Below are 144,179 nucleotides of genomic sequence, written 5' to 3'. Positions count from 1 at the left end.
AGATTCTTGACGGCACCACGTCTCCGGCGGCCATTTCTCCTAGGTCCCGTCGGCCACGGTGGTCAGGTTTGCCCGGGGTTGCCAGCGATGTTGGCGGCGCCCTCCCACCAGCTCGCATCACCCTGCAACCTCGGCACCAGGATGCCTGCGCCCTCGACCGTTCATCTGGCACCGGGCTGCTGGTGCAGCGGTTCGCTTTTGCTGGGGAGTCTGGCATTGGGATACCATTGCCCCCGGCTGTGCACGCTCAGCAACCAAACCACTTCGCTCTCGCTGGGGCATCTGGCACCGGGGTGCCACTGCCCCCAGTTGTACGTTCACAGTGACTTCGACAGTTCACTCTCGTTGGAGCTTGGCACCAAGAGGCCGTGCCCCCAGCCGTACGACCTCGCCTACTGCGCTGTTTCTCTCTTCTTGAGGCATCTGGCACCGGGCTGCCAGTGCCCTCTACTGCTTAACATCGACGCCTGCAGCGGTTCGCTTTTGCTGGGGAGTCTGGCATTGGGATGCCATTGCCCCCGGCCGTGCACGCTCGGCAACCGTACCACTTAGCTCTCGCTGGGGCATCTGGCACCGGGGTGCCACTGCCCCCAGTTCTACGTCCAGTGACTTCGACAGTTCGCTCTCCTTGGGGCATCTGGCACCGAGACGTCGGGGGCCCCCAGATGTACGACATCGGCTACTGCACCGGTTCACTCTCCTTGGGGCTTTTGGCACCGGGCTGCCAGTGCCCTCTACTGCTTACCCTCGAAGCCTGCATCCGCATTGTTCCCCAGGGGAGGGCTTCCTTTCTCATCTGTTGCCTGTCGCTTCTTCCATCCCGTTGCTTATGGCCTCCGTCCCTCTCGTTGCGCCCAGCTGCGCCGAGCTCTGGTTCTGGCTCCGTCTGCTCGGCGATTGAAACGATTCTCCTTCTTTATGACGATCACCTGTCTCATCCTCAGGACGTCAACCTTTTCAATGACGCGGCTCCATCTGCCGGTTTTGGGGGTTTTTTTTTACGATGAAAGTTGGTTCGTAGGCAAATGGCCCCAAGAGTTGGAAGGAGACTGCCAGGTCACTTTATCTGCTCTCTTTGAGATCTACCCCATCATCGTCGCCACCACGTTATGGGGCCGTGAATGGAGTCGCCTATCTGTCCTCATCTACTCAGACAATCTCGCAGTAGTTTGACATCATAAATAAAGAAGTTCAGAAGCTTGGCTCCTCATGTAGATGCACACCCGACTCTGGTTCCTCCATATTCAACCTTGTCTTTCAACATCTAAACCCAGCTTTCATGCCCCTGTTCTAGAATCTCAGAACACCATCATCAATAGCCTGTCCCCATGCAACTCTCTCTCCATATCGGTCGGCTTGGAATTGTTTCCACAACTTTCAGGACATGCATAACATCACTTTTCCTTCATTTGATCTCATCACCTTAACCTGCTTCATCACCCACGCCCATTCTGTCTTGGGAAATTAAAAACCCAGAGAATCAAAGTCTACCACAGCGGCATTTCGTTCATCTCTAAACTCCTAACCGGTAGTCATGGCCAGCTCATGGCCATCCCCAGATCACCTCACTGCTCAGAGGCCTCTCACGCTAAGAACCAGCCCAAAATCCTCGTAGACTCCCATTAACCACGGATCTGCTGTCACGCTGTATGCACACCATCCGCTCCAGATATAGCATACCTCACGTCAACCAAACTCTAGAGGCAATGTTCATTCTCACCTTCTTCCGTTTCCTCAGATGCTCAGAATTCACTGCTTCGACCCTTCGATACGATCCATGCCGGCACGCCTGTCTTTTGGACCTTTTTTCTCTAACGACACCATAGTTATTTTTAAAAAGAACCAAAACCAACTAATCTAGCCAACCCACTTCCGTCTTCTACTTTAACATTCAATCAGTTCTAAACGCCTTCCTTATTCTCTCCAATTACTTACATTTCCGGACATCACAAAGCAAATCCCAAGATGACCCTCTGTTTGCATCTGGATCCGGCCAGGTGGTTACCCGCTTCTGGTTCCACCAACACTTCCGTCAGGTCCCGTCATTGTCAGGCATCTCTCCCATGCATTACTCTGGACATTCTTTCAGAATCGGAGCTGCCACCTCTGCTTCCCGCAGCGGTATACCTGAACACTTTATTCAGATCATGGGCAGATGGTCCTCCCAAGCTTATCACCGTTACGTCCGTTTCGACCTAAGAGATCTCAAATCGTCTTTTTCCTCTCTCATATAATGCACGCTTTTGGGGATCTGTCGTGCCCGGGAGCCACGGTGGATTCCCACCGAAGCTTCCCCACACCGCACTCCACCATCCATTCTAATAATTCAACATCAATGTTTATACCAAATCTACATCCACGTCAATAAATTGTTAAAATTATTTCCGATTGAGGTGTGGTCCTTGCTAGTGAATCGTCTGTTAAATCCCTTGTTTTTTCCCATCATCGCTGTGGCCTCATCAGTGCAGCAACAAGACTCTCATAGGGCAGGTTGTTGGATGAAAAATAAGTCCACAGCTATAAAAATATCCTGGCCTGTTGATGTTGTTGCTAGATGTGTAGACATAAGAATATCTTGTTTCAAGTCATCACATTCAATATATTGCACAACGATGAGCACAGACTTGTCTGTCACTGTGGTCGTTTCATCCAGCTGAATGGCATAGGGAGCAGTCCTACGCTTCTCGTGGAGCTGGTTTTGGCAATCCACAGCCATTTTATCAATTCTCTCCTTGACAGAGAGTGGGACAGTTCTCACTTTATCCGCCTCTCCACAGTTTTCAAGCAGGCGTGTTTGACTAGCTGCTCTCCAATATTGTGTGTCTTTTTAGCTTTGGCTATTAATAGTGAACACTCAAATGACGCCTCTGTTGCTTTGTATAAGTCACTGCCTGCTCTTTCAAACACTTTTCTGATGTCCATAGATTTTTTTGGGTATTGCCAACTGCTTTTTCTTTTCAAAATATCCCGAGTCTCAGAGTGTTTTGTCTCCTGGTATCATTTCATTTTGCCTGGCTTCATGCTAGCTTCTCGCTACAAATCACACATTCGGGCCAAACCAACCAAAACAAAGCTATTTTCTTTTTTGGTACCGATGAGTCTTTGGCACTTTTACATTTTTTAGACACTGTTTCATTCATAAGGCGAACCGCTGACAACACTTAGCAGTCAGAGAAGCACCAGCCAACTCATCGCTAGCTGACCAGACGGCTGACTGACGTTGCTCATGCTGCCAGGTCACAGAGGTTCAGATTTCACAGAGGTGTGGCCTACTAAACAGGTTGATATTTTCAAATGCGGACCAAAAAAAACTTTTTAAGTGGTAATGTACAGGCTTTTGATTATCCCAATAGGTGTGCTATTATGATTTTATATTTAACATGCAAAAATATGTCTTTGGCAACCTCACAACCTCAAAGCAGACAAAGCCTCATGCACCCCCTGTGATCTCTGACTGACCATTCCCATCTCTTGCCTTAAACCTTGCAGCTCTCAATAATGTGTCTTAGGGTCTCGTACTCAGTCTTGCATATGCGGCAAAGAAGACCCGCCTTCTCAATGTGATACCCCTCTTGCCCTGGCCGAGAGGGTGGACACAGTGTTGGTCCTCAGCTGTAGAACCAACACTGTAGGCCCATGATCAGTTCTGACTCATGCAACCACGTTTCTGTGGAGGATCAGAGCCAGTAGTTGTTAAGTATCAGCCTTGAGCAGTATCGCACCAAGGCCATGAGTTTTTAAGGAGAACCCCTGGTCTCACCACATAATGTCAAAGACTGGCTCATCCTTTACCATGGACAGCATGCCACAGATTGATAACCTCACCTTCATGTACTTTCGCTTTGGTGATCACCTTAGTACACTTATCCTCTGATTGACGCAGGTTCATCAGCCTCTGCAACTGCATGGCTGGAACTTGCAACAATCCAGCAGAAAGGGCCATTGTCGTAGATGTGGCAATCCCAGCTGATATTAACATCCAGACAAAAGAGCATGAAAAGATTGAGAAGCACCAGGGAATAGATGTGGAATGGATATTTTAACAAATAAACATCAAATTTCATGTAACATTGGATCCTGCCTCTACCTCCCTCAATGTCAGCACCAGACTTAGGGTGAGTGAAATGACTGAGGAGGCCTTCCCTTTTTGTTAAAGATTATTTTTTGCGGATTTTTCCCTTTATTAATAGGACAGCTGTAGAATGACAGGAACTGTGGGAGAGAGAGGGGGAATGACATGCAGCAAAGGGCCACAGGGTGGAATTGAACCTGGGCTGCTGCAAGGCCACAACATATGGGGCACACACTCTAGCAGGTGAGCTAGAGGCCACCCCAGGCCTTCACTTTTTCTTTAAAAAATCCCAAGTGTTAATTTTCCTTGTCACAACTGTTACTCATTGTTATTATACACTTATATTCTACGATTAAGGGGGTCATTTCACTCACCCTAAGTCTAGTGTTGACATTAGTGTTAGAGGGAAAATCACATGTAACACAAAATTGTTGTGGTAAAATGTTTATCTTCCATTTGTAACCATGATGAGAAATCATGTGTGGCTAGACACTTAAATTATGTTAAACACAGCTTGAGAGAAATGCAGTACATGGCCATTCAAACAGTGAAGATGCCACAGAAAGGAGGCAACAGAGACAAAATCCTTCTCCAAAGAGAGACATACTGGATACATCCTTGACACCATCTTTTCTAATGGGTTGAACGAGGAGGATTAATTTGCGCATTTCTTATGATTATTATAACATTTTTTTTTTAATTGAAATGTATTTATTAGGAATAACCCCTTGAGATGTGTCATCTCATTTTTTAGGGGATCCTTGAAACATAAATATACAATACAAACACAGATAAGCAAGACATTTAACAGAACACAAAACAAAACAAGGGCAAAACAATACAAAGCAAAACAAAATAATAAATATCAAGTAATGATAAGGCATACAAAAGCAGGAGATCCTGCTCAACACATATCATGAGATAGATCATCTACTCATAAAACATAAACAATTTGTGCTAAATATTCTGGACAGTAATAATCACAGTAAGAGTGAGAACATGTTTAAAATAAATTGACTGGCAGGCCCCACTCTATGCGGCCCGCCAGTCAATTTCCAAAAATCAATAATTCTTCAGATTTATTGGAAGAAAACAAGCCATTTGACCACATTTAAACGGGATCCAATTTGTAATTCTACTGTCTACTGATAGAGGGTGCTTGAGAGCTCTTTAGCATAGCACAGTCCTCCACAGGTCTTCACAAGGAAGATGGAGACATGACTGGGCAGAAAAGTCAGTTTTCAAGTCAAGTCAGTTTTATTTATAGAGCCCATTATCACAAAACATGGTTTGCCTTAGAGGGCTTTACAGTGTACGACATCCCTCTGCCCTTAGACCCTCACATCAGCCAAGGAAAAACTCCCCAAAAAGAACCCCTGTAACGGGGAAAAAAAAGAGGAAGAAACCTCAGGAAGAGCGGTAGAGGATAGTGAGGGATCCCTCTTCCAGGATGGACAGACGAGCAATAGATGTCGTAAATAGCAAATGAAATACAATCATGGCAAAAAAGGAAAGAGAAAGAGAGAGGGGGAGAGAGGGGAAGAGAGGCACAGCAATAATAGAAACAGATGCATGTCATATTACAATAATGGTAGGTGTGAAATTAGTAATTGCACTCTATGATGATGTTGAGGGAGATGATAACAGTCTCATGCATATGTTGATAGGCAAGTGTCCAAAGGCAAGATCACAGCATCGGCGCAACCAGGACCAGACCACAATCAGGGCGAGCGAGGGGCACAGTATCAGTACAGCCACAGCACGAGCACAACCAAAGGCAGGATCACAGCATCAGCACAGCTATCACCATGGTCAGGCACAGTCAAGGTTACGGCCAGGATCCAGGGAAACTAGGAAACAAGGGAGCAGGAACGCTCCCGAGAGGCAACAGGATTAGCGTAGTGCAGTTCAACAGACCCAGGCTCTGTAATCGCGAGCCCCAGGTAGTGAGAGTACCACATGGCTATCACAGAGCTAAGCTAAGCTTGCAAATGGCAATGCCGTTAACAGACATGCATGATTCCCGATGGCGGCATTGAGAGAAGGAAAGGAGTTCAGCGTATCAGGGGAAGTCCCCCGGCAGGTTAAACCTATGTCAGCCTAAATATGGGCTGGTCCAGGCAGCCTGAGCCTGCCTTAATTATAAGCTTTATCAAAGAGGAAGGTCTTAAGTCTACCCTTAAAAGTTGAAACAGTGTCTGCCTCCCTGACTGAAAATGGAAGATGGTTCCATAGGAGAGAAGCATGGTAGCTGAAGGCTCTGGTTCCTAACCTACTTTTGGAAATTTTGGGAACCACAAGTAACCCTGCATTTTCAGAGTGATCTTGAGGGTTGGTAAGGAACTATGAGCTGTGACAGATAGGACGGAGCCTGACCATTTAGAGCTTTGTAAGTAAGGAGGATTTTAAATTCAATCCTGGATTTCACAGGGAGCCAGTGCAGAGAAGCTAAAACAGGAGAAATATGGTCCCTTTTCTTGCTTCCAGTTAAAACACGAGCAGCAGCGTTCTGCACCAGTTGGAGAGACCAAAGAGATTTGTTGGGGCAACCAAATAATAGGGAATTGCAGTAATCCAGCCTAGAAGTGACAAATGCATGTACTAATTTTTCAGCATCTGTTTGGGAAAGGATATGTCTAATTTTTGCGATGTTACGCAAGTGAAAGAAAGCCGTCCTTGAAGTTTGTTTTATATGGGAGGCAAAGGATAAATTCTGGTCAAATAAGACTCTGAGGTTCCTTACAGTTGTGCTAGATGCCAAGGTAATGCCATCTAGAGAAATTACATTGTTGGAAAAGGAGCTTCTGAGGTGTTTTGGGCCAAGAACAATAACTTCAGTTTTGTCTGAATTCAACATCAGGAAATTACGGCTCATCCAGGCTTTTACATCTTTAAGACATGTTTGAAGTCTAGATAACTGATCAGTTTCATCTGGTTTCATAGATAGATATAATTGCGTATCATCAGCATAACAATGGAAATTTAAGGAACGTTTTCTAATTATGTTGCCTAGAGGAAGCATATATAAAGTGAAAAGGATTGGTCCAAGCACCGAATCTTGTGACACTCCAAAGCAAACCTTGATGATCACTGATGTGGACAAATTGGGAACGATCTGATAAGTATGACTTAAACCAGGCTTGTGACATTCCTTTAAGGCCAATTGAGGTTTCAAGTCTGTGCAGTAAGATTTGATGGTCAATGGTGTCAAATGCAGCACTGAGATCTAATAGGATTAAAACAGAGACCAGACCCGTGTCAGAAGCGATAAATAAGTCATTATTAATTTTTACTAGTGCCGTCTCTGTGCTATGATGAACTCTGAAGCCTGACTGAAAGTCCTCGAATAAACTGTCGTCTTGGAGAAAGTCACAGAGCTGATGAGCAACCACTCTCTCAAGGATTTTAGAAATAAAGGGGAGATTAGATATCGGTCTATAATTAGCTAAAATCTCAGGATCGAGGGTGGGCTTCTTTAGAAGAGGTTTAATGACAGCTACTTTAAAAGACTGGGGTACATAACCTGTTAATAAAGACGCGTTTATTATATCTAATAAAAAGTTGTCTAATAAAGGCAAAACTTCCTTAAGGAGCTTAGTTGGGATGGGGTCTAGCAGGCATGTGGATGGCTTAGATGCAGAAACCAAAGTATAGAGTTGATGAAGGTCAATGGGGGAGAAATGGTCCAGATAAATTTCGGGCCTTGCTGCCATATCCAGGCTATCTGAGTTCGGGGTCAGGTCAGTTGAGGGCAAGAGGTGATGGATTTTATCTCAAATAGTTATGATTTTATTATTAAAGAAAGTCATAAAGTCGTCACTGCTTAGGGCCAAAGGAATACAAGGCTCTATGGAGCTGTGACTCTGAGTCAACCTGGCTACATTGTTGAAAAGAAACCTGGGATTGTTTTTGTTTTCCTCAATTAATGATGAATAATAGTTTGCCCTGGCATGGCGGAGGGACTTCTTATAGACTTTAAGACTGTCCAGCCAGACTAAACGGGACTCTTCCAGTTTGGTCGAACGCCAATGTCTTTCAAATTTTTGCTATGTTTGTTTCAATTTGCGAATCTGGAGGTTAAACCATGGAGCTAATTTTCTTTGTTTCATTATTTTCTTCTTGAAGGGTGCAACAGTGTCGAGAGCTGATCGCAGTGAGCCAGTAGCATTATCGATGAGACAGTCAATTTGAGAATGTCTTAAGTTAGTAGTAGTGTGCTCAGTCGTTGTAAGACATAGTAATGATGTCAAAGCAGAAGGAATTAGTTTCTTAAATTTAGCCACTGCTGAATCAGATAGACATCTAGAAGAGTAGCTCTTACTGAGAGGCTTGTAGTCAAGTAATAAAACATTAAAAGTTATCAAATAATGGTCTGACAGAGCAGGAATCTCAGGAAAGACTAATAAATCTGCAATATCAATGCTGTATGCAAGGACTAAATCGAGGGTGTGATTGTAGCGGTGGGTGGGTTTATGTACACACTGACTGAAGCCTATTGAATCCAAAAGTGTGGAGAAAGCAGAACTAAGGCTATCACTATTAACATCCATGTGAATGTTAATAGAAAAGAAAACTGGATCAAGAAAACCATGGTTTTGAAGCAAGATGGGGAACTTTTTTTCGGTATTCAAAGGAAAACCTCTGCGATTAGTGTGCCTGGAGACAAAATCTGGCATGAAGAATTTCAACTTGAGTTGCCACTACCTCACCATGCACATGTAGTGCCCTGAAACATATTGAGTTAATAACTTCATATTTCTTGCTGGTTTGACATCAGTGTGTCAAGGTTAAAATAATACACTTTAAATAAGAATGCAATTTAATTCATGTTTTATTGTCACAGTGTTTAAAAACATTACTTACCGTATTTTGACAGGAGAAAAGTTGTTGTACTTACCCTTTAAAAAAGAGCACTGTCGTTTTAAGAGAAAGAGAGTACATGAACGTGATGTATGCTGAAGCTAAATGTGCTTGTGCTAAACTGGGACTACAATTGGGACCGACAGTAGAGCCTTTTTACCTGCTCAGACAGAGTAGCGTCGACTGCCCGATACTGCGCTGCGTTATACATCAGGTGGATAATTTAATCACTAGCTAACTTTTCATTCATATGTTGTTGTGGGAAAGGGTGTGTAAGAAGGATTTTTATCATAGATGGCTAAATACTGTTCTGTTTTGATTTACAGGAGGCGCTCTGTGCCAAGTCTTTGAACTTCAGCCATGTCATGGATTTAGTGACCAAAGTTCCGAATCTCATCCAAGGCGGCAACAAGGCTCTCAATCATAGGAAGTTTGTAGCCTTTTTCGACGAAGTGGACGCCACTTATGGAGATTTACAGATGCACACTGAGGTCAGATGGATGAGCCGCGGGAAATGTTTGGAGAGATTTGTTGCGCTGCACAATGAAATCCGAGTGTTTTTGGAGGACAGCATTCGATGTGATGCAAGTGCTTACAGCAGTAAACTCAGTCAGGGTAAACCCCCGTTATCGGTCCCGTTCTTGTTGAAGTCGCCTTACAAAATGATTTCATTTGTGAATGTAATTGATTTTATAGCAACCACACAGTCAAAAGATTTGGAGGGTGCAGACAGAGATATATAGATGCTACCAGTAGTAATATGCTTATTCTCATACAGGGTTACCTTTACTCAGGTGCTTTACTTTGCTCAGAAGTCAAGTTAGAGGACAGATATGTGGCAACACCACCACCCCGGTACCTCTGTCAGCTCTGTAAAGAGCAAAGTCTTTGAGGTTAATTTCATTGTCAGCTATACGATCAGTGAGCCAGGTTTCAGACAATGTAATAACATTAGGTTTATATTGTTCAAGCCATGCTTGAAATGAATCAAGTTTTGGTAAAAGGCTTCTTACAATCAAATGAATTATTTTTTTACCTTTAATTTTACACCAATTTGACACATGAAGTTTAGAGGAGCATTTGTGACCTGCCACCAGAAAACCAGCGACAAGTCATGTGAACAAAGAAAAATCTTTTTTTTTTTATTAGTGATTTTTGTTTTTTTGCAGAATATGCAAGTTTAAATCACAAAGAAGCCATTCAATCCTTCAAATAACAGTATTGGTGGGGGCCTTAAAAACATAAATTTTGTATTTGAATTTGGGTTTGTTTTAGAGGAAATGCTGGCTCATTTTCAGTTGGGGGTGGGGGGATATAGCAGTAAGTTAGCATACTGGCTTTCTGTGGCTATTCACGTGCTTTTGTTTCTTTTTCGGCCAATCAACTGCATGTTAAAGAGGACCCATATTGCTACTTAAGCAGCCCCTCCTGCATTTAAAGTAGGCTAGTAACTGTTACTGCTACTCTGGAAGCTGTGTGTTTTCAACATTGAATGAAGATGGAGCAGGAAAAACACATTGCATAAGAACTAAATTGGGGCTGTTACAGCACAAATCTTTGGCAGTACTTCTTCAAGAAACCAGATGCTTCTGGTCATGCTGACGGCAATCTCACTTCTGATTCTGAACCCAAACTAGAAGATGACACTGAAGAAACCCACAAGAGTGACTGTATTACACTGGAGAACATCCCTAATCTACAGCTGACCTTAGCTGAAAATGAAGATGACGAAGAGTCCCTTAGCCTTGCGTCGGAGGAGCTGGAGCACAAGATTTCATAAACTATATCTACTGTAGCATTTGAAGACGATAACGAAATAGAAATGGAAAAGATCTGTTACTTTGACTGCAAATGCTACAGAAGAAGAAAGGAGAGTTCTCTCCTTGGAACACAGTCTTGTAGCCGCAAACTTTCTCCAGAGCTTATGTACAACATATGGATGGATTCTTTAGCAGCCGAAAGAGAGTGGCAGGACATGAGAATAATTGGACACCAAGTTATCAAGTTATCTAGCAAATGATGTGTACATTGAATTTGTGAGCATCTGCAATTAATTTGAATAACACACCAACCTGATAATGTGCTTGAATAATGTGTGAATAATACACCCATGGGTGACTAACACCTTTGGGTGCATGAATAAAGTGTTGACTGTGATGCTAATGATTTAGCAACTACCTGAGAGCAGTCTGTATGCATACATCCACAGTCAGGTGACACGATGCTTGTTAGCATGAACCATGATCTGAAACAAGTATTTTCTTTGGTTGCCTTTTTCAGAATTGGCAAAGACACTCTGACTGACATAATCAAACACCTTGATGAGAATGGGACAAAACCATAGTTAAGGAAGAAGGGCTCACAGCCATGGCCAGCTAGGTTCACCAGCCGTGAAAAGATCGACAGAGCTGTGGAATTTATAAAAAAACTATGCAGAGGACAATGTCATCTTGCTGCCTGGCCGACATCCTGGGCATAGGGATTGGCATGTGAAGTTGCTACCAACCCACATGCCCAAGGCCTCAGTGTGGTGTCTCTACATGAAGTCTGTTAAGAAGCTTGGTATGTGTAAAAATTGATTTCTATACAAGAGTCGAATGATTCTAATGACCAGTAATGTGAAACAATACTAGCAATTAAAGTATACTTAAACATAAGTAATATCTGTCTTTTTCAGGGGAGCGTGCAGTTTGTAAATCAAGCTTCAAAGTACTTTGGAACCAGCTCCTCCCGCACATCAGAAGCTGCAGGCTGCATACAGATCTCTGCTGGCAATGCCAACAGAATAACGAGCAGCTGGTACCAACTGCAAACCTCCCAGAGGGGAGAAAGTCTGAAGCAGTCAAGAAGCAACATGATCATCTTGCCTTTGTGCATAAAGAGAAGGCTGTGTACAACGACATGAGCCAATAGACCAGGTGTGGTGCTTGCTAGGACTCACAGTGATGCAGAGCCTGTCGAGTTTCAGCTACTGCGCAACCCAGGAGTTCTGCCCCCTGTTGACAATCTTCCTGTCCTGGCCCCACCTAGACTGACCATGGACAGGCAGAACTATCTCTTTGAAAGAATCAGGCCTTTCTGCTCTGACAAGGCAAAAGACACCACATGCCCAGCGCCAAAAGTCACAGCAAGAAGAGTAAGCAGAAGAGGATGCAGGTGTGATATTATCATTTTGCCTGCATATTGACTGTGATGGATAGAGTGGTTACAGCCATGTTGTGGGGGAGGAACTGATGTTGGAAAGAAGAATATTGTCCACGGTCTGGAAAATATTCGACTCTCCTTCACACCCTATCCACAATGTGCTGATCAGCCACAGCAGCTCATTCAGCAACAGACTAAACCATCCACACTGCACCACAGAGTGACTGAAATGAAATGCTCGGCCCGAGCACTGAACGATGCAAGGACCCTCTTGAAACTGAAGGAATTATAAGGACCCGAGCACTGAATGGTGCAAGGACCCTCTTGTAACTGAAGGGATTATAATTAGGACCCGAGCACTGAACGGTGCGAGGACCCTCTTGAAACTGAAGGAATGATTATTGTTATTATTATTATTAGGGCCCGAACACCAAACGATGCAAGGACCCTCTTGAAACTTAAGGAATTCTTATTATTATGGCCCAAGCACCGAGCGGTTCGAGGACCCTCTTTAAATCCTTGGAATTATTATTATTATTATTAGGGCCCGAACACCGAATGGTATGAGGAAACTCCTAAAATCCTTGGAATTATTAGGGCCCGAGCACCAAACGAAGATTACGAATGAAGTAACCACTGAGTCCTAAAATTAGTGTTTATTTTGGCCAGCTCTGCCTTGGGCAGAGATCGATGTGCCAGCACCAAGGACAGCGTTATTGGCTGTGTCCTTTAACCTCATTCAACCTGACGCTGACCATGGTCCTGGCACATTAGGTGGGTTTGCCTGTTTTTATGCGCAATTTCGATCAGCAAACAAAATTTTAATAAAGACTTAATTTTATATTTCAATTAACTTTGTTTAATGAATATAATTCATAGGGGAAGTTAGATTTCTGCTGGACTGCGCCGTTACAGCTTACAGGTGTGTGCATAATGTTAGTGAAAAAAAACCTTGTTAACTATGTTGTCTAGGTTTTACTGCCTTCACAGAAAGATGCTGAAGCACCTGGAAAGAGTGCACTGTCATAGCACCATGCACTGTCCTCCACAATATTTGCATCACCAAGAGGATCCCCCTCCCTGAGCAACACCATCAGGTTCTGATTTGTATTATTTTTTATTTAATGTGATTTAAACACTCGTACAGTATCTCCTCTTCAGAAACATCTGGGAAGGACTACCAAATTGTTTCTCAAGCAACCAGGATGATTTCCTTCTCCAGCTTTTCTGTCTCAGTTTTTAACTTTATGGTTGTGGCTTCCACCCGGATGAGCTCTTTCTCCAGCAGAGTGCCCTCTAGCCCATCCTGCCTCCTCCATTTGCGTGGTCGTTCTCTGCTACTTCCCAAAGAAATTGGTGGCGGGGTGGCATCGAATGAGTCTGAAATCACATAGGCTAGCTAACCATTTAAATGGCTTATTCCATTATGTGCCATTTTCTAAGACTCAGTATCTTACATGCTCGATAAAAGCAAAGTTTTATTCTAGTAACAGATCATTGTAGACTAGTTTACTAGCCATTTTTAAAACCAATAAATAAACGACTAGTTTATGTAAAACACACCGTCATTATTCACAGAGTTGCTGCTCAAGTCACTATTGACATTTTCCTGGACATCGATCGAAGCACTCTACTCAAATGGCTGACTGACAGGCGCACCACGGCGTTCAACACCAGCCAACCCAGTGAAGGCAGGGGACTCTACAGGCTATACAGTTCAATTCATTTTCTAATTTCAATGTCAGTGAAATTTCCTTTTCATTGCTACGTCGAGATGAACGAAACTAAAAAGACAGTGAGAGAGATTTAACAGCGTATCCTAGCAACGCACGTTGCTAGGCAATAGCATAGTAACGTCGCTGTTCACATGAATGTGCATTGCTAAGACTTGGTGTAGTTACGACTAGGCTTTTGTTATGTTGGTGCAACTGACTTAGAATCCTTTCTTAAGACTGGTCTTAGCTAAGGCAGACTTAGGAGTAAATACCAGTCTTATTTAAGCCCTGTTAGTGTAACCAGCCTGATGTCTTAGCATTAAAATCAAGGCAACAAGCAGTTTACACCAATCTACTGGTACAAAAAGAGTTGAGTATTTTCTGTGATCAATATCAAGGGAAAATTGCAAATTGTGGAAAGCTATCTGACAATCTGGGGTCAGAAGAGAGCTGTCAAGGTTTTTTCAGGGGAGGTAATGTGATGCTATAACACTGACATATGTAAATGTAAAGAGTGTGAGAAGAATGTTCCTTTTAAATTCTTAAATTCCTGATCTCTGCAGCAAGAATGTGCTGTTTAAATTCATATAGAGATTGCCCCTCTTTTGAAGAAATCATGTCCAAGATAGCAGTGGCCCTTGAGAGAAAAATGACTGACTGTGGTGGTCTCAGCTGGATAGTTTCAATTATGCTAAATGGATTTTCTAAATGCCAAAGTAGCTGCTTTATAGGTTGGTCCTAGAGACAAGAGCAAACTCATTTAGCTGGAATACTGCTGACTGCCAGGACGTCTCTGAGTATTTCCACAAGACATATCAAGAGGAAATGTGAGGTTTATCCTGTCACCCTGTGAAACATTCCGTCATATCTGATCTGTGACAACTCCTTTCAGCAGTGCTGTCAGCTGCCTGCCTTTCATGTTTTAATATTTCACTTGCTTCTTGTTGCTTTTAACATCAATCAGGAAACATATCTATTATTTAAAAAATGGAGAAAAGAGAGGTGCTGCTTCCATTTGGTATGTACTGATAGAGAAGAAAGTAGGCATATCGTCTTCTAAATGCAACACAAACAAAAAAATGAATTCTGTCACAGTGAACAAGGGGGTCAGAGTAACAGCAGCTTTAAAAAACATGAAAAATATCTATCAGTTCAGCAGGCTATTTATTATTTATTTTACAATCTCAGAATTGGATCTAATGAAATGTCTTGCCCTCAGTTTAGGACATCTGATAGAATAAATATACATATGAAAAGTTGCAGCTGGTCAAAAATTTACAAGACCAAAACTTTGATATCAGAGTGCAAGTGAATGCAAGCAGGAGATGGCTCTCTCAAGCTGCCGTCTATCCCACATTTGGATAGACTCAAATATTCATCTCCACTTGCAAGTGTCCCCTATTCAGCAGACAAATGTTCAAATTTAAAATTTATTTTACAAGTGCAACATATAGTACAACACCCCACAGTTTAAAACCACTCGCTCCAATATATAAAATATTCATTATCCTATGTATATATATAATGTGAGCAGTGGCTCAGATTGTGCCGGGGTTGGTGGCCTTGGGCTGGGCCGGGGGGCCTCCTGTCCCTTGTCCCTCTGTGGGCTTCCCCCGGCCGGGGGGGTGTTGCCTCTGTGTTCCCTTGCTTGTTCCCCCTTGGGTGGGGCGCGTGGCTGTCTCTGGGGCACGTGGTGTTGGGTCTGTCATGTTCTGGGGGGCTGTTGGGTGCTCTGGTGGCTTAGGTCTTGGCCTGCTTGCCCCTGGGAGTTTGGGGGGTGTTGTTTCCCCCCCCCGTCAACTACAAACCACATCCAATGACAAACCCTCACACACACACACACACACACACACACACAGCACACAACTGTTATACAATCACACACGTACAACAGTTACAAATATGGATGTTATCCATGTCAAGGTTATGTTGGGTAAGTATTTATGCCTGTTTTATTTATGTCTGTTTTTTTTTTTTTTTTTCTTTTGTTTGTTTGTTTATTTTCTTTTTTATTTTTATTTTTACTTTATTCTATTTTATTTTAATTTTTTTTTTTCTTTATTTATTTATTTTTTTCTTTTTCTTTTTTTTTTTTTTTTTTTTTTTTACTCATTTCCTGCCTGCTTCCACCGTTAATACTGTTGTAAATACTTGCAGCTGTCATTATTGTAATTAGCATTGTTGTCATCGTTTTCATTGTCGTTGTTGTTGTTATTGTTGCTGTTGTTTTTGTTGTCTCTTGTGTCTTCCCCTCCCCTCTGTGTCCCCCAACCTCTCTCTTTTCACTCTTCCTATCCACTCTAACGTTGTGCTGTCCGGTAGCCTTGCCAATAAATCTCAGTACGGCTGCAACAGGAGGAAGTATGTCAGACTCCTCCTTTGCAGAGCAAATCTGTTATGGCACCTCAAGGCATCCAGACCTCTCATACAGCATGCCTAAGCTGCCAAACAGGACAGGTTAAAAAAAAAAAAAGAAAAAAAAAAGAGATTTCTCCAGATTCTCTGAATCTTTTGATGATATTATGGACTGTAGATGATGAAATCTTTAAATTCCTTGCAATTGCACATTGAGAAATGTTCCTAAACTGTTGGGTTTACCTGTTTCAGATTAACCTGTTCACCTGTGGAATGTTCCGAACAGTTTTTTTTAGCATTCCTCAACTTTCCCAGTCTTTTGTTGTCCAGCTTTTTTGGAATGTGTTGCAGGCATCAAATGTAAGTTTTTATAAGTAGCCTAAACTACATATTTGTCATATTACAAAATAGTTGAAGTTGACTGCCATCAAAGCATGTGAGCGGCGTGGAGTAGGAGCGAACAGGGCACGCAAGTGGGGGGATTTTGCCTGGAGCCTGATGCGCCTTTTATAAAAAGCTGGAGCATCACCTTATCTCTCACTTCATCCTGCTCCAATTTTGTTCCAGTACTGCTCACACCATGCGTCTGAAGCATGTCTGACCCAGAAAGTACTTTAAAAAGGAAGCTTAGAAGTCATACATACAGGTATACTATTCCTGTAAAAGTAACAGATGACAATGATATGGTACAAAAATTTGGCAACATCGTTTCAGGTGGAAAAAGTTTCACTCTGAAATCCCATTTACCAAAAGTACAAAAGTGTACTGAAAAATTGGAAAGTGCATTGGCATGTGATTCTGGTTGTGACTGGCAGCAACATGATAAAAGCATTTAACCTCCTCCCTAGCACTGAGGAAGAAGAGGATGAGTGACCACTTGCGCTCTCACAAGTCAAACAAGCTAAAATTAAAAAACAAGGCACATGCTTCTATTCCTTTTTTTCTGGAACGAGCGCTAAGCGATTTGCATGGAACAGGGTGAAATCTGAGGATAGGGTGGAGCAATAATTAGCCCGCATTGCCTCTAAGCGGGCAAGTGGGTAAAACGTACACCTCCGTGCACAAAGAGCAGGAATTATCATTGTTCACATGCTCTGATTGCCGTTGAACTGAGAGAGGGCTGTGACTAAAAACATTTCACTAGCACATGAGAACAAACTGAGAAAGATATAAGGAAGTCTTTCACCCGTGCTAATGAAAATACAATGAAAGCATTATAACTTTGTACTGTGATCGTCTTCAATTCAGGCCACACACTCAAAAAGAGAATAAGAGACATGCTCATCAGCAGCTGTCAGATCAGAGCAGAGCGTGGCTGTGGCTAGCTTTTTCTTTCTGTTTGTCACTTTTTAGAATCTAAAAGCCCATCTGCATCTTCAGAATATTTTTGACATTTTGTGGTTTCTGTTTACACATCTATTCTTGATGCAACTCATGAAATGTGAGCTTTTCAGACAGCCTGCTGCACATTTCAACATTTATTCCATTCTCTAAATGGCATTGCTATTAATGATTCATGTGTTGCATTTATTTTTGGTATGTTTTTATTATTCAACTGGTGGGGAAAGAAATGGCACAAATATAAAAAGCCTGCTTTTGCCCATTCTATTTTTTTTTCAGATCATCCTTTTAAGTGGATGAAGAGCATTTGAGAGTGAATGAACAGAAGAATGTTTTTGTGTTTAAAGTGCTCTGAGCAGGACTTAGATTTGTGTTTCAGTGGCTGAGTGCTTTATGGACCTGGCTGTTGACACATTTCTATTCAGACCAAAACCAAAACAAGCTCTTAGCTTCAATGTTTTCCACCTTTAATTTCAATAGAGGGTTGTGAGTCCTGGACACTGTCTGGTGAAAGTAAAGTTTCGATCAGTGTACTTCCACACTTTAGTAAAGCAGATCAGGATTAAGCCTTGTAAGCACTGTTTGCTGCAGTTTATGATTCAGTCTGCCCTGTTCTTTAGATGTGGGTTGACTATCCAGGCTAACTTGTTGTTGTCAGGCTTCTCACTGCATGTCTTACTTTCAGTAAATTATGTTTAGCGCAGAAAATAATTTACCTGTAGTCAGGTAATCAAAGCTAAGTCCATAAAAAACGGATCAAACGGTTAAACTAAGCAGTGCTGCTAAAATATGACAAACAATTCTGTTTTTGAATTGCTGGCCTCTCACCTCAGATGTCCTCAGAAACAAATTTTAGTTCACTATTTAACTGGAATGCGGGATCGTTTGTTTCCATCTTGCCTCCATATTGTTTTACTGTGCCAAAGCAGTCAAGTTCACATTATGTCACCCTCCAGCAGGAGCAGTTATTGGTCAGATGCAATGCAGTGCATTCTGGAAGTTGAAGGTAGGGCTGGGCGATATGGAAAAAAGTCATTACTATAATGCTTTTCATATCAGTCAATATCAATATATATCACGATATACATCAAATCACTATTTCTGTCAAGCTTAAAGGTTCCCTTTTACTCTTAAGTGAGATATGAAGACGTCATAAGGTTAATTTTGGTTTAAATATTTATTTTCTGTCAGACATTGAACATGACAAATATACTGTAGAACAGGCATCACCAACTAGCAGACCTATTCCCCTAAAATTCAAAGAGGTCCAGTTGCTAAAATTTCTTCCCAGCAAAGATCCGAATCTCATACCTAAAATCAATATCATGATTAAGTGAACATTTTACTTTAATTACAATTAATGAACGGTTATTTTGCTTTTTGCTTATAGTTTTTTAGAAATCATACGGAGGCAGAAATTACAATTAAAACAGTCCTTATTTATTAATTATTTATCAATTACATAAAAGGTGCACACGAGCGATGGGGTCATCTCTAGTGGCCGCATAGAAAATACAACTCCTCTAATACAGTTCACATCTTTTAAAGCTTAAAAGAGGTGTGTCAAACTTTCAGTCTCTCTCACTGTCTAGACCCTCCTAACAGTGATCTAACTAAATTTGGCCTTCCCTCTGGACTGCTTTCTTAGAATCTTACAGGAACACTGCCACACAGACACAGATAGATAAATACAAAGTCATGCACAAGTAGTTGTGTAAAAAACAAACATTACTGCAGAGCAATTAGGTGATATTGTCATAACACTCTGATTTAAAAATGCACTTCATAAACACCTATAAGCATCAACACTAACATCTCCCAAGAGAAAAAAAGACAGTTTAAGCTGCTCACTCCCTAGCAGGAATTCGTCACAAATAAGGGCGAAAAAACCTGTAAACACAGAGAAAATTCCCCTATGACCCTCTTATTTCTTTCTCTTTAACTTAAAGCAGTCACCTTTTCTAGGCTTGCAATGAACCCTGTCCACAATATAAGAATGGAAGAAAATAACAGTTACGAGGCTGATGCACCACAATTAGTCTGTAAGCTATTGCCCCAGCATGCCACAAAACCCCCATCTTAACCCAATCAGAATATTCATCTGAACAAAATTAAACGGTCTTCTGTTCTTCAGGCTTTTGCCCTATTTACAGTCTGTTTGTAACTTGGTACGCTCATCTTGTCATCAATTCTCTCTTAAATGTCCTCTTTTCAACAGCCTTTAGGGGCAGCGTTTTCTGTACACCCCAGATGAATCATAACCAATAGTTATAACTTTGCATAGCTGTTTTAAGTCATCGTCTGACTAACCATCCCTCATGGGTTTTGTTGGCACACTTCCTTGTCAGCATGCATAACATAGCTATATCACGCGGAGCACTGTCTTATTATTGTCATCTCTGAGGGCTTACAGTCTTTGGCAGGTTGGTGAAAGCACATTGGCTTGCGTTTCAACACCCCTTAGTTACCTCACAGTGCCACCCCGTCATTGTAGTTAACTTCATATACACCATAGAACTACTCCCATAACTAGAAGGCAAATCAGCAACATTTTTTTAGTAACTTTCTTTTTACATCCCTTGAGCTTTCTCCTGTTTATGACCTCCACAGTTGTTCCCCCCTTTCTTGCTGTCATCCAGTTTAATGTGTTGTCGATTCTGCCATGTCATTGCGCTAATAGCACCAACTCGCTCCTTCAGAGCAGCAGATGTCTTATCCATATAATTGGTAAATCGATGATGATGATTGTATTAGATACAATTTATCCATTCAGTATTTTTATAAGCAAACCTGTTTTTTCTGGCAAGAAGTCAATTAACAAACGATAAGTGCATGGGTAATCCTAAAGAGAGTAAGCACTTTATCCAACACCAAATTCTCGTCCCTTGTAATTCATTATTTCATTTCCCTCACGCACTTCCTTCAACTGTGCTAAGAATTTCGCAAACACAACTGACCAAATCCTGCTTTGGTACAGATATAACCATCTGTTTTCTCAATTACCTATTGGAGACATAAACTTGGAATTTATTTTTGGAAGAACATAATGAGTCATAAATGTAATTAATAATCAGTGAATTCCCAATGAGTCAAAAAATGGACTCTTCTGGCACACAAACTCCCTTTCACAAACTGTGCATGTGTCAGCGTCTGCAACTGCCCATCAGTTCTCCAGTTTTAAGTTACTCTTTTAAACCATACTTTTTATTCTTGTTTTTCCTTGTCTCTTTCAACTGGCTGTCGGGATTTATGTATCGGACGCCTGTTTTTGGTAGATTTTGATCTCCCGTACTACTGCTGACAGCGTGAGAATTTTCCACCTCCGGCTGTCACCTTCTGATACACTTCACTTCTTTCTGATACACTGCTCTATAACTGAAACTTTCTTATTCTTAAATGACAACTTTGTGCTGTGCAAACTGTGGGCCATTCGAGAAAGCAAATAAAAAGATTGCTGACCTTAAAGAAGACATCTGACAGCTGTCTGATGAACCGCAGAAGAAAGACTCACTTTTATCCAGCTATGTGGAAGTAGCATGTGGGAAGTCCAAAAGGACTGCCTCCCTCAGGGCAGCCACCCAGGACACATTTCTGTGGGACCCCTCAACTTGTCCACGACTCATCTTCTGCTCAACACCTGACAACCAGCCATCCTGGACTGAAGTGGTGGTCCATGGTCGCAAGAGTCACTTGGATGGGGCTGCCTAGCCTCCTCATCACAGCCTCCCCCTCTCCAACCGCTTTGAGGCCTTGACGCTGTCTAGCAAAAATCCGGCTGATGATCTTGGTCCATGCCCGGCATCTGGGAATGAAGTGGCTGTTTCTACACTGGGGTCTGGTGGTGTGGCTCCCTGCCTCATTGGCTCAATGCCCCGGGATACAGAGGCTCCTCCCTGTGGCTGGCTGGCGGAGAGCTCCCCAGTCTTGTGGCCCACAAGACTCGTCTGCAATCTGAGCTGACAAAAAAAGATTTTAACAACCTTTTTAGCATTTTAAAAAGCTGTGGAAAGTCCGTTTTTATCAGTGCCCCCCCTCCTTCTGTCAGCTCCTCTAGAATTCCTGTCATTACTGGTAATAGGTCATGCCTGAGTGTTCCCTCTGTCCCCAGTGCAAGGCTGTCATGCCTCCGGCCTGTTTTTTCCAGTTTCCCCATGGCAACCAACTGTGTCCTAAAGCAAGATGTTCCTCGCCGCAGGGCAGGATGGCCTCACGGTATCTGCGTCCACTTGCTTGGACACCTACTGTCGGCAAGCAAGACCTGAGTCCATCAAGCTAGCATTGTTAAATGCTTGTTCCATCGCCAAATGAATGACTTTTTTATTACCAAAGACTTGGAATTTCTGTTCCTCACAGAGACTTCGCAAAGGAGCAAGGTATATGAACTTTGAATGAACTTTGAATGCCTCTGAATGAACTTTGCTCACTGCTGTGTTCTTTCACCTGTGCCCCCAGGACAACAGGCCATGGAGGGGGTCTAGCCATGGTGTACAGAAATTGTTTCTCCTCCCGGATGGTGAGCTCTGAAACATTTTCCTCGTTCAAATTTTTAATGACAAAAGTTGGGTGTTCTAACCCATTTTATTGTATTTTAATTTACCATCCCTCTGGTGCAAACGGTTCGTTTCTGTCTTAATTCAGTGATTTCTGAGGTCCCATCTTTAAATTTGGTAAAATTCTAATGCTCAGGGATAGTAATGTGCATGTAAACGACACTACAAACAGCTTTGCTGTAAATTTGCTGTCACCAATTCCTTTAACTTCTCCCAACATGTCTGATGCCCCACGCACATTAAAGGACACAGTCTGGACCTTGTCTTCACGCTTGGTTTAAACATAGACAATACTGGCTGTGAGGAGCTGCTAGTAACAGATCATAAAAGTACACATTTTTTAATTTGTCTTTTAAAACTAATTGTTTAAACAGTAAGCATGCTAAGTGTTCACGTATGCTAAATAGCCTTTCTACAGAAAGATTCTCCTCTGCTTTTGACACCAGGGTGGTGCATCCTTCTCATGATGTTGCTGATGTCAATTGTCTAGTGCACTCTTTCAACGTGCATTGTTCATTCATTCTAGATGAAGCTACTCCTCTAAAATCCCATACTGTCCCCATTGCAAATTCATCCCCGTGGTTAAACGAGAACATTCATTGTTTTAGACGTAAATGTCGGAAAGCGTATCGCCTATGGAAGTCCACCAAGCTCCAGGTCCATCGTATTTATTTTGAAGACCTTTTAACTGATTTTAATATTATGGTCAAGGTGGCAAGGTCTTCTTATTTTGCAAATCTAATTTCCTCTAGTAGGCGAAGTCCCAAAGTCCTTCTTGACACCATAAATAACATTGTGGGTCCCCCACTGCCTGTTGTGCGTGTATCATCTGGTATGGACTGCAGTCATATTCTATCATTTTTTGTGGACAAGATTGCTAGTGTTCGGTCAAGCGTAACCCCTTCCACCTCCCCTCTTCCTGTCTGTCCTAACCAGCAGTCGATTCTGGGATATTTCTCACCCATCTCGGTGCAAGAATTAACTAAGCTATTGAGTAGCATGAAAATCTCCTCCAGCCCTTTAGACATCTTACCAACCCATTTGCTGAAAGATGCAATCTGTTCCATTGGCCCCTGTCTTCTCACCATCATTAATAGCTCGCTGGCTACTGGTTGCGTCCCTTCCTAATTTAAACAGGCTGTTGTTCAGCCTCTCCTAAAAAAGCCCATTCTGGACCCCTCTCTACCTAGCAACTATCAGCCTATTTCCAATCTACCTTTTATTGCAAAGATTTTAGAAAAAGTTGTTGCTAACAAAGCTCACTGTTGCCTTGAATCACCACAAAAATCTTTGACAAATTCCAATCTGGTTTCCATTCTACAGAAACATCTTTTTTTTTTGGAGTTTCAAACAATGTTATGATGTCCTCTGATGCTGGTAACTGCTCTATCCTGGTGTTGCTTTATCTCAGCGTGGCCTTTGATATGGTGGATCACCGCATTTTGATAGATAGACTTAGAGAGTGGGTGGGCATCTCAGGGAGCGCCCTTGACTGGTTTGCCTTGTATCTATCAGGTAGAAGTTTCTCTGTGGATGTTGGTCCTCATTTGTCTAAGTTTGCTTATCCTGTGGGGTGCCCCAGGGTTCGGTTTTGGGTCCGATTCTGTTTGCTCTGTACATGCTTCTTCTAGGACTCATTACCAGCAGATATAAAGGTATTTTATATCACTGTTATGCTGACGATTTTCAGTTATAATTTTCTTTTTATCCTGACAGGACCGATAATTTCAATTTATTGCATGATTGTTTGTCTGCAATAAAGGACTGGATGGCCAGAAACTTTCTCCAGTTTAATGCTGACAAAACAGAGGTCCTCATTGTGGCTGCTAACAGCATTGTTTCTAAGGTGACTAGCTGTATTGGGTCCCTCAGCTCTAACATGTGACATAACCTGAAAAATCTCGGTGTAATTATTTCGATAAGGCTATGCACCTTGACAAACACATCAAGTCCTTGACCCGTACATATTTTTTCCACCTTAGTAACATTGCAAAACTCAGGCCTATGTATCACATTAAGAGTTGGAAATGATTATCCATGCATTTGTCTCTTCTCCTCTTGATTATTGTAATGCTCTTTTTACTTCCCTCAACAAAGCATCTGTAGACCACCTCCAGCTGGTTCAAAATGCTGCTGGGAGGATGCTGACCAGGTCCAGTAAAACATGCCATATCACTCCTGTTTTGGCCTCCTTACACTGGCTTCCTGTTTATTTCAGGATCCAGGTCAAGGTTCTGGTTATTACATACAGAGCCTTGCAAAGTAAAGGTGATAGAGCCTTTGAGTCTGTTGCACCTAGACGTTGGAACACACTTCCACAGGACTTGAGAGCTGTGCCCACTGTGGACAATTTTAAGAAGCAACTAAAAACGCTTTTGTTTAGACAGGCGTTTGCAGAACATTTGTGACTGTATGTCTATTTTTATTTTTATAAATGTAAATGATTGCAGTCCTGTTTTCTGAGTTTAAAATGTTATCTTATTGAATGCATTCTATATTTTATTGTATTTTGTATTTTTTTTTATCCTTTCTAATAGCACTTTGTGAGTCCTCTCTGTGAGAAGTGCTATATAAATAAAATTTTCTTATTTACTTAAAATGAATGGTGTGCAGAATTTAAGAGAGGAGATAGGGCATTTGTCTCAGAACAACCATACAATTGACAAATGCAATGCTAGGGGCTGCACTTTAAATTCACCAGATACTTTCTGCAGTAATTATTATCTCGAGCCATTATACTATTAATCCCCACTATACAATTTAACAATTAGATAGACAAGCACATTACAACAATAACAATTTCTGGGAAACAAACCAATTGCTATTTTCTACCTTGATTAAATAATGTCAAGTCAAGTCAAGTCAAGTCAAGTCAATTTTTTTAATAGAGCCCATTATCACAAAACACACATTTGCCTCAGAGGGCTTTACAGTGTACGACATCCTTCTGCCCTTTGACCCTCACATCATCCAAGGAAAAACTCCCTGTAACGGGGGAAAAAAAGAAGAAACCTCAGGAAGAGCAGCAGAGGATGATGAGGGATCCCTCTTCCATAAAATGCACTCACCCCAGGCCAAGCTGTGGGAAAAACCTTAAACCCAAAACAGTATGTCTTTTTTTCCTCACTATGCTAGGGTTAGGGTTAGTTCAATAAAACACATCACAGATGTCACAGAAGAACATTTCCTGCAAGACTGAAAATCCTCAGAAAAATCTCAGAGAATACCATGCCCAGATATTGATGATATGCCCCAGATTTTGACCAGAGAACCAAATCCTGTGGAGTAAGAAGTGACTGGGAAACAGAAACATCAGTATTAAAGTCAACCTCTGTGGGGATGTTTAACAATGAAATATAAGATAAATATCAACACACACATAAAGTAAACAATGGCCAAGAGCAGCCTTAACAGCTGCGTCAATGGCCGCCTTTCCTGTAAAACTAGAATCAGATTTTTTAGGGTGAGTGTCACATTTATCTACAGAAATGAAGGCGGGGAACAACATATTGGCCGACACAAGATGCCGACCATAGCTTTTACTGCTAACGCTACAGTTCAGACACAGAGGAAGTCCAGCTGTAATGGAATTAAGATTAATGACCATAACTCCTCTGAAAACATCAATAAACATCAAACAGTGACACCGGACATGTCACTGTCCTCTGAGTCGACAGACTGGTAAGTCTGTTTTAGCAGTCTGTAGAGAGCAGGGAACAGTAGTACTTAGTCCTATGGTAAACAACCTCAGAAATAAACTTGTTTCTTGCTGTTTAACTTGTACATTTGTTTAGCACAAGCACTAATGAATATACATCGTATTTCAGTAAAATGACATAACTTCTTTTTCTCTGAAAACATTTGAAACCCTTTACCTTTCTCAGCTGCAGTGTCTTGTCTCTGGCTGTCTCACACTTTAGTTGTTTAAATGCCACTGCCAAAGCACCTGTAGCCTCCAGAGCGTAGATAACATTCTCATCTGTTATGTTTGCTGAACCTTACATTGGCCTCTTTAGCTCTGTTCATTACCATCTGTATTGTCTCATCATACTCATTTTCTGTGTTTGCAGCGATGATCATGTCATAGGCTATGATGTGGACTCCTTGAATGTCTCCAAATGTTTCACAGTTGCGCTGCTAAAAAACTTAATTTGCTGACTTGATCCCGAATGGCATCCTTTTGAACCTGTATCTCCCCCATGGTGTGTTAAATGTACAGAGCAACGATGACTCCTTGTCTAGCTTTACTTGCCAGTATCCGTCCTTTACATCTAGCACTATGAATATTTTCTTGCCCGCGAGTTTGCACAAAACTTCCTCTGTTGTGGGAATGTAGTGCTGTCTTAATATTGCTTTGTTCAAATCACTAGGGTCCAAGCAAACCCCTAATTTTCTCTTGTCTTTTTTTTCTGTGACTACAACACTGTTTACCCCGTAGGTTCAGCCACATGTTCAATGACATCAGCCTTTAACAGTTCATCAATAGTGGCCTTGAGCCTGTCCATCACTGATAGTGGTATTTTCCTGGAGCCATGTATAACTGGTGTAGCGTTGGGGTACGTGTGGATATGATAATCACCAGAAAACTCCCCTAGGCCTTAAAACACAGTTGGGTGTTGAGCAACCAGCTCCGCTTTTGTTGTTGGAAACTTCACTTCCAGTGAATCAATGTTCATCCTTTTCAATAGATGCAATGTTTCAAATGCTGATCTCCCTAGGATGGGTAGAGATGAATGTTTTGAAACATAGAATGGTAGACTTGCCTCAGCTGTAGATGTGGAGCATTTGAGTGTAAGAATCCCTTCTGGTTTTAGCCTCATCCCTCCGTAAGCCACCAGCACTGTCCTCGTAAACTGTAGCTTTAGGTGTGCTCTCCTTTCACGTCTAGCCCTTCTTTTCAGTGTCTTAAACACACTTAGTGGAAGCACATTGGCCTCTACCCCAGTGTCCAGCTTAAACTTGACTGTCCCGTAATCTAGATTTATGTCAGAGTACCGGGACTTTTCAACTTTAGGGTGCAGCTGATCAGTATTCACAGTTCCAATAAACAAAGAGTCAGTGTCAGGACTTACATCACGGACCGTCTTTCCATGCTGTGCTCTGCATGACCCACACATCTTTGCATTGTGATTTTGTTTTCCGCATTTGCGACAGGCTGCTCCGTATGCTGGGCACTGTCTTGGCTTGTGTGACTCTTTCGCCTGAGTTCAGTCACATATTTCTCAATTGTAACAGATTCTGCCATAGGGTGCGCCCAAAACTGGTGTCTCTTTTATTCTTTTTGGGTTGACAATATGCTCTGAATGCTGCCAGTATCTCTCCACCAGTTTGATCTTCATTGTGATCTATGTCAAGTGTGTTATACACTTCAAAAGCTGCCTCTCCTAGTGCATGTAGTAGGATGGCTACTTTTATTTTTTCGTCCTTACCGTCCGCAGTGCTCGCAATCATATACATATATCTGGAAACATTGTTCCCATCCTCTCCAGTTTTCTCCCAAGTTGCCTGTAAGCTGCAGCAGTGATGGTAGTCTAAACTGCTCCATTTTCTCTGAGCACAACCTGCACTCCCAGCAACGAATCTAGCTTAAACTTCAGTTAGCCGCGTTAGTGGTAAGTGCCCTCCGACTCAGACAAGATGACTTACTGGACCGACTTCTGACACCATGTAATATCTTCACATCACTGCGTGTGTTACTTATGAACATCCAGAGACGCAACTTTAAATGCAAAGTGTGCTCCAGAAAAGGATAAGCGCTCAATGAAGAACCAAGGGTCACTAATCAGGAATTATGTTAATAATTGTATGAGGAAAATAAGTATAAAGGCCAAGATGTTTTGAAGCATACACACTATTATGTTTGTAACAAAAAACATTGTAATAATTGAGTTTTTCCAATTTCAGTACATCGCAATATATGCCTTCAACTGCAAAGCAAGAAGAGCCAATGCACTGCAAATCCTGTGGAAACAAAGCCAACATTCAGAATGTAATAAACAAAGCTTTTATTATAAATATTCAAGTATAAAAAAATACAACAAAACATAAGTGTAACATTATAAAAAATAAAGAACTGCACTTCTGTCTTTCAACATTGTAGTCTTGTTCTAATAAAGAACAGTAAAACAAAAAATAAAAGTAACAATGTAAACATATTTTTCAGTGTGTGTCAGTGACCTGATGAGGCCTTTGTTTGAGGAGGTGTTGGAGGAGCCCTGCAGATACACAGATGAGCTCAAACAACATCACAGAAAACCTCTGTGCCCAGTTCCAAACACTGTCAAAGGAAAAAGTTATTACAAGACAAGACATCGTATCTGGCATATAAGACAAGACGGGATGACGATCCTTACGTCTTCCCAGATATCCCCAACACCAGCTAACAAAGCTGCAGCATGCAAGATATCTCTAACATCTGAAAGAGAGAGAGGACATCATCGTTACACTAAACAATTAGTGTCTTCCTTTTTTTCTGTTCTGCAGATTTTGCTGAATCCAGTGTGGAAATTCACAGATGAAGATAAGTATGACCTGTTAACCGTGTTGGGGGTGTGCAGTAAAAGTAAAGTTTTAGAGTAGTGCATTACTGTAGTGGACTGCCTTGGCGTGGTCTTTACATTTTCCCTCTGAGGAACTCCAGAGCTCAACTCTCCCTACGCAAGTGGGGGACACGTCAAGAGACACTGTTTTATGAACCCAAAGCATTCAACAGAGGGTTGTTAATTAACTTTACTGAGATTCCCTGTGGGCATCTGCAAACACGTTCTGCTTTTAAGCCAAAGGAAGTGTCAATACTTGACCCTTGGAGCGGTACTGCCATCTAGTGGCACTAATAGTTACATCTTATTTTACGGGCTTCAACACCACTGGAATTGAGATGCCAGGGGGGAAGGGAAAAGGGTTGGCGTGCTTGTGTGTCTCTGTCAGTGCAAACTTCGCACAGCGCTCCCAGGCATATTTCTCTCCAACGTGCAACAAATTTGACAAATGTCAGCTACTGATGAGAAGAAACAGAGACTTTTCTGCATCCTGTGTTTTGTGCTTCACGGAGACCTGGCTGTGTGACCTGACACCGGACTCTGTCAACTCTTCAGAGTGGATCGAGATGGACAACTTTTCCACAAGACTAAGGGTGGAGGAATCTGTTTTTATGTCAACAGTGGTTGGTGTAGTGATATGACAGTGATACAAAAGCATTGTTCTTCTGGTTTGGAAACTTTTTTTAATTCACTGCAAACCATTTTATTTTCCCCATGAGTTTGCTTCATTTGTTCTGGTCAGTGTTTACATTTCACTGCAGGCCAATGTACACAAGGCACAGCGTGCTTGCCCACTAGATAAAGGGTGTGGAGCAGACGTACCCGGACTCCTTAGTTATTGTCCTTGGGGACCTTAACAAAGGAAAGTCACAAACTTCTAAAATATAGACAGTTTATTAAATGTCCAACCAGAGAGGGGAATGTTTTGGATCACTGCTACACCACCGTCAGCAATGCATATCATGCATTCCCCCGTGCTGCACTGGGCCACTCCAACCACGTTATCATTAATAAGATTCCTGCATACTGGCAGAAATCAAAGCTCTGCAAGCCTGTTGTGAGGACATCAAAATAGTGGACCAGTGCAGCTGTGGAGGATTTACGGGCGTGCTTGGACTGTACTGACTGGGAAACTTTCAAGACTGCCACAAACAGTCTGGATGTGTATACAGAGGCTGTGACTTTATACATCAGCTTTTGCCATGACTTGTGTGTAACATCACACACTACGGTGAGTTACAACAACATCAAGCCTTAACTCAAACGGTTAATGCAGACAAACGAGGAGGCATTCAAGAGTGGGGACAAGGAGGGCTTCAAAAAAGCTAAATGCACCTTCAGCAGGGTAGTGAATGAAGCCAAGTATCTCTACTCTGAGAAAATGTAAAAACAGTTCACAGACAGAGATGCTAGCTCAGTCTGGAAGGACCTCAGACACCTCACCAGCTACAAGCCCAGAACCCCCTACTCTGTGAATGATTTACACCTTGCCAATGACCTAAACAAGTTTAACTGCCACTTTGAAAGACAAGTCCTGGAACCATCCCCCTTGATGACTCCACTCCACAACTCACCACCCCACCGCCCCAGTCACAGCAGGGGCCCAGGACTTAGCACGGCCATCCACCCAGATCCAACACCTCACTGAAAACGTGCCCCGCGCCATCCTGCTTCAAGGCCTCCACCATTATCCCTGTCCCTAAAAAACCAAGGACCACAAGACTCAGTGACTACAGACCTGTCGCCTTGACCTCTGTGGTGATGAAGTCCTTTGAGTGCCTGGTACCATCACACCTGAAACACATCACAGACCCTCCCCTGGACCCCCTGCAGTTGGCCTTTAGAGCCACCAGGTATGTAGACGACACTGTCAACCTGGCCTTCCACTTCTTCCTCGAGCATCTGGACTCAGCAGGAACCTATGCCAGGATCCTGTTTGTGGATTTCAGCTCTACTTTTAATACAATAATTCTGGCTCTGCTACAGGACAAGCTCTCCGGGCTGAACGTGCCTGACTCCACCTGCAGGTGGATCACAGACTGCTCAATGCTCTGAAGTCAGTGGAGATGGTTGTGGATTTCAGAGGGATCATTGCTGCCCCCACCCCCATCACCCTCTGTGACTTCCCAATTTCCACTGTGGAGTCATTCTGCTTCCTGAGGACCATCGTCACCCAGGACCTCAAGTGAAAGCTGAACATCAGTTCCCTCATCAAGAAAGCCCAGCAGAAGATGTACTTCCTGTGGCAGCTGAAGAAATTTAACCTGCCAAAGACAATGATAGTGCACTTCTACACTGCCATCTCACCTCCTCCATCACAGTGTGGTACGCTCCAGCCACGACATGGGACAAGAACAGGCTGCAGCGTATAATCCCTGCTGCAGAGAGGGTAATTGGCTGCAACCTGCCATTTCTCCATGACCTATACACCTCGAGGGCCCTGAAGCGTGCAGGTAAAATTGTGGCTCACCCCTCTCACTCCTGAGACCCTCCCCTCTGGCAAGAGGCTGCGGTTCATCGAGACCAAACCCTCATGACTCAAAAACAGTTTCTTTCCCTCTGGTGTCACCATCATGAACAATACAGAGCGCAGAGCACTGGAGCGCAGCGTCAACACGCTCCAGCGAGGTCTCTCGATTGCCGGCCGCCTTTGAAGACCGGGGAATACCGTTTCGCAGAACTGACAACAAAGCTTTTTGACATCCTGACATCTGAGTGCCGCTCTGTCAACATTGGCGCTCTTCCGGGTGATGTCATCGTGGCGGCTCCCGTCGTGCGCCATGACGTCAGCACCTCTGTTGAAGGGCTGGTTCGTCTTCAACCACTTCCGGCGGAACGTGCTGAATAGGAAGCGGGGACATGCTGCCTCGGGCGAGTCAAGTCAAGTCTAGTCAAGTCAATTTTATTTGTAGAGCCCATTATCACAAAACATGGTTTGGGTCTCAGTGGGCTGTACAGTTTACGACATCCCTCTGCCCTTAGACCCTCACATCACCCAAGGAAAAACTCCCCCCCCCAAAAAAAAGGGAAGAAACATCAGCAAGAGCAGGGCGCTTGGGCTGCGGCAGTCGCTTCACCTCGGTCCCGCCGGCCGCGGAGGTCAGGTTTGCCTGAGGCGTCAGATGTGTCGGTGGCGCCCTCCCACTCCCACCAGCTCACCTCACCTGGGATTCTCGATGCCGTGTTGCCTGCACCCTCGACTGTTCTCCCTCCTCATTTTGAGCAGCCCGCTCATGTTGGACCTCCTGGCACCGGGATGCCAGCGCCACTTCCTGCTCTTCCTGGCCATCCGCAGCAGCTATGTCTCCTTGGGGCACCTGGCACTGGGCTGCTGGTGCCCTCTACTGCTCAACCTCAGCAACTGCAGCATTTGTTTCACGATGGGATTTCTGGCACCGGGGTATCGGTGCCCCCAGCCGCGTATGCTCGACAATCGCACCACTTCGCTCTCGCTGGGGCACCCTGCACCGGGATGCCGTTGTCCCCAGTCATACACCCACAGCTTCCTGGTCAGTTGGGTTGTCAGTGCCCCCCACCGTGCCTCCACACGACCCGCAGCAGCCGGCCTTGGTTGAGACTCCCGCCTACGCCTCCCAACCCATCTGGGCCGGGGTCGTTGGCACCGGGTTGCCACCGACTTTTCCCTCTCATCCTGTGCACCATGTCGTTCCGTCCCACGGTTCTGGTCTCCTTTCCGATTGTTTTCCGTCACAGCAGCCTTTGCCTACTTTCACCCTGGCCACGGCTGATCCTCCCGTCCGCCCTCCTGGCGCTTTCGTCTCTTGTCCATCTCCGGTTCCCTCCAATCTTCATACCCAGATTCTTGACTGCACCATGTCTCCAGCGGCCATTTCTCCTAGGTCCCACGGCCACGGTGGTCAGGTTTGCCCGGGGTGCCAGCGATGTTGGCAGGACCCTCCCACTTCCACCAGCTTGCCTCACCCTGCAACCTCGGCACCAGGATGCCTGTGCCCTCGACCGTTCTCCCACCTCCATTTGAGTGGCCCGCTCGTGTTGGCTCATCTGGCACCGAGATGCTGGCCCCACTTACTGCCCAACCGTTGCATCTGCGGCAGCTCACTCTCCTTGGGGCATCCGGCACAAGGCTGCCAGTGCCCTCCACTGCTCAACCTCGCCGCCTGCAGCGGTTAGATTTTGGTGAGGCGTCTGGCAGTGGGATGCCGATCCCCCTGGCCATCCACTCAGCAACCGCACCATTTCAACCCTTTCCCCCGCGGCATCTGGCGCCGGGGTGCCGTTGCCCCCAGTTGTACAACCGCAGCAACCTTGATGTTTCGCTCTCGTTGGGGCTTCTGGCACTGGGCTGCCGGTGCCCCCGGCTGTACGACCTCGGCTACTGCACCGGTTCTCTCTTCTTGAGGCATCTGGCATCGGGCTGCCAGTGCTCTCTACTGCTTAACATCGACACCTGCAGCGGATCGCTTTGCTGGGGAGTCCAGCATTGGGATGCCATTAATGCCATATTAATTTATTTCATTTTATTTCAGTTAGGTGCAATCCCGCGGGGGAGAAGCGCATGTGGGGATGGGGATGGGGATGTGTGTGCCATCTATGCAGCCAATCACACTTGGAAATCCTAAAAGAAATTAAAATTACTAATCCCAGTCTGAGGTTGCAGCACAATGTCATTAACGGAATATGATTCAAAATTAATTTAACAGATCTCTACATCATTCACCTGCAATCCTGTGGAACTCCTCCTTGATGGCTCTGACAGGTTTATGTCCAGGGAAAACGACAAAGATGTATAAAAGTCGTTTCAGGGCCAGGCACACTTTTCTGACCGCCCTGCATACAGTTGCCTTGCTTAAATGCTCTGCATCTCCGACGTCATACAAGAAACTGCCATTTGCAAAGAACCGCAGCGCAACACACAATATCTGATGGGATGTGAGAGCATGACTGCGGTTGGTAATGTTGCAAATGTAAGGACGGATTAGGTTGTGTATGTATAATATGGACTGTGATGTGAAACGGTACCGATAACTGTCCGGAAATGCGAGAACATCTATCCGCAGTCTGAAAACAATCTCCCGACGAATATTTAGGCCTAATTCTCTGCGCAGTAATGCTGCTCCTTCATCCACTGGATCATTAATGAAAGGCGAGTGTTGCCTGCTGACTGAATGAATGAATGGGGAAATCAAATAGCGTATGTGGCTGAAAGAGGGCAGAGACTGAGAGAAACTCGAGGTTCATTGAGAAAAACCTGGTCCCGACCAGGTTAGGTTCATAGAGTCTGTTACTACGGTAACTGACCGAGAGCTTAAGTTACCCCTCTCTGTGAAACAGGCTAGAGTTGCACTTCTTTCTCTGGTTTGAGTTACCTCCCTTTTTGAAACGGAAAACTCAGAGTTTCCCTCATTTCAGGGTTAACAGACTCAGAGTTTTCACTAAACCTGCTTTGTGAAACGGACCTCTGCTCCTGCAGCAGTTCTGTTGGCAGCTCTTGGCTTCCCTCTTGTGGATGTTCCGTTGCGTGGTTGCCATCTCCTGGATTGGTGCTTTGAAGAAGATGTTTGGAGTGTCTTCTCTTTACGTGATGATAGAATGAGTTATACACTCGATATTCCTCAGTACACCCGTCAATACCACACAGCAACCTGAAATCCGGACTGCGGCTGTGCATTCGATTGATGTGGCTCAGTAAAAATTTCAGTGAAAAAGTGATGAATACAAGGCAGATAATGCACCGCCAAATAATTTTAAATGAACAAAGTTATATTCAAAACATGCACTGTTAGAATTTCTTCTGTAGTCTCCGAAAACGACGGGGAAAAGTGAAATGAAATAGCTGAAGTACTTCACCATTATCTACAAAAATAGGGGAGCTCAATGAATATTATTAATTTTTTTTTTTATTAGTAGTATTTATAATGTATAGGAGTGACTGGTTGCAGTGATAAATCTTTAAATATTCTGTATGAATTTCAAAGTATGACTCTGTCAGTTAGTCATATTCTCCATTTATATAATATTTACATGTACGTCCCCCCCTCCATCTTATGACATAGTACCTTCCAAATGGGAACGCGCCACAAGGGGTCAGTCAACGGTCAGTTCAGTTGCAGCTGCCGCCTAAACTAGCTTTAGCTTTAGCTGACCTTTGTCGTGCTGTCTGGCCTTTGCAACTCCTCTAAACTTGCGACGCCATGGATGAAGATGGAGGGGCTTTTTCGGGTATGGATCCTACAGCAGTCGCAGTGTTGAAAGGTAATGTTAATTTGCTTTTTTCTGTCTTTGGGAGTTAAGCTAATTGTAAAGTTGGCTAACACGTAGTCGCATGCTAATTTTAACAAACTGGTTTACTTGCTGACCTGTTACATGGAGGCTATGAGCAGTTAATTAGTAACTACACAAACAGTCACACCTTAAAAAATTTATTGATAGTGTTTTATTGCCAGAATCCGTATTGTGGTACAGAATGTAGGTAGTTAGCTTCATTTAGCTTTGGTTTACTTTTTTGGCTAATGTTAGCATGACACGGCGGGAGGGTCTGACTCTCTGCACAGTTTGGGAGGGAAGGGGGTGTAATATTATACTTGCTCGGTCATTGCAACACTGTACAATTAACTGTTTAGCAGCTCAGCATTTATTTATGTTCCCGTGCTATCTGTGCATGTGTGTGGGTAAGAGAGACACTGAGTCCAAGGGGCCCACACTGAAGGAGATGGGAGATAGCGGCCGCCAAAGTCTCCTTAATTAATGGGAAATACTGGTTGATAGGGTTAATAAATAAAATCAAATAAAATCAAATAGAAATAAAATAAATAAAATAGAAATAAAATAAATAAAATAGATAAAATCGTTTCTGCCTTTAGTTGAAATGGTGGGAAGACTTGACCTCCTTCCTGCTTGGATGTGTGCTTCTCTGCTGCCACCATTAGCAATATGTCATATACACAGACACAGAGCTGGAGCAGTCAAGAGCCACCTTTTTTGAAAAACAGCGTGCTGGACAAGAAGAGGGCTATACACTTTCCAAAGAGCTTTGCTGTCGCTTAATAAGAAATACAGTAACAAGCATGATTTCCATCAAGAGAGCTGCAGGGGATGATTTCCAATATCCATGCAGCCGTGAGCTAACTGTGATGGCTAAGCGTCTCATTGAGTACTACCCAATGCTGCGGGACAGGTCTGCAGCCGGTCGAGCTGAGTGGGTAGGAGGATATGCTTTATTTAGGATCAGTGCTTGTATGGTTTCATTTCATTTTGATTAATGTAATTTTTACACAATCTGTTTTGTGTTTTTGTCAGGAATCTGTGAAGAAGCAGCTTTTGAAAAGGGTCCAGAATGTGACACCAGCTAAAAAGAAGCAGGGAGCAACTCCTTTGAGAAAGAGGCGACGGGGCATTAGCTTTGAGAGTAGCAGCAGCCTGGAGTCATCCGCTGATGACACTGAGTCCAATGCTTCCACCATAATCTTGGAAAGATCACCACAAGGAAGCAGTTCCCCAGAGGGTGAACAGTTGGATGGTAAGAGCACATATTGAGATTGTTTTGGTGTTAAAACTACTAGTAGTATTGACAAGGGGGGGATGCGCTAATTTAGTTTTATATTTAAAAAAAATAACCTCATTAATTATTATTTCATTATACTTTGGGTATTTGTTTTTGTTATATATCTTAAAACTATAATGGTAGAAACAGTGATAGTAAATTCATTTCAACAGAAGGACCTGAAACTACTGACAGCCCACAGAACCAGGCTAGACACTACAATGTTCTGCAGGAGCTATACAAATCCAAGCCCAGACCCAACAAGAAGGATGTTGCCCAGCTCTTGGACCTTGAATAAGTCAAGTCAAGTCAGTTTTATTTATAGAGCCCATTATCACAAAACATGGTTTGCCTCAGAGGGCTTTACAGTGTACGACATCCCTCTGCCCTTAGACCCTCACATCACCCAAGGAAAAACTCCCCAAAAACAACCCCTGTAACGGGAAAAAAAAGAGGAAGAAACCTCAGGAAGAGCGGTAGAGGATAGTGAGGGATCCCTCTTCCAGGACGGACAGACGAGCAATAGATGTCGTAAATAGCAAATGAAATACAATCATGGCAAAAAAGGAAAGAGAAAGAGAGAGGGGGAGAGAGGGGAAGAGAGGCACAGCAATAATAGAAACAGATGCATGTCATATTACAATAATGGTAGGTGTGAAATTAGTAATTGCACTCTATGATGATGTTGAGGGAGATGATAACAGTCTCATGCATATGTTGAAAGGGAGGTGTCCAAAGGCAAGATCACAGCATTGGCGCAACCAGGACCAGACCACAATCAGGGCGAGCGAGGGGCACAATATCAGTACAGCCACAGCACGAGCACAACCAAAGGCAGGGTTGCAGCATCAGGACAGCTATCACCGCGGTCAGGCACAGTCAAGGTTACGGCCAGGATCCAGGAAAACTAGGAAACAAGGGAGCAAGAACGCTCCCGAGAGGCAACGGGATTAGCGTAGTGCAATTCAACAGACCCAGGCTCTGTAATCGCGAGCCCCAGGTAGTGAGAGTACCACATGGCTATCACAGAGCTAAGCTAAGTTTGCAAATGGCATGCAGTTAACAGACATGCATGATTTCCGTTGGCGGCATTGAGAGAAGGAAAGGAGTTCAGCGTATCAGGAGAAGTTTCCCGGCAGGTTAAACCTATGTCAGCCTAACTATGGGCTGGTCCAGGCAGCCTGAGCCAGCCCTAATTATAAGCTTTATCAAAGAGGAAAGTCTTAAGTCTACCCTTAAAAGTTGAAACGGTGTCTGCCTCCCTGACCGAAAATAGGAGAGGAGCATGGTAGCTGAAGGCTCTGGTTCCTAACCTACTTTTGGAAATTTTGGGAACCACAAGTAACCCTGCATTTTCAGAGTGCAGTGATCTTGAGGGTTGGTAAGGAACTATGAGCTGTGACAGATAGGACAGAGCCTGACCATTTAGAGCTTTGTAAGTAAGGAGGAGGACTTTAAATTCAGTCCTGGATTTCACAGGGAGCCAGTGCAGAGAAGCTAAAACAGGGGAAATATGATCCCTTTTCTTGTTTCCCGTTAAAACACGAGCAGCAGCGTTCTGCACCAGTTGGAGAGACCTAAGAGATTTGTTGGGGCAACCAAATAATAAGGAATTACAGTAATCCAGCCTAGAGGTGACAAATGCATGTACTAATTTTTCAGCATCTGTTTGGGACAGGATATGTCTAATTTTTGCGATGTTACGCAAGTGAAAGAAAGCCGTCCTTGAAGTTTGTTTTATATGGGAGGCAAGGGATAAATCCTGGTCAAATAAAACTCAGAGGTTCCTTACAGTTGTGCTAGAGGCCAAGGTAATGCCATCTAGAGAAATTACATTGTTGGAAAAGGAGCTTCCGAGGTGTTTTGGGCCAAGAACAATAACTTCAGTTTTGTCTGAATTCAACATCAGGAAATTACGGCTCATCCAGGCTTTTACATCCTTAAAACATGTTTGAAGTCTAGATAGCTGATCAGTTTCATCTGGTTTCATAGATAGATATAATTGCGTATCATCAGCATAACAATGGAAATTTAAGGAATGTTTTCTAATTATGTTGCCTAGAGGAAGCATATATAAAGTGAAAAGGATTGGTCCAAGCACCGAATCTTGTGGCACTCCAAAGCAGACCTTTGTATGTGCGGAGGGTTGATCATTGATGTGGACAAATTGGGAACGATCTGATAAGTATGACTTAAACCAGGCTAGTGACGTTCCTTTAAGGCCAATTGAGGTTTCAAGTCTGTGCAGTAAGATTTGATGGTCAATGGTGTCAAATGCAGCACTGAGATTTAATAGGATTAAAACAGAGACCAGACCCGTGTCAGAAGTGATAAATAAGTCGTCATTAATTTTTACTAGTGCCGTCTCTGTGCTATGATGAACTCTGAAGCCTGACTGAAAGTCCTCGAATAAACTTTTGCCTTGGAGAAAGTCACAGAGCTGATGAGCAACCACTCTCTCAAGGATTTTAGAAATAAAGGGGAGATTAGATATCGGTCTATAGTTAGCTAAAATCTCAGGATCGAGAGTGGGCTTCTTTAGAAGAGGTTTAATGACAGCTACTTTAAAAGACTGGGGTACATAGCCTGTTAATAAAGACGCGTTGATTATATCTAATAAAAGTTGTTCCTTAAGGAGCTTAGTTGGGATGGGGTCTAGCAGGCATGTTGATGGCTTAGATGCAGAAACCAAAGTATAGAGTTGATGAAGGTCAATGGGGGAGAAATGGTCCAGATAAATTTCGGGCCTTGCTGCCATATCCAGGCTATCTGAGTTCAGGGTCAGGTCAGTTGAGGGCAAGAGGTGATGGATTTTATCTCGAATAGTTATGATTTTATTATTAAAGAAATTCATAAAGTCGTCACTGCTTAGGGCCGAAGGAATACAAGGCTCTATGGAGCTGTGACTCTGAGTCAGCCTGGCTACAGTGTTGAAAAGAAACCTGGGATTGTTTTTGTTTTCCTCAATTAATGATGAATAATAGTTTGCCCTGGCATGGCGGAGGGCCTTCTTATAGACTTTAAGACTGTCCAGCCAGACTAAACGGGACTCTTCCAGTTTGGTCGAACGCCAATGTCAAAAAAAAAACCAAAACAAAACCCTGTAGCAGTTAGTTAACTTTCAGTAAAATTGTTAAGAGATGGGAAGTAATATCTTGGTGAATGAACTCATGAAGAAAGGATGTTCCTTCAATTCATTATTTTGATGAAATCAGGTCTCATAGGTTTAACAAATTGAACCCATCTTTCCCAGTGTTTAATAAATTGATCCATCTTAAGGCTGAGAGAAAAAGTAACCTTTTCCATAATGTATATATCTATTGTCAAATCAATCCAATTGTTTATTGTAGGCCCTGTAGGGTCTGGAAGCGAATCCTCTTCTCCTTTAACATACGTTTCACCTCGTTATATTCCTTTCGCTTATTCAGGACGGCGGAGGGATAGTCGTGATCAAAGTAAATTCTTTGGTTGTTGAGGAAGATTTCCTTCTTTTCCCAGGCTCTTCGCAAAGGTTTCAGCTGCAGGTTTCGGGGCTAATGCCCTGTGGGCTCTCTCAATGTGCAACTCGGTGTCGGGGGGGATATTCAGTTTATCTCTGAGAAGTGTTTCAATAAAAGTTATCATTGAATTTCCTTCCTCGTTTTCTGGCACATTATACAACCTGATATTTTCCCTCCTTGCTCTTCCTTCTTGGTCGGTGAGTTTCTTCTCTTGTTGTTGTTGGACTTGAAGCATGCTCCTCATCACATGCTCCATTGTTTGCAGCCTGGTTTCAGCGTCTTCGATACGATCTTCTGCTTCAGTCCAGCTGGCGGTTGTTCTCCTTTCGGAAATCCTGAATTTCTTGTAAAATCCGCTCCATGTTCACTTTTTGTTTGTCGGTACTTCTCTGACGTCCGCCATCTTTGCCGACAGCGTTTGCCTCTGCAGGCCGCGATTCTTCTTCGTTTTCCGTTAAATCCATCGTGTTTTTCTTGCTTTTGTCTCTCGTTTCCATTGCGGTCCTGCTATCTAACTGTTTGTAAAACTTCAGACATTTATTCTCTATTTAGCAGGACGCTTTATTATTCTTTCGGAGGAGCTCGCTGTCTAAGCTGCCATCTCGTGGGAAGCGGAACCGGAACCCCCAAAAAGAAGTCTTGCAGTATGATTTTTAGTACAAGTCACCTCCGATCCCATCCAGTTGATTTTCATATTCATTTTCTTGATCAATCTCCTGTCGATGTAGTTGACACATTCAAATATGTTGGACTTTGGATTGACCCCAAACTCACCTTCAAACCACATATTGATTACGTTGTTAAAAGGGCATATGGCCTGTCTTGCTTCACGTTATTGTTCAATCAATTGTTTCACACTTCATGTTAGAAAAAGGCTAATCTTAAAACTAATACTATCACTTGTTGACTATGCAGATATTGTTTACCAAAACACCTCAGACACTCATCTTAAATCTCTGACTATATACAGTAAAGTTTTTGCTTGTTTTTCTTTTCCTTCCCTTCACTGATGCCGATAAGAACAGACAGGCTACGGCCAAGAGAGAGCAATAAGTGTTAGAAAAAAAAATAAATGAAAGTGGGTAAGGTATCGATTCTGAGAAGTATCCACATCGTGAGGAGTTTGTTTTTGGGTTGTGAACATCGCCGTTTATTCTGTTTTTTTGTCGAGGGAAAACTCCGGTTGTTTTTTTTTTTTTTTTTTGATGTATGAATGATTCCGATGGCGAGCCAGAGCCCGAACCAGCGAGACCTGGAGCAGGGACCCGACTTACATGCGTGGAGGGTGTAACGACAGGGACAGCTTAATCGAGCATCTGGAGAGATCACATCATATCACATCATACAGATAAGAGACAAAAATCACACTACCCGGGTAGATGAATGATACACACTGACTCTGGACAAACTGGACACTGACTGATTTGGACATTTGACTGTTTTTGGACTTATTCATTTACCATTTTGGGCCCATTTTTCTATTTTATTTGCACTTTGAATATTATATCTCTTTATTGTGAATTTTTTCTGTGGTTATTTACAACTGAGGTCGTTATTGGTAAATTGATGGTGAATTCTGAGTAATAACTGTTTTTTTGAAATACCAAGAAGTACACAGTCAGTCATAGCTGATCTATTTCATTTGTTGAAATTGAAGAGTGGCTTTCCTGCCAATAAATATATTCTTGTTACTCTTTTCTTTCCGTTGTCCTTGTCACATCTATCCTCCCTGAGCGAAACTATATCTTCTGATCTAGCCCAAATTACAGTAAGTGACATTAATGTTAGTACATGTGCACTAGGAAATGTCACATAGAACGTGTTACATGTTTATTTCCATTGTCCTCCATATTTAAAAGAACTCATGACTCCTTAGAATTCCCCATACTCAGACGTATGAACTGCCCATTTTTCGTTGTTCCTAGAATCTTGAAAGAAGTTGGCAAAAGGTCATTCCAATATAAAGCCCCATCGGATTGGAATAACCTCCCTCTTTCTTTGCGCTCTATTACTTCTTCTCATTGTTTCAGGATGTCACTTTACTCCTGTCTCAAAACAAATTGTTCATGTTTCTAATTTATTTTCTTTACCCTTTTTGTTTTTATGATCACATCAATAATCCTTGTTAATCAGTTTGTCTATTTTGTACATTAGGCGTATGTGGGTTGGGGTTGTGTGTGGGAGTGGGTGAGCAAGATGTCTTTATTTGTTATATGTTATTTATGTTTATATTTTAATGTAGTGTAATGTGTCTTGTGTTCTGTGTATATGTTTGTCTATGGACCTCCTTGAAAATGAGATGCTACATCTCAAGGGGCTATCCTTTAATAAATTCAAATTCAAAAATAATAAGAAGCCCAGGATAATAATGAAGACATTTATCAGGAGAATGAGGAGGCGTAGTCTTTCCTAATTTGAGGTTTTATAATTGGGCCTGTCATACCCTCATAGTCTGGGGTTGGCTACAGTCCCATTTAAAATCAGAAACAAGCACAGACACTGAGTAAACCATATGAGAAGAAAGCTAACCACTGAAATAAGAGATAATGCTATCATTCACAATACTGATAAAGGCTGGTAAGACATGATGAAATATTCATGAAAAATCAATCCATCACTGGCATTAGTACCACTGATTAAGAATGATGAGTTTGCTTGGTTGTTGTTTTTGTTGTTGTTGTTGTTGTCTTTTTGTTTTGTTTTGGTATTCCTTTTTTATGTGTGTTATTTTGTGTTGCTTTATTTCCCCTTTTTTTCTACTTCAATTCTTGTCATATTATCATTATTATTGTTGCTGTTATTAGGGCCCGAGCACCCTGCAGTACATTTCACTTAGAGCTACAAAACTTGGGAGGCATGTGTAACAGCCCAAGACCTACAAAAAAGCCTGTTGGACCCATACCCTAAACCCAACAGGAAGTCAGCCATTTTGAATTGAATGTGCAATTTAAGCGTATTTTGGCCAGTTTTAGGGCTTGCAATTTTTCGATCTTCTCCTACAGATTTCATCCAATTGGCTTCAAAATCTAAACATCCTCTCAGAAGGCCCTGGATATCAAAAGTTATTACATTTGTGAGTTTTCCTCACACCGTGTGGCCGTTACTGGGCCAAACATTTCCATGTATCACCATTAACCAGGATGTAGTTTATAACTGAGAGACATGGTCCAATCTACACCAAACTTCACATGTTTGATGACAGTCTTGCCCTGAACACATCTACATGACAAGTGTTACCATTATTTATAGCGCCCCCTAATGGCAACATGAAATGGAAATTACATGCTTTTTTCTTTGATGGACTGCTCCTACAGATTCTATCCAATTGACTTCAAATCTGGTGACAAAACCTTTAGACCTGAATGATGCCTCCCTCTGAATAGGTTAACCATGAATGCTGTTGCCATGGAGACCCAATGGTTGCCGCCAAAGAGGAAGTTCATTTTGCATCGACTGATTGGCCCCAGATTTCACAGTTGTGGTCAGGCTGCAGCCCTTATCACATCAACAAGTCTTTGAACTATGATACTCACTGAGCCACCTAATGGCAACATGAAATACGTCTCGTACCAAAACTATCTTTTGATTTTCATGAAAACTGCATGTTTTGGTCTACAAATGATGTAGACCAAGATGCCGTAGGTTTTGTGTGTCCAAAGGAAGTAATTCACCATGTGGAATATTTCACTCAAGGGTCCAAACTCTCTGTATACTTTTTCAGACTTTCACTGAAATAGATGATTGCGTCACTCCTGCCAGTAGCCTCAACTTGCGTTGGGGTGTGAGGGCCCATTCATAGCTGCTTGCAGCTTAAATTATTGTTATGGTTATCATTTTGTTTATGTTATTGTTATTACTTATTTTATTTATCTATTTTTAGGCATGTCTAAATCTGAGATGTACTTAAGTATGTGGAGAACACTGTGCTGTAAAATTAGAATTTCAATAAAATCTATTTTTATAAAAAAGAAGAACATAACAACAATAATAAACAAAGACATAAACCAAGATAACTAGATAGCCTGTATATTTAGGTCAGGAGCACAAATATCAAGGAGAATGACCAAATCAGCAGTCCACAAGACTACAAAATCACACAGGCAAAACTTCACTCAGAGTGAGGTTTGACACTGTGCAGCCATAGTTGGACTGTCGAGAGCTGTGGCCGATGAAACTGTCCCTCCTGGTTTCCTTACAGTCAAGATGGTGGCAATGACAACAAAAATGGGGATTTCTTCCGCATTCCTATATCATGCCTAACTTTAGTGGGCATGGCAATAATCTGCAGATTCCCTGGTTAAAAATTACACCACTCTTTTCCATGGATGTCAGGTAACCTGCCTGCAAACTAGAACCCTCCATTAAAAATCCTCCCAAAAGGTAATTTCCTCCCAATTGTTGCAGCTGCTGTGATACTTGGGGAAAGGTATCTGAATATGAGGGCAGCTCAAGTGTAATTTCTGTGCATCATGAAGGTCTGTACAGTATTCTAATTGTATATGAGGTCAATTAAGTTAGCCTGCTACAGGGCAAAAATAAAATAGTGAAAAAAACTAACTTCCTGCTACCAATAGGTGGCGCTATGACTATTATTCAAAATTGCACTGCAGATGTCTTGATAGTCAGAGTCCACAATTAACTTTTTGATTAACCATCCAATTTGGCTGGCAGAAAAAAAAATTACCAGCCATCCTGTCAGGGCTAGTTTCTGGACCCAAATGCAGCACACAGGCAGGACAGAGTCTTTTAGAGGCTTTATTTACAAAGCGAGATTGTCCACAATCACAACAATGTCCAAAACAGAAGAAAGTCCACTTCGGTGACCCACCGAGCTGAACCGCAGAACGGGCCGAACCAACGACGTGGTTCGGGCAGGGGACCCACTGGGAGAGCAGAGCTGGTGAGTCGAGCAACACAGATGAACTCACTCCAGTAATGGCAGAACTCTCTGGAGAACTCTGGAGAAATGTAGGCTGAGACAGGAAATGAGCAACAGGTGGAGGTGGTTACTACTGACGAGGGTGCAGCCAGGCAGAGGGAGAGAGAGAGGGAAGCACTGCAGGTGGAAGAAATCAGGCTGATTAGGAGGGAGGTGAGTGAGGAGAGGCTGCAGAGGAGCAGACATGACAGAAACCCCCCCCCAAGGGACGGCCCCCGATGTCCCAAAAGGAGAGAGAGGAAAAAAAAAAACAGACAAACCCAAAACAAACAAAACCACCAACAACAACAAAGAGCAGAAAAACCCAAGCCGGGCGGGAGGAGGGGGAAAGGACAGGACGGAGGGATCAGGACCCCAGAGAGTCCAACCCGGCCAAGGCAGGCGTCGGGGTGGCAGAAGCATCATCGACGGCCTCCCCCTCAGGAACGTCAGGCTGGGACGAATCCACGGCAGGAGGGCGACGACCCCGTGGCGGAGCAGCAGAACCAGCGGGCATGTCCGGGTGGCGACGATGGAAGTCGGCGATGAGGTCCGGATCCAGGATGTGACGGGATGGGACCCAGGACCTTTCTTCAGGGCCGTATCCCTCCCAGTCGACAAGGCACTGGAGACCCCTCCCACAGCGTCGAGACCGGACCAGGCGTCAAACAGTGTACGCTGGGGAACCGTCAACCAGGCGAGGAGGAGGAGGCAGCACCACAGGGGACAGTGGGCTTTCATGCACTGGCTTGAGCTTGGACACGTGGAAGGTGGGATGGATCCACATGGTGCGGGGAAGCCGGAGACGGACTGCAGTCGGGCTGATGATCCGTTGAATGGGGAATGGACCGACGAACCTGGGTGCCAGCTTTCGGGAGTCGACTCGGAGGGGAAGATCTTGGGTCGACAACTTGTCAACACCAACTTGGTAGTCCGGAGCCGGGGATCGCCGACGGTTGGCAGCAGAGGCGTACCGCTGGACAGAGCATTGGAGGGCGGCACGCGCTCGAACCCAGGTTTGTCGGCAACGGCGGATGAAGGTCTTTATGGAGGGGCAGGCAGACTCTCTCTCCAAAGAGGGAAACGGGTGGCTGGTAACCGTAGGCACACTGGAAGGGAGAGAGGCCGGTGGCGGAGCTGGGCAGAGAATTGTGGGCAAAGGAGCTGCTGAGACCAGGAGGAGGGATCCTGCGACACCACACACCGAAGGGCCGAGGTCCAGGCTCTGATTAGCCCTATCCGTCTGCCCGTTGGACTGGGGGTGGTAGCCTGAGGACAGACTGGCAGAGGCCCCCAGAAGGCGGCAGAACATCCACTGGGATGCCATGGAGCCGGAAAACATGGAGGAGCATAAGCTTGGCTGTTTCCTTGGCAGAGGGCAACTTGGGGAGCGGGATGAAGTGGACCATTTTACTGAATCTGTCAATGACTGTGAGGATGGTGGTGTGGCCGTGAGAGGGGGGGCAGACTGGTGACAAAGTCCAGGGCGATGTGGGACCAAGGATGGTGCGGAATAGGAAGGGGCTGGAGGAGACCCGCCGGGGCCTGGTGGGAACTCTTGTGTTGGTTGCAGATCTGACAGGCTTTGACAAAGTCATGAGTGTCCTCCTCCATGGAAGCCCACCAGAACCGCTGGCGGATAATGTCCAGAGTGCGTTTGGTACCAGGGTGACAGGCGAAGCGGGAGGCATGGGACCACTGGAGGACCTCCGACCGCAGGGTTTCAGGGATGTACAGACGACCGGAGGGGCAGGAACTGGGACCCGGCTGAGCCTCGGCGGCCGACTTCACCTTCTCCTCTATGTCCCAGATGAGGGAGCTGACGACACATGGAGATGGAAGAATGGATGCAGGACCATCGGCGGGGTCTTCCTCCCTCTGGAATTGTCGGGACAGAGCATCGGGCTTGACGTTGCGGGAGCCTGGGGTGAAGTGGAAACAGGTGAAGAAGAGGGCCCAGCGGGCCTGACGGGAGTTGAGTCTCCCAAGGCCTCCTTCACCACCAGCAGTTTGCGGTTCCCAATGTCGTAGTTGCACTTGGCAGGGGACAGGCGACGGGAGAAGAAGGTACAGGGATGGAGCTTTTGGTCCAACGCAGCACCTTGAGAGAGGACAGCCCCATTCCCTGTGTCCGAGGCGTCCACCTCCACCATGAACTGCCGGTCTGGGTCAGGAGTCTGGAGGATGGGGGCAGAGGTGAACCTGGCCTTCAGGTTCCGGAACGCCTTCCCAGCTGCAGATGACCACCGGAACGGGACCTTGGAGCTGGTAAGGGCGGTGAGGGGAGCAGCCACAGAACTGTAGTTCCTGATAAAGCGGCGGTAAAAGTTAGCAAAACCCAAGAACTGCTGCAGCTGTTTACGGGTCTCGGGAGCAGGCCAGGAGGCAACAGCAGAGACCTTGGACGGGTCCATTTGTAGGCTGCCCTCACCCACTATGAAACCCAGGAATGGCACTGAGGAGACATGGAACTCACATTTCTCGGCTTTAACGAAGAGTGAGTTCTCCAGGAGCCGTTGCAGGACAGACTGGACGTGACCCACATGTTCGTCACAGGACCGGGAAAAAATCAGGATGTCATCCAGATAAACGAACACAAATTTATTGAGCATGTCCCTCAGTACATCGTTAACAAGCGCTTGGAAAACGGCAGGGGCGTTGGTCAGGCTGAAGTGCATGACCAGATACTCATAATATCCGGTGGGGGTGTTGAATGCCGTCTTCCACTCGTCTCCCTCTCAAATGCGGACCAGGTGGTAAGCGTTGTGAAGGTCTAGTTTGGTGAAAATGGTGGCCCCCTGGAGGGATTCAAAGGCAGAGGACAACAAAGGCAGGGGGTATCTGTTTTTAATAGTAATGTCATTAAGTCCTCTGTAATCAATGCAGGGTCTGAGGGTCTTGTCCTTCTTTCAAACAAAAAAGAAGCCGGCTCCAGCAGGGGAAGAGGAAGGTCGGATGATACCTGCAGCCAGAGAGTCTGTTATGTAGGTTTCCATGGCTTTCTTCTCTGGGGGGGACAATACAGGCGGCCTCTGGGGGGAGAGGTCCCAGGCAACAAGTCAATGGCACAGTCATAGGGCCTGTGAGGAGGCAGGGAGGAGGCCTTAGCCTTACTGAAAACCAACCCAAAGTCCCGGTATTTGGGGGGAACCCCCGTCAGATCAAGTGCTGGGATGGTGGATGGGAGGTGCTGTGGGCCTGCAGCGTGCCTGAGGCAGGTGAGGTGACAGGAAGACCCCCACTCGTGGATGGAGCCGGTCCTGGACAAACTTGCCATACATTTGCCTGAAAATTTAAAAAAAAAAAAAAATGTGGGCTTCCTGTTGGGTTTAGGGCATGGCCCCAAGAGGCTTTTTTGTAGGTTTTTGGGTGTTACACATGCCTAAAAACTTTCATAGCTCTAGGTTAAACAGTTTGCGGGGGCTGCCTACTTTAATTTTGTAGGTGGTGCTAAAGAGCACATTTTGGCACATCCAAGCAAAAAAATCATATTAGATATCACAATTAAGGATTTCTGATGGATCGAGCCACATTTGGTGCATTTTCGTGCATTCCTTGTCCCTCAAAAAGTACTCTGTTTTATGGCGAATAGTGTGTTACCATGGCGACACCGTTTGATGAAAACTCAAAAGTATTTTTACTGTGCATCATGAAAGTCTGCAGTATTATGAGAGCATTTGAGGTTGTTTGGGTGTATCTGCAACAGGAGACACATTAAAGTGTAAAAAAAAGTAACTTCCTGTTACCACTAGGTGGTGCTATGACTGTGATTCAAAATTCCACGGCAGGTGTCTTTAGGCATGTACTCTCATCAAATGTGTGAAATTTTGTTCAGATCTGACCATCTGGGGTCAAGTTATGACAGTTTTTGATGTCATATTGCAACATCAAAATTCATCACCAACATCTTAATAATTTTTTAAAACAATTTCGAGATCAATCAAATTCCTAAGCCAGTAGGTGGCGCTCTCACGATCACTTAAAATTGTCATATAGATGTGTTCAGGGCGGGACTATCATTAAACATGTGAAGTTTCATGCAGATTGGATCATGCACCTTCCGGTGCTCGGGCCCTAATAATAATAATAATAATAATAATAATAATCCCAATTACAATAGGGTCCTCGCACTATTCGATGCTTGGGCCCTAATAATAAAAATTAAAGCTGCAAGCAGCGATGAACAGGCCCTTGCACCTCCTTGCACGTTGTGGCTACTCGCTGGACGCCGACTCATGCGCCCTTGTCTCTCTGAGAAAGGGCAACACTGCACGCAGCAGTGAATTAGTGTTTCCTCACTGTAGTGCAAAGGCTGGAGATGAGCTAACTCACTTTCGCAGGTGTGCGTGTGTGTGCATTGTGATTTGCCACTTATATTGTGTTGTGGGTTCACTCACAGCAAAACGCATGGGAAAAAATGACAGTATATTTCTCCTTTTTCCCTGATGATCACAATAAGTTCCTAAATGTGTTTCTTGTTGCTACTTAAATATAATTCCGCTGAGAGATTCTAATAAATTGCTATGTAAATTAAAGTCAGCATGTTCATAGTCCTCTCCTCCTGTACCCTGGAACTTTAGATCATCTTGTTCATTTGCAGGAAGATGAGGCCATTGTTTTTTAACATAACGGTATGTACTTCAATGTTGCTTACCATATAAAAACTCAGACTGATAACATCACCGTCCACTGTTCTGCAACGCTCTCTGTCACAATGTCCTTGAGTGTTTAGAGTAGTTAAACATGAAGTAAGAGAGTGCTTTGACTCTCTCTCTCTCTCTCTCTCTCTCTTTCTCTCTCTGTGTGTGTGTGTGTGTGTGTGTGTGTGTGTGTGTGTGTGTGTGTGTGGTTGCGTCAAACAATGGGTGAATAATGGAGTAAGAGCTCTATCTAGTGGACAGCTATAGAAGGCAAGTATTTCTAAAAACCCCCAGCATCATTTCCTGCATTATATGGTCTGTGAACAGAGTTCACATATGGGCTTTTACATGTTTCTTAATTTTTGTAGCTCTAGTTTAAATGGTTCGTGGGGGCTGCTTCGCTGAAAATTAGTAGGTTGCGCTCCAGAGCACATTTTGGCACATCACAGCAAAAAGAATCATATCAAATATCACATCACAGGACTATTGATGTGTATTCCCCTTAAACACAACTTACTGTTTTATGGCGAAGAACACGGCAGAACGTCAACAGCGTTTGATGAAATCAAAAATGGCGAGCAATTTAACATCACCAACTTTAGGAAACACTGGTGTCCAGATTTGAAGTCGATCAGATGAAATCTGTAGGACAAGTGTTTAACCAAAGAGACACTAAAATTACAAAGAAGGTGAAAATTGAAATTAAAATGGTGTGTCCTGTTGGGTTTAGGGCACGGCTCCAAGAGGCTTTTTTGTTGGACTTGGGCTTTTGAACATGACTCTCAAGTTTCGTAGCTCTACGTTAAACGGTCTGCGGGGGCTGCTTCGTTGAAATTTTCCTAGGGGGCGCACAAGAGCCGTTTTTGCACATTAATGCAAAAAAATCATGTCAGTTATCACAATTTAGGACTTTTGATGTCTGTGCCACTTTTGGTGAGTATTGGTGCATGACTTGGCCCTCAAAAAGTGCTTCAAGTTTTATGGCGAATAGTGCGTAACTAAGGCAACAGCGTTTGATGAAAACTCAAAAGTATTTTTACTGTGCATCATGAAAGTCTTTGCAGTATTATGAGAGCATTTGAGGTTGCTCGGGTGTATCTAATACACAAGACACAATAAAGTGTAAAAAAAACTAACTTCCTGTTACCACTAGGTGGCGCTATGACTGTGACTCAAAATTGTGCCACAGATGTGTTCAGGCCTGGACTGTCATCAAATGTGTGAAATTTTGTTAAGATCTGTCCTTCTGGGGTCAAGTTATGACAGTTTTTGATGTCATGTCACTACATCGAAATTTGCTGTAGCGTCACAGGAACACCGTTCAACAAGAACGCACAATATTGATTTTCCGTCATCACCAACATCTTAATGATTTTTTGACACAAATTTGAGATCAATTAAGTCAACCTGCTAGGAGCTGGACGTCTTAGTGTAAAACTTTGTCTTTCCTGTGTCAATAGGTGGCACTCTCAGTATGGATGCAAATTGTCATATAGATGTATTCAGGGTGGGACTCTTATCAAGCATGTGAAGTTTGGGGCAGATTTGGACCATGTACAACTGAGTTAAAAACTACTTCCTGTTTGGTGACAAAACACGTAACTTCTTGGCCCCATAACTTCCACACCGTTGATCAAAAACCAAAACTGTTTACAAACTAAGGTCGTCCACATCTGAAGGTGGGATTTCCAAATTTTGAAGTCAATTCGTTGAAATCTGTATGACTATTGTTTCAAATTCCAACACCATGAAATTGCAAAAAATGACATTTCAATTCAAAATAGCTGACTTCCTGTTGGGTATGGCTCCAAGAGGCTTTTCCGTCCTGACATGTTCTATGGACCTCCAAATTTTCATACCTCTATATGAAATGGTTTGCCGGGGCTGGCATTTAGGGGATGCTACTGAACTCATTTTTTGACACCTATAAACAACACCTCCAAAATACCAAAAATTTCATCAGTCCGCATAATCTTGCCAAGTTTCATGAGTTTTTGAATATGATAAAGCCCTGAAAAAAGCGATTCATTTGACGAAATAATAATAATTATTATAATAATAACAATAATAAACAAGCAATTACAATAGGGTCCTCGCACCGTTCGGTGCTCGGGCCCTAATAATAATTCCAAGGATTTCAAGAGGGTCCTCGCACCATTTGGTGCTCGGTGCTCGGATTTCAATATGGTAATAATAATAATAATTCCTTGCGTTCCAAGAGGGTCCTCGCACTATTAGGTGCTCTGGCCCTAATAATAATAATAATTCCTTGCGTTCCACGAGGGTCCTTACACAGTTAGGTGCTCGGGCCCTAATAATAATTCCTTACATTCCAAGAGGGTCCACGCACTATTCGGTGCACTGGCCCTAATAATTGCTTGGATTTCAATCGGATCCTCTCACGCGTTTGGTGCTCGGGCCCTAATTTAGCATAAAATCTAATATTTTGTACGGAATAAAAAACAATAGCCAAAAAAGAATGTCCTTGACAAAGCTGGTTGCTGCTGCAGGCATCTTGAACTCATGTTGCACTCCCAGATGAGATTTGACTCCTCCAAACTCCCCACATGACGGATTACATTGGCAGACAGGTCTGGGTATATGCAGATTGGGGAGCTGCTGTAACACAGCTAGCTTAGGGAGTATGTGTAAATCTCCTCTCTTTTCGGGAAGTGGTGCAATCATACCATCATAAGCTAGAGTCACTGGTTGGTGTGTGAGTGGTGAGCTCTCTTTATTACAGGAGAGCGGAATAGCTTTACCTTGCTGAAAATAGTGGGGAAGAGGCCATAAATTCCATGGGGTGTCATGGGGTGCCATGGGTGCCTTTCTCCAATCCCTCTGAGATGCCTATGGTACTCAAATTCTTCTTCTTTGCATGATTTTCAAAATTGTCCAGCTTGAGGCTTAAAGTGGAGTTGGTTGTCTCCACCTAGGACTATTTCTGCTTGCGCACTTGAAACCTCCTGTTAGCATTGGTTAAGTGGAGTTTAAATGTGAGAAATCTGATTCGTGTGTGTTACAGACACAGATTTCAACAGATGATCTGAGCTCAGTGACAAGTTCAACTTTCAGAGCTGAAATTGCGCAACAAATGGCAGTGATTACCATCTTCTCTAACACCATCAGGGTACACTCAAGTGGTGGTGTGGTGTTGCTCTGGGTCGACATGCTAACCTTGCCATTGTTGTTAGACTTTTCTGCTATTGAATCACTCACCACAGCTTGTAGTTTCTTGTGGTATGTACGCACTTCTGGTTACCATCACAGTACAATGTAAATATTTAAAAAATGCATGGAGAGGCTCCAGCACACTTCACTACTTGAACTACTACTACGAACAGAATTTCCCTTGGGATGAATAAAGTATTCTGATTCTGATTCTGATTGAGTGTCATACTAGAATCGTTGTGATTTGTGCATGAAAGAATAGGTTAAGTGTGGGCTGCCACATTCCAGCTGTTACAATACAATGGGAGGATGGATAATTTATGCTAGTTAATGGAGTAATCAGAAATACTGGAGTATGTTTCTGTGACTTTGATTGTTTCTTGTAGCGTAGATGAGGGTTTTATAGGAAGAGCAATACTTCAACGGCATTATGATTAATTTACTGATGTGCGTTTCACATTTGGATTCCTGTCATGTTGGGGTTTTGGTGAATGGCTACAGCAAGTAGTTCAGTGAAAGAGTTGAATAGGAAGGGAGATAGTGGGTATCCAGTGTGCAGTGTGAAGCATGGTGATGCTAATCTGTTGGTAATTACAGTGGCTGTGCAGGTGCAGTGTACAGCCTTTTTTACCAAGTTCATAAATGTTAACCCAAAGCCAAATTTTTTAAATGTGGAAATGAGACATGAACAGTTGACTCTGTCGAAAGGTTTTTCTGCATCTAATGTGGCTTTTTTTGTTTGTGCTTGTTGTGATGAAAAACCCAATCAATTGAAAAGTCTACATGTGTTATTGGATGAGTTTCTACCTAATATACCTATAAAACTGGTCTGGAGCGTGAATATTGGCTCAATAGTTGTCTGTTATGCCATGGAAATTAACTACTACAGATTTAAATCGTACTTAGCCTATACAATATTTTAAATAACAACACATTATGAAAATGTTTGATTTTCTGATCTTTCTTAATTTATTTTTACCTCCAATTCAAACATACATCTCAGATAATCATTTTAGGTATTATCAACACAGAAACAACTGAACTATAAAATGAGAGATGTTCTAATATGATGCATCCAGTGTATGTATGTTTCAAATCTAAATGCCCATCCTCTGCCCTACTCTCCTAATTTCTACATTATGAGCAACAAACACTACAATATATCACAACTGCAGTTGTGAATACAGTACATGACAGAAATTAATTAATAAGAAAGGAAGCAAGTCAACCAGCAAAAAATGTGTAAATATCAACATTCGCACAAAAGCAGAACAAATTATTCTCTCCTGACATACAGCCATAACTCTTGACAGAGCTGTGTTTGCTGTGTGAATGCTGTGCTGCAGTGCTTCGAGCTCATTCTCCAGTAAATGTTGGATTGGTCACAGTGGTGGTGGCATTCTGGAACAGTGGGTTATCAGCCTGGTAAAAGAGAAATCACACTGATTAGTTTGTTTTTTTTTCCTATGATGTTTTTAAATATTGTCTTGAATTCACTGAAGTTTAAGATTTCATACCATATGCAACACACAGGCTCACTGTGCCTGTGCAACACTTTCGAATGGTGTCACTCAACAAAAATGTAAGAGCAGTGCAACATTTTCAATTGTGCTTTGCATTTTTTTGCATTTGCTTTGTGCCCATTTCAGTTGTCTCCAGACAAGTCCTGTGTTTTTTTCATGTTATGACTCTGTTTCTCTCCCATTTAGGGTAGCATAATCTGCAGAGTACTGATTAAATTACACAAATACCTCACTCTGTGTGCTTCAATGTGCTTTAACTTATTAAGCATATATTAATTGATTGAGCTGCTCCCTGTCTGTCTGTGAGCAGCAGATTTCCCTCACTCACAATGGTGGGATGGTAAATAAAATCATAGCCAAAATACAAATAACAAAGTTCCCAAGGTGCACGGTACAAACCATTACTGTGTCCAGTGGCACAAGCCGATCCCTGGAGTGGTATCCACTGTTTTCCACCAGCACACTGAGTGTGCTTAAGTAATGCTTTACTGTAAATGTATATTTCTTTTTGTCTTTGTTGAAAAATTTAGCAAAACTTAGCGCTACAAATATAATAATGTATACATATAAGTTGAGTCCATAATGTTGGGATCTTTGCCATGCTTTTGTAATGACAGTTAACTGAGTTTATAGTCTATCGGCATTTCCTTGCCAATGTACCCTGAAACTAATATTATAGCCAGCTTTAGCTGACATGGCTATTGTTAGCCTAGCCAGAGAGCCAGTCTAAATAATTTATAACAGAAATATAGAGCCAACTGATATTAATTGTATCATTTTTGGATATGTTTAATATTAATGGTAGAGTGGAATCACACATTATACATCATACGTTATAGAAAACTCCAATTAGCAGCACATTAACCAGGCATGAGTATGGCATATAATTTACTATTCACCATGAATACTTTGAGTAGCTGGTTTCGACCACGTTATGTGGCATAAGCCTCTTTGTTGCTGCAACCATAACTTAGATAGATTACAGTGAGAAAATATACTGACGTCTATCATATCTATCTGAAATGACAATGTTTATTTTTGATTACAACTAAAATACGTTTACTGTATATAGCAACGTTGGCTGGGGGCTGCAAATAATGTTACTGCAGTGTGGATAATTATAATTTCAATAATTAATCATTTCAATTATAATTTCAATAATTTCAATCATTCACAACAGTAAACGGCCACCAAATCCCAGACCTTTTGGCCTGTTTCATACAATCTTATCTGTAGCCTCCAGCCATGGTTGTAATTTACAATAAACTTGATGTAGTATTGTATTAGGTGTAATCAATCAATGCAAACTGTAATTTCAGATAGATTATTGTGATAAAATATCCAAGCGTCTATCATATCTAAAGCCTCCTGCAGACTGTGAGATTTATGCAATCTTATAAGTTTAGTGCAGCCACACGGTGCGATATGGATCTTAATAGATGGGTACGACATCAAGCTTCATCTACGCTGCTGTAGATAAAGCTTCATGTCTCCACAACTAGAGAAAAATGTAAACAAACAAACTGAGCCTTTGCAATAGCGGAATTTACATGTGTGAGGAAAAATCTAGCGAAGAGGAGGAGGAGGGGAATGTGGACGTGGTCATGGCTGGGGAAAAGAGGCCAACTGTGCACACCAGCTTTGCAAGGAGTGCTCGAAGTAATTATTGGCATCTATTAGCATTTAGCATTTAGCAGCGTCACGCTGGTAGTGCATCATTTCATGCTGCATTTCTGTCGGCAGACTGTGACAAAGGTCGTCCTTGAAGCTCTCAAACTGTGCAATGTAGGACCACTGCTTTAGGGCCCAACCACACAACCAGAGATATGGCCATGTTTCTGTCACAACTGTTATCTTTCGTCTGAGACAGCCCAAAATTGCAGTGTTTACCAGGCTTAAGTTATGCCAGCCCCTTACATATTTATGTTTTTTATTTCTTATATAGGCAGATTTGGTCTCCATACCCTTGACTGTTGGGATAGTAAAAACAGACACTCAAAAAAATCGTCTTACATTTGCCCATTTGGATTTTTTCTTTTCATTTTCAAATTTCCGGAACTCTTTTAGGTCCTTCATGTAGATAAGTAGCTTGATGAGCATCAGCAGCAGGATGCCAATGAAAGCCACAGACACAATGGAGCCGACGATGATGGCTGTGACGCTGGGTGGTTCTGGACAGTCTGAAAGAAGAGAAAAACATTACAGAAGGTTTTACTCATATCCAAAATGCTAAACTATACAGAATGATTAAATGGAGTAGTGCATGTCTGCTGACATTCCCTTCAGGATGAATTGTAGCAGCTTTGGTGATCCTCAATTTCTCACCTTTTTCATTTCAATTTGTCCAACACATCAGTTTATGAATCTGCAAAACTTGTTGTCAGCCTCAGCTGATGTTTGCAAATGTTAGCATGTGTAAGCATGATAATCACCTTCTGCAGCATTTTAGCACTATTATATCATTGTGAGCCTTAACATGTTAGTGTTAGCATTTAGCTGAAAATGCAGCTGTTCATATACAGCCTGACAAAGAGAGTCCTATTCCTGTTTTAAGTTTATTGTAAAGCAGAATCACTGAAAACTAAAACAAAGAAAATGTGAGAGTTGAACAGCTCAAAAGACTTTTCTGTATTCCATCAGCAGCTTACCTCTCTGATTCAGAATTTCAGCCCTGTAGTTATCCTCTCCAAACAACTGTTCCAGATTAAATTTGATCCAGCAGCCGTCTGCGTCCCTCTGATGGCACCTCTTGCTTTGTATGGCAAACTGATCTACCATCTCATGAGAAATATTTCTGCAAGCTGCACTGCAGTTTTTTGTAAAGGGACCAGACTCAAAACCAAGGCATTCAATGCAGTTCCTGAAATGAGATAATTAACGCCAGTTAATCCTTAGGTCAGTAGTGGAGCTACTTTGTTCATTTATGACCAAATGTTTGAGTGTCAAGTTTTTAATAATACTTGAAAGTAAAAGCTGAACAGAAGTCTGGGCTCCTTACAGTTTGGTCTGGCAAGGGTCAGGGCAGCCGAGGCATGTCTTGCATCGTGTATGCTGGTAACCCTCTATACACTCACAGCGGTTGCACTTGCAGATTCCTCTACCGTAGCACACTGTGTTGTTTGGGGTCTGACAGCCATCTGTAGACACCTTACACTGACAGGCTGAGCCTTCATAGCCTGCATTGCATTCACATCTGCCACAGTTGCACTTACCCTTTCCTAAAAGTTGAGGAGTAGAGAGAAGAGTAAGAGCAGGCCAGCCATTAGATATTATTGACGGATTATTAAAATTGAAATTATTGAAACGTTTTTCAAATCCTGCCCCTTATCACACCAACTAGACCTTTGCATGGGCCCCCTGGGGCTTAAGAGTGGTCACTTGTACCCTTTGACCCCCCAGCCTGGTTAGAGTGCTGATATACTTGCTTTTAACTACACATTTGTGTGTTCATGCCACCCTGTTCATGCCACCCTGTATATCCTGTCTGAGGGGTGGCAGTGACCAACCTCAGGAATTAATGCTTAGTGTAAAGGTGCACCTAAGCACAAGAATAGTTTGGTCAGAGTCTAAAAAAACACAACAATGGTGGAAAGCTAGTCTTTCAACCACTCAAGGGTCTGCCTCTGACAGGATGCACGCAGGGTACGCTCGTCTTTATTACCAATGGAGCACTCGCAGAACTGACCAATGGAGCCTTCACTGCAGCTGAATAAAGACATGTTAGAAAGGATAATAAAAACTGACATTAGCAAAAAAAATAAAAAATAAAAAAAACAGCTAAGTAAAGGTGCACCTAAGCACAGGAATAGTTTGTAGTCAGAGTCTGAAAAAACACAACAATGGTGGAAAGCTAGTCTTTCAACCACTCAAGGGTCTCATTCATGAAGCATGAGCAGAACAAATTTACTTTCCTCCAAACTAAAACCTTGACATTACAGAAATCATCATTATATACTGCAATGGCTGTGTTTTTTTTCCTTTTTTTTCCAAAAAAACCAAAAAAAACAGTGACCTCATGTAAACAAACTGGTAGTTAAAGGGTTAAAATCCTGAAAGTAATTGAATGTTTTGGTATTTTTGATCAGGACTGAAGTTGATTTAAAGATTTAATCCAAAAATTGGGGAAAAAAGATATTATTCTGAAATATTTTTACCGCAGTTTTTGGAAAATGCCATTTTTGTCTATAATGGATTTAACAAGTTTTTAATAATTTATAAATCTGACTCTGCACAAAAAACTATAAATGCATAAAAATAAATTGTTGTTGCTAATCTTTGACATATCCAAGACCAGGATTTTAAAAAAAAAACCCCTCTTCCCCTCATTTATCATATTGTAAATAACTCATTTTTTGTGTGTACTTTTCATGAAAAGCAGTGACATCATGTATTTAAACTGGCATTTAAAGGGTTAAAATACCAACAGTGTTTAATCATTTGATAGTTTTGATTTTGACTGAAGATGATAAAGAGATTCAAGCCAAAATATTTGGGAAAAACATTTTTTTTATATAGTATTTTTATGAAAGATTTTGGAAGTGGACATTTTTGTCCTTAATGGCCTTAAAGGGTAGTAGTTAATCACATTGTATTTTAGACCCACTACAAAAATTAAAATTGGAATTTCAGAATTTATCAAGAAAAAACCTTCTTACAAAAAATCATATCATATGCACCAACACAGCCAAAATGATTGCAAAAACAACCATGAAATATGATCCATTTGGACAAAAATGTCCATAATGATTCCAGAAGGTTAATTGGCTCTCATTTTCCTTTTTGGAGGGTGATGCTCTGTTTTGACTTAAAGGTAAATAAAATCATATTAATTAATATAATTGTTTCTGATAGTCATTTTAACATTTTTGAAACTGAAAAGTCCCACACCCTTCTCTATTCCCTTCTCTTATTTTTTGTAATTTACCATCCACAAAAACAAGGCACCTCCCTATACCTTGTAGCAAAATAAGAGTGATAGCAAACATGAATGTAACAAAGCAGATTCCAAAATGTAAATAATATTCTATCCAAATGTTTGTTTAAGAAGGAAATGCATTTAACTTGTATGGTAGGGCCACAGAATACAGACAGTGGAAATGTGAAATGTGAGCAGAATTTATTTATGTGTAAAGTGTTAGCAGAAGGACATTTACTGTATGTGTATTCTGGCATTCGTCAATATTTTGGTAACTCCAATCTGTTAGTAGGTACTAATAAAATCTACACTAACCTCTGGCCATTTGTAGAGCTTGTGTAAATAAGGAATGCAGACAAATATTGCTTGTCATTATAAGAAATTACAATTACAAGTTTAATTTGTATTGTGCTTTGTTATGTTAACAATACACGCAGATGCCTTTGAAACATAAATTTAAATGACAAAAGAGTAGAAATATAAGCCATTGAGATCAATTAGTTGGCAATCAGCAGATTCAGTGATTAGTGGTTGCTGTCAGAATGTAAAATGATTCATGACATTATCACATCATCTAAGCACAGAGCCCGAGCCCAACCAAGCTCTGCTTCTCTCCCTAGAGAGGAGGAGAGGGAGCTATTCTGCAGGAGATGATCAATTAATTTAGGCCATGATACCTATAATATATGTGATGTGGTGATTTTAAATATGTCCTAAATAATAAGCAATATATGGATTTACTGTTATACCACTGGGCTACAAACAGAAAAAAAATAAAAATCTTTCTCACTCCACCCAAAATACTTCACTCTCAGTGTTGGGAAAGTTTTTCTCTATGTCTCTGTTTGCAGCATGGTCGCAGGTCAAAAGGATGCACCCAATGATAGTAATTTTCATCTCCATGTATGGCTGTTCATAAGTGGATGTATGCAAATTGATATGTGGCTGGAGTGCACTGTCAGTTTACAACTCATAGGCTTACATGAACCACACACCTATGCCTATGATCAAAAAAAAAAATTCCTCAGTGTTCAAGGGTCTGGTAAGTATCAAGATAATTTATGTGCAGATCTGCTCACAAATTTACTCATATTTTGTGAATGAGACAAAAAAAAATCTGTTGAACCACAACTGAAAAAGTTAATTTTTTGGCTATAACACTTTAATTTAAAAAGGACAGGAACTGTACCTCCACATAGTTTATTCTGGAACCTCTCACAGTGTTCATCGTCACACTCGCAGAATTCACCATGGTAACTGCTGCCGCTCTCTGTGGTGTGGCACTTGCACCTGCCACACTCACAGTCTCCTCGACCCTCACACTCAGTGCCGTTCTGCCTCTGACAGGATGCACGCAGGGTACGCTCGTCTTTATTACCAATGGAGCACTCGCAGAACTGACCAATGGAGCCTTCACTGCAGCTGAATAAAGACATGTTAGAAAGGATAATAAAAACTGACATTAGCAAAAAAATAAAAAATAAAAAAACAGCTAAGTAAAGGTGCACCTAAGCACAGGAATAGTTTGGTCAGAGTCTGAAAAAACACAACAATGGTGGAAAGCTAGTCTTCCAACCACTCAAAGGGTCCCATTCATGATGCATGAGCACAACAAATTTGTGTGTTAAGTGTTCACAGAAGAAGATGTACATGTTTAGATTCTCTTCCTGAGAGAATCAAAACTCGTGACAGGTTTTCTTTGGACTGTCCTGCATCAGAAGACAGTTTGCACCAAGCAACAACATCAATCTATGCTTCTCTGCTCCTAACAGAGGATAGTCATTATTTGCACAAGAGTCAAGAAACATGAACATAAGTCAACATAGATGGTTGAATAATAACCTATGCAAAGAGAGAAGAAAGAGGAATTTTTTAATTTTTGAAAATACATTTTTTTTAAATGAAATTACAGTTTATGCCAACTCACTGACACAATTGTTGTGTGAGAGAGCTAAAGCTTACCTGCAAATACCACAGTGTACTCTTCCCTTGCCCTTGCAGTGTGGATGGCTTCTGTTCTGTGGGTCTTCACACTGACACTCACAATTTGTAGATAAGGTCACTGTCAATGTGTCTTTAATGCCCAAAGGTCTGATACTGAAAGATGTTTCCTCCATACATGAGTATGCGGTCACTGTGACATCAAAAGAAATCTAGGAAGGGCAGTTTGGGTTGATGAGTCAGAGATGTAATACATTCATTCCATTCTAAAACTAAAGGTCAAATGAGATATTCATACTGTTGATCCCCTCAGTGCATTGGATCTCCCCTTACCAGCTCTGCCTCAATCTGCTGTTCTACAATCAGCTGTCTCCTCTTTTCCACAATATCTTTTCTGAGGTGCCTGAACAATGTATGTGTTCCCCCAAAAGTTGCAGCACACAACAGAGCCTTGTTGCATATTCTGACAAATTACATCTCTGTTTGCAGATGATGTTGTTCTGCAAGCTTTGTCAGGCCCCAACATGCACTGGCATTCAAGGCTTGGATAAGAGTCAATGCCTCCAAGTTTAAAGCCAAGGTACTCAGCCAGAAAAGTGGATTGTTCCACAATGTCCACCTTGGTTCTGAATAACAACCTTAAGTAAAGGAGTTGATGTATCTTGAGTTCTTGTTCTTGAGTACGGGTCAGATAGAAGGCAAGACTGATAGATAGATTAGTACTGGAAAAGGAAATAAGGCATCTGATCTAAAAGTCTTGATTTACTGGTTGATCTATGTTAGAGACCTCACCCATGATCATGAGTTTTGGTCAATGACCTAAAGAATGCAGTCACAAATTCAAGTGGCTAAGATAAGTTTCCTTCAAAGCATTGCATTCTTAGAAATAAGGGGCAGAGGTAACACATCTAGGGATCTTGGTGAAGCTGATCTCTGCATGTCCAATTGGGAGACGGCTGTAGAAAAGACCCTGAACATGTTATAGGGATTATGTATTCCATCTGACCTGGGCATAGGCGACAGCAGGGTGGGGCTTGGTTGGGCTATCCCTACCATTGAACAACCAAAAAAAGTACCATATCAATTATTTAGTTATATAAGCCCAACTTTAAATGCATGCTATGTTAATCTCATATCTCTCATACTGCATTAGTTCTTGGTCTCAGGCCTCACAAAAAACCTTAAAACTGATTATGTCTTTATATAATCAAACAATAAAAATCATAGACAAAAAAACTGTAAGATGTCACTATTGTCATGTACTAGAGAAACATAATATGTTTAGTTTTGAAAGTTTTATTAGCTACTGTAATCTGAAATTGATGTTTAAATGGTTGCATGGTCCGGCTCCTTCTCTATTCAATGACTTTGCCATAAGAAATCAGGATTCTAGTGGAGTTAGCACACAGGCCTCAGTAAACCGAAACTGTCACATTCCAATGTGCAAAACCTCATTTGGACAATCAGCCTTTTCTGTTACTGGAGCAAAACTTTGGAAAAGTCTACCCACTGAGCTAAAAATGCAAAATAATTTTACTGCTTTTAAAAAAAAAAAGGTGTAAAATCATTGCTGAAGGAGAAAAAACTTTGTTCCCACACTTAAAACAGGTACAGGATCATGTATGTTTAGTCTCCTCACACAGCCTTTTTAGGGCCCGAGCACCGAACGGTGCGAGGACCCACTTGAAACTGAAGGAATTATTAGGGCCGGAGCACCAAATGGTGGGAAGACCCTATTGTAATTGGTCCGTTTATTATAAAGGCCCGAGCACTGACTCGCTGGACGCTGACTGATGCGGCCGTGTCTGAGAAAGGGCAACACTACATGCAGCAGTGAATTAGTGCTAAGGCTGGAGATGAGCTAAGTCACTTTAGCAGTTGTGTGTGTGTGTGTGTGTGTGTGTGTGGGTGTGGGTGTGTTGCGTGTGTGTGCATTGTGATCTGCCACTTACAACGATGCTGTGGGCTAACTCACAGCAACAAACATGGAAAAAAATGACAGTATATTTCTCCTATTTCCTGATAATCTATGTAAGTCCCTAAATGTGTCTTTTGTTGCTGCTTAAATATAACACCACTAAGAGGGTCTGGAAAATTGCTAATACAATAAAGTCAGCTGGTTGATTGTCCTCTCCTCCTGTACGCTGGAACCTTAAATCATCTTGTTCATTTGCAGAAAGAAGAGGCCATTGTTTTTAATATAACAGTATGTATTTCAATGTTGCTTACCGTATAAACATTCTGACTGACTGCACTACCATCCACTGTTCTGCAACACTGTTCCTTGAATGCTTAGAGTAGTTTAACAATGGAGTAAGAGTGAACTCTGACTCTGTCTCTCTATGACTCTCTCTCTCTCTTTCTCTGTCTATATCTTTGTGAGTATGTGTGTGTGAGGTAGAGTCAAAGCTGCGGCTGAAAGAGCTGCTGAAGAAAAAGGGAAGCAACCAGCCTGTGTGATTGCTGGAAAAACAATGTAATACAACTATTTCTAAAAGACCCCAGCATCATTTCCTGCATTATATGTTCTGTGAACAGAGTTTTCCTATCGGCACATATGGGAAAAAATATGAGCCAAAGCCTGATTTGCTCCATTTTGTCTGTATAAGGCTTATATCAGGTGATAATAAAGGTATATTAAAAAATCAGTCGGGCTCTAGCAGAAATTGCTAAAATTTACCAAAAAATGTAAACAAAATTAAAATTGGTGGACTTTCTGTAGGGTTTAGCACATGGCTCCAAGCGGCTTTTTTGGAGGTCTTGGGCTTTTACGCATGTTTCCCAAGTTTCGTAGCTCTAGGTTAAATGGCCTGCGGGGGCTTCTTCGTTAAAATTTTCTAGTTGGCGCTCCAGAGCCATATAGACACATCAACGCTAAAATAAGAATATCAAATATCACATTTTCGGACTTTTGATGTGTATACCATGTTTCGTGAGCTTTTACGCATCCTTAGCCCCTCAAACACAACTTCCTGTCTAATGGCAAAAACGGCAACAGCGTGTGATGAAATCAAAAATTGGTCACAATATAAAATCACCAACTTTAGGGAATACTATGGTCTGGATGTGAAGTTGATTAGAAGAAATCTGTAAGACTAGTTCGTTTTAGAACAGAGGCTAAAATTACAAAAAATATGAAAATTTAAATTAAAAGAGGCTTTTTTGTAGGTCTTAGGCTTATACACATTTCCCAAGTTTCATAGCTCTATGTTAAACAGTTCGGGGGGCTGCTTCATTGAAATATCCAAGGGGGCGCTCAAGAGCCATTTTGGCACATGAATGAAAAAAAATCATATCCGATATCACAATTTAGGACTTTTGATGTCTGTTTTCAATTTGGTGAGTTTTCGTGCATGCCTTGTCCCTCAAAAAGTGTTTCCTATTTTATGGCGAATAGTGCATTACCATGGCAACAACATTTGATGAAGTCAAAAGTTTTTTGTCTCTTCATCATGAAGCTGTTTGCCGTATTCAGGCAGGATTTGAAGTCACTCTGGTTAACTTCCTACAGGGGAAACATCAAAGTGGAAAAAAAGTAACTTCTGGTGGCCATTAGGAGGGCCATGACTATGATTAAAAATTGCACTGCAGGTGTCTTCAGGCCTGGACTGTCATCAAATCTGTGAAATTTTGTTAAGATCCGACCATCTGGGGTCAAGTTATGACAGTTTTTGATGTCATGTTGCAACATCGTAATTCGCCATGGTGCTGCAGGAACGCCATTCGACGAAAACGGACAATATTCATTTTACAAAATCACCAACATCTTTATGATTTTTTGACATAATTTAGAGAGCAATCAAGTCAACCTGCTAGGTGCTGGACCTCTTAGTGTAAAACTTTGTCTTTTCTGTGCCAATAGGTGGCACTCTCACTATTGATTGAAACTTACATACGATGTGTTCAGGGCGGGACTGTCATCAAGCATATTAAGTTTGATGCAAATTGGATCATGTACAACTGAGTTAAAAACTGCTTCCTGTTATGTGGCAAATCGTGTAACTTCTGGACCTGATAACTTCCACATCGTTAATCAAAAACAAAAACTGGTTGCAATTAATTGCCCACACCTTACAAGGCAAGGAATTACAAGTTTTGAAGTCAGTCCATTGAAATCTGTAGGACTAGTTGCTCAAATTCCAACACCATGAAATCGCAAAAAATGACATTTTAACTTAAAATTGGTGACTTCCTGTTGGGTTTAGAGTATGGCTCCAAGAGGTTTTTTGTCCGTCCTGACATGTTCTATTTACCTCTAAATTTTCATCACTCTACATGAAATGGTTTGCTGGGGCTGGCATTAAGGGAGCGCTACTGACACGACACCTATAAAAGACAAACATTTTCACCAGTCACCATAAACATGCCAAGTTTCATGAGATTTTGAGTGTAATAAAGCCCTCAAAAAAGCGATTCATTTGACAAAATAATAATAATAATAATAATAATAATAAACAAAGCAATTACAATAAGGTCCTTGCACTGTTCAGGCCCTAATTAAAGCTGCAAGCAGTGATGAATGGGCCCTTGCAGCTCCGCGCACATTGGGGCTACTTGCTGGACACTGACTGATGCGGCCATATCTCTCTGGGAAGGGCAACACTACAGCAGTGAATTAGTGTTTCTTTCCTGTAGTACCGAGGCTTCAGCAGGTGTGGTTGCATGTGTGTTGTGATCTGCCACTTACAGAGCTGTTGCAGGCTTACTCACAGCAAAAAGCATGGTCAAAAATGACAGTATTTTTCTCCTTTTTCCCTGATGATCACAATAAGCTCCTAAATGTGTTTATTGCTGTTGCTTAAATATAATGCAGCTGAGAGATTCTTAGAAATTGCAAAGTACTATAAAGTCAGCATGTTCGAAGTCCTCTTCTCCTGTACCCTGGAACCTTAGGTCATCTTGTTCATTTGCAGAAAGATGAGGCCATTGTTTTTTTTAACATAACAGTATATACTTCAGTGTTGCTTACATTAAAAAACCTCTGATTGATTGCACCACTGTCTACTGTTCTGCAACGCTCTCTGTCACAATGTCCTTGTGTGCTGAGAGTAGTTTAACAATGAAGTAAGAGAACACTTTGACACTCTCTCTCTCTCTCTCTCTTTTGCAAATTTTTGCAATTTCTGCTAGAGCCCGGCTGATTTGTCAATATACCAATATTTGGCGTGACTCTCAGCACTGTAAATCACATGCACTACATAGCAGCAGAATAGAGCACATACAGCCAAGGCACAATCACACAGGCTGGCTGGCTCCCTTTTTCACACCTGTCAGAGCTGCAGCTGTGTCTCTGTCTCTCGCACACACACACAGACAGAGAGAGAGTGTCAGAGAGTCACAAACACCTCTTCTAAAGACATTTCACAAGTATCCAGCTCCACCACTACATGGAAGAAGCACAAATTTACTGCTGCGTGCAGTGTTGCCCTTTCTTAGAGAGATGCGGTCGCATCAGTTGGCATTAATTATTATTATTATTATTATAACAACAGTTTATTGCTGTTGCCTTAAATATAATGCAGCCTGAGAGATTCTTAAAATTGCAAAGTACTATAAAGTCAGAATGTTCGAAGTCCTCTTCTCCGTGTACCTGGAACCAATCTTAGTGTCAGCTTGTTCATTTGCTTTGAAAGATGAGGCCATTGTTTTTTTTAATTAACATACAGATATTCTTCAGTGGTTGCAAATTTACATTAGAAAAACCTCTGATTGATTGCACCACTGTCAGTTATTGTGTTCTGCAACGCTCTCTGTCACAATGTCCTTGTGTGCTGAAGAGTAGTTTAACAATGAAGTGGTGAGAACACATTTTTTGACACTCTCTCTCTCTCGGCCTCTAAAATTTGCAAATTTTTGCAATTTCTGCTAGAGCCCGGCTGATTTGTCAATATACCAATATTTGGCGTGACTCTCAGCACTGTAAATCACATGCATACATTAGCAGCAGAATAGAGCACATACAGCAAGGCACATCACACAGGCTGGCTGGCTCCCTTTTTCAGAGACCTGTCATGAGCTGCAGCTGTGTCTCTGTCTCTCGCACACACACACAACAGACAGAGAGAGAGTGTCAGAGAGTCACAAACACCTCTTCTAAAGACATTTCACAAGTATCCAGCTCCACCACTACATGGAAGAAGCACAAATTTACTGCTGCGTGCAGTGTTGCCCTTTCTTAGAGAGATGCGGTCGCATCAGTTGGCATTAATTATTATTATTATTATTATAACAAACAATAATAATAAGAATAATAATAATAAGAATAATAATAATAAGAAATAATAATTATAATAATAATATTATTATTATTATTATTATTATTATTATTATTATTATTATTATTATTATTTTTGTGGGCTTTAACATATTCAAAACAATTTGTCTGCAATTTTCTGATGTTTTTCTGTTCCAATGATGAATGAATTCCAAAATTTAGAAATCCTATCTTCAAGTGGGGGCAAGTTTGGTTTGCGACACATTTGTGATTTCGTTTAATGGTGTGGAAGTTATGCAGTCAAGAAGATGTCTCGACACCAAACAGGAAGTAGTTTTTATCTCACTTGTACATGATCCAATCTGCATCAAACTTCACAGGTTTGATGAGAGTCTTGCCCTGAACACATCTATATGACAGTTTTAAGCAACAGTAAGATTGCCACCTATTGGTGTAGGAAAGACAAAGTTTTACACTAAGAGGTCCAGCTCCTAGCAGGTTGACTTGATTGATCTCAAAATTGTGTCAAAAATCATGAAGATGTTGGTCTTGCTTAAAAATAAAAATTGTGCGTCTTCGTTGAATGCCGTCATCGTGACGCCATGGGGAATTTCGATGTTGCGACATGACATCAAAAACTGTCATAACTTGACTCCAGATGGTCAGATCGTAATCAAATTTCACACATTTGATGAGAGTCCAAGCCTGAAGACACCCGCAGTGCAATTTTGAGTCACAGTCATAGCTCCACATAGTGGCATCAGGAAGTTACTTTTTTTTACACTTTGATGTTTCCCAGAGAGCAGGATAACCCCAGCGACCTCATATTTAGCAGCCCCTGCAGACTGTTAAACCTAGAGCTACAAAACTTTGTAAATATCTGTACAGGCCCAAGAACTAAAAAAAAACACCTCTTGGAGCCATGCCCTAAACCCAACAGGAAGTCCGCCATTTTAGTTTTAATTTTCATATTTTTTGTAATTTTAGCCTCTGTTTCAAAACAAACTAGTCCTACAGATTGATTGACTTCATCTCCGGAAACTAGTATTAAAGTTGGTGATGTTATATTGCGACGAGTTTTTGATTTCATCAAACACTGTTGCCGTTCTGCCGCGTTCTTTGCCATAAAACAGGAAGTTGTGTTTGAGGGGCTAAAGATGCTTAAAAACTCACAAAATGTGATATACACATCAATAGTCCTATGATGTGTTATTTGATATGATTTTTTTTTTTTGCTGTGATGTGCCAAAATATGCTCATTAGCGCCACCTACTAATTTTCAACTAAGCAGCCCTCGCGAACCATTGAACCTAGAGTTACGAAACTTAAGAAATTTGTGTAAAAACCCAAGACATACAAAAAAACTCTTGGAGCCATGCCCTAAACCCAACAGAAAGTCCACCATTTTTAATTGTATTTAAATTTTGGGCAATTTTCTGCCATTTCTGCTAGAGCCCAACTGACATTTCAATATACCTATATTATCAGCTGATATGAGCCTTTTACAGACATAATGGAGCAAATCAGCCTCTGCACATATTTTTTTCCCAAATGCACTAAAAGGAAAACATATGTTCAAAGACCATATAATGCAGAAAATGATGCTGGGTGGTTTTGAAATGGTTGCATTCTCTAGTTGTCCAGCAGATGGAGCTCTTACTCCATTATTTACACTACTCTCAACATTGTAAAAGCATCATATTAGACCACATAGTGTTCTATCACAGTCACACAGGCTAGATCCCTTTTCAAATGTATCACAGCTGTGGCTTTAGCTGACCCTCACACACACAAACACACACACACAGAGTCAGAGAGAGACACAAGCACTACTTCTAGAATACTTCAAAAGGATCCAGACTCCACCATTACATGGAGGAAACACTAATTAACCTAGAGATTAGCCATGCCCTAAATCCAAGATAAAGTCCACCATTTCTAAGTTTAAGTACATTTTTGGCCAAATGTTTCGCAATTTTTGCTACAGCCTGAGGGTTATTATTAGGGCCCGAGCACGGAACGGTGCGAGGACCCTCTTGAAATACTTGGAATCGTTATTATTATTACTATTATTTTTCTTCTTCTTATTATTATTTTATTATTATTATTATTATTATTATTATTATTCCTTGAAATGAATTTGCTTTTAGAGGGCTTTAATATGCACGAAAACTCGTGAAATTTTGCAGCCTTGTCAAAACTAATATTTCATAGGTCTTAGGCTTTCTCTCAGAAGGCCTGGGATATCAAAAGTTATTAGATTTGTGAGTTTTCATCACACTGTGTGGGAGTTAATGGGCCAGTAGTTTATAACTCTAAAGGACATGGTCCAATCTTCACCAAACTTCACATGTTGGATGACAGTCCCACCCTGAACACATTTACATGATAAGCATTACCATTTCTTATAGCGCCTCCTACTGGCCACAGGAAATTACATAAAAATCATATGTTCTTCTTTGATGTATATCTCCTAGAGATTTCACTAAATTGACTTCAAATGTGGTTCCTAAGACCTGTCGCACAACAACTGATTTAAAAAACAGTTGTCACACTATGTGGGCTTGGCTTGGTTTCCAACTTTGATGTTTCGCCATGAAACAGGAATTTGTCGCAACTCAGCCAAACATCATCCGGTTGGCCCAAAACTTCTCATGCTTCATAAGAGTCTCGGCCTGAACAAAGCTGCATGGCTCAATTGAGTAATCATTACAGCGCCACCTACTGGAGACAGGGAGTTATATGTTTTATATCTTGATGTGCACCTCCTTACAGGTTGACCATATTCAGCTCAAACTTGGTAAGAAAATTGATGAGACCATGACAAAGCCTGCTTGTGATTTCAGAGCTTTTTCATGAATATCGTTGACATGGCAACATGGTCTTTGCCGTCAAACAGGACATTGTTGAAACTTCAGTTTACATCAAACGATTGGCCCTAACTGAAGGATTGAAACTCTCTGCCAGCTTGTTCTGAATTTCACTGAAATTAAAGATCCTGGGACATCTAAAGTTATTCAGTTTCTGAGTTTTTCATCACACCATGTGGGCGTGGCTAGGTTTTTAACTACGATGATTGGCCATAAAACAGGAAGTTGTTGTAGCCAGACATTGTCCAATCTGCCCCGAATTTCTCATGCTTTATGAGAGTCCTGACCTGAACACATCTGCATTGCTCATTTTACTTATCAGCATACCACCACCTACTGGAAACAGGAAGTTACATGTTTTATATTTTTAGGTGCATCCCCTTACAGGTACATAATGAGAGCGCCACCTATTGGCACAGGAAAGGCAAAGTTTTACACTAAGACGTCCAGCAGGTTGACTCGATAGATCTCAAAATGGTTTCAAAAAAACCTTAAGACATTGATGATGCTTGAAAATGATTATTGTGAGTTTTCGTTGAAAGGTGTTACCCTAGTGGGGTGGACAATTTTGATTTTTCGACATGACATCAAAAACTGTTGTACCTTCGCCTCAGATGGTCAGCTCTTTACAAAATTTCACAGATTTTATAAGAGTCCTCGCCTGAAGATATCTGCAGTGCAATTTTGAATCACAGTCATAGCGCCACCTATTGGTAGCAGGAAGTTACTTTTTTTACTTTTTCATTTTTCCTCTGTAGCAGGTTAACTCAATTGACCTCATATTCAATTAGAATACTTTAAAGACCTTCATGATGCACAGAAATTAAACTTTAGAGTTTTCATCAAACGCTGTTGCCAAAGTTAAGCATAATTCGCCATAAAACTGGAAGCACTTTTTGAGGGGCAAGGCATGCACAAAACTTACCAAACGTGGCACATGCATCAGAAGTCTTGAAAGTGATATTTGATATGCTTTTCTTTGCTTTGATGTGTCTAGATATCTCTGGAGCACCACCTAGAAAATTCCAACTAAGTAGCCCCTGCTGGCCCTTTAACCTAGAGCTGCAAAACATGTGTAAAAGCCCACTACCTACAAAAACGCCTCTTAGAGTCATGCCCTAAACCTAAAAGGAAGTCCACCAATTTTAATTTTATTTAAATTTTTAGCCAAATTTTTGTAATTTCAGCTAGAGCCCGAGTGATTTTTCAGTATACCTTTATTATCACCTGATATAAGTCTTTTACAGACAAAATGGAGCAAATCACTCTCAGCTCATATTTGTAAACTCTGTTCACAGGCCATATAGTGCAGGAAATGCTGCTGGGGTGGTTTCAAAATAGTAGCAGATAGAGCTCTAACTTCATTGTTTACCCTACCCTCTCAGCACTGTAAAAGCAGCAGATTACAGCAAATGCAACCCTCCCACAATCACACAGGCTGACTGCTTCCCTGTTTCACACCTCTGGCAGCTGCAGCTTTGACTTTGAGAGAGAGAGAGAGAGAGAGAGAGAGAGAGAGAGAGAGAGAGAGAGAGAAAGAGAGAGTCACAAACACCTTCTCAAGAAACTTCACAGGTATCCAGCTCCACAAAGCCCTGCCACAAACGCACAGGCTGGCTTCTTCTTTGCACTGCAGTGTTGCCCTTTCCCAGACAGACACAGCCGTATCATTCAGCGTCCAGCAAGTAGCCCCGATGTGCGCAGAGGTGCGAGGGCCCATTCATCACTGCTTGCAGCTTTAATTATATCTGTATTTTATCTACCACTTATAGTTATACTGTATTTGTATTGACCTATATTTCTTTTATTTTTATTTTCTTCTTCTTCTTTCTCTGTATTTTAATTTCTAATTTCTAGAAGCCTCCCATGGACATGTGTTGCAAATTAGCATTTTGCTATAAACACTCAATGCAGGACAGAAAATGTGCCAGGCATGTTGAATAATTTTCATCCACACCTGAGGAGGAACAGGACAGGGAGGAGCTCACTTCCACCTGCCAGAGCGAGTGAGTTTAAATATATTTATATTTCTTTACAAATCTATCTCTCTCTCTCTCTGTGTTGCGTGTGAAAAAGGAGTCAGTGCAATAATCTTATAGTAATCATTTCAACTCATGTATTATTTCTGGCTGTTGAGCGGGCGGTATACTTTTAATGCATTCATATTGAAATTTTGACATTGATTTTAGCCCCACCAGTGTATGGATTGGCCCCACCTTTATATAGCCAAAAAAATTCTCTGCCGTCGCCACTGGACCTGGGGGTGACTTGAGATTGTCCAGGAAGAACTGCATGCCCTTTCCTCCAGTTCCTCTAGGACAATCTCAAGGGAGAAGAATGTCTGTGCTAATTTATTTAGTCGGGTGCACCCAGGATTTGGAGGGATGGAGGACTTTAATGACAATAACAATGTGGAAAAGGGATGCACCCAATACAATGTTGACACCTAAAATTGAAGTAACAAGAATTATGTGCACTTATTATATGAACAACCATGAAAACTTATAGGAAAAAAAGCTAAAAAAATAACTGACCTCTTGTCCCACTCGTACATTGTCACAAACCCCTTCGCTGTCTCCTGCTGGTTGTGCATGATCGCATCTAGGTGTGTAGACTACTCTTACATTGTCAGGGAGATTGTCATGGGTCACAGTTACTTTGGAGGACAACCTCTGTCATGGATCACACATTTGAGAGTGTTGTGAGAAAAAGACAAAAATAGTTCAATATCAGGATAACAAATGCATTAGTAATACAGGACAGTTACCCGTGCACACAAGGGGGTAGCAAAATTTGTCTAAGGTACAACTTACATTGTAGGCACTTTCAATCAATCCAACAACATTTGTAGAATCTCCTGACAGAATTCCCACCTCTGACTTTGGAATCATGTCGGAGAGTTTCTGAAATAAATCACAAGGCCAAATAAGAAATTCATTAGCGTACGAATATTATGTGTGCTCTATAAATAAATAAAAGGTACATTTATTTTACCTGGTACACAGCCGACACATTTTGTGTCACGGCAAATATCGGCTGAATATTGTTTTTCTCCAGTTGCATAGCTAGCTGTCCAACAGATGGATAGTCCTGCAAACAGCAATCAGATAAATCAGTGAAATGTTGAAAAACTAATGTTCAGGATACATCTCTTGACTAACCAACTGAGGTGCTAGTCCCTAAATGAAGCTCACTGTCTTTACTATTGCTCTAACTGTTCTGACACAAACTCCATCCAGTATCAGACTCAATTGGAAATACTCTCCTACAATCATGAGCACACATTTGGCCACTGAAATAGCATAAATGTAGGCAGCCAATCTGGACATGCAGGCCAGAAGGTGTGCAAAACCCCACAAGATATAAGGCAGCACATACTGCTGTCTGCTATCCTTTTTCTCTTTAATGATGGCAGTTGGCCCACTGATAAACTTTCTCCATGAATGAGCCTGTCAGGAGAGGCTTAGTGACCTGGAAGCGCGGCTCCGCACCGTAAAAAAAACCCATTCTAATAGTGGTAGTTAGCATGTGGACCAACTTAGCAACTCCTGTGCAGCCGGGAGGTTGGGTGACAGTCCAAGTGAAGCATAGTAACAAGTCAAAGCCCATGGTTCACCACCCAACTCCCCTTCATGTTTCAGATATTCTCCCCACTCAGCGACAAACACGCTGAGGACACAACTTTGGTCATTGGCAACTCTGTTTTGCAAAACGTGAAGTAAGTGACACCAGCGGCCATAGTAAAATGCATCCCTGGGGCCAGAGTGGGTGACGCTGAGTCAAATTTAAAGCTGCTGACTAAGGCTAAGCGTAGATTCGGTAAGACTGTTATTCACGTTGGAAGTAATGACACCCGGTTACATCAATCTGAGGTCACCAAAATTAACATAGAGTCGGTGTGTTCCTTTCAAAAACAATGTTGGACATAGTAATTTTCTCTGGACCCCTCCCCAATATAACCAGTGATGACATGTTAAGCGACATCACTCAACCCCTGGCTGTTGAGGTGGTGTCCAGCAAATGATGTGGGCGTCATAGATAATTAGCATACTTTTTGGGGAAAACCTGGTCTTATCACGAGGGAATCTCTGGGAATCTGGCCAAGTTCATTAGAAGCTCAAAGCCATGACGATCCAGAGATAGGACTAGGGGGCAGAGTCGCAGTCTTACACGATTGTCTGAGCTTCCTCTAGTACAGTCACACACCCATAGTGAAATAAAAACGGTGTCTGTCCTCTGACCACTTCAGTTGTTTAAATCTAAAGGGGGACTTGTACAAGAAAATCTAATAAAAATGAACACATCCTCTGTCAAAGAGCATCATAACAGGAGAATTAAATGCAGACTTTTGAACATTAGATCCCTATCGTGTAAAGCTCTTTTAGTCAATGATTAAATATTAAACAACCATATTTATTTTTTTTGTCTCATGGAGATCTGGCTGTGTCTTGACAATTATGTAAGTCTGAGAATCCACTCCTCCTGGTCATATAAATATTCAAGTTGCTTGAGACACTGGCCGAGGAGGGGGAGCTGCTGCTATTTTTGATTCAAGCTTAGTAATTCATACTAAAGCTAAACTAAATTATAATTTATTCGAAAACCATTTTCTTAGTCTTTCTCATCCATCCTGGAAAACTCTACTGTCCATTCTATTTGTTATAGTGTACCGCTCCCCCGGCCTATATTCTGAATTTTTATCCGAATTCTCAGAGTTTATATCAAGTTTTATGCTAAAATCAGACAAAATTATTATCGTAGATAATTTTTGACCTTCACATGGACATTAATAATGCTAGACTCAGTGTTGCATTCTTCACACAATTGGATTCTTTTGGCTTCAGTCAGTGTGTACATAAACCCACACACTGCTTCAACCACACCCTAGATCTTGTCCTGGTGTACAGCATCGAAATTGAAGATTTAATAGTCTTCCCTGAGAGTCCCACTATGTTGGACCATTATTTGAGAACTTTCGATTTTTTGTTACTCAATTACACACCACCCAACAAGAGTAGTATAGTAGATGTCTGTCTAATAATGTAGTAGCTTTAAGTTTATTTTAAGAACTGATTCCTTCTGTATTAAACTCATTACTATGTCTCAATGTTACTGAGAGCGCTTTTACTAATTTAAGTCACTGTTAAATTCATTTTCTTGTTGATAGTGCTACTGGCTTACTGCGATCAGCTCTTGACTCCGTTGCACCTTTTAAGAAGAAAATAATGAAACAAAGAAAATTAGCTCCATGGTTTAACCCCCAGACCCACAAATTAAAAAAAATTCTTGAAAATTTGAAAGAAACTAGCGTTCAACCAACCTGGAAGAGTCCCGTTTAGTCTGGCAGGATAGTCTTGAATTGTATAGAAAGGCTCTCCACCATGCCAGAGCAAACCATTACCCATTGTTTATTGAGGAAAATAACAACAATCCTAGGTTTCTTTTCAACACTGAAGCCAGGCTGAGTCAGAGTCACAACTCTACTAAGCCTTGTATTCCTTTAACCCTCAGCAGCGATGACTTTATGAGTTTCTTTAATGATAAATTATAACTATTAGAGATAAAATCCATCAGCTCTTGCCCTCAACTGACCATAACCAAAGGATTATAATTCGGGCCCATGCACCAACCACAGTTTTTTTTTCTTTTTTTTGAACAAATGTGTCACATTTTTGAGGGCCTAAACATGCTCAAAAAGTCACCAAATTTTGCCCAAATCACCAGGACGTTTATGGGTTTTCTGTTTGGGCTTAAAGAATGCCTCAAAAGTGCCCCTTTACAGATATCAATGAAGGAGCCCCTGCAGTATGTTTTACCTAAACATACAAAATTGTGAGGTGTATGAAGCACCACAAGACAAACAAAAAAGTCTCTCAGCCATACTCTAAGCCCAAGAAGAAGTTCGCCATTTTAAATTGAATTTGTTTTCTTTTTTTTTTTTTTGGCCATTTTCTGGTGTTTTCCTGATTGAACTTCTCCTACAGCTGGATTGACTTCAAATTTTGTAAATCCTATCTTTAGATGTGGGTTACGCTAGTTTGTGTGTGGACATGGAGGGGCCTAGAATTTACATGTTTTGCCACCAAACAGGAAGTAGTTTATAATTCGTACATGTAATTTGTACATGTTTGATGAGAGACCCGCCCTGAATACATCTATATCACAATTATCAGCAAAAGCGCCACCTATTTGCGTCAGGAAAAGATGTTTTACACTTAGACGTCCAGCTCCTAGCAGGTTGACTTGATTGACCTCAAAATTGAGTGAAAAAACAGATCTCAACAAAATTTCAAATTTCAAAATTCAATTTTGTTATCACAGTACTAGCACCACCTTGTGGTAACAGGAAGTTAAGTTAGTTGTTTGAGTTTTCATCAAACACTGTTGCCATGATGACACATTATTTGCCAAACACAGGAAGCTCTGTTTGAGGGGCAAGACATGCATTAAAACTCATGAAACATGGCACACACATCAGAAGTCCTAAAATGTGATAACTGGTGTGATTTTTTTGCTTTGATGTGCCAAGATGGCTCAGTAGTGCCCCCTAGAAATTTTCAATTAAGCAGCCCCCTTGGTCCATTTAACCATGGGAAACTTGGGAGGCATGTGTAACACCCCAAGACCTACAGAAAAGCCTCTTAAACCCATGCCCTAAACCCAACAGGAAGCCCACCATCTTTAATTTTATTTCCATATTTTAAAACATTTTAACCTTCGTCCCTTAACAAAATTCTCCTACGGATTTTATCTAATTGACTTCACATTTGACTTAGGGATTTTATCTGATTGACTTCACATTTGGACAGCAGTGTCCAAATGTGAGGGAATTGGTGATGTTAGATCACGAAGTGTTTTCAATTTCAACGCTGTTGCTGTGGTGATTTATTCTTCGCCATAAAACAGGAAGCTGTGTGTTGGGGTCTAAATATGCTTAAAAGCTCACAAAATATGCTTAAAAGCTCACAAAACATGGCACACACATCAAAAGTCCTAAAATGTGATTTTTGATATGATTTCCTTGCTTTGTAGTGCCTTTGATGTGCTCTGTAGCACCCCCTAGAAAATTCCAATGAAGCAGACCCCACAGCACATTTTATCTAGACTTATGAAACTTTGGAGGCATGTGTAACATCCCAAGACCTACAGAAAAAGCCTCTTGGAAACATGTCAACCAAACAGGAAGTCCACAAATTTTTATTTTATTTTCATATTTGGGCACATTTTTGGCCATTTTAGCCCAACCAGTTTATCGGATCCACTAATATCATCAGTTGATATGAGCCTTTCACAGACATAATGGAGCAAATCGGCATCGGTGTATAATTTTTCTGATATGCACTGATAAGAAAACTTTTTCATGGACCATATCATGTAGAAAATGATGCTTGGGTGGTTTAGAAATGATTTAATTCTATAGTTTGTCAGGCAGAGTGCGCTCTTACTCAATTGTTAAACTAATCTCAGCACTCATGCACAGAGAATGCACAGCAGAGCAGATGGTGGAGCAGTGTTTTAAAGGTAAGCCACACTGAAATACATACTATATAGGGAATAGAAATGACACAGCTTCTGGTGATAACCACAGTGAGGGTTAGTTATATCCGAGGGCTGGTTATATCATTCAAACTTTAGTTATCATGATAACTGTGCATGATCACTGTGCTTTGAAATCGCGGTAAAAACTGACATTGGGGTCCCAAATTAAGACCCACTGAGTGCTAAATGTGATTCACCACACTTGTGGATAAATATTTGTGCTAAAATAGTCACGTATTAAACTCTGCTGTTAGGAAAACTCTTTTTGGCTCTCACATTGACAGCGGTACTGAAGTAGCTGCACTTCTTCCGTTCTTAGCCCTAGATGGATACAAAGCATCACAGATTGCCACAGGGAACTCATTTATACGCAGAGGCTGTGGTGATGAGCTGTTCATAATATTTAATACTTTTACTTCAGATTTTGCTCTGGCCTCTTCTTTAAGTTTGCATATTATCTCAATAAAATTTACTGAAATTAATGTATATGTGAGGAAAAAAAAGCAATTTATTATTTTGTCTGGTAAAAAATTTGCTTAGCTCAGATTTTTTTTTACCAGCCAAATTGACAAGAGCTCAGCCAGAATCACACAGGCTGGCTCCTACCCTTTTTGACACTTCTCACTGATGCAAACACATACACACACACACCCCTCCTAAAGCAACTTGACACGTATCCAGCTCTAGTACTACATAGAGGAAACACTAATTCACCCTACATGCATGTTCCCCTTTCACAGAAAAACAAGGTTGCATCAATTGGCATTGCATCTCCAACATGTGTGGAGGTGCGAGGGCCCGTTCATCGCTGTTTGCTGCTGTAATTTAGATTGTTTTTTCCCCGTTGACCTTCACTAGCTCTCTTCTTCCTTAGACCTCCTTCTGTTAGACCCCATCCCAACTAGGCTTCTTAAGGAAGTTTTACCCTTAATTGACAACTCTTTGTAAGATGTAATCAGTGTGTTTCATTAACAGGCTATGTTCCACAGTCCTTTAAAGTAGCTGTCATTGAAACCCCTTCTAAAAACGCCCACTCTCAATCCAAAGGTTTTAGCAAATTATAGACCAATATCTAATCTCCCCTTTATTTCTGAAATCCTTGAGAAAGAAGTTGTTAATCAACTTTGTGATTTTCTCCGAGATAATAGTTTATTCAAGGATTTTCAGTCGGGATTTAGAGTGCATCATAGTACAGAGACGGCACTTGTAAAAATTTCCAATGACTTGTTGACTGCCCCTGATAAAAGGACTGGTCTCTGTAGTAATCCTATTAGATCTTAGTGCCGCATTTGACACCATTTACCATCAAATCTTACTGCACAGACTGGAACACTTAATTGGCCTTAAAGAATGGCACCAAGCTAGTTTAAATCATACTTATCAGATTGCTCTTAGTTTTTTCATATTAATGATCAATCCTCATGCATACTAAGGTCTGCTTTGGAGTACCACAAGGTTCTGTGCTTGGACCAATCCTTTTCACCTTACATATGCTTCCCCTTGGCAACATGATCATAAATCACTCTGTAAACTTCCATTGTTATGTGGCTGATATGCAACTGTAAGCCAGATGAAACCGATCAGTTACCTGGATTACAAGCATGTCTTAAGGACATAAAAGCTTGGCTGAGCTGCAGTTTCCTGATGTTAAATTCAGACAAAACAGAAGTTATTGTACTTGGCCCCAAACACCTCAGGAACTCTTTTTCTGAAGATAGAATTTCTATAGATGGCATTGCCTAAGTGTAAGGAACCTTGATCAAGATTTATCTTTTGCCTCCCATATAAAACAAACTTTGAGGACTGCTTTCTTTCACTTGCACAACATTGCAAAAATTAGACATATTCCTTTGTTGATGTGAGGTTCTAAGGACAGAGGGATATTGTTGAGGCAAACTGTGATTTGTGAAAATAGGCTTTATGAATAAAATGGCTTTGACTTGAATAAAAAGAAACCATTTACAGTAAAGATATAGGGTAAGCATTGCTGTAAAGCTCACCAAATCTGCTTTCCAGAGAATATTCGATAAATACTACCCAAATTTAAGTGAGAATATTTTAGCTACAATGAAAGTTGAATCTCTCATTTGCGTGAATAAGTGTGAATAATTAATGTATTCCAGTTTCATTTTTAACATTTTATTTTATTTGTCAAAATATGTCAAATGTCATGGCAAGCCCATGGATGTTCCACAAAAGCCCAACCTATGATTTGTCAGTGAATGAATATATGTATGTTATATTCTAAAAATGTAACAATACAAACTGGTTCTGTTCAAATTTGTCACCTCTCAGCTCACTATGGGTAATTTATTCGTTCACCACTCATACTCGATGGCTTCTAAATGATATTTGACTTAGGTGTGACTAGCCTTTTTATTGTTAATACAGAAAGAAAAAAACTTTCAACAAATTTGGGACGCAGCCAAAAAACATTTGTGAATTAATGGCCAACTACGTCTTCACTATCTGCATCAATGACTTGTGGTCCACTCCTTTACTTTGGTCAGAAATGAAAGATTTTACACTGTCCCCTCCCTGTACAGAAGACATGTTTCTGTCACACACGGGCATTAGGTCAAGTTAAGTCAAGTCAATTTTATTTATAGAGCTCAATATCACAAAACATGTGTTTGCCCCAGGAATTTACAGTGTACGACATCCCTATGCCCTTAGACCCTCACATTACCTAAGGAAAAACTCCCGGAAAAGAACCATTGTAACGGGGGGAAAAAAAAGGAAGTGTGGTCCCTTTGTGTTTTATTCGTCTCAAACTAAATTCTCCTGAAAAGTAAAGATCAAAATAATATTATTAAAGTTAGGATAGAATATTGGCCTAACCAGAATAAAATAACCTGTGCAATATCATTGATATTAAAATATGGGGTTTAATTATCTAAATTATGGAGCTGATTGATCAGGTGAGGTCAAAATAAATTTGTCAAGCATATAAAACTAATTAGTTACTCCATCAAAGACAGCATGTTTCTTTGCTGGTTTCCCATTTAAGCCCAGCAGGTAAAAAGGATGCCTTGATTGCAACAATTTATGCAACTTCAGCCAATCCCTAAGGATTCTGCGAAACCTTGCAATTTTGTATCATGTCAACTTTACAGTTAATTTGACTATTTAAAACAAAAACGCAAAATGTAATTATTTGTAGGGCTATGTGTAGTGTATTACTTGTTCAGCACCTTCCTTAGACTGCTCTCAAGTGTGAGCTCAGATCCCTTCTTTGTTCCCAACAATTTAAGGAATTATTTCAAGTCAAGAGCTATGCTGTTAGGTTTAGTTAGATTCTTTTTGCCCCTACACTGCTCACTCAGGAGGATGTAACCCCTAATTTCCACCAGATTCGTGTGCGGTTCGACTCCGCTCCGTCAAGGCAGATGGAGCATATGGATTACACTCTAGTCTATGTGTGAATTTCCACTGGCTCTGCTGCGTTGCGGATCCAGTCCACTCCAGCTGATCCAGCTGTGTCAGACTTAAAATGCAACTGGTGGAGATTGAGGAGTGAGGGGTGGATCAGACTCAAAGACTGAAGTAATGATGTGCAGACAGCCTGTCACTTAAGTAGCTCCTCCCTTAAATATGCATAAATTCAAACCTTAATCAAATGTAGACAGATGAGTTCTGTAAAAATTCACATCTCATACAATTGTCATGAATGTTGAAATTAGCTATACAGACCAAGGCTGATTTTTAGACCAGGTCACTTGTTTAAGTGCTGCTTTTTGCACTTCCACATTAGTTTAGGTAGGCTCATCCTGATTGGCCGACAATGTTTATATAAATCTCAGCGGGCAAATAAGTGCTCATAATTCTCTAATCGGGAACTTATTTGCCCACAACATACTTTCCTCTGAAAGTATTACCAAAAGAGTTTCATGGAAGGTTCTGCCTGTGTTGATAGAATTAGTAACCTTTCTTTTTGGAATGAGTGTGGTGATAATGGCTATTTTCAATTATTGCAACTTGGCACTGCACCCCCACTGCATTCCTTTCGGCTGTTGATTTCTTGATGTGATTGCATACATACCATCTCAGTGCTCTTGGTATAGAGATTGTTTTCCAGAAAGCAACGTTCATCATTGGGTTCAAGTATGCCAGCTAATTTTCCGTCCCCAGCCATGTGGAATCCAGCATCAGTGGTTAGCACAATCAATCGAGTGCTGCTGTTCCTCCAACCTATTTTTTCCTAAACAACAATATGTGTTAGGTATCATTTCAGCAAGAAAAATTCAAAGGTTTTGATTTTTCTATATTTAACAAGAATGACCATCTATCTATGCATTAATCTACAAGCAGATATTGTTGGAAAAGTAAGTGTAGATAGGTAAAATTTTACAGATATCTTCAATATATACTTTTTCTTCTTATGATAATATGAAACACTTAGGGGCATCTCTTTTTTCAAAATGTATTTGCTAAAGTGAATATGTTTTATATGAAGAGTTTTTTGAGACATGGAGCTGTAATTCAGACAAATTGGCATTGTGGTGAGGGTTGACCCTTATTGAGCTGCATTTTTTATGTATGCATCCAAAAATATGTTTTTAAAAAAAAATATTTTTGGAGGCTTTATTGTCTTTATTAGGTTGGACAGACGTAGCGTTGAAGGGGTAGAGAGAAAGAGGGTGACATGCAGCAAAGGGCCGAGGCTGGACTCAAACTCTCAGCCACTGCGGTGATGCCACAGCCTCTGTACATGGGGTGCCTGCTCTATCAACTGAGCCACCAGGCACCCCAAGCAAAAACACTTTGAAATGAGCACCCTCTAGATGGAGATCATTGAAAAAAAAATGAAGAAAATCCTGTGATCTGTTATTTGTTCCACCTCCAATGACATTATGTACACTAAGAATGGGCTTCTGTGTTGGTTAAATGTAAATTATTTACATTTGATTTTTGCAGCTAGAATCTTAGAGAGCTGGTGTCATTCCATGTATTTAGACTGACTGTAAATAACTAGAAAGCAGGCACCTCTTTTTGTTTATGTTTTGACTGTGATTTGGTGTCTTATGATTTGCTATTTGTTCTTTGTTTTCATTTTAAATTGTCATATGTTTGTTTTTTGTCATGTGCAACCATGTTATCTCTGCTGCTGCCTGTCTTAGCCAGGCCAATCCTGAAAAGGAGAGGTTTTAATCTCACTCTGACTTTTATTTTTGTTTTTCCTGGTTGAATAAAGGTTAAATAAAAATAAAAAGATAACAGGGATTTTGTACTGTCATATTTCTGTGTCATCATAATGCATCACTGACTTACTATAATATAGAGAAGGGCGCTAGCTAACACTTCTTAATCAGCAGATGATTGAATTCTTGATTTTCTATTGAATTTATGTTAAATCTCATATAATTCACATCCCATACAAAATGCACCCAAACCTAACCCAAGAAAGACCCTCCGTTCATGTCGTCTTGATTCCTCTTGTTCCTAATTATGACTGAGAGCCTCGACATTCTGCTCAAATGCACATTTAAACAGATTAGGTGTGAATCCCCAAATTCTCTGGTGTCTTAGAAGATCCTCAAAATTTAGCTTTATTCTGACATCAGACAAAGATGGCACCATTCCTTAAACAAAGAGGTGTCACGACACAGAAAAAACAGACCTCAGACAGCTGTGGCTCATAGCTGGTGGAGCTATGGAAACATGCCGTTTAGGAATATATAGCCTACTAAAAGGCACTGTCTGTGTTAAAACTGAAAAGAGTGATATGCATGGTACAACTACTTTCTTTCTTCATTTTGTGGTTTAATTATTTTCTAAAAATAAGCCTAAACTTGCTTTGCTTGTTACTCACTGTATATAGTTATGTTTTTGGTTGAGTTCTTACCCCACATACGGCAGCCTGCATCATAGCGTCCAGGCTGCCCTCTGGCGAGTCCAAGTTCCCAGAAATGAACTGCTCTGTCACTTTGTTTTTGAACTCATCCTCCTTTGATGTCATACTAAGCACATGTCTATAGCCAAAGGCAGCCTGGCATTGCTGATCTTTTTCATCACATGGCTTCTGTAGTTTCTCCTTGTTGGTGTTTGTGTATGGAAGGACAGTCTTGTCAACAAAGGCACCAAAACCTGTAAAAAGAAAAAAGAAAAAAAAGCAGTAATCAGTTCAAAATTCTGGAAAAGGCATATCAAATATTTTAGACCACCGAGATGTTGGAAGAGAGTCTGTCAATTTTGTGTAAGTAGTTTGTGCGAGTGAAATACCAGGAAGTACAAGGGGGGAAGTACAGGGAATGACAGCCAGTGGACAGTGTACACAAGATCTGATTGCATTGTGTTTGGGTGTCATTGTGGCTACTGTAGACGATATGACCATTCTAGTCAATGTGTATGGTTGCGCTTCTGGAACATCGCTCTTTTCTCCACTCTGAGGGACGCATGTAGTCTATTTTTGCAGCTCATGTGTCTAAAAAATGTATATATAAAAATAAAATTTATTGACATTTAACTTACAATTAATTTTCACTTATGACATTATTTTTTAACCTCACATATTTTCATTCCATCACAGCAAAATCTGTTTTTTTTTTGTAGTTCTTCAGAAAAAAGATTGGCAAAGCAATACAGGAAGGCAGGCGCCCTGTACCTCCATTCAGTAACCCTGCTTCCCCGGCAGAGTTTATGATAAAGTTAGTCTCATTCATATATTGTTTTCTGCTTCATTGCCACAGAATAGAAAGGAAGTGAAATCTCGTTGTGGTTCATGAATTGTTCATAGGTTTCACAACAGGCTCTACAGCAGGTGATAAAAACTGGCCAGAACATCACTGGTTCCCATCTACAGAGCATCAGTGAAGTAATGTGTCTGCACAGAGCCCAAAGGATACTGAAAGACAGCAGCCACCCCAGCCACAGTCTGTTCACCCTGCTGCCATCTGGAAAAAGATACAGAAGTATCCGCTGCAGAACCACCAGACTACAGAGCAGCTTCTTTCCCCAGGCTGTGAGACTCATCAACTCCTCCTTCGATGCCAAAAAGATGTAGCAGGATTTAGGGTCAACTTTAATTTAATTTCTTCTTAAACCATGTTTAAGAAAAGTTACAATAAATCTACCTTGTACCTTGAGTGATTCCAGCCAAGATAATGGCGATATCCTTTAAGTGTTGTTTATTTGAAATGTGGGACAGGGCATATCAATGAACATTTACATGTAAATATGCAATTTTACAGTCAGAGGCTAATTTCCATCTTTAGTCCCATGGCAGGTTAAATGTGGTTTAAGAAGAAATGAAATTTAAAGTTGACCCTAAATCTCACCTAAATCCTAAAACACAGAAAATTCTTTGTGCTATTTGTGGTCAAATACACCATTATTAGGTTTGTGAGTGAAAGTTTATTCAGCTCTTTAGTTACTAATAAATTGTTTATATGATAGGATATAAAAACTGGTCTTTTAAACTTAATGTTTGGTCATTGGCAGCTGGCTCTGATCATCAAAACTTTGTATCTGTCCTCCTGTGTTTGTCTGTAGCTAAAAGCACACCATTATTTTGATGACCAGTCCAGCCCATTTAGTTTTGTATGCCAGTTACAATAATAAAGTACTTTTACGTGATACCAAGTAAAACTACCTCCCAATTCCTAAATCTGTACTTAACTTTAAAAAAAATATTTGCAATGTAATCTCTGTTAAATCCCTCCTAAAAAGAAAAAAATAATAAAACTGGTCTTTCTTCCTTGTACCTACTTATAGCATATTGTCCCAATAAATATTTAGTGTTATGTGATGTGCACAAGATAATTACACTGTAAATTGTGGATGTTTTCTAAAGTATTACCAAATAATAAATATAACTAGACGATTCAGTCAAATTAAGTTTACAAGCTTATTACCTATTTGAGCATGCACAGTGAATTTTTTCAGAGCTGCAAAAAGTTGTTGTCCAAGTCCTTTGACGTTTTGCAAGTCATCTTTCATGGAGTAAGAAAGGTCCATCAAGTAGTAGAGATCAACTGGATAACCCTCAACTCTTTTAAAAGAAACACTGAATGTGGTGGGAAGTCCTGTAAACACCAAAGAGAAACAAACTCATTATTTAAAGAGAGAAAGATAATGAATAATGCTCACAGATGCATATTGTATACATAGGTTCAGTGGCTGCAAGTTTATGGAATTCTCACATGTGAGGGTAGGTGCACTGAAAAACTTGAAACCTTGTTTTGCTTTTTTACAATGTGCCCATCCCATTCCTGCAAAAATCCACATAATTAGCTTGGATTACTGCTCTGGGTTTCTCTGATTTGGAGATCAAACACTGCATTCCCTCTCTTGTCAAAAGCCAGCATTATCTGATTTTACCAACCGGGTCGTAGTCTCAGATTAATCTTCTGTGGGCTCAGCTGGACAGGCTCCTGTTGGTTGAATGACTCAGAGAGTGGATCTTTTTTGACAATGGTTAGATTATTCTTTGGGGAGATGATTTCTTCATTCTTGCAGCCTCTCGTTATCAACTGTGCCCAGGTGTCACAGCGTACAGCTTCCTGCTCACCTGCTTTGGTGAAATTCTTAAACATGGGAAAGCAAAACCACACAAAGATACTAAGTTTACTCATCTGTGTCTGCACAGTGTGTGTGTGTGTGTGTGAGAGAGAGCCCCATGCATGTGCTTAATGTCACCTCTAGAGGTCAGTGCCCAGGAAAAATAAAAAAAAAACTCTGGACATGCCACTGATTGAGACCTGTGCAGTGACGGTATGTAGGTGACATAAACAGTTTCTCACCAGCTGTTGGCACCACATACAGTATGGTCCAGATCTGATGCAATCATCGCAGGAGTTGATTACCGACTTCCAGCAAACTTCCTCATGTTGACATAATCCTGCAAAGAAAAACAAAAACTCTAAGTAATTCACTCTCAAGAGATTACAAATCAGCACAAAGTCTGAATTATTTCAGAGGTTCAGTGAAGTAAACATGTTGTTGTCAGCAAGACACTGTGAAGCCTGTTTGACTGATTATCTTGACTATCTTAGCAGTGAGCTGAATGAGATAGCACATCATTTGCTGGCTGAGATGTGTCGTTATTCCTGCTGGTGAAGAGGATTTAGTCTCTGGATGTGGAAGGTTAACAGGCTGCTAATGCACAGCTTCCAACAGGTGTTCATAAAAACACAGTCTTACTCTAAAGTCAGTCAGTCAGTGACCTTCCACATCATCCTATGACGTTTTAGGTATCCTTGCCGCATCAAGCTATGACATTCCGAGTTCTTTGTGAGAACAGGTGGCTAACCACATAATATAAAGACTGCAAAACGTTCATAGGGCAAACAGGTGGGGAGGCGGATGGGTCCCACAAACAACTGACTTTCATGCGGGAGTCCAGAGTCTGTGTCCTGTCTGTGTCCTGTCTGTGTGTGTGTGTGTGTGTGTGTTTCTACACCTTACCATGTGCTTCTTTTGCCTAAACCTAACCATCTGTGACTTTAGTGCTGAATCCCAATCACTGTGTTGTGTCAACATAGGGACCATGTTGCGTCATACCACCACACAAGCATTTGTTCACATCACAGCAACAGCATCCAGGAACGGCATAGGTTGATGCGGCAAGGATAACAAAAGCATCATGGGTTGACATTGCACTGATTGGCAGTCACCATGTAATGACTCTGGAATTTGAAGGACTTTTGAGTTGAACGCGTGGATTCAGTTGTTTTGGCATTGGTTACTACCAACTGTTGCCTGTGTTCAGGTCATAATTAAAGTTGCAGCAAAAACAAGCTAATGTCTCACCATCTGCTGATTGAAGGATGTTATAGAGGTAGACTATATGCATGCAGCTCATATATCACGACACCTGGCTCTCCCGTTCATGGTCAAAGAGTTGGTTTTAATAATAACAATCACTGGCACGGATTTAGGTGATTGTAAGACTACTTGGTATGAAACTAAAACCCCATTTTATGGTATTGTCAATTGGCATTTTGCTTTTCATAAAAGAAAACATTCTTCGTGCATATAGTTATAACATAATAGTTTAAAATGCTGACTCATTTTGACTTCACACAGTCATCATTAGATCCAGGCAGTAAAGAGACTGATTTAAATAGGTACTCTACATAAACAAAACGCAACAGAGGTCAACGTTATTCCATCACAAAATGAAATGACCAAGAAGAAGAAAAAGAAGAAGAGAAGAAAAGAACAATCACAGTGATATCATCATATTCATATCATTAACTATATTTCTTTTTCATTTGAATCAGGTATAATGCAGTCCTACCAAAAGCTTCGATTATTTAGAATGTTATTCATAAAGGAGATTAAATCTATTTCCTCATTTAGAGCTGGAAATGTAGTTTTTCTCCAAGCTGGCAGAGTCTGTGGGGTAAGACTCACACTTGAATACCCGATTCCATGACATATAAAAGTGAGCACCCTGACTTGCTGTGAGGGAGGAGCGATGCCTTATGGAAGTCTACCACGAGAGTTGAAATCTCTCTGACTAACTAAAAGCTCTGCTAAGGCTTTAAAGAGAAAATCAGGGTAATAACCAGGAGGCAACAGGGATTAATAACTGTCTACCTAACTATCTACTTAACTATCGTTAATACAATTAAGGGACCTAAATGATCCCAGAGGAACACAATGAAAACAGTTTTTCTTTCTTTTTTTAATAAAAAAGGCAATACTGCTGTTCTCTTGGCAGGCTTTTGAAGACCCCAGATGTTCTATTAAATAAATGACTTGAACCTAGTGGCAAGGACCTTGAGCCAAAAATTCTATACAACTTGCCACTAGCACGTGGGCCCTCACAATGCTCAATTTTAAAACATACCATTTTTACCCATCAGCAGGAGCAGAAGAAACAGCAAACACTGATCCATTTCCTGAAAAAACAAGCACACACATTTTTAGAGATTTCTTGCATGAATTAAGGCATTTTAAGAGCAAAACTCCTTAAAATCTTCCCAAATACCTCTGACAAAACCACTATCCTTGGACTTTCACCTCATTCTGCCTTTTTCCACGAAACACAGCTAATGACATGGTGTTTATGGGCTTTACAGACTCACAATCAAATCCTAAATCACAGAAGGACTCCAAATCCAACATACAGATAAGTTCATAATAGCAAACTATAAATGGTGACATTGCTGTTGATATGGATTTTAAAAGACCACAAGCATAACCTCATTACTAAATGCTTGCATTTAGAGATGCATCAGTTTATCAGCTGAACATCGGTATTGGCTGACATTTGCCTTGTTGACTACTATGGGCCTGTTAGTAAATTACATGACATTCACTGGTGGCAGTGGCCGATGTTTTGTGTTGTGTTGCATCAGTTTTGAGCGGACTGACAAGCAGGGCTCCAGACTAACGGCCAGAAACTTAAATTAATGAGCAGAGATGCAGCACATGCTGTTCCAAGAAGCTGTCTTCAGGTGAAAAATACAAAAGCTCAGGGACACTTTTATTTTGTTGCCAGCAAGGTAATGAAAACAGGCATACCCAAGATCAGTGTGAGGGAAAATGAGAATATATTGAGGTTTGGTTCATTTGACCAATTAAATTAGCATACACGGACAGTTTGCAAAGGAGTTCACGATAGTATTAACAATTTGAATTATATAATTCATTGTAATGAAAACCCCTTTTAATTTTTTTTTTTCTTTTTTTTTTTGATCGGTGGATCCTTATAGACCAAAGGAATATAAATAATTGAGAAACATATTATAGGATCATTTCAGAGTTAAGGAAACTGTTGTTTCTCTTTTTCACTGTGCCTATACATCTGAATTACACAATGTACCTTGGTGCTCATGGTTTCTGTATATTGAACTGGGTGCTTGAATTATGGAGAATCCAAGTGAGTAAACAATGTGTAGAATGTCCACATTGACTAAAGTTTAAACATTAAACATTATGTGATGTCCAATGCTAAGGCGCTTAGGTCTGTGTGGTCAAGTTTCAAAAAAATTCATTCAATGACTCAATGAAATGGATACTATGGGGACAAACATTCAGCAGATTCTTCATTATGTTGATAGATGAAAATATACTAAATTTAGAAGTACACATGGTACCTTGACCCAAGTTTTAACCGTGCTTACATTTGTCATTGATCTCACAACACCTCAGCCCATAGCATTTCCAAGAGTTGGATTTTTATATTTTACTGCTTTGCTGCTTTAAAATACTAATTAAATGTATGCGGGAGTCGAGTCTGTTTACTCTCATTTCAAAATAGCATCAACACAAGCTAAGGACAAGCTCACAGTAAACCAGCCGGTAAGGCTAAGCTGCCCCAGCAACAAAGCCCTGTTTCTCCATTTCCCAGAATCCCCCACTTTCAACACTGAAACACTTAACACTCTGCTGTTTAAAGGAGCAGCAGTCTCCGGTGAATGTCTATAACGTCTCTATAATGAGGGTCATCGCAGCAGCATCTTTACAGTTTTTGTGGCTTTGGTGTTGGTGATTATTTAGAAGTAACTGGTAGAAATTATGCTTACACAGACTAACAGAGGTTAGCTCACTCAGTAAAATTACAAGGAAAACTCAAAATAGGCCATTTGTCACTGGCTTACAAGAAGCCAGCCATATCAATATTAGAATTGTAGCAAGTCAACACATCCAAAGTGTTCAGAGTCCCATACAACTTCATTAAAAAGGGTTCTGGTAAAGACAATCTAGTGCTGGTGTGTACTAGTTTTTGCACTAGAAACTCAAACAAGGTTATCTTGTGAAAATCATTTATTGGGTAAAAACATGGTGCAACACTGACTTGCATCCACTGCTTGTGTAGGTCAATACTACTACTCAATCCAGACGCATCAGAGTTCGGCCTGATGAACAGGACAGCAGATTTTTAAAGCCTGCAATTCAGTGAAATTCTATGAGCTAAGTTTTCACATTTGTTATTTACCAATGCTGAGTTTCACATGAGCAAGATCCCCTCCATCAACCAGTGTGATATTCTCAATCCTCAAGCCTTTTTTTGCCAGAGACCTCAAGGTCCAGAATCCAGCTGTGCCAACTCACCCAGGCCCCTTTACCCAACCAATTAACTTCCTAGTGAAAAAAACAGGACATCATAACTCATTGGCATCCTTCTTACAGCAGTGCCTGGATCTGAACCCTGGTCTCAGCTGGGCCACAAGGGCACTAATGCACTTTTAGGCACACATGCCTGTGTTTGAATGCCACTCTTTTGTTTGATCATTTTTAGAGCATTAGTGATGTCAGACGAGAAGAATTCTTTTCACATAATGTTATGTTAATGCCAAATGAAAGGCTAAAACCAATCTAAAGAACCACAGACTGATCTTTAATTACATGTGTACTGATCTTGTGCATACTGATATGTGTAAAAACAAGTAAAAGCAAGTGCACTAAGTGTGGCCACATGTAGTTCTGCCCATATTCAAATATGTTGAAACTCTAACCTGCAGAAACAGAACTTGGGATTTACTGAAAAATTTGGTTATTCACTGAAAACTTGTAGTAATTGATGCACAACGACAATTTTACAAGACTAATCTAAACAGGCTTCATGAAAAAAGAACTAAAACGCTGCTTTTGACAAGTTGGTAACAAATGATGAGCGGCTCTGCAACCAAGACATATTTGACATCAGAATATAAAAGTTGATATTTATCTTGATGATATTAGAATTTGACATCAAAGTATCATATATCAGGGGTCTACATATGAAAATGACTATTATTTTGTTGATATGTGTGAAGCATCCACCCACTGTCAGAGCTCAGGCTAACATACTGGCATGGTTTCCTGTGTTAGAGTGTGTCAACACTGTCATCGCCATAAAAGGTAAAAGGGAACAAAGAGGTTCTCTGTCATCAGTATGTTTCCGCTTTGTGACTCAAACTGAAAGATTACACCCAGAGCAGAATGTAGATGACTTGTATGTGTCAATTTTTGTGTCTTTTTGGTAACTCTCATATCGCTTATTGCTTTCATCCAATTATCATGATGATATGGACCATAATGTCATTGGGACATATTCACATGTTCATGGCATCATCATGTTCATGGCATTATCCTTACCTGTTGCTTATCAGTCAGTGGGCTTTTGATAAGTTAGGATAACTGTTAGCAACTATATTAGCACACAGCCTGTGAGACACTGTTACCATGTCAAGAATTTGCTATTGTAATGCTGCAGAAGATTTAAATATATATAGACATAAAAATATAAACATGGGGCCAGAGCACACATGAGAATGGAAGATAGCATCCATTAAAAGTAGGTTTTTATTAGACATGTAAACCATTCTATGAGCTTACATGATAGGAGTTAAATTTTACAACATCACCTTTGTTTCTCTTTTTCTAGGTGAGAGACCTAAAGGGTGACAGCAGCTGAGCTGAGGGCTGGAGACTGGCTGTGTTAAAACAATTTATCTGCTTATCACTTGTGTAGCAATTTAATTGAACACATTACTTAAAGAGCATGAAATAATACAGTATTTGACAATAGAGTATGACAAGACCTCAAGATGAGGTTATGAAACAGGAGCCACGGCCTCATCATGTCAGCTGATTTCTTGTTTAAGATGCAGACTTTCCAAAACACATTTTCAAACAAATTTATCTGAAACCAGGTGAAACATCTCAAACCGGGGGAGAGGGCAGTTACCCATTTCTCCTGATTGGTAATCCAACGTGGCTGGCGTCAGAACTGGACATGATGAAGCTACTGTTTGCTACAATGCTGCACATAGATGGAACCAACTTAATGATGATCTCAAATTTGCCCTGATTTGAGACACTTTTTTAATCTAAATCTAATCTAAATCTAAAAAACTGCTGCCCTCCTATGCATTTTATTGATTCCAGTATTGCATTGTGACAAATACTTACTGCACTGTCGCTGTTTCTTGCTTTTTCCTTGTATTTTCATGTAGCCCTGCCTTTAGAAATTACAATTTTACCAAGTACTAGAATAGTGGATTTTATTTTTTGATAAGGTAACGCTGGTTTTATTTAAAAAATATATATCTTAATACCCCCACCACTGGTGTTGTATTCTACTAAGTGAAGACAACATCTAAATGTGCTACATGAAGAACACGAACACGACCTACACAAAGACCAGTGTCATATTTCTGCCAGTCAGTATCTCATTTGTACAGGTAATATGATATGATGTAGAAGACATTAGTTAATAACTTTAATTCATATAATTAAACATTAAACAGTTCTAGTTTTAAAAACCAAATCGAAAATGCAACTCTTGGTACCTGTCAAATGCATCTGTTAGTAGTTTATTCAGCCAACTTCCTCTCAGAAAACAAGAAGCTAAACTTCCTCATATGGCTTCATATGAACTCCCAAAATGTCACAAACCAGTGGGTTACTTTGTCCCTCATCAGACTTTGTTGAGACACAACATCACCAGCTTTATAAAAGATAATCAAAAAGATAAAGTGAAGAGCTTTATAAGAGTCAAACAGCTATTTTTTAACTAAAACAAACCATGTTATAAAAGCAAACTTACCAGTAACAGGAAGATGCATGTGTTTGACAGCTGTGTTGAACTCTATCTGGAAGGAGAGACTCCACCCTCAGGACAGGAAGTGTGAAGCAACAGAGACCATGTCTCAGAGGGTGGGTAGGGGTGTTGTCACAAAGTAGGCCACACATCATAATGTAGAAATGAATTTCATAACACACTGCAAAAGCTGGAGACTTAACACCCAGTCACATTGTAAAACACTGATACAAGGACTTCAGACTTGACCAGTGCCTGACTGCTTGGAGGCTTGGCTTTTGAAAGACATGACTTGAGATTTACAGCAAAAACATTTTACAATGTCAAACACCCTAAAATCATCGTGCTTAAAATATAAATAAGACATTGACAGGCTGGCCAGAATGTACACACATCTTAAACATTAATTACTGAAGGCTTATGTGTAATCTAAGCTTTAGAATCCACTTCAAAACTTCCAACCACACCTCAACATCTTTTTTAACAAATGGAGTGAGTGCAGGAGTGATCTCAGTGGCAACACAGAACAAACATGTATAGATCAACAATGGATCAAGGGACTACTTGCAGCTTTCACCTCTCAACAGCTTTCAACACTTTCAAGCATCTCTCAGGTCCTTGTTTTCATTTTATGGCTGCAACTGTTTGGTTCAGTCTCTAGCTCTCGTTTTAACCACCAGCAGGCAGCTGTCTTCAGAGTGATGATAAGATCTTGATTCACCCCCAGAGGGAATTTCAGTTGTTGCATCAGCTTAAGCACATCAATACAGACAAAAAGAGAAAGTAAATGAATTAATAATATGAGGTATAAAACTAAACTGAAAACCCATCAAGAGGTATCAGAAATGTAAATCAATGTGGCTGGTTCTATTAAGTATTGATATTTCATTAGGACTTTTTTTCAACAACTTGAAATAATAAATAATAATTTTCTACACATTACAAATTTTTTCCAACAGAATTTTAACAGGTTTACATGATGATTTATGAGCACACACTTACTGATCATTTGAAAAGCTCAAAATCTCAAACTTTGAGACCATAATAAAATGATTTGAGACAACAAAACGACTTTGTTTGACTTTATTTCAGCCTAAATACTCTTGTCCTCTCCAAAAGACTCAAAAAGAAGTGAAAATCCTTATGAGTTGAAAAACTACTTTTTAACTAAAAAATACTATTTTAAAAGCAAACATGCCAGTAACAGGAAGGATAATTGTGTCTTTTCAAAAAGACAAAGTGTGATTGTCATGATTTTGGTTTTGTGTTGTGGTGTAGACTTGTTTTGTCTGTGTTTTCCTTGTTTCTTGTTACTCATGTTCTGTTTCCTGTTTTATTTTGTAATGTCAATCCTCAGGTGTCATGTCTTGTTTTACTTTCTGTCTTTGTGTGTTTTCCCACCCTTGTGTTTACCTGATTAGTTTCACTTGTTCCCACTTTACATTATGATTTTCCTGTGTCCTTTGGCTGTGGTTGTATAGCCTTTTTTGCTTAAAAAAATTCCGAACAGAGTTAAATGATCCGGAAGTATCTCAGCAGCTGCCATTATATGAGCTGCTCTATTCTGTTAATATTAAGAAAAGGTGCTTCATCTATCCATCCATCCATCCATTATCACCCACTTATCCGTAGCCAGGTCGCAGGGCCAACAGGTGGAGCAGAGCATTCTAGACGTCCCTCTCCGCAGCAATGCTTTCCAGCTCCTCCTGGGGGACCCTGAACACCTCCCATGGGAGGCACCCATGAGGCATCCTGATCAGATGCCCGAACCACCTGAACTGGCCCCTTTCGACGTGAAGTCAGAACGGCCTCCTTCTTCAGCCTGACGGCCTCCCTCACCTGCGGTTGCCGCCATGATAAGCACCAATGATCTGCTGACCACAGCTTCTAGCAGCTGCCTCCACAGTGGAGGCTTTGAACTCAGACCACTCAGACCACTCCATGTTCCCAACCTGCCCCGGGATTCGTGAGAAGTTCCTCTGGAGGTGTGAGTTGAAGACCTCGTGGACAAGGGCCTCCGCCAGATGTTCCAAGTTCACCCTGACTGCACAATCAGGTTTAACAGATCTGTCCGGGAGCTTCCCCTGCCATCTGATCCAACTCACCCCCAGGTGGTGATCAGTTGATGGCTCCGCTCCTCTCTTCACCCCAGTGTCCAAGACATACAGTCGCAGGTCGGATGATATAACCACAAAGTCAATCATTGATCTTTGGCTTGGGGAGCTTTGCTAACAAGTGCACATATGAGCATCCCTATGCTTGTGCATGTTTGAGCATAGGGATGCTGTCATGGACATGCTGTTATGTTATGTGTTCGTTATGGACAATCCTTGACTAGCACTATATATAATAATAACAGAACACCACTCAGGTTCAGATCAGGCAGGCCATTCCTCCCAATCATGCTCCTCCAGGTTTCATTGTCATTGCTCATGTGAGTGTTGAACTCCCCCAGGAAAACTATTGAGTCCCCAGTTGGCACCCCTTTCCAGGACACTGCCCAGAGACTCCAAGAAGGCTGGGTACTCAGAGACCTTCTCCTAGCGACTTTCAGTCCCATCGAGGTGACCCTCTCATTCCCTGGGATAAACTCCCACACAGCGGCATTCAATCGGGTGAGTATCCCCACACCCACCCACCGCGAGTGTCCAGCCCCTCTCCAGGAGTTTGGTTCCAGAACCAGTGCTGTTCGTGGAGGTGAGCCTAACTATATCTAGCTGGTACTGCTCCATCACCCACACCAGCTCCGGTTCCTTCCCCGCCAGAGAGGTAAAGTTCCACGTCCCTAGAACCACTTTATGATGCCAAGGATCAACACACCCAGGACCCCACCACTGCATGCTGCCCAAACACACAACGTACCCAACCATGATCCCCTTCCCTGCGAGTGGTGGGCTCACAGGGAGGGGGCTCTATGTAGTCTTTTCAGGCTGAGCCCGAGTGGGCCATATGGGCAGCGTGGGCCACGATGAGCCCATACTGGGCGAGGTACTCTGCTCCAGATCAGTCATGGTCATCCTTGAACTGCTCTTAGTCTGGCCCCTCCCCTGGGACCACTGTCAAAGCCCATCCCCAACGTCAAGGTGGCGATTCTCGGAGGCGATGCTTCAGTGCTTCCTTTATAATCTCCTTTAACATAGCACATGAACCATCCTTTACCAGAGGAAAGGAAAGAATTCTGTCTCAAAATCCTTTGCAACAGCAACATTTAAAGCAATATGCCACATTGTCCGTTCTTATTACATTAACACATCCACAGCCCGTATGAGCCGAAACAATTTTAAAACGCAACCACGTCAACATGAAGCTGTTACCTGAGCTGTGTGCTAGCTCTTATGCTTTTATATACAGCTTATAATCAGATCTTTGCCCTGAATTTAGGCTATATATTTTTCAAAACTCATTTGTTATTACTTCTTATATGCTAAATTTGTTGTTATATTTGTTGTGTTTTATTATATTTATGTTTTATGTGTATTTAATATTTAATATTTGCTATTGACATTTTTTCTATAAAAGAGCGTCTAGGAAAAGTATTTCATATGATTGTAATTCTGTATCCAGAGTGACAATGAACATAGCTATAAGATCAGAATCAACACATTAACACAAGGGGATGTTTTTAGACAGATAATGTTTAAAACGAAAGAATGCTCATATGTACAGTAATGGATCTAACACATCATACTTACCTTGAATATTTATTGGGGTGTCTGCACTGCGTATGTGTATCTTCTACATGTATATCTCCTATAGCCGTTGCTATCTGTTATTCGTCATAGTTATTAGTGTCTTTTCTTTAGTGTGGATGCTTCAGCAGCCACACTATTGTTCTTCTTTTCTTTATTAGCGTGAATGCTTCAGTAGCCACACTGTTGTTCTTCTTTTCTTTATTGTAATTTGAAGTCCGTACATTTTTCGTCTGCTAACTGGTTCTGCATACTTTGTGCTATTTCTTATGGGTGGAACTCTTGTCACTGATCAAAGCCCCTCTGTCGGTAGAGTGTAGAGGAGCTAATAAATCAAGAGCAAACAAATTAGAGCTACTCCCATAGCTAATTTCCCACAATTTGTACATCACAACGTAGGAAAACTTGGAGTGGTCAGATTAAAGTGGGTTTGAAAGCTGACAAACCAACACAGCTTGCTCATGGAGCCTCCAAAGGAAGGGAGACGCAAAAAAAAATCCCATTAACTCCAATACAAACTGAGATGAGAAATTTCTGGAAATTGGCTTATTGAACCTTTTCTTTTCACAGTGATTTGGGATATGTAGCAGATATTTTTCCTAACAAAAATTATATGTCTGCATTTGTTACGACCTCCGTTCTCTTCCTGTTATAATATTTTGACTTTTTGGTAAATGGTATGGCCTGTGAAATGGTCAATGGTCAATGGTCCACTTTTTGGCCCTCAGATGGAGGGGGCCCTTAATTGGCCCTTGTGGCCACTTTAAGATGCCAGTGAGTAATTAATGGTCCACTTGTGAGCCCTCCAAAATGCCCAAAAACTGCCGAAAATGTCCCCATATAAAGTAAATTGATAGCCTTGAGAAATCGATGTAAAAAGAGTTCAAGTTCATGACTCATTGAGGCCATCGATTATCACCATACGTTCACGTAGAGAAATGTTTCGAACTTTAAGCAGTTTACCAGGCCGTGGACTGTGTTGACATAAATGGAAATTTTGATAAGTTTTATGGTTTTCACGAATTCGCAGTTAACGTATAATGATGTTTTTTAGGACAATTAAGATTTTACAATGGTTTGTTATGGGATCAAAGATCAAAGCCACTCTGTCGCTGGAGTGTGAGGAGCTGAAAAATATTAAAAACATTTCCTGAACAAACTGCCACTACTCCCACAGCTAGCAGTGAATATTCACAATTTGTACATCAAAACGAAGGAAAACTTGTGGTGGTTGGATAAAATTAGGTTTGAAACCTGACAACTCATTTACTCCAATACAAACTGAGATTTGAAATTTCTGGAAAATGGCTGCCACAAACGCTTCGTTACACAGTGATTTGGGCAATGTAGTAGATATTTCAGATAAAAATATGATATATGATATGGCTGCGTTCGTTACGACCTCCTCTCTCTCCCCGTTGTAATATTTTGACTATTTGGTGAAAGGTATGGCTGTGAAATGGACGAGTTTGACAGGGACATTTGCATCAAATTCAACTGCCTCCTTTGAGCTGACCTAAGAGGAGAGGGGGGAGGAGGGGTGCAGTTGGGCCATTAATGGGCCATTAATTGCCATAGCAACATGCAGATGGGCCATTAATTACTGTAGCAACGGGCACTAACACTAGAGAGCTATCCTGGTGTGTGCGTGACTTTTCCAATACAAAGATGCCATTTAGTGATGCCTGCTCCCCTTGTCCACTAGTAATTAATGGTAAACTGACCCTTTATATTGCCATCATTGGCCCTTGACGCCCCTGAGGTGGAGGGGACCCTTTATTGGCCCTTGTGGCCAATAAAAGATAGTAGGTAGTAATTAATGATCATCGAATGGTCCCTGTGGCCCCTAAGGTTGATGGGTCCTTTAATTGCCCCTTGCAGCCAATTAAAGATTACAGTTAATAATTAATAGTCCAGTTGTGGGCCCTCTGGAGTAGGGGCCATAAGTGGGCCATCGATTGGTCCCTGTGGTCCCCAAGGTTGAGGGGTCCCTTTCCTGGCCCTTGCAGCCAAAAAAAGATGCCAGTTAATAATTAGGCCACTGTGGCATTAATTGGCCCTTGTGGCCACTCAGGTGGACGGGGACAAAATTATCCTTAATTGGCCCTTAACTGGTCCTTGTGGCCTCTTGTTTTGGAAGGGGACACAACTACTCTCATAATTTTAATACTTGGTAGCAAATGTTTACACGTGAACTTGTAGTACGTACTACTTACTACTTATTACTTACTACTTGCTGCCACAAATACGTGGTTAGAGAGTGGCCCCTCCTCCCTTCACACATATTAGTAGTTCCTGAGTAAGATTAATACGTGGGAAGAAATTGGCTTGTCAGCAGGCACCCTTCGAAATTTCTGCAGAAATTTTCTAGTTATTGTTATTAGTGTATGAGCACCAAACGGTGCAAAGACCCTCTTGAAACTGAAGGAATTGTTATTGTTAGGGCCCGAGCACAGAACGGTCATGAAACGTTGCAGACTTATCAGGTATGGTGAAAATTCTGATTTTTTTTTTAAAGGTTATATTTTTGGCATTTTAGCCTTTTTATTAGATAGGACAGATCAATCGCGTGAAAAGGGGAGAGAGAGTGAGGATGACATGCAGCAAAGGGCCTCCAGCGGGGAGTCGAAACCTGAGGCTGCGGCAGCAAGGACACTGCCTTTATTCATGGGGCGCCCGCTTTATCCACTCTGCCACCGATGCCCCCCCCCCCCCCCCCAAAAAAATTTGATATTTTAATTGTCTTGGCGTGGGTCGGAGGAAATGTATCAGTTGCACCCCGTACTGATTTTCGAGGAAGCAGCCCCCGCAGCACATTTTACCTAGAGCTATGAAACTTTGGAGGTCTGTGCAACACCCAAGTACCTAGAAAAAAGTCTCTTGGGGCCATACCGTAAAACCAAAAGGAAGTCAGCCATTTTGATTTGAAGTTGTAATTTTGGTGTGGTTTTTGTTGGTCATTTTCAGGGGTCGTAATCTTGAGAACTTGTCCTAGAGCTTTCATCAGATTGACTTCAAATGTTGGCTGCCTTCATAAGACCTTTGACAGCAAAAGTTATTCAAATCATGAGTTTTCATCACACCATGTGATCTGTATGAGGCATCTAATTTGCATGTTCTGCCATGAACCAGGAAGTAAACAGGAAGTGGTATGTAACTCTGCTGTTAAGGGTCCAATATGACCAGAACTTCACATTTCACTTCACTTCACTTTAACTGGAGTCCCGCCTTGAACACATCAATATCACAATTTTAAGCGATAATGAGAGTGCCAAATATTGGCACAAGAAAGGCAAAGTTTTACAGTAAGATGTCCGGCTCCTGGCAGGATGACTCGATTGATCTCAAAATGGTCTCAAAAAATCTTTAAGACGTTGATGATGCATGAAAATGATTATTGAGATTTTTCGTTGAAAGGCGTTACCAAAATCGGGTGGACAATTTCAATGTTTCGACATGACATCAAAAACTGTTGTAACTTTGCCCCAGATGGTCAGATCTTTACAAAATTTTACATATTTGATAAGAGTCCAGGCCTGAAGACATCTGCAGTGCAATTTTGAATCTTACTCATAGCGCCACCTATTGGTAGCAGGAAGTTACTTTTTTTACTCTTTGATTTTTCCACTGTAACAGGTTAACTTAATTGACCTCCTATCAATAAGAATATTGTAAAGACCTCTATGATGCACAGAAATTGCACTTTTGAGTTTTCATCAAACGCTGTCGCCAAAGTTATGCATTATTAGCCATAAAACTGGAAGCATTTTTTGAGAGGCAAGGCATGCACCAAAACTCACTAAACTTAGCACACACATCAGAAGTCCTAAAATGTGATATTTGATATGATTTTTTTGCATTGATATGACAAATTTGCTTTGTAGCGCCCCCTACAGATTTCAGCGAAGCAGCCCCTGCAGTGCATTTCACCTAGAGCTACAAAACTTTGGAGGTAACAGCCCAAGACCTACAAAAAAGCCTCTTGGACCCATACCCTAAACCCAACAGGAAGGCAGCTATTTTGAATTAAAATGTGCAATTTTGGCGCATTTTTGGCCATTTTCAGGGCTTGCAATTTTTCAATCTTCTCCTACAGATTTCATCCGATTGACTTCAAAATTTAAAAATCCTCTCAGAAGGCCCTGGACATCAAAAGTCAGTACATTTGTGAGTTTTCTTCACACCATGTGGCCGTTACTGGGCCAAACATTTCCATGTCTCGCCATTAAGCATAAAGTAGTTTATAACTGAGGGACATGGTCCATTCTACATCAAACTTCACATGTTTGATGACAGTCTTGCCCTGAACACATCTACATGACAAGTGTTCAAAGTTTATCCGATTGACGTCAAAACTGGTGACAAAACCTTTAAGACCTTAATGACGCCTCCCTCTGAAGTATAGGTTTACCATGAACGCTGTTGCCATGGAGACCCAGTGGTTGCTGCCAAAGAGGAAGTTGTTGTAACTTCACTTTGCATTGACCAGATTTCACAGTTGTGGTCAGGCTACAGCCCTTATCACATCAACCAGTCACTGAACTCTTCTTCTCTCATTTTCTTTTCTCTTTTGATTTTCATGAAATCTACATGTTTTGGTCTACAATTGATGTAGACTAAGATGGCGTAAATTTTGAGTGTCCAAAGGAAGTAATTCACCATGTGAAATATCTCACTAAAGGGTAAAACCTCTCTGTATACTTTTTCAGACATTCACTGAAATGGATGATTGTGTCACTCAGAGTCCTGCCAATAGCCTCGACTTGCGTTGGGGTGCGAGGGCTTCTTCATCGCTGCTTGAAGCCTTAATTATTAGGACCCGAGCCCCGAACGGTGCGAGGACCCTCTTGAAACTGAATGGATTATTAGGGCCCAAGCACCAAACGGTGCAAGGACCCTATTGTAATTGATCCGTTTTTTATTAGGGCCCCAGCACTGAATGGTGCAAGGACCCTTTTGTAATTGGTCTGTTTTATTATTATTATTATTATTATTATTATTATTATTGTTATTTTGTCAAATGAATCCCTCTTTTTTTTGGCTTTATCATCCTCAAAAACTCATAAAACTTGGCACGCTTATGGGGACTGGTGAAAATTTTTGTATTTTATAGGTGTCGTGTGTAGGTGTCAAAGAATGAGCTAAGTAGCGCCCCCTAAATGCCAGCCCCGGCAAACCATTTCATGAAGAGGGATGAAAATTTAGAGGTACATAGAATATGTCAGGATGGACAAAAAAGCCTCTTGGAGCCATACTCTAAACCCAACAGGAGGTCTGCCATTTTGATTTGAAATGTCATTTTTTGGGATTTTACGTTAAGTCCTACAGATTTCAACGGATTGACTTCAAAATTTGTAAATCCCACCTTCAGATTTGGGCGATCCTAGTTTGCGACCAGTTTTCTTTTTTGTGGAATGGTGTGGAAGTTATGGGGCCGAGAAGTTACACGTTTTCCCACCAAACAGGAAGTAGTTTTTAAAACTATTGTACATGATCCAAATGTCTTCATCCATACTGAGAACGCCACCTATTGACACAAGAAAGGCAAAGTTTTACACTAAGACATGCAGCTCCTAGCAGGTTGACTTGATTGATCTCAAAATTGTGTCAAAAAATCATTAAGATAATGGTAATGATGGAAAATGAATATTGTCCCTTTTTGTTGAACGGTGTTCCTGTAACACAATGGCGAATTTCGATGAACAAAATTTCACACATTTGATGACAGTCCAGGCCTGAACACATCTGCAGCACAATTTTGAATCACAGTCATAGCGCCACCTAGTGGTAACAGAAGGTTGTGTTTTTTTTTACACTTTAATGTGTCTCCTGTAGCAGATACACCTCAAATGCTCTCATAATACTGCAAAGACTTTCATGATGCACAGAAACAATACTTTTGAGTTTTCATCAAATGCTATCGCCATAGTTACGCACTATTCGCCAGAAAACACGAAGCACTTTTTGAGGGCCAAGTCATGCACCAATACTCACCAAAAGTGGCACAGACATCAAAAGTCCTAAATTGTGATATCTGATATTTTTTTGTATTCATGTGCAAAAATGGCTCTTGTGCGCCCCCTAGAAAATTTCTTTAAAGCCTAACCCCGTTTAACTTAGAGCTACAAAACTTAGACCCAAGACCTAGAAAAAAGCTTCTTGGAGTTGTGCCCTATAACAAAAAACAGGTGTGCCATTTTAATTTGAATTTTCACATTTTCAGTAATTTTAGTGTCCCTTTGGTTAAACACTTGTCCTACAGATTTCATCTGATCGACTTCAAATCTGGACACCACTATTTCCTAAAGTTGGTGATGTTAAATTGCTAGCCGTTTTTTATTTTATCAAACGCTGTTGCCGTTCTGTGGTGTTCTTCACCATAAAATAGGAAGTTGTGTTTAAGGGGATAAACATGCTTAAAAAGTCAAAAAATGGCAGACACATCAATAGTCCTATGATGTGTTATTTGATTGATTGATTGATTGATTGGTTCATTCATTTTCTGTAACCGCTCGTCCTCGTAAAGGTCGCAGGGGGGCTGGAGCCAATCCCAGCTGTCATCAGGCGGAAGGCAGGGTACACCCTGGACAGGTTGCCAGACTATCGCAGGGCCGACACATATAGACAGACAACCGTACATGCTCACAGTCACACCTAACGGCAATTTAGAGTGACCAATCAACCTGACCTGCATGTCTTTGGACTGTGGGAGGAAGCCAGAGACCCTGGAGAGAACCCACGCAGACACAGGGAGAATGCAAACTCTGCACAGAAGGGCCCCCGCCCACGGACTGAGCCCCGCTCCAACCGGGTTTCAAACCAGGGACCCTCTTACTGTGAGGCAACGGTGCTAACCACAACACCTCCATGTCGCCCATGTGTTATTTGATATCTTTTTTTTTTTTGCTGTGATGTGCCCAAATGTGCTCTGTAGCACCACCTACTAATTTTCAGCGAAGCAGCCCCCGCGAACCGTTTAACCTAGAGCTACAAAACTTGGAAACATGTAAAAGCCTAAGACCTACAAAAAAACATCTTGGAGCCATGACCTATACACAACAGAAAGTCTACCAATTTTAATTTTATTTAAAATTTTTGGCCATTTTTTGCAATTTCTGCTAAAGCCCAACTGATTTTTCAATACACCCATATTATCACCTTATATAAGCCTTTCACAGAAAAAAATGGAGCAAATCAGCTTTATATTTTTCCCAAATGCACTGATAGGAAAACTCTGTTCACAGACCATATAATGCAGGAATTGATGCTGGGGGTTTTTAGAAATAGTTGCCTTCTACAGCTGTCCACTAGATAGAGCTCTTACTCCATTGTTCACTCATTGTTTGACTATGACAAAAACACACACACACACAGAAAGCGTGAAAGAGAGAGAGAGAGAGAGAGAGAAAGAGTCAAAGTGCTCTCTCACTTCATTGTTAAACTACTCTTCACAGTCAAGGACATTGTGACAGAGAGCATTGCAGAATAGTGGACAGTGGTGCAGTCAGTCAGAGTGTTTTTACGGTAAGCAACATTGAAGTACATACTGTTATGTTAAAAAACAATGGCCTCATCTTTCTGCAAACGAACAAGATGACCTCAGGTTCCAGCGCACAGGAGGAGAGGACTACCAACCAGCTGACTTTATTATATTTAGCAGATTTTATTTTCCAGACCCTCTTTGCAACGTTATATTTAAGCAGCAATGACAGACACATTTAGGGACTTATTCAGATCATCAGGAAAAGGAACAATATACTGTCATTTTTTCCCACGTTTGTTGCTGTGAGTAAGCCCACAACAGCGCTGTAAGTGGCAAACCACAACGCACACACACGCCTGATAAAGTGATTTAGCTCATCTCCAGCCTTAGCACTACATGGAGGAAACTCTAACTCACTGCTGCATGCAGTGTTGCCCTTTCTCAGAGAGACGCAGTTGCATCAGTCGGCGTCAAGCAAGTAGCCCCGACGTGCGTGGAGGTGCAAGGGCCCGTTCATCGCTGCTTGCAGCTTTAATTATTATTATTATTAATATTTTTTCATCAGATGAATCGCTTTTTTGAGGGCTTTAACATATTCATAAAGTCACGAAACTTTGCAGACTTATCAGGTCTGGTGAAACATTTGGTATTTTAATAGATCTCATGCATGGGTTGGAGGAAATGTTACGCCACCTACTGATTTTCAACGAAGCAGCCCCTGCAGCTTTTTTGACCTAGAGCTGTGAAAGTTTGGAAGCCTGTGCAACACCCCAGTACCTACAAACAGGAAGTATTACCCCACATGAAATATCTAACTGAAGGATTGAAACTCTCTGCGTGCTTGTTCCAACTTTCACTGATATTAAAGACCATGGGACATAAAAAGTTATTCAATTTGTGATTTTTTTCCACACCATGTCGGCGTATCTTGTTCTCCAACTTTGATGTTTCACCATGAAACAGGAAGTTGTTGTAACTCAGCCAAACATTGTCTGATCTGCCCAAAATTTCTCATGCTTAATGAAAGTCCGGGCCTGAACACACTTGCGTGGCTCTATCAAGTTATCATGATAGCGCCAGCTACTGGAGACAGGGAGTTATATGTTTTATACTTCGATGTCCACCTCCTTAAAGGTTGACCATATTAAGGTCAAACTTGGTAAGAAAGCCTTTGAGACCTTGACGATGCCTGCTTGTGATTTCATAGGTTTTTCATAAACATTGTTGCCATGGCAACATTGTCTTCATCGCAAACAGGAAGTTGTAACTTCACTTTGCATCAAACGATTGGCCCCAAATTTTACCGGTGTAATCACAGTGCAGCCCTGAACACATCAAATTGTCAATTAAGTATGATACTCATAGTGCCACCAACTTGCAAAAGAAAATTTGCCTCTCAACACAACTATCCTTTTGTTTACATGACATTTACATGGTTTGGTGTACAAATTTTATAGACCAAGATGACCTACATTTTGTGTGGTCTCCAGTGCCACCTAGTGGCCACAGGAAGTATTACCCCACATTAAATATCTAACTGAAGGATTGAATTGACATCATGGTACATCAAAAGCTTTTTGATTTCTGAGTTTTCATCATACCCTCTGGGTGTGGCTAGTCTGTCTGACATGGCCCAATCTGACCTTAACTTCCCATGCTTGATCAGAGTCCCGTCCTGATCACATCTGTTTGGCTCTTTTGACTTATCAGCATACTGCCACCTACTGGAAGCAGGAATTCATGACTTCTATTTTTAGCTGCATCCACTTACAGGTTGACCACATTCAGCTGAAACTTGGTAATAAAGCTGCTTAAAGACCTCCATGATGCCTTGTGAAGATCGTATGTTTTTAATGAATGCTGTTGCCATGGCAATGCAGTATTTGCCACCAAACAGGAAACTGCTCTAACTTCACTTTTGCTTAACCAATAAGACCCAAATTTTTTTACGGGTGTGATCAGGTTGCAACCCTGAACACATCAACTTGTCAGTTAACCATGATACTCAATGTGCCACCTACTGGCAACAGGAAGTATAGCTTGTAACACAGTTATCTTTTGATTTACATGGAATTAACATGCTTTGGTCTACAAATTATGTAAAATAGGGTGACTTAGATTTTGTGTTCTCCAGTGCCACCTAGTAGTCATAGGATAATACGACACCATGTGAAATATCTCACTCAATGGTTCAAACTCTCTGCATGCATTTTCCAACTTTAACTAAAATTAACGATCGGGACAGTGGGAGTCATGCCAGTACGTGTAGCCCCAGTGGCTGGTTTCCTGTGTAAATCCGAAATTTGGCACATGTATGTATCATGTCCAGACGCACAAAAAAGCCTCTTGCACCCACCCCCCAAGCCCAACAGGAAGTCATCCATTTGAATTATGTGCTGATTTTTGGGGATTTAAGGCTGCATACTTTTGCTATCTTGTCCTACAGGATTCATCTGATTGACTTCAAAATTGGTGTGTCCATTCTCAACCCCTTGGTGATGATAAGTTATCACAGGCACAACAGTTCATTGTCCAATCTGCCTGAAACCTCATAGGATTTATTCGGATCCCGCCCTGAACACATCTTTATGAAAATATATACTAGTCATGATAGCGCCACCGCCTGGCAACAGAAAGTAAGCCTTGAGAGACAATTATTATTGGATTAACATGATATTTATATGGTTTGGTCAACAAATGATGTACACAAAGATGACATGGAATTTGTCTCTCCTATGCTGCCACCTAGTGGCTGCTGGAAGTACTACACCCTGTAAAGTAGCTCACTCCAGGGTCCAAACTCTTTGCTTATATTATCCAACTTTCACAGAAATTAATAAGCGCATTAGCTGGAGAGTGAACAGTGCAAATCTGATGCAAGATTCATGGGAAATAATCTGCTGAAAATGAGTCATTATTGCTAATCTAACAAACTTCCTGCAGTTAGGCATTTGGGTTAATTGCACAGTTTATCAGTTGTTCTTGCTATTGTATTGTTATGAATTTAATACATACCTAGTCTTGTTATTAGTAGTTTGGCTCTGACATTAAAGTTTGTAAAGATGAGTGTGCAGTTATGGACTGTCTTAGCAAACGGGAAAAAAAAGCCAGTAACTTCATTCATGACGTCATGGGCTGCTTTCATCTCCTGAAAGGACTACAAAAAAGTAAGAGGGCTATTCATTCCTGATAAATGTTATTTGTTCATTGAATAAAGAACCTCCTTATGCCTCTTCCACACACAAGGCTTCAGTTACATTTGACTCAGTTTCATTAATAATGGATTTTATATCCAGATAAAATTGATTGATGAGTCATGTGAGTGCTCGTCTCTTTTTTCAAAACAACACTCTACTTGTGTTCAGAATCATGTTATCTGGATGATGATGACACCATGTAAGGCCTGGATATGTTGAAGAAAACATGCAAGTGAAATCTCTGTCCTTGCTAACAAACAACCAAGACACAGTTCAAGGGGTTTTTGGAAAATCAGGTTGCTTTAATTTTCATGGTTGAATAAGAGACTACAGTGGTCACCCATTGTCTTACACACACGTGTGTATGTGTGTGTGTGTAACTGTGTGTGTTTGCCACCACCACCTTGGCAGAACTCCAATTTAGCTGTTGGAGTCAGCCATATAGTCCTCAGCCAGCAGCTGCAAGCTGTTTGATGAAATAATTTATTGGTCTAAAAGAAAACGTCTTAATTCCACTGTAAGGTCATCTGCTGAGTCACTGGCCATCAGACAGAGTTAAACATAATATTCCATGACATAATATGAAGCCAGGTTCAGATTACAATATCTTTACTTCAGGTCAACAGTTTACAGTGGATTTGCTCTTTCCAGAGAAGCTGGTGACAGGAGCAACCAGGGCCACCAGCATTATTTAATCTTGGATGGATGTGAGAATGATCAACGATGAGCTACAGACCCAAAAGAAAATGCAGGTATAGCCTGAGCCTGGGATGTTTGACAGAATCATGTCATAATCAACACAAAAACGCTCAGCTTAAGCCCAGAGGAGGTTCTGTTGATTATTGATCTATCCATGCAGGCAAGGTTCGGGGGCAAAATCCTGGAACACAGTTAGAGGAGAGAACAAAGGGAGCAGCTGACAGTGCAGCAAAAACCTGGGACTTATCACACTGAACTAATCACACCAGGAGAGCAAGAGGAAGCAAGAGCTGCTGTTATTTTGCTACATTTGCTGGGTGGAGTTCCCATTCCAGGTGTTGTTGTCATCCTCACTGTCCTCTTGAGTCCTTAGCCTGCAGATTTTACCATCCTTCTTAAAGTCCTTGGGCCGCTTTTCCAGAGTGTGCTTGGAGAGAGATTCTCTGAGTGAACACACAGGAAAATGACACAGTGAGTGAGTCACCAGGGATACAGTGCTACTATGTGCAGGAGCTCAAGTACGCCTTAATCACTCAATAGTTTCAGTAATGTTAATCTGTCATACAACATTATCTATCCACAGACGGCTCTAGCTGCCATGAGCTAGGAATCAAATAAAACAGAGCTTTTAGCTGAACATGCTTTATGAGAATAAGTGACCCAGTAGTTCTTTCAAGAGTTTAACAGTAGAGCTTCAAGCTCTCATCATACACACAGGCAAGAACTCAACAAAACGTCTTAAGGATTGTGACTGTTAGACCCCGAAAAAAGTTGATCTTTTCTGTAAACACATCTATTGCACATATGTCCGTCCCAGGAGAGAGATCCCTCCTCACTGTACCGTATTGTATCAATCAATTAATATGGAATATCTATATTGTATGTGGGATTTACATTTTAACCAACTAATAGTTATATAGCCCATAATGCTCACTTTTTAAACAGTTTTATTTACTTATTTAATCTTTTTTTCCCCCAAAGCCCAAGCCCTACCTAAACCGGCCAATAAGTGCACATTTTGGCCCATAACATATACTAAAGAAATTAGGTGAAATAATTCACATCCTTTGATACAAAGAAAATCCAAATAAAAATTACAATGAAATGAATATACTCCAAGGAAAATTTATCTTTTCTTCATGAGGTCCATTGTTCACAATGAATCTCCCATTGCTTCTTCAAGAAACACAAGCACATGGCTAATTAACATGCATAACCACATCATCGGAACCTTAAACTAGGTTGTCACACCTCCTGTCAGATAATAAATGATTCTTTCTTCCCTGGTTGGTATTACATACTATTCCATTTAGCTGTTATATTATGGTATTTGAGGGCTTAATCACCTAAAACCTATTCATGTTTCTTCACGGACGCACAGTGTGATGTGTTTGGGGCACAATGTAAAAAGTAATTGCAGTACGCTCCTTTGTCAACTGCAGAGAAAGCACTAGACTCTCTTTAAAACTTTCTCAGTTTGTGAGTTGTTGAGCTAGGGAAAACTTAATAAACTCTGCGAAACGCTGTCAGTGACAAATTCTGAATTATTTCCCCACTCTTGTTAATTTGGAAAAATTTAACACGTTAAGTGAGTCCTTTTTTTGTTTAGGAACAAATTACACAAAACGACAACAGAAACCCTACTGTGTCTGTTAGTCCCTGTAAGTTGCAGTACTGGCTTGTAGGTTACCAGAGGTTGGGTTGGTCATAAATATGTCTGGTGTTTTGTGGTGTCTGTAGAACTACAAGACTGATTAAATATAACATTTTTTGGCTATATAACACCTGACTAGGCTTTGGTGTCACACCAAGGGAGGACACAACTAAGCTATCAACAGTTAAGGTGGCTACTAGAGTTCGGCTAAATTTTTTGTTTTGCCGATCCGGTCTGGTCTACGAGCTTAAAATGGTTTGATTCATGCAAACCGGCACAGACATTTGTCATTATGCCACATTCTGGCAACCTTTAAATTAGCCTTACTGAAAATGCTAAATCCTACTCAAATTTCATTAGTAATAAACAATATGAAAGAGTGATTAATATGATATAAATGTTTGTAAATGTACCAATGGAGTAACTAGTGTCATACAGGTTGTGTATATGACAGAGATCAAATTTCAGCAGAGAGGGGAGCACAGTTTAAAATGTGGTGTATTTGTTTACTTTTTGGGCTGATGAGCAGTGCAGAGTTATATCTTAAAGAGACGAAAACTGCACCAATATGTCAACATTCAAGAGGTGAAGCTAATGAAAGAACTGTCCTTACCCTTACTGGCTGTAGGTGCTGTTGTGAGCTGAACTTTTGTAGGATGCTGTTTCTATTTAAAGCTGTTGTTCGCTTTCTAAGCCCCGCAAAGGGAACAGGCTGATTCATGAAGTTGAAATGAGGAATTAATTATATTAAACCTACTTTTTCATTACAAAAACCTGAACACAGGGTCAGCTGGTTTAGGGGACATCACCAGGGAGCTGAGAGTTTCTGCTGAAGTAAATGAGCATTACTAATAACAAGCTAACATTAGTCTATTTGCCTAGGCTATATTGTTTGTCATTTCTAGTAAACATCAGACTATAAGATTTCAAAAGTGAAGTTACAAATGATGGAAGCAAGCGAGTTACCCATCTTTGAAGCGTTAACGTCTCCCGTCTGATCTGGAGAGCACAGCTGACAGCTGCATGGTTTGTTTACATTAAGTAACACAAGTGCATCTTTAATGGATTCAGTGTGGACAGAGAGCTCCAGAGTCACACAATGCTACCTGATGGTTAGAAACTCATTTTCAATTGGAACGCAGGCTCGTTATGCTCCACTGAGGATCAGCTGCTGAGTCAAGTGAGACACCTGGTTAAATATGGTGACCGGGTCCACTGTTTGGCTAAATATCAAACCTGGTTTGAAATTTTTTTTTACACACACACACACACACACACACACACACACACACACACACACACACACACACACACACACACACATACATACACACACACACACACACACACCCCTCACCTCTTTGCTTTATCCAAGGCTGATGATGAGTTAGTGTAAGAGCTGGACTGGTGGGTGGGGCCTCTGGCTGCTCCAGGAGGGGGTGGGGTTGCAAACAGAAAGGAGCTGAGGAATCGCCATACAGCCAGTAAAGGGTAGAGGAGGGTGCCCAAAACTGCCCAGATACCACCACCAGAGGACTGGACCACTGTGTTAGTAGGCCTGCCTGATTGCTGAAAGGGACATCAAAATAATGTTCAAAATATGCTAAACTAATCTCATTCTGACCTTAGTTCTGCACTTACCACAATGACATGGCACTGCTAACCATTATTTCTGAAGATGCTGAACCATTTTCTCAAAACCAGTATCACTGAAAAATGCCAGTATTTTTGATCGCCATAGTAACATCCATGAAGATCAAACATCTCTTCTGAGCTATACCCTCGATAAGTCTTTTTGAATCATTCAGGCATGATGCAGTTACGGGCTGTACTCACTGGCAGCAGCACAATGGAAGCACTTGGAGCCAGTTCCAGCTCCAGCAGAGTCTTGGTCAGGTCTTCACTGGTGAACTCCCGCCGAGGGAACATGGTCGCCAAGGAGAAGTTACTGTAGCGGTTTCCCACCTCCTGAGACAGGACCAGCATTAAACACTTGACAGTGATTCTATATAAATGGGCTTACAGTGCTAAGTGGTACACTTTATTCCACCATCACATGATTCAAAGATGGGACTGTATGATGTAGAAACATTAGAAAGTCAGTTATTTTCCAGACACTCCTGAGATTCAGCACCAGGGGTCTGTATGAGATTCAACAAAATAGCAAATAGCAAAATGAAAATCTAATGGCAACTTTTAAAATAATTATGCAGTTGCAATTCACTCTATCGATGCTATTTTCTTTAAAAGCTCCTTATTTTCTGCATTATTCATACCTACATCTTTTTTATTTATTGTTTACAGGGACAGTGCATATTAAAAAAATATTGCTGTAAATGTGCCAGTGTTTTCCAAAGAAAAAAATAAAAATTCATGGTTCCAGATCTTATACATACTGTATGTATGAGGCATTGCTGCTTTTTCTTTTAACTATTTTAAAACTTTTGTTTATTACATTTATTTAAACCTTTTTGCATGTGTACTTTTACTTTTAATACTTAAATGCATTTTCCTTACATCACATTTACCTTGTTAAGTTTATTTAACATCATATAGGTTTCACTGCAGCAGAAATTCTTCTTACAGCCTTTTTGGTGTCATGTCCCCAGTCTTGTTCATGTGCCAGAGTCTTTGCACACGGCACAAAACCTGCCCTTATATAGTGTTTAGGGGGCGTTACCTATGCTAATAGGTGAGTTAGGATCAAGTGCGATTCATTATTGAGCACACCTGGGTCAGAGCAAAGTTGTGTGTTTAAGAGTGTTTGGTGCATCTTGAGTTGACTTCTCTTATATTTTCTCTAACCAGAAAATTAAAAGAAAATTTAGAGAATGTTGCTGCATGAGGCCCACACACATATACAACTGTATGCAGTCGTCACGTCTTCAAACGCCTTGCGACATGTATTTTTATGAGGAAGATGGTGGGGGCTTCTTTGTTTGTTTTATTGTGTTTATTGTTATTAATCCCAATTATGTTGTGCTGTAGCTTACAGATGAAGTTAATACTGTTTAAACTCCAGTTATGAATGATGTGGATCAAAAATTTCTGGCTACAGTCATCCTTGTGATTGTATCGTATCACAAACAGTGGCTTTTAGCAGGAAAACTCAATCTGCTCTGTACACGTGCCATAGCTCCATTACCATCTAAAAGGTGCTGCTGTGCATCTGCTGGAATTATAGTGCTCTACAGTGCTATAATTAAGCCTTTTAGAGATCAGCACTCTACTGAGTGCACTTTTCAAGTTAATTATTTTGGAATATGTGGGAGGAAAGCAAAAAACATCTGTACATGAAAACTCAGCAGGCGGTTCAAGTAGCTTAATCAGACATGCAGTCAACTGTGACTGCAGAGGATGGTACTAATGGCACTAAATGTACAGCTCAGCAATATACCCAACAAAACATAACACAACAAACAACATGGCATGTGTGACAGATTTACACTGCAGGAGCAGTACCTTCAGAGCAGTGCTATTACAGCTTGTGCTGGAATATACTGAAATCCTGGGGCTTACCTGAACAATGGTGTACTTTAAAGAGTATCGTTTTTTTTTCTAAAAGTATTACAAGGCAGAGTATTCAGTTCATTATAAAATGTTATTTTAATTAATTTCTCACAGATAATTTTGTATTTAAAATCTAAGTTGTTGTCTTGTGATGATGAATCCAGGCTTTCTTGGAAAAAGAGCAATCTCTTAGCCCCAATTAAAAAAAAAAATGGAATCTTAGAGACAGTATGGAAATATAGACAAACCTGAACTGCAAATTGGTGCACCTCCTGCAGTCTGCTCTGCGAGGGGAACTGGCTGGTGAAGGATGAACCGTCTGGGAGGCGGAACTGTATTCTAGCTGTAGCACTGATGCGCGCGCACGCACGCACGCACGCACACACACACACACACACACACACACAAGAAAATTGGGTGAACAGAAACCTCTGTTGTTAGTGATGCACTCCTTTTTTGCAATGTGCACCTTTACATTCTTAAATATATCAAACTTCATTCAAACTTAAATATGTGCAGTTTCATTAGGAATGGTTTGCCTCTCAGTTTTTTTTATTCAGAATTATTTACACTCAAATGAATGGGAAGAATGCTCATACCTGTGGTTCGGTTTCTTTGGACCAGAGTAAATGATATGATATGTCGCTTTCAGCTGTTACTCATCACCTGACATTTTAACTGTTTTCATTTCTTCAAAGGGCCTTTTAAATGCTGTCATCACCTCTCTCAGCATGTAATGTATGTCGCAAAAAAAACATCAATGGAGTTGGACTTTGTAGAGCTATTTGTGATATACACACTTCAGGATGGGAGATTTTAGCAATAAAACTAATGAACGTGCATTTCATCTTGAAGTGCAGTGCTCTGCGTAAATGTCACTCCTTTTGTCTTTACCTCCTCTCCCGTAATAATGCCTCCTTCCTGGCCTCCTGCTCTGCCTGTCTGGCCTGCAGTTGGGCCTGCTTGGCAGCCTTCTCCTCCTCCTGAGTTTTGGCATAGCGCGCTGCTCTGTCAGCTCTGTCCTACAGGACAGAGGGGACAAAGCTGTAATGTACAATTTGTCTGTATTGTTTTTAAACAATTGCAACAGTACAAATTAAAGACAGTAATCTTATGTTAAATCCATTCAGGCATTTTTGTCTTTGAAGAGAGTGAAGTCAAAGGCATTCTTTGTTGTATCTCACAAAGGCTCTTCCCCCTACTGATATCTATAGCTATTTTAGGAATATTGCGCCGTATGCCGCCTCACCTTTCTGAAGTGGGGATGGGGATGGGGGTGGGGTGGGCTGGGGGGTGTAACAGCACCAAAATGATCTCTATATAAACACATTGGCAGGACAGATAGATAGATGGGACCATGGGCCCATGGGTCGGTTGTAATGTTTTGACAGCATAATGTGTGTGATCCACCGAGGAAGTTTTAATAAGCAGCTATAATCTGTCAGCAACTGACACTAAGAGGAAGAACAGTGACCGTAAATGTCCACAAATTGTTAAAACAATGAGATTCAGGAGCATCTTGCCCTCCGAACAGAGGATGAGATCAGCCGCCATACTATATAATGGAGAAGTTAAGTGATTGTTTTTGACATGTTATGCCTTTGTTATTGTTGAGAAAGAGCTGCGAACACATACAGACGTGGACAAATTTGTTGGTACTCTTACAGCTCATTGAAACAATGTTTCATTCCTCCTGAAAACTGATCGAGTTAAAAGCAATTGTGTCATGTATACCTGTGTTCATTTGGTATGTCATAGAGTAAAGTATGTAAGTAAATGTCTATTTTCATTTAACATGGAATTAACAATAATGGATGCTAATAACTTTAGTCAGTGTCAAGATATTCCAAAAAAATTTGTGGGTTCTTCTATTTTCATAGAAGGGTACCAACATATTTGTCCACGTCTGTATGTTTACGAATGTGCATGTTTATTTGTGCCTTTAAGGGTAGACTTAAGACCTTCCTCTTTGATAAAGCTTATAATTAGGGCTGGCTCAGGTTGTCTGGACCAGCCCCTTGTTAGGCTGACATAGGTTTAATCTGCTGGGGGGATTTTCTATGATACGCTGAACTCCTTTTCCTTCTCTTACTCCCTCTGTCTGAAAACGATCATGTCTGTTTACTGCATTATGCTTACTGCATTACTCTAGCTCCGTTGCCTCTCCGGAGCATTCCCGCTACCTTGTTTCCTAGTTTTCCTGGATCCTGGCTGCAACCTTGGCTGCACTTGATCGTGGTGATAGCTGTGCTGGTGCTGTGACCCTGCCTTTGGTCGTGCTCGTGCTGTGGCTGCACTGATACTGTACCCCCAGCTCGCCCTGATCGTGGTCTTGGTTTTGCCACTGCTGTGGTCCTGTCTGAAGCTATGCCTGTGTTGTGGGTCCTGGTTGTGCCAATGCCTTGATCGTGCTTGACGCAACCCTCTACTGCCATTATTATGAGCCATGTCTCCACTATACATGGGACTCTTATCAACACCTACAATATTATCATAGAGGGCATTTAGTAATTTTACACCTATCGTTATTGTAATATGACGTGTCTGTTTCCATTATTGCTATGCAGCTCTCCCCCTCTATCTCCCTCTCTCTTTCTCTTTCCTTTTTGTCATGACTGTATTTTAATTGTTATTTACGACATCTATTGCACGTCTGTCCGTCCTGGAAGAGGGATCCCTCATCACACTATGCCGCTCTTCCTGAGGTTTTAATAGAACACACCCCGAATATTATTGTCGTGTTCACTGGATAATTGAGCTGAAAGCATCATCAGTACAGACAAATATTGTTCACTCTGGTTTTTGAATACTGGCAAAAAAGGGCAATACTGAATGTACTTTCTTACATGCAATACAGCAGATTGATAACTGATTTTCATTTCCAGATACAGTCCTACAAACTCCTCTTTAGCTGGTGCAGAAGGGACAGAGAAAGATGATCTTACCAAGGCAATCTGTTGTTTGACCCGCTCCCTGGCAGCCTTCTCTTCAGCCTTCTCCCTGTTTCTTTCCTCCAGCAGTCGCTTGGTCTTCTCCTCTTCCTGTTTCCTCTTTAAGTCTTGCACATCCTTCCCCATCTTCCGCCGCTCTATTTCCTTTTTGATCTCATTCTGAATCACATGCAACAGACAGGTAGGTCAAGACATTCAAGTGAAAACTCTGAGGTTCAATAATGCAAAAATATTACGAAAATGTTGAGCTGCCACGGCAAAATGAATTATCCACCAAATGAAAATAAAGCACTCATGATCAATGTTGCTAATTGCAATATCATGGCATCAAGAAGGCTAAGAGGAGACACCAGCAGCAGAGACTGGAGACCTCAACAGCAACAGCACTAAAGATATGTGGCAGGTGATTCAAAATGTCACAGGCTACAAAAGCAGGAGTGCCCCATCATAAGTGAGGCCGCGCTGCTGGACAAGCTGAACACATTTTACGCTCACTTTGACCTCATCAGTAAGGACTTAGCTGTGAAGTCTACTCCGCCTCCAGAGGACCGGCCACTCTCAGTGACCACAGCAGATGTGAGAAAACTCCTGCTGAGTACTAAAAACATGTGCTGATCAGCTCATTAATGTTATAACTGACATTTTTAACATCTCACTCTGACAAGAGTCTGTTCCCTCCTGCCTCAAGACAGCCATCATCGTTACTATACCTAAAAAAATCTGCTGTGTCTAGTCCTTTTACTATACTTAGTATGTTAAGTAAAAGCGCTTCAGATATTTTTCTCTTAGAGATAGAAACATGAAATTTTCTGTGTGTCAAGACATGTAGCTACACATGTCAAAATCAAAATTTTCAGTATCTGAAATTTATCATGCCTTAATTGATAGACAAAGTTGAAAGAAGCAAAACATCACAAAAATAACTTTAGCAGAAATTTTATATGCTTAGTATTATCCATACACAAGTCAAGTTGTTCTGAGTCCAGTGGTACCAGAAATGTGATACAAGCCCTTAAAGGGTGTTCAGGGTTAGTCATTTTATCACTTTTCCTATAAACCCCTGTGGAAATAAAGGTTCACATGATAGCATGTAAAAAAATGCATGCATTTAATAAGCAGATAGACTGAAGTAAGAATAAATTATAAAACAGGTTTTCCAATGTGTTGTTGGGAGAAATTATGAGAAATATGGTTCTATGCCCATGATTTTCCATGAATTCCTATGCTCCTATATTCCTATACCACTGGCCTTTGTTTGAAAACACATCCAAAACAATACGTTAGGAGTATCAGACCTTAATAGTTTTTCATACACAATTGTCCAGACTCTTATAATACAGATTTAAAAAGAAAAATGATAAATCGTAGATAATGAATGAATGATAATTCAGGGTGACATTGTGCATGGTAAAGAGGCATTTTATAATGTATTTCTATTTGATTTTAAATGGGAACTAGAAAATGCAATTTCTGAAGAAATTGCGGGTGTGAATGCTCAGCTTGCGCTACGCTGCAGTGTTCATGCTGAATAGCTTACGCTATGCTGAAATTCTTGCTTGAATGACTTGAACAAGAAGTAGTATGAATATCTAAAAAAAAAGATGAACAGGTTAAATTCTGATGAATGTCTTTAAAATTTTGAATGATACTAATCTTGTAGAATATGTTTAAGCTTGCTGAAAAGCTGATGCTACACTTCCATGCTTGCTTGAATTTAGTAGAAGATGGTCAAGTAGTATCAATACCTGAAAAAAGTATGAAGGAGTTTTATTAGCATGAATGTCATTAAAATGTTGAATACTACTCATCATGTAGACCGTCCGAAAGCCTGTTAAAAAAAGCTGGCATTTGTTAGAAGATGGTGAAAAAATAGGAGCTGAAGTCTTTAAAGGAGTCTAATTAGTTTGAATGTGGTTGAAATATCGAACAATATCCAGAAAACACACTTAACAGTGTCTTAAATGTGTTGGTTTAGGTTCAAAACTGCTTACCGAGCAGCAGGTTGTTTGATTTTGTCTGTAGAATGTGTCAAATCCTGTGTGTGCGTGTCTGTGTCTGTGTCAGAATGTTGGTGTGTCTAGCAGGCCCCACAGGTTATCATGGTAACAGTCACTGCTGGGTGAGGTGGGTGAGGTGAGGTGCAAGTGGCCCTCAGTCGATGACAATACCTCCAGGACACTTCAGACATATACTGTTAGAGAGAAAACAGCCAGAGGAACATAACTGTGTAAATTTTGTGTCTGAAAAGTGCAACGTGAGACTGAGAAGTGGTTAAGGAGAGGCGTGAACTGCTGCTCTGTAGAGATTTCTTGAATCATTTTTACATTGAGTTATATGGGGAGGTTGGGGGGTTTCTTTTTCTTTTCTGGCTAACAGTAGGAGCTGTGTAAATCCCATTGGTTCCAAAGTCACACTATAAGAAAGACCACAATTTTTACTATAATGCCAATGATGGTGTGTGACTAGCAAAAGCTGTAGATGCCATGGCAAGAGAAAGAGAAATGTTTGGGAGGCTGTCTGCACTCTGCCAGTTGGTGTCCTTCACACATACACACGTAAGGAAACCCAAAGTCAAACGCTTGTTGACAAACATCTTTGGTCTTTGAAATGCAGCTGCAGGTGCAACAGCAACTGCTAACATGTTAATCAACTCAAAAACGGAATCTTTATTGAAAATTTGTCATATCTACAGTATCTTACACTACCTCTCTGTATATGCCTCCCATCAAGACTGATTGAGGCCAACAAAACTGGAACAAACCTGATATGTTTGGTAAACCCTCAGGTGCATTTCGAAGATCAAAGATATTTGACAAGCGCCTGATTTTGTGTGTGTGTGTGTGTGTGTGTGTGTGTGTGTGTGTGTGTGAGAGAGAGAGAGAGAGACAGAGAGAGAGAGAGAGATCATGTAGGGGTGCAAGATTGAGAGTCCAAACCTATATTTTATTCCTATTTAATAAAATATCTTGGGACTGTCATTGACTCAAAACTGAACTTAGTGTGCAGTTGTGTGTAAAAAAGGACATCAGCGACTCCACTGTCTGAGGAAACAGTTCTACTTCCACATTGATTTTATTGTGCTTTTGTTGAATCGGTTTTTATATTTTTCTTTGGAGTCATGATTTAGAAAAGTAAAGAACAGGAACTCTTTAAATCAGATTGTGAAATGGTTAAGTAAGCTGATCGGTGAGCCCCAGCTGAACCCAGCATCCCTGTATACCAGACAGTTATAGCAGTTACTCAATGCCATTTTAAATATTGAACTGCATCCTTTACACAGTGATTATAGCTTCTCCCCTCTGGAAAGAGGTTTTTAGACCCGAGGGGTAAAACTAAGCGATATGTTTTGTTTCAGCTGCCATCACACTTGTGTCTTTATGTGATGGTTTGATTTTTATAGTTTCGTGTTTTTATCGGTATTTATGGCATATTTAACATTTTGATTTAGCACTGGGACACTTTCATTGTTTTATCTTTTTATGTGTTGTCTTGCATGTTGTCTGTGTTGTCTGAAAACTGTGTCAAATGGAGGCCGTTCACCCTATACTGCAAACCAAATCTACCTACGGGTACAAATAAAGGAACCTGAATCCCTCCTAAATATGGAGGGTAAAAAATGGATTTCCCACAGTTTTTGAAGAAATCTGATCATGTGTCTTGACAAAAAACACACCATCAAGACCTTAATGATGCCTCCCTTTCAAGTATAGGTTTACCATGAACGCTGTTGCCATGGAGACCCAGTGGTGGCCACCAAAAAGGAAGTTGTAACTTCACTTTGCATCGACCGATTGGCCCCAGATTTCACAATTCTTTTCAGGCTGCAGCCCTGAACACATCAACATGTATTTTAACTATGATACTCACTGAGCCACCGACTAGCAACAGGAAGTAGGCCTCGTACCACAACTATCCTTTGATTTTCATGAAATTTACATGGTTTGGTCTACAGATGATGTAGACCAAGATGATGTAGATTTTGTGTGTCCAAAGGAAGTAATTCACCATGTGAAATATCTCACTCAAGGGTCCAAACTCTCTGCGTATTTTTTCCAACTTTCACTGAAATGGATAATTGTGTCACTCAGAGTCCCCCCAGTAGCCCTGTTCATTGCTGCTTGCAGCTTTAATTATTATTATTTTTCTCTCACAGGAATCACATTTTTCCAGGTCTGATCATGCTCAAAAACTTATGAAAGTTGGTACGCTTGTCCAACCTGGCAAAAAATTTCAAATTTTTGTGGCTTTGTAAACGGCTGTGGCAAAATAGCTCCACAGCGGCCCCTAATGTGTAGCTTGAATAGTTGGTTTAAACTACAAATACAAAATTCGGCACACATATGTATCATGCCTAGATGCACAAAAAAGCCTTTTGGACCCACCCCCAAACCCAACACGAAGTCGGCCATTTTGAATTTTGTGCTGATTTTTGGGCGATTTTGGGCCTCGTACTTTTGCTATCTTGTCCTACAGGATTCATCAAACAGACTTCAGAATTGGTGTGTCCATTCTCAACTGCTCAGTGATGAAAAGTTATCAGAGGTCCACGCAAAACTTTTATGGTTTTCCCGTTATGTCGCGTACAATTTTGATGTCTCGCCATATAACAGGAAATGGTTGTAACTTGGTGTACATTGTCCGATCTGCCTGAAACTTAATAGGTTTGATAAGGGTCCCGCCCTATACACATCTGTATTACAATATTCACTAGTCCTGATAGGCCACAGGAAATAATGTTTTTTTTTTATACTTTTATGAACTTGACCTACACAATTAATCAGATCCAGTTGAAATTTTGTTTGTATGATCTTAAGAGCTTTGCGATTAAAAGCTATCAATGGTCCGCACAAAAGTTTTACGGAAATTGTTGTAATTTGGTGTACATTGTCCAATCCATGTAAAACTTCATGTGTTTGATAAGGGCCCTTAAACACATCTGTATTACAATTTTTCACTTGTCGTAATAGTGCCACCTACTGGCAACAGGATGTATGCCTTGAGGGACATTTCTCATTGGATTTACATGATATTTACATGGTTTGGTCTATAAATGATGTACACCAAGATGACATGGAAATTGTGTCCCCTCCATGCCACCTAGTGGCCCCTGGACGTACTACACCATGTGAAATAGCTCACTCCAGGGTCCAAACTTTCTGCGTACATTATACGACTTTCACAGAAATGAAGGACAGCTTTAGCTGGAGTCCCACCACAACCCCGGCACACATGGGTGTGCAAAATCCTTTTCATTGCTGCTTGCAGCTTTAATTATTGTTTTACTTTTGCAAGGTCCAGGCCTATTTATGCTGGGAAGCAAATTATTGTAGCTTAAAACTACACCATTATTGTATCTGTATACAATGCCAAACTGCAAACTGAGCTTTGCTCTTGTTGTTATGGCTTGTGTAGTCTATGTGTGTGTGTGTGTGTGTGTGTGTGTGTGTGTGTGTGTGTGTGATTATCCTCTGTGATTTTAATAACAACTGGTTAGATAGCTCACCTATCAATGATCAAACTTTATTTGGCATTATGAACTTAACTCAACTCATAACCGAACCCAGAGTTAATTCCAAGTCTACATCCCTCCTAGATGGGATTCTTGTCACACATCCGGATAGAATAATTGAATCTGGAGTATTACCCAACTCTTTCAGTGACCACTCTAAATTCATCAAAATTAGACAAAATTAGATCTAAAAATATCAACTCCAAACTTTTTATCCAAGATATAATGAATATAAATTAGCATAGATTTCAGCTAATTCCGTTTGCTGAAGATACTTGGAATTTCTTTTACACAGAATTTGTTAAAGTTGTTGATAAACATGCTTCCTGGACAGTAATTAAAGTTAAGGGTAGACACTTGCCTTGGATCAGTGGTGATCTAATAAATCTTTTTAAACAAAGAGATAGAGCATGGGCAAAATACTGCTCAGCAAAGGATTCCTCTGACTAGGATGCTTACAAAACATTGAGAAATACATGTACAACCAAAACAAGAAATGCAAAATATAATTATTACAAAGACTGCCTAAAAACTGATTTAACAACCCTAAACAATTTTAGAAGAAAAATAAACAACATAACTAATAAATCAGCTAAAAGTCAAACTACACATATTAGAATCAATAAGGGGTTGTTTATGATCCATCCACAACTGCTAATATGTTTAGCCAATATTTTTCCACAATCTGCAACGCTAAGTCCTTTGACTCCTCTCATTCTGACTATTCTTTAAATATTCCTAACTCCAATCGCAATAGCTCCTTCTCCTTTAGAAGTACCTGTCCATCTGAAGTTCAGTGGATCATTGAAGGCCTATGCTCTGGGAATGGCGCTGGCCCAGATGGTCTGAAAATCTAGTTTATGAAATTAGCCTCTCATGTTCTGCAAATCCTCTGTCTAATGTGTTTATCTTTTTCAACTTGTGAAATTCCATCAACTTGGAAATGTGCCAGAGTTACCCCTTTGTATAAAAGGTGGTAATCCTCAAGACATCAACACTTACAGACCCATTTCCATAATTACTAGTGTAGTAAAAATATTTGAAAAATAAATTTTAATCAATTATTTCAATATATTAATGACTCCAATATCCTATCTCCATGCCAATCTGGATTCAGACCCAACTTCTCCACAACAACTGCTCTTTTAAAGTTTACTTATGACATTGTATCCTCATTTGATAACAATATGTCTACAGGTGCCATACTTATTGATCTTACAAGAGCCTTTGACGTGGTCAATCACTACCTCCTTTCAAACAAACTCTATGCCATTGGTCTCTCAACACAGTCTCTGCTCTGGTTTAATTCATATCATAAAAACATATGTCAGTGTGTTTCCTATCAGGGTTGCCAGTCAGACTTTAAAATCATGGACAAAGATGTTCCTCAAGGTTCATCTTTGGGTCTGTTGCTGTTCTCTATATTAATTAACAATCTTCCACAAAGTCGTTATGATTGTCACATTCAGTGATATGCATATGACACTGTAATTTACTCTTCCAACTCCGACATTTCTCATATTCAACATTCATTACAGTCCAATTTTAACCCAGTTCAAAAATGGCTCTCTTCCAACACACTGTACTGTTGCTGAATAAATCAAAGTCTCATCCTAGGAGCTCAGTTGTCGGGGGCTTCATGCCCCTGGTAGGGTCACCCATGGCAAACAGGTCCTAGGGGAGGGACCAGACAAAGTGTAGCTCACAAGACCCCTATGATGATGTCAATCAATGGCTCAGAGTTCCCCTTGCCCGGACGCAGGTCACCGGGCCCCCCCCCCCCCCGAGCCAGGCCTGGGGGTGGGGCTCGATGGCGGGCGCCTGGTGGCCGGGCCTTTACCCATGGGGCCCGGCCGGGCACAGCCCGAAGAGGCGACATGGGACCTCCTTCCCGTGGGCTCACCACCCGTAGGAGGGGCCGTAGGGGTCGGGTGCAGTGTGAGCTGGGCGGCAGCCGAAGGCGGGGACCTTGGCGGTCCAATCCTCGGCTGCAGAAGCTAGCTCTGGGGACGTGGAATGTCACCTCTCTGGTGGGGAAGGAGCCTGAGCTGGTGCGCGAGGTTGAGAAGTTCCGACTAGATATAGTCGGCCTCACCTCGACGCATGGCTTGGGCTCCAGAACCAGTCTTCTTGAGAGGTGATGGACTCTCTTCCACTCTGGAGTTGCCACTGGTGAGAGGCGCCGGGCAGGGGTGGCAATACTTATTGCCCCCCGGCTCTGTGCCTGTACGTTGGAGTTTACGCCGGTGAATGAGAGGGTAGCCTCCCTCCGCCTTCGGGTTGGGGGACGGATCCTGACTGTTGTTTGTGCCTATGGTCCAAACAGCAGTTCAGAGTATCCACCCTTTTTGGAGTCCTTAGAGGGGGTGCTGGAGAGTGCTCCTTCTGGGGACACCCTCGTTCTGCTGGGGGACTTCAACGCTCACGTTGGCAACGACAGTGAGACCTGGAGGGGCGTGATCGGGAGGAATGGCCCCCCCGATCTGAACCTGAGTGGTGTTTTGTTATTGGACTTCTGTGCTCGCCACAGATTGTCCATAACAAACACCATGTTCAAGCATAAGGGTGTCCATATGCGCACTTGGCATCAGGACACCCTAGGCCGCAGTTCAATGATCGACTTTGTAGTCGTATCGTTGGACTTGCGGCCGTATGTCTTGGACACTCGGGTGAAGAGAGGGGCGGAGCTGTCAGCCGATCACCACCTGGTGGTGAGTTGGCTCCGATGGTGGGGGAGGACGCCGGTCAGTCCTGGCAGACCCAAACGCATTGTGAGGGTCTGCTGGGAACGTCTGGCAGAGTCTCCCGTCAGAAGGAGCTTCAACTCCGGAAGAGCTTCGACCATGTCCCGGGGGAGGCTGGGGACATTGAGTCCGAGTGGGCCGTGTTCCGTGCCTCCATTGCTGAGGCAGCCGAACGGTGCTGTGGCCGTAAGGTGGTTGGTGCCTGTCGGGGCGGCAACACCCGAACCCGCTGGTGGACACCGGCGGTAAGGGGTGCCGTCAAGCTGAAGAAGGAGTCCTATCGGGCCTTCTTGGCCTGTGGGACTCTGGAGGCAGCAGACAGGTATCGACAGGCCAAGCGGAGTGCGGCGGTGGCGGTCGCCGAGGCGAAAACCCGGGCATGGGAGGAGTTCGGCGAGGCCATGGAAAACGACTTCCGGACGGCTTCGAAGAGGTTCTGGACCACCATCCGGCGTCTCAGGAGGGGGAAACAGTACTCCGTCAACACTGTGTATGGTGGCGACGGGGCGCTGCTGACCTCGACTCGGGACGTTGTGGATTGGTGGAAGGAATACTTCGAAGACCTCCTCAATCCCACCGACACGCCTTCTGTTGCGGAAGCAGGGCCTGGGGACCCGGGGGTGGGCTCCTCTATCTCTGGGGCTGAGGTTACCGAGGTGGTCAAAAAGCTCCTCGGTGGCAGGGCCCCGGGGGTGGACGAGGTCCGCCCGGAGTTCCTCAAGGCCCTGGATGTTGTGGGGCTGTCGTGGCTGACACGACTCTGCAACATTGCGTGGACATCGGGGGCAGTGCCCTTGGACTGGCAGACTGGGGTGGTGGTCCCTCTTTTCAAGAAGGGGGACCGGAGGGTGTGTTCCAACTACAGGGGGATCACACTCCTCAGCCTCCCTGGTAAGGTCTATTCGGGGGTACTAGAGAGGAGGGTCCGCCGGATAGTCGAACACCATTCAGGAGGAGCAATGCGGTTTTCGCCCCGGTCGTGGAACTGTGGACCAGCTCTGGACCCTTGGCAGGATCCTTGAGGGTGCTTGGGAGTTTGCCCAACCAGTCCACATGTGCTTTGTGGACTTGGAGAAGGCATTCGACCGTGTCCCTCGGGGAGTCCTGTGGGGGGTTCTCCGGGAATATGGGGTTTCGGACTCCCTGATACGGGCTGTCCATTTCCTGTATGACCGGTGCCGGAGCTTGGTCCGCATTGCTGGCAGTAAGTCGAACTCGTTTCCGGTGAGGGTTGGACTCCGCCAGGGCTGCCCTTTGTCGCCGATTCTGTTCATAACTTTTATGGACAGAATTTCTAGGCGCAGCCAGGGTGTTGAGGGGGTCCGGTTTGGTGACCTCAGGATTAGGACTCTGCTCTTTGCAGATGATGTGGTCCTGTTGGCTTCATCAGGCCGCGACCTTCAGCTCTCACTGGATCGGTTCGCAGCCGAGTGTGAAGCGGCTGGAATGAGAATCAGCACCTCCAAATCCGAGACCATGGTTCTCGGCCGGAAAAGGGTGGCGTGCCCCCTCCGGATCGGGGATGAAGTCCTGCCCCAAGTGGAGGAGTTTAAGTACCTCGGGGTCTTGTTCACGAGTGAGGGAAGGATGGAACGGGAGATCGACAGGCGGATCGGTGCGGCGTCTGCAGTAATGCGGACCGGTCTGTCTTGGTGAAGAGGGAGCTGAGCCGAAAGGCAAAGCTCTCGATTTACCAGTCGATCTTCGTTCCTACCCTCACCTATGGTCATGAGCTTTGGGTAGTGACCGAAAGAACAAGATCGCGGGTACAAGCGGCCGAAATGAGTTTCCTCCGTAGGGTGGCTGGGCTCTCCCTTAGAGATAGGGTGAGAAGCTCGGTCATCCGGGAGGAGCTCGGAGTAGAGCCGCTGCTCCTCCCCATTGAGAAGAGCCAGATGAGGTGGCTTGGGCATCTAATTAGGATGCCTCCAGGACGCCTCCCTGGTGAGGTGTTCAGGGCACGTCCCACCGGTAGGAGGCCCCGGGGAAGACCCAGGACACGCTGGAGAGACTACGTCTCACAGCTGGCCTGGGAACGCCTCGGGGTCCCCCGGGAAGAGCTGGACGAAGTGGCCGGGGAGAGGGAAGTCTGGGTTTCCCTGCTTAGGCTGCTGCCCCCGCGACCCGACCCCAGATAAGCGGAAGAAAATGGATGGATGGATGGATGGATCATATGCTGTTCTGCACAAGACCAGATTCCTTACATTCAACCACTGACTGTTCCATTAACTTCCCTTGCTCAATTCAATCTATTACCTCTTTTCATCTCTTTAAAGCATCCATACTCAACCATCTTCAAACAACCTGCTCCTGTTTCTATCTGTATTTATATCCTGTCTCACTTTCTAACTATCATGGAAACAGTTTGTTTATACCTTTTTTTCCCTTTATATCCCGTGCATCACATGAAAATGCCTGTATACTCATTGTGTGTACACCTACCGAATGTATTGCACGTTTTCTAGTTTAATGTACATTATCTGGGGGATTTGGATGGTGGGTGATTAGCTGGGCCTGGGAGAGCTTTTTGTGTATGTTTGTGTGAGTGTCTTGCAATGTAATCGGTCTCTGTGTATTGTGTTGCATGCCTTTTTGTATTTGTACTTTCTGTTTGTTTGTGATGAGGACCCCCTTGAAAACAAGATGATATGTAAGGGGATTATCCTTTCAATAAATTTAAATTTATTAACTTAATTTTCAATTAGAGCTCCAATTTGATAGTGTAGTGTATTTTGAGATCGATTTTATTGATCGGCTATCATTTTTCCCTTTGCGGGAATGGTGCCCACAAGGTGAATTAATGTAGATTAAGTCACATTATTCATCATATTTAATAATTATTGATTATCACTGATAGCCATACTTAAACAATTGGTGACCCTTGTGTAAGGCCTAATCACACAGAGGGTTGCCCCATGTTAAGGCGTAGATCCCAACATTAAACTGACCCAAGGATGACCCAGACCACAGAGACAGAGTGCAGCACGTCACACCCCAAGGAGGAAACAAGCTATTAATCTGCTCTGGATATAAATGCGCTCTGTCTCTATTGTAGTTCGACCTGACTTGATGACACTGTCACTTTAGATTGGAGGATTTAACTCAAATTGCACATTTTGCACCTCTTCTTACATGTAATTCCTGACATGTTATACTATGCTGTTCAGAGTTTAAAATGAATGTTCCACCCTTTGGCAGTTGGGGGTGTTGCAGCACCCTTAACACCCATCTCCTTGCACACAATACACAATATTTGGTGCCCAAAACAGGCTTGTCTCCTTACCTCCTCTTCTCCTCTCTTCCTCTGCTCTCGTCTCTCCTCCAGTTTCTTGGTTAACCTGAGGGGACAATATAATAATAACATATCAAGTTTACCTTTACCTTTACACACCACCAGAGGGAGGGACACAGCCTCTGATGGATATCTGTGAGAAGCTAATGTAGTGATCCCAGAGCGCTTTAAGATGGCAGCCAACAGCACTGTCCTGTTTACTTTGTGTCCTCACCCAGGCATGATATATTAGGATTATCAACACCTGGAACGTGTTTCTGTTAGTAATAGTCACTTTCAGCAGCACTACTAACTTTACACCATGCATTACCATTACCAAAAGTGAAATTCGGACCATTTGATATTTTCAGTTTACTTTAAAGGCCTTGCACAAGTGTGTAAAATGGCTTAAAATAGTGTTACACATCACTGCTAAAGTCTGTGATCACTGTTACAATATGTGTCGCTTTTAGTCTATAAATCATGTCAGTTACAATCCTCATCTCACAGTGATGCAAAAATATACTTACCAGTAGTTATCTTACCTGCATATTACTCAAGTGATTAAATAAATTCATGTAATTAACATTTAAAGTTTTAAGTCAAATACTAAAGAAAACTGATTCTCCAGCTCAGGAAAACCACTGCTATGATAAACAGAGATTAAATCAAATTAATAATGTGTCACAGCAGAGTTTGAGTTCCAGTATTTTCTGATAAGGTACCTGAACTAGGTTCTATAATTATAATAATGATAATGTTAATAATAATAATCATCATCAACCATCATCATCATTATCATAATAATTATTATTATTGCTACTGATACTACTACTAATATTAATAATAATAATAGTAATAACAACATAACTAATTTTAAAATATGTTCTATTGTCATTTTTATATACTTTTTTGAATATTTATTTTTTGGTAAATTAATTGTTGTATTAATTAATGGGCAGCACGGTGGCGTCGTGGTTAGCACTGTTGCCGAAACCAAGTTGGACCCAGTCTGTGTGGAGTTTGCATGTTCTCCCTGTGTCTGCGTGGGTTCTCTCTGGGGTCTCCGGCTTCAAAGACATGCAGGTCAGGTTGATTGGTGACTCTAAATTGGTGACTGTGAGCGTGTAAGGTTGTCTGTCTATGTGTGTCAGCCCTGCGATAGTCTGGCGACCTGTCCAAGGTGTATCCTGCCTTCCGCCCTATGACAGCTGGGATTGACACCAGCCCCCCCACAACCCTTACGAGGACAAGCGGTTACAGAAAATGAATGAATGAATGAATAATTGAGTAATAAAAACATAATCTTTAGAATGATCAGTATCTCATTTATTAGATTAATCGACAAATTGAAAAAATAACCATTAAATTAATCAATTAAAAATGCTTAGGTACAGCCCTACTTGGAAATAACTTATATACATTACTTTAGCATTTTTTTTTGTTTTATTTACCTTTTTTTCTGCAAGTATCCATAGGAAACAAGTTAAACTGCTGCACTTTCCAAGATTTTCTCCGTATACTTGTCAGGGTTTGAGGTTTCTGTCTGTCACTTACTGTTTTATTTTGTATTCTCCCCTTCCCCTGTGTTGTTTACTTCCTCCCTTTGTTCCCTTTCCCGCCACTGGAGATCACCCTCATTTGCCTCACCTGTGTCTCGTTCTGCCCCTCCCTCCTGTGTATATAAGTCAAGCTCTCCCTTCCCTCTGTGCCAGTTCATCTCGTCTTCCCCGTGAGCAAACGTCCCAGCATTTTTGACTATTGATTCCTCGTGTATGATCTTCTTGACAAATTTCCACACCTGTGAGCTTTGCCTGATCCTTTTGTACTGTTGCTGTGAGTAATGATTCCTGTGTACGGACCTCGGACTGCAATAAAAACTTTGTTTCTGCCTAATCCTCTGAGTGCTGCTACATTATTGTGTCCGCCTGCCTGTGAGTTTGTGACACTTGTTGCCTTTATGATCTTTATTTTATTGTCAAAAAAGGATACTATTTTGGAAGATCAATATCCATATTGTTGTCTGACAGTATAAACAGAATTATGATATTTACATCAGAGGAAATCTACTGATAATTTAAGCAATAGGTATTATTTTGTTGGTTGGATTGTTTTTATCAGCATTCAAAATTTGCAAAAATTGAAACACTGGAAGCAAAAAACAAAGCACTGTGAAATAAGATGTTTTTAACTGATGTGCAATTTACTTGCACAAATTATTTGGTCTTGGTGTAAAAATACCCTAAAATATGTATTTTAGCTGTTGCTCTCACTTTAGCTGCCATTTGACTTCCAAACAGATGACTTCTTCAGCACCAACACATCAACACAAATCACATTTTCTGTCTCTTACATTCAGAGCTTGACAAGTATGTAGGCTCCTACCTCTCCACCTTAGCGTCCAGATTTTCTTCACTCTGAGCAGCCTGATCTGAAGTTGCATTCTCTGCAAGAGTCACTGTGGCTGAAAGGTTGTCATCATCCACTGTGCTCGACAGTGATGCTGAGTAAATTAGACACAGAAACAGAAAGCATTGGGTTAACTCGCTTATTGACACTTTGTCACAGCAAAGTCCTTCCATCGTCCTGATTTATATGTTTATACTCTGTACTCATCTGCTCCATCTATTGTATTCATGCCATAAGCTGCATATCATTCACAAAACTGCTCTCACTGCTCTTAAGATGAAGTGGAAAAATTTCCAGTGTGAAATGACTGTAGATTTTTTGAAAACTGTTATTAGTGACATTCTGTTTTGTCACATTGTAGAGGCAGTTTAAATCACTTTCTTCTTGTGACAGTACCAGAACATTAGAATTAAAGTTAAGGTAAGCACTGGGCGAAAATTCCCATAATACATTTTGAGCATAGTACAAGGACCACCAAAGCGCTTTTTCCTGATACCAGCGTATTTCTATATTCTTTGCAATGGATGTACTCCAAATGGCAGTGTGATATGATGAGGTGCTGAGCTTGTGTTCTGCACTGAGCACTGAACATTTAGTGTTTTTTAATGGTTGCCAGGGTTGAAAAATTACTTTGGGCAAAATGCTGTGCGTCACCACTATCTTTTACAAAGCTGACCAATCACAATAAAGGGCGGGACTAAACTGCAAAGATCAACCGTCTTATCTTACCTGTTCAAGTGCTTAACAAGAATATTTTGTTTGTTTGTTCATTTGTGTCATGTTTTTTAATCCAACTGTGTAGAGCAGGTATCGTGAAAGGTGCTATATAAATCTAAGATATTATTATTACTATTACGTAAAATATATTAACTTTAACTTTAATGAATTAACATTGACCAGCAGGATCGAACTCTCTCTCCCTTTTCTGCTTCAGCCTTCCTTTCATGAGTAAGTATTAACTCTACCTTGTGCTGCCATGTCATTCCCCCTTTAGTGCCAGGCAAACAAAGAAATCTTCCTTACAAAAAACAATACAGTCATTCAGTACTTAACATTACTTTCAAATGAGCAAAAATTCAACCAGACACATTTATGAAACAAACTCTAAAATATCATGAAACTTTTTTGTTAACAACCGCTACAAAAGCCTTTTACTACATATATCATAAATCCTTCTCTGAAAGGCTATTTTACACTGATGTGGAAACACTTCCCCCTTCAAAAAGCTGTATTTATTTTTATTTGTGCCAAAAACACAAATTTTACAAGATTACATTTGAGCACCAGCTGTCCTGCAGAAGTCAACACCTATTTGTTCTTCACAATGTAGCATTATCAGGGAAACACAATGGTACATCCTCTGACTCATCGATAATCAGTGTCCTGCATCATTTCTTAACAGGAAAAATCTTTGCTTGTTGCAAACACGTTTTCTATGGTCCCCAGGGCCCTGTTTCAGAAAGTGGGATTACTGAAAAATCTAAGTATGTTAAGCCTGATATGATCTGAGTTTTCAATTTCACAAAGCCAGCTCAGCATCATTCTGAGTCAGTAACTATGGCAAAACGCTCTGTGAAACAAGCCTGCTCATTGGCAGGTTTTCTTCCTCTGAGCCTGAGACTGATCACCTGCCGAGTGAAGAGCAGGAAGAAGAGACACAGCAGCTCCTTGTCTCAATGAAATTGTAGACATTGAGGCACAAATTAATTAAAGGCTGTTGTGTCAGGAGAGGGCGATCAGACCCAGTTTGGATATCCTATGGTTCCTGGAGAAGTATATAAAGATAGCATGTCATTTCACGGTCTGTCATTTATCTGAGCGATTTTCTCCACCCACATATATCAAATATTACACATCATGGATTTGCACTATAATAAGAGGATATGGCAAATATATTACAATATATGAACATTATTAATATGTAAAAAAGTTTCTACATTTTCTGTATATAAGACACATCGCAGTTCCATTGAAAGTATTTTTTTGTGCAAAACTAATGCAACACAGCAGCTAAAGCATGGACCACAGCCATCACTGACTGTCATCTTATTTAACGACAGGCTGATGGCAGTCAACAACCTGAATATCAGCCAATACCAATGTTTCGCCGAAAAATTGGTGCACCCAGTGTCTGAAGTTGACTCACTGGCCAAGGTAGCTGGTAGATGGAAAAATCCACCGCCCAAGCATATTCTTTCAGCAGCCATAATGATAAATTGCCTTTTTTGTTTCATATATACATTTGTTTGAGTACATGTCATTGAGATAATAAGGTATTATGTTGAAAATAAACTAAAAGAAGAGGCCAGGGCAAAATTATTCAAATATATTGAACGGCTCCTCACTAGAGCCTCAGCATGTGAACATGTTCCCTCTGGTAAGCAGTGATGCAGTGTATCCGTCGAGGGCTTTTATTGTGCAAGGTAAGAACGGAGGAAGTGGATTTGCTGCTGACAAAGTGGGACGCAATGTAGACTTTGCTGTCCTGTTTCAAACTATGGGGCCCTCTGTGTTATCTTATTACTTTTGTATATAGGAGTGCAATGCTAACAAGTAGCAAACTGGCGGCAAGTTATAGTTTAACGGATCAGCTGGTGTCCCACACAGTCGACAGTGGAGCAAAACTCATAGCGCTAAAGAAGGCCTGGTTTGACAGCTACCTTTCCATGTGTGAGACACATACAGCACAGGAGCATCTTAAGAGCAGCAGAGCCATGTGCCTCTAAATAACACCAAAATGTGGTAGAGATTCCAGCTTCTGAGATTTACTCCCCAAACAGAAAATCTGCCTGCACTTGGCGCCTTGCAGGTGTTAATTTTGGAACTTGGGTACATTCTTAGTAGTCAGCAAGGCAGACAGACCGTGGGGTAGCTAGCAAATTCTTGAGTTATTTACGTCTGTTTGTGTTCTGATAAACACATAGAAAGAGCAGGGCAAGGAAGAGCTGTGAGAATGTGTTGTGTGCAACTCTATCATGAAACTAGAAAATTTCAGCAGAAATTTCGAAGGGTGCTTGCTGCTCTGTAGAGATTTCTTGAATCATTTTTACATTAAGTTATATGGGGAAGTTGGTGGATTTCTTTTTCCTTTCTGGCTAACAGTAGGAGCTGTGTAAATCCCATTGGTTCCAAAGTCACACTATAAGAAAGACCACAATTTTTACTATATTGTCACCAAAGATGGTGTGTGACTAGCAAAAGCTGTAGACGCCATGGCAAGCTAAAGAGAAATGTTTGGCAGGCTGTCTGCACTCTGCCAGTTGGTGTCCTTCACGCTAGCTGTGAGCATTCTCTGCCATAAGAATCAATGTTAAATCTTGATTCTGGCACTTTGACAAAGTTTCAAACTTCTACTTCTGTTTCAAACTCACACCAAAATCTGTTCAACCAGGTAAAACTTAGCAGTGGCTGACAGAATATGAACCGAGATTATTTTACTTCACTGCCTATTTTTCTACTCAAATGTTCTAAAACACACATTTTAGTACCATGTTAGCTGTGATAGTGAGAGCTTGTGAACAGGAGGTGGGCGCTATGCTGCTTCCTGCACAGTGAAACCAGAGGCCAAAAAATCAGAGCTCAGACAGTAAAACTAAGCAGTGCCGACCAAATATAAATCCATATTTTTCCACTGAGTTGCATATTTCTCACATCAAATGTTTTTGGAAATATGTTGTTAAACTGGAATATGAGATGGCTTCTTGCCATTGTTTGACACATACAAGTTTGCATAGCATCGCCCACCAGCGGGAGCTTTCATTGGTCTGGTACAGCGCTGTGCATTTTGGTCAAGCCCCCAGGAAGTGCGCCATGTGTTGATGCAAAATTTACATAGTGACCGAAAGTGGATTTACACCATTTGAGTCAGTCTCATGATGACACTGGCCCAGAAAGACTTTTCCCCATAGACTAACATGGGAAAAGATGTGCATTTTTACTCTCCCATGTTGAAAATAGAAACTATTAAAACAGGATCCTGGTAGATTTGGGTCCACAGAACTCTGCTTTAGGCACGTACTTGATGACAGTGTGATCCAGGCTCACTCACCTTCTGCTATTCCTGGTACTGTTGCAGGTTCTGTGGCTACTGCTGACCTGACGGGTATTGCTGGAGCTGAAACTGAAGCTGTTCTATCCAGTAGGCTGGTCTCCACAGGACTACTTGCCTCTGGTAACACTGTCCCACCCCCAATCTGCTGAGCATGCATCTGTTGGAAAACACAGATAGAGAGATGATTAGCAGAGACAACACCATGTAGATCAAATGGCTTCATTGAGCCATTCAATTCTTCATTCAGGGTTGTAATATACTTGCATTTACTACACAATGGCATGCATATTATAGCTACCCACCCTGTTGACCTATTTAGGGTTTACCCTGCTTCTCAACCAGTGTCAGCTGGGATAGGCTCTAGCCCCCCTGCAACCCCTACCAGGATAAGCAGTCACGGTTCATGAATGAATGAAAGAATTATTGCTAGCCCGTATATCCTGTGTTTCAAAACAAAGTAAAAACTACTTCTTCATGTTTGTAGACACTCAGAGGAAGAGAGAAGTTAATTCAAAGCTCAATGGATGAGGAAGATGGCATACACTGTGTATACCTGATGCTGTTTTACGTTCAGATTTATTATCAAGTTCTCAGTGTTCTCAGCAGCGTTGGCTCAGGATATTCCTGCCCTGATCTGCCCACTAGTGGATATACTGTTTGGTGATCCACACATGGAGGCAACTATGTAAAAAAGTGACACTAATGTGGCACCTGTCTTAGGTCTACAGCAATGCTAGCAGCTCTGTGAGGCTGTACGGAAGACTGACTGCATGCTTTGGCTCCACTTGACTCAACTCACTTTACGTGAGCAATGCCACATGAAACTGTTGTGGCATCTTCTTCAACATGACAGAGCATGTATGGCTCCAATCTGCATCCAGGCAGAAGAATGTCTGCATGTCGTCATTGTAGCACTGTTTAGTTTTGGAGAGTGCCGTTTTAAAATCTGGTTCCAGTGAGAATATGAATAACACTGCAGTCACTACTGACATGGAGAAAAAAACCCAACAATTCCAAGTAAGTGGAGTTGAGTTGAGCTCTGCCATGCTGTGCAGAGGCAATGAGGCTTTAGGCACAGCAGTGCTTTGAAGAGGAAGAATTCTTAATTGTCACATGCACATTGTACAACAAAATTATCCTCAATATCCTACATTTTACCCATCCTCTACAGAGCAGTGAGCAGCCGCATGCAGTGCTCGAGGACCAACTTCAAATCTCATGCCAGTGCCTTGGTCAGAAGAACGACAGGTGTATTTAACCTATGTTTTCGGTGGTGTTGAGGGAAACTGGAGCACCCACAGGAAAGCCACACAGACATGGGGAGAAAATGCAAGGGACCTGGATCAGCCAGGACTCCACCCTGTGACGTTCTTGCTGTGAAGCAACAGTGCTAACCACTGAGCCACCATGCTAAATAAATGCACTGATGATGCCAATAAACTGATGATAAGCAGGTATAATGTTTCCCATCTCAGTTTGGCATGTTAGCACGCTACGTCACCTCTTTGTCACTGGTTAGAATTTTGACTTTATTATGGCCCTAGATGAAAAGTCTGAGGACCACCAAAGCCATTGGATAAATCCCCTGGGCGCAATAAATGTTAATAAATTTCAGATGTCAGTGAATTTCAAGGAAATCTAAATATTGTTTTAAAAACATAAGAATTTTTGATTTATTGCAGTAAGGACCAAAGTATTAGACTGAACACCGGGCATCACCATCCCAGAGCTGATAGCATGGCTAAAAACATGTATGTGATTCTCCATTGTGGGTTGCTGTGAACTGCGAGATAAAATGTTAAAGTTTAAAAAACAGTAGGAAGCTCCCTGTAAATTATACCATTTACCATCCATACCTGTTTCACTCTGTTGATTCTTTTCACCAGTTCTTCAGTTGACACACTGCCAGCAATGACCTCCAGAGGGATCCCATTCTCCCCAATAAAGAAACTGGAGGGTATGCACACCACTGGATCTTCACACAAGGGAGGGGGGTTAAGGAACAAGCTCCCAGCAACCGATATTTTGAAATGTTAAAATAATCACTCTAAATTATGATTATTAATGAAAATATCAACCATTTATTCATCACATTGAATCATATAGGTTACAACTCCTCAACCTGTACATTATTAGTATTGAGTCCTTTTCACATTGTCTGCCGCTGTTTCATAATAATCCATGTTTTTAGTAACACTATCAGATCTGACTTTTCTTTTATGATTTTGTTTATTAGGAAAAACTTAAAGTCCAGTTAAAGTGATGATCAAAATGAGTTTATCACATCACAGAAAGATGTGATGTGTGATGTGAAAGTTATTAAACACCTGACCAAATTTGAATGACCCAAAAAATCGCTAAGTATGAAGGTCTCAAAAATCATGGAAAAATGTACAATATTCTCTGATCTGAAATGCTGGAGGCGTGTCCGCTGGAGGAGCAGAGGCCAAGCCCAATCGCTGGACTATGCTAATGATGCTTCTCATTTTTATACTGCTATATTGTCAGGGGTGGGGTTATGATGGGTTTGGCTCCACTGCATCATTTAGCTGTGGTTTTAGGCACGCCCAAAAAATCTTAAAACAGGAAAATGGTGAAAAAACAGTCAACTATCTAACTCAACAATTCAGTACTATGTAGTAAAGGGTCTTTGTAACATGTTTTCAACAATCAGTTTCTAATATTTATAATGTGTTTTGAAACAAATTAAACAGACATAAAATGACATTTGATATGTATGTGAGGTAATGTTGCAATGCTAATCCTTCCTCTCAGCTTTCACTGCTAATCAGAGTGAAAATTAAAATGGAAAAATGACTCACTTCTGACAGTGACGTTGGCAAAGTAAAGGCATTAGCAATACTCAAACATGGCTTATCATCAGCAAATATCAGTTTTCCAAACATAAATGTCCTTGAGGAAACCAGTCTAGACATTTAATCTGTTGGATAAATCTAGTGATGCTGTTATAAATTTTTTGTGTTTCTTGGACTATAACGTGCAAAAGTCCCCCTTTGACAGCAGTGAATGCTTAGGTCAAGACTACCTATTAGTCCAATGAATACAGCAATGTAATGAGTGGTGCAACAAACTGCTTTCCTCAGAGATGGGCTGTTGGACAGTGGTTGCGTGTGGCTGGGAGTCACTCACCAGTCTGTCCACCCTTCTTCTGCCGATTTCTGGCTAGCAAGCTGCTGGCCAGTGAGGTCAGGTTTTCAAATGTAAACATCAGTAAACATCAGTAAACATCGAGGAAAACACAGTAAAACATATGCAGAGCAGCGCTGCGCATGTTTGGGAGGAGCGACCATATGGCCTTCTTGTTGGGGTTGGGATGTGTGAACAGCTAAATCATTACACAACCAGAAACCCTGGATTACTGGAAACATCCGGAAAGATGGACTATTATAACAGCAGACAACAATGTAAGAAAAAGGACTGAATTTCAGAGCACAAGTTCAAGGAGCTAATGGGATCACATTTTACTGGAGTTGAATGATGTATAATGCATCGTGACAAAATGTTTGATTGATTGATTGATTGATTAATGAAAAGAACGGCAGTAATCGATAATTTTATTCTGTATCAGCAACACACTAATTCAATCCATGAAGACATTGGAAATATTTTGGACAACAAAAAGGATACAGATCTGAGAGAACTGCACACATGGCTCACTGTAAAAAAACAACAACAAAAAACACATTAACATAGCTCTTCTTCAAATGGAATACATCCAACAGAAATTTTGCACTACAGAAGCTGCTACTGTCATCTAGATGTAGACACGTTACATCTGTTCCTGGCAATCAGAAGTCTTCCCAGGGTGCACTCACTGCTTTATATTGGAAAAACAATGTTTCAATGTTGATTTCTTAACAAATCAGGCAGACATGTTTGATTGTTGTTCAAGACTGTCGAGGTTGGACCAATTGAAGGTTAACAGAAACACACTAGTTAAGCTACAATCAGCTTGATAAGTGTTGCTAAAATAACACCAGTTTCCTAAAATACCAGTTGACTCAACTACTTTACAATCAGCTTTGTGCCATACAACAGTCAATTCTGACCAAGCAATTTGATTGATCGAGAGGCATTTCATGAGTGCTGATATACTGTACAACATCACTAGGTCTGTTAACTTTTAACTCTGCATGTATCACTCAGCTTTACAGCTGTTCGAAACCGGTAATTAGGCATACACTAACAGTTGGTAGTTATCGAACGTTGCCGTAGATTTTATCAGTGTTGCGTGGAGCAACAACAACAAGCAAAATCCTGCTTGATGCAAAAGGCTTCTACCTGCAGCCCAGGAGGGGAGCAGCTGTTCAATGGAAGTAAACCAGCTGTTACGATGTTACAAGGATGTGCAGCGAGACAGGAACACACTTGTCTCACACCAACCACAGCCTGAGAGACACCGACACACACGCACTGTCTGATACAGGATACAGATGATGGAGATCACGACAGTGAGTAGACACACACTGCAGTGATGTACAATCTGATTAAACTAACTCATTTGAATCACACAGGCCGCCAAAGTGACTGTTAACAGACTCCTATTTCAAGCAGCTGGTCTGTGCGTAACATGAAGACCAAGGTTCCACCACTTAGTAAGCAGTGTGCAGGGGACAGCAGCAGAGACTGGAGAGAGACCTCAACAGCACTAAAGATATGTAGCAGACGATTCAAAATGTCACGAGGCTGCAAAAGCAGGAGCACCCCCATCATATGTGAGGCCACGCTGCCGGACAAGCTGAACACATTTTACGCTCGCTTTGACCTCCTCAATAAGGACACAGCTGTGAAGTCTACTCTGCCTCCAGAGGACCGGGCCCCTGTCAGTGACTACAGCAGATGTGAGAAAACTCCTGCTGAGAGGGAATATAAACAAGTCCGCCAGCCCTGACAGCATTTCTGGACGTGTACTAAAAACTTGTGCTGATCAGCTTGTTAATGTTATAACTGACATTTTTAACATCTCTCTCTCACAAAAGACCTTTCCCTTCTGCCTCAAGACAGTCGTCATTACTCCTGTGCCTGAACAGTCTGCTGTGTCTAGTCTTAATGACTACCTCCCTGTGGCTCTTAACCCCATCCTGATGAAGTGCTTTGAGAAACTGGTTCTCCAGCACATCAAAGACAACATCCCTGCCAGCCTGGACCCTCACCAGTATGCTTTAAGAACCAACAGATCCACAGAGGATGTAGGGCTGCTAGATTATGGGAAAAATAATAATCATGATTATTTTGATTGATATTGAAATCACAATTATTTAACATGATTACTAACTGGCCTTTAGAATTTCATGTAGTTATTGAACATTAACTTTGGTGTTTATTTTTAACACTGGATGCCCTTTAAATACAGGTGAAATGAAAAAACAATGAAAGCTTTGTGGTGCAGCCACAACTGGGTAACACATCTTGCACATAACTGTAGGTTGTTCACAATCACATAATAATAAAACCTAACCCAACTAATATAACTACATATAATACAATATCAATAACAGCAAAATAGATTTTGAATTAGGATCAGTGTTGTTTCACTAACTCAGGAGAGACTCAGCAGACAGACACTTCTCCATTATCTGTTTAGAAGCAGCTGGGAGTGTCACTACAATGAGAAAAATAGTTCCACCTTTACAGTCCACCTAAAGGGAGCCTGGTCAGTTTCCAATAGGAAGCTGGCTAAGCTTGCTAACTTCGGGGCTAACTTGTGTCACTTTAATCAGCAGCTGGCAACATGGGAAACTAAACATGGGAAAATGTCTCAGGTCTTTCAGAGTTGTAGCATTTATTCTTTGACAATCAGCCTCAACTGTTGACACATCACACAGTCATGCTTCACTGCTCCTCTCACCGCAGCCTCACTGTCACCATCCCCGCTCGCACTCTCCCTCTTGCTGCACTTGCTTTGTGTGCTCAGCTGCCTCCTGTTCACACTGTACACCCATGACTGCACTCCCAGACATCAGAAGAACTCTACTGTGAAGTATGAGGACGACATGACCATCATCAGCCGTATTACAAATGATGAGAGTTCATACTGGGAGGAAAGCAACAATTTTGTAGAGTGGTGCACAGAGAACAACCTACTGCTCAACGTCTGTAAAACCAAGGAGATGATTGTTGATTTTAGAAAGAAGGACGGAAAGACACACACCTCTGTCTACATTAGTAGAGCTGAGGTGGAGCAGTTGAACAGCTATAGCTTCCTTGGAATTACTATTACTGAGAACCTATCTTGGTTATCACACATCACCACCCAGGTTAACAAAAGCACTGAAAGGCTCTACTTCCTACGGAAACTTTGGGAAGACTAAATTCCAGAGCAAGATCCTGGTTAACTTCTACAGAGGAGTAATAGAAAGCATATTGACTAGAAACATCACAAACTGGCATGGTTTGTGGATGGCCCAGGACAGGAAGGCTCTATAGCATGTGATTAAAACTGCCCAGAACATCACTGGTTCCCATCTACAAAGCACCAGTGACCTCTGTGAAGTGAGGTGACTGCACAGAGCCCAAAGGATACTTAAAGACAGAAGCCACCCCAGCCAGTCTGTCACCCTGCTGCCATCTCTCAAAAACATACAGAAGTGTCTGCTTGCGAACCACCACACTACAGAGCAGGTTCTTTTCCCAGACTGTGAAACTCCTCAACTCATCCTTCAATGCCAAAAAGATGTAGCAGGATTTAGGATAAACTTCAATTTAATTTCTTCTTAAACCATGTTTAAGAAAAATGACAATAAATTTACCTTGTACCTTGTATCTGAAAAATATGTATGTGCTGCTAGTAGTGTTGTCGCCCTGCAAGCACCCTGACCTCTGTACACACAGTGCTCTTCAGGCCAGTGTCCACTGCTAAACTATCTGGACTCAAGAGTGTCCCCAGGCATGAGGACAGATGAGGTGGCCAGCACTTTAAGCTGTGCTCACTAATGGCAATAACTTGAAGCCAGTGACTTCCCTTCAGCAACCGGTCAGTGCAGGAACACAGCGGTACCTGTTGGCGTCCACTCTGATGGCCACACAGCAGTTGTGGGCTGCCTCAGACACTCTGTCATCCTCCCAGCTGGACATGAGCTGTGCGGACTGTTCATCTTCCCCTGAGGACACACACATTGGCAGTCATGAGTCATTTGGTCACAGCTTATTGTCAAAACATTACAGAGTCCGATCACACGTTGGACACTTTCTGGTGAGCTGCAATAGTCAAAGAGATAGCTAACAGCGCCCTGCTCATAAGGCAATGATGAGCCAGCTCACCATGACGTTTTAACCTCCCTGTCAGCGGGGCCCCCGTGCTCGCATCTATCTGATGACAGTCTCTATCGTGTCAAATAAATAACCAGTGTGTGGAATCATTTCGTGACAGGCCTGTCCTTTACCTGGCATCCCGTTGACCTCATTAATGTTGGGAAACGCTGACGTTAACGTACTCCGGCCAGCACTAACACCACTAAGATACGAGCTAACATATAGCTAGCTGCTAGCACAGCACTGTCGATCAGAGATAGCCGTGTTTCTCTCTTCTTGCGTTCGTTGGCCCATTTATCCCCAACATTCGGAACAGCAGTTGTTATTTCTCCGACAGCTGTTGGGTGCTGCTAGGTGGCTAACGGCTTACTACGACAACTAGCACGGCTAATCTTAGCTAGCTAGCTCTATGGCTTCGTTATCACTTGTTACCTAAGCAAGCTAGCTGTAGCTAGCTGGCTAACGGACACATACACACCTGTGATGACAACGACAAACACGGAACTTCGCTGTTTAGCCAAGTTAATGGCGTCAGGAATAGAACCCTCAAACCAAAGCATTTCTCCGAGCCGACTTTATCTGTTGAACCGCAAGACTGCAGGCTTTCAGGGACAGGGAGCACTGCACTGATCCGCCGGCAGGAGCACTGTAGCAGGGGCCCAGGGAGCCAGGAACAAACAACAGATCATGTGACCGGTGCCGTCATGACCTCTTAGTTTATTTTAAATTTGGAATATTATTAATATTATTGTTATTGTTATTATTATTATTATTATTATTATTATTATTATTGTTATTATTATTAGTATTATTATTATTATTATTAAAGCAACGTTATAACGCACATACAATGAGTGCTGCGACAACTAGCTTTGGGGATAAGCTTGCTGCTTGGGCAGAGAGGCTGGGGATAAATGTTCTGGGTAGAGTGCGTCACTCTGCTCCAGCCTGTAATGCTGCGTCAACTTGAATCCAGCTGAAACTTTCACTTTCGATTCACGTTTAGTCGGACCTGCAAGTGTTCTGTGTTCTCTGTCCCTTTTCTCTTAGCCAAAAATAACCAGCGACGACCTCTACAGCAGGTAGTCTGCGCTTAACTGCAAGGACCGGCCGGATTTGAGCGTCTTTTTGTGTCCCAGGCTGTCCTTACACTGTTAACAGAGTTTCATTTCCGTCCTATAGGTCATGGCTGACATCTGCAATAATGGGGCCATGAATGGCAAGGTAAGAATAATACACGACTGTGAACAGTGTGCGCCTTACTAATGGCAGAAAAACTGAGTGATCTGGCAGACTGTTAACAGAGCTCTCCCTTATTGTCAGCTGGACAGAGGTTTGGAGGAGGGGGTAGGTGAAGTCAAGGAGGCCAAGAAAGAGCTAGAGACTTGGAAGGTAAGAGACAAAAGCCCTGTTTCCTAAACAGGGTCAGAGACACCTGCAGCCTTTTATTTAAGCACTGAGCTGAGTTTCTGGGAAAATGTGAGTGGTTCACAGCCTAAGTCCAAGACAGTGTGGTATAATATTGTACATTTCTGCTCTGGTAGATGTCCAGGTCAAGGTGTAGTCAGACATTCCACCACTAGTGAACAGACACAAATATGCAAAATGTAGTTATCTTAATCATGTAGACTGCTATATTTTACCATAGGGCTCATGAATTAATAATACGTGATATGTGTAGTTCAAGCAGACAGAGCAGAGGGACAGCATGTTTCTCTTACAGCAGGATGTGTAGTTGATGGGCAGGCGCTCCACTGCAGCAGGAGATGTCGATGTTGTGTTTTGATCTGTGAGCTCTTTAGGAGGAAAAAATCTCTCGATGTTGGGTCAGTTGTTGCAGACAAACATTGTGTGCTAGCCTACAACACCTTCACATCGAATGTGTCTTTAATGCCTATAAATTCATTGGGTTATGGGGAAAGTGTTTGAGGCAAATCCCCTGCCCCTCTAACCTTCTTCTTCCTGGCTCTCTGCTCCCTGGAGAGGCGGAGCCACAGTAAGACAGCTTACCTGTGGCATGTGAATTGATGCCTAATGCTTCGTTGTCTTTTTTTTTTTTTTTTTTTTTTTAGTGAACTCAAAAGGAAAGTACAAAAATAGGGCGTTGATAGGCAACACAAACATAGGGACAGAAATTAAAACAAGACCAGACAAGACAAGACAAAGAAAGAAAGGAGAAAAAAACAAGAGCAACAACAAATATGCAGAGAAGTGTTTGGGGCACTATTTCAGAAGGCAGGCCCAACAAACTGAGCCTAATCCTGACCTCTGAGTTGAATCAGCATGAGCTGGGAAACTCTTGAGTTTTCAGTTCAAAAGTGTGCTCACCCTTTGCATCCCCAAGAAGAGACACTAAATCTACTGAGACTAAGATAAAGAAGGACAGCTGTGGGGTTCAAGTATCTGACCTTGACACGTCTTATAGGCCTGGTACTGACCCAACTCCTGCTTCGCCAAAATTCTCTATCAAGTATGAATATTCAGTATATCTTTATTAATTCATAATGTACATAGACCTCTTTTCACTCTCTTCTCAACCACCTAAAATGAATCACAACATCTACTAGTCAAAAAATCACAAATGTTATCATTTTGCTGATTTGTTCATTTGTAGGTAGAAAGAGAGAGATATTGAATAGTATAGACATTTCCTCAAAGCTATTAGACAAAGGCAGGATTTTAACACATGTAATGTTTCTTAATATGTCATAAATAATTAGTTTTACATGCTGTCAGCTGCCAACAAGATGCTTCAGGACATGATGACGAGAGAAGTTGTCAATGTCAAATAAAGAAATAATGCTTCACGCTGTAGCCTCATTCGCATACACAAATACAGGTATTTACAAATTCTGACAAAGACAACAACGGTGTCGTAAAGAGGCCATGGTGTTGAGGATCAGAGAATTTGCTGGTTATGCGCATGTGGGATT

At 41.5% G+C, this 144,179-nt stretch overlaps 2 protein-coding genes across 2 annotated transcripts; both read right to left on the bottom strand.

Annotated features, from left to right (window-relative positions):
• Positions 1 to 53,272: 53,272 nt before the first annotated feature.
• Positions 53,273 to 92,871, bottom strand: itgb2 (integrin, beta 2). Its single transcript, XM_042494314.1, has 16 exons — positions 92,814 to 92,871; positions 88,125 to 88,176; positions 86,071 to 86,168; positions 85,653 to 85,854; positions 85,183 to 85,353; positions 83,175 to 83,416; positions 81,372 to 81,530; positions 72,785 to 72,880; positions 72,604 to 72,693; positions 72,325 to 72,462; positions 60,728 to 60,918; positions 59,955 to 60,187; positions 56,849 to 57,068; positions 56,499 to 56,710; positions 55,864 to 56,030; positions 53,273 to 53,749 (listed from the first exon to the last, which is right to left on the bottom strand). Exons 2-16 carry the CDS (start codon positions 88,171 to 88,173, stop codon positions 53,684 to 53,686), a joined length of 2,334 nt encoding a protein of 777 aa, XP_042350248.1. The 5' UTR covers positions 88,174 to 88,176; positions 92,814 to 92,871; the 3' UTR covers positions 53,273 to 53,683.
• Positions 92,872 to 107,457: 14,586 nt separating this feature from the next.
• ubxn4 (UBX domain protein 4) lies at positions 107,458 to 141,908 on the bottom strand. Its single transcript, XM_042494473.1, has 13 exons — positions 141,725 to 141,908; positions 140,993 to 141,095; positions 137,623 to 137,651; positions 135,831 to 135,949; positions 133,972 to 134,131; positions 129,900 to 130,017; positions 127,527 to 127,581; positions 115,985 to 116,149; positions 113,934 to 114,061; positions 113,288 to 113,390; positions 111,366 to 111,497; positions 110,887 to 111,098; positions 107,458 to 108,318 (listed from the first exon to the last, which is right to left on the bottom strand). The coding sequence occupies exons 1-13, from the start codon at positions 141,804 to 141,806 to the stop codon at positions 108,180 to 108,182; spliced, it is 1,545 nt and encodes a 514-aa protein (XP_042350407.1). The 5' UTR covers positions 141,807 to 141,908; the 3' UTR covers positions 107,458 to 108,179.
• Between the last annotated feature and the right edge of the window lie 2,271 nt (positions 141,909 to 144,179).

Source organism: Plectropomus leopardus, chromosome 10, assembly GCF_008729295.1.
Source record: "Plectropomus leopardus isolate mb chromosome 10, YSFRI_Pleo_2.0, whole genome shotgun sequence".
Classification (NCBI taxonomy): domain Eukaryota; kingdom Metazoa; phylum Chordata; class Actinopteri; order Perciformes; family Serranidae; genus Plectropomus; species Plectropomus leopardus.
This window is presented reverse-complemented; position numbering and strand designations above follow the sequence as displayed.

Coding starts and splice junctions, on each gene's coding strand:
- itgb2 (XM_042494314.1), bottom strand. CDS start 88,173: ATGGATCAGTGTTTGCTGTTTCTTCTGCTCCTGCTGATGGGTAAAAAT. Junction 72,463..72,603: donor TGATTGAAAGTGCCTACAAT/GTAAGTTGTACC, acceptor GATCCATGACAG/AGGTTGTCCTCCAAAGTAAC. Junction 53,750..55,863: donor AAAAATCCAAATGGGCAAAT/GTAAGACGATTT, acceptor CTCTTTTACCAG/GCTGATAACCCACTGTTCCA.
- ubxn4 (XM_042494473.1), bottom strand. CDS start 141,806: ATGCTTTGGTTTGAGGGTTCTATTCCTGACGCCATTAACTTGGCTAAA. Junction 137,652..140,992: donor ATCAGAGTGGACGCCAACAG/GTACCGCTGTGT, acceptor GTTTTTTTACAG/TGAGCCATGTGTGCAGTTCT. Junction 108,319..110,886: donor GCCTTGGATAAAGCAAAGAG/GTGAGGGGTGTG, acceptor GTGTTCACTCAG/AGAATCTCTCTCCAAGCACA.